We start from the raw sequence: 143834 nt of genomic DNA, 5'->3' as shown, positions 1-143834 counted from the left end.
ATATATATTGTCCTAGGGTGTCAAAAGTAAGTGTATCAGTGTTGATTAACAAATACCAACTGTGCTTTGGAGATAAAGAGAGTGCACATTTATGTGTGTGTGTAAGAGACATGTTAGCGACAGACGCTCACACCCATGGGTCCTTGTCTAAACGGAACAGGTTACATGCACAGCCCTGTCCCTGCAGAGGAGATGTGGAGTGACTGTATCAGTATGGTAATGTAGTGATAACAATAGAGGTGTTTCTATTCATCCATATATGTGTGTTATAATTTTATAATTTGTTCAGCATAATTATGCACTACTTTAATTCCTGTGGAAATGCATCTCTAGTAATTATTACTGTTTCATACAAAACTGATACATATTCAAAGCATATACAAGCTTTAGCTTTAGCATACCCATATAGTCAATACGTTACTTATTGTAGTATGCAGTAGGAAAACCCAGGTTTCCAAGTAAAATATAAGAATGAAGGTTCTTCAAGGGTCCTCTAAAAATTATATTATATTCTAAATTATGTAAAGCCTTCTCAATATGGTTAACATATTTTTGACAAGAAGACCTAAAAAGGGTATTTCACAGCCAAAAACATTTCTAAAGCTGCCACCAAAAGGAGCTTCAGAGATCCTTCGTTTAAAGCTCTATCAAGGCTACGCTAGTGACACAAGCCAAAGAATCTTTGTGGCTTCTAGAATGTACTTCAGTTCTCGGAGCGGAAGCCATGTTTCTTCAGGTCCGCAGGGGGAAAGTAATTGTGAGGCATCCTCTAGACAGCCATCTCCCTCTCTAGCCCACTCTCAGGCCTTTATCTGGCTCGTGCATCACCCTCAGCTCGCAGCCAAGCCAGCCCAGCTCCAGTCCCCTTCTCCAGTATATCATTTTTACTGGGCGTCTCCGCCAGTCCAGTAATGTCAGACAGCTGGGGCTACACTGGTTTTTACACCCGGTGTTATGTCATTAGTCTGGCATTTTTACAGTGCACTGAAATTATGATTTAAATGTGATGGACGTGTTAAAGATAATGAAAGTATACAATGAGAACATATTGTTGGAGCTGTCCTCACAATTTTTATGGCCTCTCTTTCACTGTACGTGTGTATGTGTGTGTGTATGTGTCAGTGCGGCTTGTATTAGCTTGTGCATATGTGTGTGTGTGTGCCGATGAGTGTGTGGATGAAGGGGTTTGTATTTGTGTGTGTGTGTGTGTGTGTGTGCATGTGTCTGTGTAGTTTTGTGGGTATGTGTACGTGGGCTTCTGTGTGCGTGTGTGTGTATATGTGTGTGTGTGTGTGTGTGTGTGTGCATGTTTGAATGAATGTGTGTGTCTATGTGTGTGCATGTCTCTGTGTGCGCGTGTGTGTGCGTATGTCCGTGACAAGTGTATCTGCACTGAATCTGAAGACCTCCATGCCTTCTCTTTTCTCCCTGTGTCTCATCTCCAGTAATTCCCCCAGTGAATCAATTAGCCCATCTGCTTGTCACTCCTGGTGAGGAGATACAACTGTCAGCGTGACGAGAACATTTCCCTAATAAATGTTCCCCCGGACCAACCGGGTGGGTCGAGGCCTCTGCTCCCCACGCTCAATTATTGAGTGTCACCCAGGGAGGGGTGAAGAGACTGGGGTAGGGGGAGCATGCCACCGAGCCTTGTCTGAATTATAATGTGAACCCTTGCGTAATTATGAATCTCTCACATGTCCGATAGAGGAAAATTGAAGCCTGAATATTTCATAGTCAGAGTCCCCACGTCGTGGAGATCATTGCCGAGAACGCATGCTAATTTTCCGAGCAGCCGTGGGCTTGGAGTGGAGGCGGAGGTGGAGAGGTTGGGGTTGGGGTTGGGGTTGGGGGGAGGCGTTGATTCTTTTTTAGTGAGAAGTCAATCAAGCACATCAAAGATGAGGAGTCTGCAAATGGCTTATGCAGAATTTGATGGGCTTGACTGAGGGCTCGTCATTACTTCTGAAAAAAAGATATATTACATATTACCATTACACAGTAGATGATCTGAGGATTATTACGTGACATTATGGCTGTTTTGTGAAGTCCTCAGATGTCCTCAAATATACCCCAACCAGAAACAGTGCGGAACCAGATCTGTGTCAACACAGACTACAGTAATAATGTAGCATTAATAAAACTTGTATTCCATCATCTTCAATATGATAAAAGTAGTATTTTGTCATTCTAACAAGGGGAATGGCTCAAATAAATTGATAATGAATTAATCTCCCAGGTTAGAAAATTCATTAAAATATCATCCTGGGCATAAAGTAGGTGCTAATCTCATAGAGCATTTCTTCAGTGAAGTGGAAGACTATGAATTTAGCACACTAGCTGCTTTTTACATGACCTCTGGCAACAATGAAATCATCTGCGTTCATATTACTATGACAGTAAAATAAAATACATGATCTCTATTTGAGGACAGGTAGGAACACAACATTTTGAAAGTGGTCCGGCAGGTGCACACCTCTGTATCTGCTCATTTGTAAAGCACTTTGAATTACCTATGTGTATGAATTCCACTGTTATAAACTTGTATCTCTTATAAATCTTTAATCTTTAATAAAATCGTGGTATATGAAACTTAACTTGCCTTGCTTTGCCTATGTAACAGCTGTAATGTAATTGGCACCCTGCCAAAAGGGATCTACACAACTGATTCTAAGTCTGTGTCTATGCAGAGAGGAGAGGAAGCCTGAACCACGGATAGGACGCAACCGGGACGCCAGGAGAGCCAGGTGCCTTTTGGTGATAGCCTCCACAGTCTGTAATACAAGAGAACTGATTGTGTGTGTGTGTGTGTGTGTGTGTGTGTGTGTGTGTGTGTGTGTGTGTGTGTGTGTGTGTGTGTGTGTGTGTGTGTGTGTGTGTGTGTGTGTGTGTGTGTGTGTGCTGGGAACCCCCAGAGAATGGAACAGTATTATTTGAAAGTCAGAGTCCACTATATTTGCATGTGGCATTTCGGCTGCATGAATGAATACAAATTCCTTCACTGAGCACTATGGCATATGTCAAACACACAGTCAGTTCCTTCATGCAAATACTCTACAATGTAAGAAAATGTCCTCCACTTCTAAGGAAATGTATTAGTTGGATGTTAGGGGGAGGCCAGGGTGGGGGGCTCCTGAAAAATGTTTGAAAATAACAACTTGTGTCAAAGAGATGAACCTTCTTTATGCACACAAATACAAACACACACACACACCACACACACACACACACACACACACACACACACACACACACACACACACACACACACACACACACTGTGCATGCCTTATGGGCTTCGCGATGAAAGAGACAGAGAAACAGAAAGAGATTTGGAGGCATTCAGACAAATGCTAAGTGCAGGCACACAGGCATAAAGAACACAGAGCAACATTTCCATCTCACACAGCCTGAAGACACAAGAGAGAAGAGGAGAGGAGAGGGGTGACAGGAGGGGAGAGGAGGGGGAGAGAGGGAGAGAGAGAGAGAGAGAGAGAGAGAGAGAGATCATAACCCAATTACACTTAGAAATGTGATAAAAGAACAACAGGAAAACAATTTAAGTGACACGGTAACAGAAATGTCAACACACGTGCACACACACACACACAAACACATACCTCACCCTCTCAGAAATGACAAAGACACAGTATACAGTGTAGAGAGATTCAATTAAAGGGAACAGGAGCTTTACGTCATGTATATGAGAGAAGCTTATACGACAGGGCAGATATGAGTGCATGTGAGGGCTTTATTAATGTGACAAACTAGCTGTCAGAAGTTGTCAGGACTGATTAAGCGCTGACATCTGCTCTAGGACCAGCCATGTAGTTCGTGGAAGTCTCCGGCACCTCTGAAACAGGTGGCGGATGGAAGAAAGTGTAGCAGTCGTACAGACGAGGGCCTTATGTGTTTAAGATATCTGAGATTGAGGTTATGAACAACTAGGGGTTTACTTTTCTTGAAATACAAATATTTAAATGAATAAATCATTTTTAGACTATGATCATTCTGAAAAGATTTTTCCCTTTCTATGTGTGCCAGTGTGTGTGTTATGCATGAGGATAATGTCAGTATGTAGTTGCAAAGATGAAGCTGCTCGTAATGATGAATGAATGTGTGTGTGTGTGTGTTTGTGTGTGTGTGTGTAAAGGTGAGTCTGTTGCTAATGCCCATGTGAGACGCTAAATAAAACAACTGGAGCAGGAGCAGGTAAAGGCTTAAATTTTACATGTTGTGGAACGCCAGCCTCATGAATTAATAATGATGGGCTAAAGCCCCTCTTTGTGTCTACCAGTATGTGTTTGTTTAAGCGTGTGTGTGTGTGTGTGTGTGTGTGTGTGTGTGTGTGTGTGTGTGTCTGTCTGTTTTTATCTGTCTCTGTAAACCATGTTGCACCCAAACGCCCATCCTTAATATGGCCACAAGTGCACAAGGGATCCAGGTGAGTGTGGAGTCCATGATAAGCAGACTAGAAAATATGAAAGGAGGAGTGGAAGATAGAAGAGGAGAGGAGAGGAAAGTAGGAGAGTTCAGTGAAGAGGTAAGGCAAACTGGGGAGACCCACTTTGAGAGGTGTTTGGAGAAGCACCGGAGGAGAGGAGAGTACCGGGGCACCTGCCAGCCAGACTCAGTGGAGCGCGAACGGCACAAAGCACATCTGACCAGCAGACATCCCAGAGAGGAGACGCAGCTTCCTCCATTAGCCAGACATGTTAACTCACATGAGCTAACAAACACTCACACCGAGACAGAGACAGAGACAGAGAGTGTGGCGTACTGTTAAAGTAAGTGAGTGTTTGACGTGATGTGGGGAAGTGCGTGTTTGGGGCCCTTAATTAGGTCTGTTTTTACAAGAGAAACGCTGCTCCGAATTATGAACCTAATAAAACCACCCCAGCAGCAGAAGGGGGATGACAGTGGTGTAACCCCACGCTGAACACACTACTCTGACACACACACACACACACACACACACACACACACACACACACACACACACAGACATACAGACAGACAGACAGACAGACAAAGACACACACACAGACACATACACACACAGGTTTCACAAACAAACACAGTCAGACAAAGAAATCACACACATACAAAACTGACAATGGGACAAAGAATGTTAGAATCTCCATTCTCACAAGTTTAACGTGGGACACATGTACACGTCACACACACATACTTGTATCACTCACTTACAGGGCCCAATTGGGAGGTCAAGCTAAATGTCCTACAGTACTACATGTGTTCTGTCTGGGTGCTATCTCTCAGGGTTCCCCTCTGACGTAGGTATGATGTTCAACCAGCACAGAGGCCTCACAAACCTGAAATAATCAGAATACTCGTCAATGACATTGGAATGGTTAATGTAAAACCTCAGCTGATTTGAAATGTATGTTTCTTTGTGTTTATTTTGCAAAATTTAAATGAATAAAGTTAATACTTCAATGTATATACTTGTGATTGGAGAACTTTTTTAACCCACAAGCTCTCTCTCTCTCTCCCTCTTTCCCTACCTGTCACTTTCACACATTCACACATGCACACATTCACACACACACACACACACACACACACACACACACACACACACACACACACACACACACACACACACACACACACACACCTCACAGTTTTACACTGAGTGCTCTGATTTTTCTCCCTGCGATATGCAAATCAGACAGGGACAAATGTCCCGCTCCAGCTGGGCCCCGTCCTCAAAAAGCCCTCACCTCCGTCTCTCTCCCCTCCTCTTCCTTCCCGTCCTCGCTCACGTGCTCCCTCACTCACTCACTCACTCACTCAAATTCCCATTCTTTGATGTTCTTTAAATGAGCTTCCCAACTCCACTTCTCGCCGCAATTCAATTTTACAAGGCCATTATGGAGCTGTAATGTGCGGGTTAAATATATCGGGGCAGGCGTTATGTGAAGATAATTAGCGCTAATGAATAATGCACTAATTCCGCTGATGAAGGATGGCTGGTCTCATAATGGAGTGTACCGGGCGGCCCTGACAAATGGAATTAAAATATTTAAACACTGTTTTATGATATTACTCCTCCTGCCATCATTTCCTCTATCTCTAGCTCACTCGCTCGCTCTCTTTTCTCTCTCTCTCTTTTCTCTCTCTCTCTCGCTCTTTCTCTCAGGCCCATCTTGTCTCCATCATCACCACCTCTCTATCTTTTCCTCATCTCTCTCTCTCCCTCTCTTTTCTCTCTCTCTCTCTTTTCTCTCTCTCTCTCTCTCTCCCTCTCTAGACCCATTATGCTGACAGGCTCAACCTCTGACATGACGTAGGTTAATGTGACAGCAATAAGTCACCCAGGACATCAGTTACTGAGCATGCACGAACAAACGAACACACACACACACATACACACACACACAGACACACACACACACACATACACACACACACAGAGAGAGAGAGGCACAAATAGGCAAAATAAGTGAGTTTGAAGCATTCTGTAAGGAAACTTTAAACTTTTGGAAAAGTTACCTGAAGGAACAGGCTGATAGAAGATGTTGGGAGGATGTACTAGTAGAGACACAATGAGAAAGAATGTCAGGATTCACAGAGAAACTTACAAGCAGAAGAGACACAATCTTACATACTAACAGACATACATACTAGACATACATACTAATTATCCTCCAGACCCAATATATTTATATTAATTATAAATATTAAAACGGTAGCCCATGCATGTTTTCATAAAACAAAAAATATTTGCATTTTCCCAATATTTATTAAAAAAAGCATAATACTGATTAAAAAGGTATTGAAAGGAGGAGGAATGATGGGTATGGAAAGAGCTGAAGACATTTCACCATCTGCAAAATGTAATTTGAGAGTATTGCTTACCACATACTAAGAAAGCATAGGAAGATGAGGTAGATATGATGTAGCTTTTTGATTACCCTCTCTATAGAGCGGTTAAAGGCAAAGTAAAAATACAAATTCACATCTTCAGGAGTTCATGTGTATGCACACATCGGTTTGTTTGCATACATTTGTTTATTTGAAAATGTTTCCTGTGTGCACATGTGTACATCTGTGTTCCTTTCAGGTGTGAACTTTCGAATGTGTGTGTGTGTGTGTGTGTGTGTGTGTGTGTGTGTGTGTGTGTGTGTGTGTGTGTGTGTGTGTGTGTGTGTGTGTGTGTGTGTGTGTGTGTGTGTGGACTGCATGGATATGCATGCATTTACACACCTGCATGTGTGTATATTCATCCCCAGCTTATTGCACTCTAGACTCCCAGTGAGTTATGTGGAAGACATGAGAAATCATTGTGTCCTCGTCCTCCTGTTTCGGAGCGCTCGTTAATACCCGTCTCCAGTATCCCATCAGGCATCTGGGCGGTTCGTACAGCGGGAGCGACATGCTTATTGTATTTGGCTACAATTATTTACAGCAGGGAGGTGCGGTGCATAGCGCCTCGCGCCCCTTGTTACGAGTGCCTTTTACACCCATCATCTGACGGTAAAGAGGCACAGCCATAAATCGGCCAGTTTTACGGCCATTGTCCAGCAAATTGCCTCAATAGAATCAATAAGGTGGATGTGGCTGTTTGGAGCTGATACACGAGGCCTTATCAATAGTAAAGTAGAACCTGAAGGTAAATACAGACAAAAAGGAAACAATTCATCTTTGAAATCATACAACTAAGCAAATAATATTGAATGCATAGTATTGTCATGAAGATCCAATGTTTAATGTAAATTCAATCTGTAAAAAAGTACACATTTATTGAGCTCACCACTAACTGAACTGAATAATTTGAAAGAAAATGTTTAGATTCTTGATCAATTTTACTAGGGCTTAACAGGAATGTTAGACATTTAAGAATAATCAATGGCTACTTCAGCTGACATGAGAAACACCAGTGGACTGATACGTTGGCGCTGAGCCGTCACATTTAATGAAGCCGCTCTAACGCACCATGACCACAGACAGGTTGAGGAGCCGTGCTAACGCACCATGACCACAGACATGTCAGGATCCTGCTCTGTTTTCCTTTTGTGTTTCTTGATTCCTGACATGTGCTCTTTCCTGTTTGTTTATGTTGTCATGTGCTTGTTGTGATTGTCTTGTCCGGCCATGTGTTTCCTGTCTTTGTCCTGAGACTCCGCCCCCATCTGCCCTCTGCCACTTCCTGGTTTTGACCCTCACCTGTTCCCAATCTTTACCCTGTTTGTTTCCCTGATTGGTACCTCCTGTGTCTTGTTAATTCCCCTTGTCTGGTTCCCCCTCTGTTATTTAAGTTCAGTCTGTCCTTTGTTCCAGGTTGGTTCGTCGTACTAGCATGGTGAGAGTTCTGTGTCAATTAGCTGTGTGCTTTCATGTATTCCTGCTCTGCCTTGCTTTTTGTATTGTTGCTTTGCCAGTGCTTGGGTCCCTAAGTTGGGATCTGTGTCTTCTGTGTTATTTTGGAATTCTAGTTTTTGCCCGGATCTTTTGTGTGTTTGCCTTTTGGACTTTATTTTGTTAACCTTTTGTAAATAAACCTGAACAGTTCCTGCATCTGGTCTGCGATTGGGTCTCTGCCTTCCGAATCGTGACAAGACAGTTTGAGGAGCCGTGCTAACGCACCATGACCACAGACAGGTTGAGAAGTCACTATAACGCACCATGACCACAGACAGGTTGAGAAGTCACTATAACGCACCATGACCACAGACAGGTTGAGGAGCCGCTCTAACGCACCATGACCACAGACAGGTTGAGAAGTCACTATAACGCACCATGACCACAGACAGGTTGAGGAGCCGCTCTAACGCACCATGACCACAGACAGGTTGAGACAGCACTAACTGTCTGAGTCAGTGCTTTTTTCTTTCTGTGACCTCATACATTTGGTAACTGTTGATGGCTGCTTTAAGCCAGATTTCTGATAGTAGATGAAGTCATCTCGTCATGCCTTTTAATCATCACGCCTTTAAATCACGCTTGAGAGAACAGACCCATGACGGGTAGTGAGTTGTAACATGTAGAAATTCTATCCATAAGGCAAATGTTGGAAAAAAAATTCTTTGGATTCTTTTCCAATCCACCACTTCTCTGTCAGCCATATCTTTATCTCTGTCAACAAATCTACTCAGATATGAGTGGATAGTATGTGTGATTATGATATGCATGGAAATATAGATGATTCTATTCATTAAAATAATAACAGTATATCTGATTCAACATCCGCATGGAATATTATGCCATATTCTATGTATTAACCTATGCCTATGATATTGTATATGCACATGAATTGTAATGTCATTAAATAAAATTCAGTTCACAGAGATCGACTGTTTTGAGTGTATGGGGTGTGTGAAGATGGCATGTACTATGTGTGTGTGTGTCAGAGTAGTGTGTTCAGCGTGGGGTTACACCACTGTCATCCCCCTTCTGCTGCTGCTGGGGTAGTTTTATTAGGTTCATAATTCGGAGACTGTCAACGCTGCAGCGTTTCTCTTGTAAAACAGACCTAATTAAGGGCCCCAAACATGCACTTTCCCACATCACATCAAACACTCACTTACTGTAACAGTACGCCGCACTCTCTCTCTCTCTCTCTCTTTCTCTCTCTCTGTCTCTCTCTCTCTCCAAAAAACTGATTATAACAAGGGCATTAAAAGGGAATTACTGCAAAACAATTCACACTTAATGTACCAGTCATATGAGAATATGAGAATGAGGTGGAGGGATGGGTGTGTGTGTTGGGGGGGGTGAATGAAAGAAGGGACTGAAGGAGGGAAAAACGACTTAAATATAGTTATATTAATAATACATGCTTTAATTAAACGGCTTGAGGTGCATGCAGCGGAGACTGAGAGAGAGTGAGAGAGAGAGGGAGGAATTGCGATAGAGAGAGGGAGAGAGGAAGAGAGAGAAATGATTGAATTGCGGAATTGCAGACGGGCAGGTTTCTGCCATGATTCATTGGCAGTAAATATGCACGGCTCCATGCCCATGAGGCAATCAAAGGGTCCAGGAAGATGCATGTTGTTAGCCGGGCGCACCTTATCCACAGCAGAAATAATACTAATAAAGAAGCAGGAATAAAGCACTATGCTCCTATTGGAAAAATCACATATTTTTCATTAAACACATGAAACAAAAGGATCATTCCCTTTTTTTCTCCTTGATGCCAAGGTTAGGCTACACTTAACTAACATGAGGGAACATAAACCTTAACCTGAAAAGAATGTACAATGTCACAAACCACAGTCACTATCGCTATTTCTCAGTGGTAATATGAATGATTTATGTGTTTAGCTGAAAATGAGAGGTAGCTGCCGTTCATTCATCCATTCCAACTTACAGTATTGTGAGATATTGTGCACCTAAAGGGACCTGGGCCCTTTTTTCAAGATCTTTTTGGGTCCAAATTTTCCAAATCAAGTACAATTAACGATCAAAATCAGTCCAGTATTGAGTTAGAACACTAAAACCGACAACCGCAAAACAGGTATACAATGGAATCCTATGAGGGCAAGCCAGTACGTCAAAATAAACTGCTTAGTTTTGCCACTGACATGCTTGTAAATGTTGTTATAAAGATCTGACATGGAAAGGATCCCTACCGAGACACACCTGCGTCTGTTTACCTCAATAACTGTAAAGAAATTGTAAAAAATGACTGTACAGTCAGTGTTTTACCTGTCTCGATAGTCCAGTCTCTGAGCACTCCCCACTCAGTGCCTATCGTCGATTATCGAAGGGAGGCGCTCTCCTTTGAGTGACCACTCCAGCACCACACGGTAGGCCAGACAAGTGAGATGGTCCTGGACTGATTTCAATCTTTAATTTAACCCAACAAATAGGGACCAGGTTGAGAAATCCTGAAGTTTCCCTTTAATACCTGATTAATTGATTGAAACAATGGTTTAGGGTTAACCTCATAAACTAAACCAGAGACTGGACAAAGACAAAAGGAGGATCTCCCAGTGACAAAGGGGAAATCAGGAAACCACTTCCCCTCATGGACCAAAATGCTTCTGTACTCTGTACTAATTCCAAATCCCCAAATACTTTTCATGTAGTGTCTGTTTCCAATGATCCTGGTATGTGATTTCTTTAAGCTTTACTGACAAATGATCAACACTGTCATCAAATCAAGCTGCATGATGCCATTGTGCATTTACACATACATGTATTCTGAATATGAATATGAAAAGGAATATGATTTTACATTTTACACTTTTTGTAACAGCTAGATAAAAACAAGACAATAAAACCATGCTGAGGGAGGCAGAAAATATCACCATGCAAATGTCTATGAGAGCAGCATTAGGTCACTTCTCCATCAGATACATGCACAGCATCCAAACACACACGCACACACAAACACATGCACACGTTTCTTCTCATTATGTTCTCCTTTTGTGTGTGTGAGGGTCATAAATAGAGTTCTGCAGTGATAAACTAATGCAATTACAGGCAGGGTCACAGAAGCACCTCATTTACACACACCGTATATATGTGTATGTGGGGGGGGGGCTAGGTCTGAGAGTGGCCCCACGGGGCCCCATGCCATGCCTTTATTAGTGCTGTGGGGGCCACAGGACATCAGAGCATTAGGGCTAATCTCGGGGTGAGAGGGTCAGATGCTGTCGGTCCAAAAAGAGATTAGTATGGACACACACACACACACACACACATACACATACACATACAAACAAAGCCATCAGCCACCAGGCTGGAAAACACACCCATGATTTGTTAATTCATTAAAATGTGTGTGTGTGTGTGTGTAAATGGGAGGTGTGGCCCTGTGGTTTAAGGCTACGGCAGTAATAAGAAACTCAACATGATAGAGTCGTGTTTGCAGATAACTTAATTTCCTATCAACAGAAATGGATTCATATAATCAACACAAATTTTAGAGAATTTTTAGAACAGTTATGGCTGTGTGTTTGTCTTTACAAAACATCTTTTAGGCCAGGGATTAATCGATCCAAACACACCATTGTCGTCTTTTTTACTAACAGAAGACCAATTTGAGGAAATCTGTCCATATCAATGCATAACTCCTTGAGTTAACTTCAAAACAATCTGATATCAACAGGAAAACTTTAATTGACTTCCAGCCACATTTAAACAGCTTTAATTTAATCCTATTCCCTGTAAGGTACAGTGCAGGAGTACATTTCCACTGGATGTGACACCATCTCTTGATCTTTGAACAAACAAGGACACAGTGCCTCCTCTAATCACCCTCTCCATCCCTAACCGGGGTCAAGCACTAGGATGCTCTCTGACCTCTAGTGAACTGGCCATCTTTAACCTTCGTTACGAGTCTGTCACAAACCATCAAGCAACCCTTCACAAATCACTGTGCCAATCAATGAAGTCCATTCACTTTTCTGTCTTTCTGAGTGACAGGTAAGGCCCCTCACCCCTCTATTTATTGTTAATAAATAACTGTGTTATCGGTATTTTGAAGGGGGAAAATGTGAAGAGAAAATGTGGATTTTAAATAAATGTTACTCATTACCCTGTTTTGACAATTTAATAATTAACTCATACTTAGATCCACTTAAAGAATAATGACCCATGCAAAGCTTGAGAGGCTTACACAGTGTTACATCTGAAACGCCCGCCAATGAATCCTGTTGCCACAGCGCAGTCTCCCTTACTGAGAGTAGGCCTTTGAGGACCGACTCCACCCAGTTCCCTGAAGTACGACAATCCTGGGCAGCCAACCCTGCCAACCCTCTGGCCTGCTTGGAGTGCAGATAAAGGTTAGCGCATGCTCTACACACTGTCATACATCGCCATCATGTGGTCAGGCATTGACATGAACAATGCTTGTCAGTTTATAAACAAATACATCTAATATACCCCCACTTTGTTCTTATGCTTAAGACGAGTTATGGGACCGAGAACAAGAGCCCTCTCATACTTGTTTTGTCAACTCAATTTATGCTGGCAAAGAAATGGGGGGTGAGAAATGAGAGTGTGAGTGTGAGACAGACAAAAAGAGAGGACAGAGAGACACAAAAGAGAAAGAAATCCTCTTTGCTTTGTTAAAGATGGAGTTTTCTGTCTCTGAGGTGAAAGCTGTGACAGTGTGGAATTGTGGGTCCTGTCAGCCGAGTGGCGCTTAATCTACGACCCTCAGTGATACTACGCCTATTCCCAGTAGCCTCTCTGATTTATGGCTCTCATTTCACCTGCACACCAGGGTTCCTGGGATTTGTGGTTCATCAGAGGGCAATAGTCTGCATGCAAGGGCCACCATAAGGTCCACACACCCATGGCCTCACCACCAGTACAACACAGAGCAGGCAGTAAGATTAATGGTAGGCTAGGTGATGATTATGTAGTTTTGCGAAATGAAACATATCTAAAGATTATTTTAGAGCAGTATTTTAAAATCAATAGACCCGTATATAATCCAAAAATCGTCCCTGGAACTAGCAATCTTCTCAATAAAACGACTCAATCGCAGGTAAAAATCCTCTCCATCACATGCTTTAATCCAAGTGTGACACAATAAAGAAATGACAGAAGACTCTTCTGGCCCCTCGTGATGATTTAGGATCAGCGATTAAGTCTCACGCTAAGAGGTGCGCAGCAGCCAACGGGACGCGGTGTTTAAGAGGACATCGGAGATAAACACTAAATTAATCATGTTTCGCCTGAACTTTCTGGGGACTGAAAATTTGCTTATGGAGGATCGTGATCGCATGAAATATTAATACACGAAGAACTGGCAGGGAGGGTAAGCAAGGGGTGGGGGAGGGCAGTCCTCAACACACACACACACACACGCATACTCACACACGGAGATACAAGAAACAGAGGTCTCATAAACAAAGAGTTCCTTCCAAGAGCTACAAAGAATTACAACCAGCGGGAAAGTCTGTTCGCAAAAACAGGGGTTTTGTACAAAAAAAATAATTAATCAATATGCAGTATTTCTGAGATGCAAACCACATGAAGGCTCATTCATGAATATGGATTAATATTCTGCTACAGCACGTGTCACATAAACATGTTTTCTCTCCCCCGGGGACAAAACGCATTAGAGGTTGCACATTAAAAAGAAAAACAGGCCTTTAGTTTGACAGCAGAAAAAGTTTTGGCCGTTTCAATTTTTGGTCAACTGGCCTGGTGACGATACGTTTGAAAATATAATGAGCCATTTGTCATGTCAACACAAATTGTAAAACGAAGGATATTTCCGAGTGGCCATGACAGAGGTAAATTCATTAGTAGAAGCATTTAGATGTAAATTTGTTAGCCCTCACAAATGGTGGTATGAACTTGCAAGCCTCTGTGATGGTAGCAGCGCCAGCACAATGGCATCACAGAGGGAAACAATGCTATTAGGCCGAGGAGTCCTGTGGAGAAGACAACCCACAGATGGGGAAGGGGGAGAAAGAGGTTATGGCCTGCATAAGCTCTATGAAAATAGCCTTGGCCTGGCCTGAAGACAGACTATTGGTCCACAGGCAAAACACCACAGAAACCTCACGCTACACAAATCCTTGTTGAATGAGTTCACAAGACTTGCAATGAACACAAATGGAAAGGCTCAGAAGTTTAAGGGATGTGCAGATAGAGTCACATATCTTCTATAGCCACTAATGGCATGCAGGGGCATTGCTTTTTTGTTGTTTTTTTAGTAACACAAACACCCAAGAAACCCTGAAAATGATTCTATCCAGTCAGTTAGAACGTGACAGTGGATTCATAAGAAATAGATTAACCGATCAATTCAAAAGGTCAGTGTTCTCAATTCAACATAAATATCTGCACACCAACTACAAAAAGTTGCAAAGCAAAGCACTGAATATGGAAACTTCATTTTGTAGGTCTCGTAAATGACACCTTTTCTACACTTTCTACTTATACTTTAAGATATTTAAAATAAACAAGTGAAGATTTACCATTGAAATGAGTGGTGGAATCTTCGTGACTTCAACATTCCATAGCAGTTCATTGTAAAGTTAACTGTCACTGCTGCTGTCGCATTGCAGCTGTCTCTCTCCCTCCCTTCATCCATCTATCCGTCTATCCCACTATCTGTCTGTCTCTATTTATCTATCTTTCACTCACTCACTCTCAATCACTGTATTACAATCACACCATCACTATCACTTTATCACACTATCACTACCACTCTCATCATTGTCACTATCCCTCTTGTATTACAATCGTTTACAATGTTTTATGCTGTTTTCGTGCGCTTGTGTGTAAATCAGACTTGGGCACTCTCCTTTCAGCTTCTTATGGATCTGCAGAGAAGGCATTGTGACCATCACCAGAAATATCTATGTAGGGACGGACATCTAGAATGTCATCACTGTCTAGCTGGAATGCCCTCAATGCATCATATAACAACTAAATAAGATGTGTTGCAAAACATTTCACCTGGACCTGGTCGAACCCGGTAGAACCTTGGTATGACAGGGGTGTAAGGGTGCAAATACTGTGGTTAAGGGATGGTGTTGTTTAGTGCTGTGCCTGCCATAGTGTTATTTGTCTCACAAATATATCGCATTCCCTTTTATGTACATCTTTGGGTGTGAGGGATAAGTAAAAGGTATAATTATTTGGCTCATATTTCAATCCATGTTTCCAAAGCTTAATATAAAAACTCTATCACTGTCTGTATCTTTTTTTCTTTCTCTCTCTTAATATCTAACATATGAATTTCTTTGTCCTTCTTTACTTATTTCTCTCTCCCTATGTCTGCCTATACCGTCTACACTATACTGTCTCAATCTTTCAATCTATCAGTCTTTTTAAACACCTCTCCTCTCCCCTTATCTCTCTTTCTACTGTGCCAGACTGCATGCACTGCGTTCAAATGTTCTAATCTTTTATTTCACTGAGCACTGGGGGCCGCTGTGGGGATGGTGGGGGTGATGATGGGGGTGTTGCTGGGGGAAAGCCAAATCGAATTCTTTACAATTAGCTGGAGGTGTGTGGCAGGCACCCAGGTGAGCAGGCTGTGTGTGGCCAGCCGTGGAGCTGATTGGGTTATCGGTCCTGCGCTGTGCAGATGAGATGTGATGGGCCACTCTGGGGTGGGGTGGGGGTGTGGGTGCACATGAGGGAGGGAGGTGAGGGCTGAGGTAGACACATGTTTCCATCATCTAAAATTGACCCCATCAGCAGTCCCACCACTGAATAATGAAAGTAGACGACGTTGGCTCGCCCACAGATATGCTGCAGGCCAACAATACCAACAGCCATATCCTTTTAGAAGTCACAAGATTGTGTCACAGTGGTCTCCACACTTGGAAACAAACAGACTTCTACTGATGGTGAATTAGGTATATTTCTCTATTAAAAAAATACTTTTCAAATTATCCATTTCAAAGTTGCAACATAGTGGTGTATACAGACAGTAACAAATCATAAATAATAAACAGTCCAGGTTGTCTGAAGTCTTCTAGTTGACCAGATGGGTAGAGCAGCGTCACCCCCATGAGCCCTCTGAAGTGGAGCTAGCGAAGGAGAAACAAGAGACGAGAGTAAGTGGTCATCTGTGTAATGAAAACAGATATATTACTAGATATATTATATGATGATCAAAGCAAATGAATGAGTCGATGCAGAAATGCCATAACTATTTAAAGCTTTGTCTTACCTTGGTTCATGCCTCAATAACTTACCAGACCACTCGGACTCGGACTCAATGGAATATGGAAAGTGTAATTCCACAAATTGTGGATGTTTCACTTGGAATATTGCTTTTGGGTGAGATCTGGGGGGTGGGGGGGTTGAAATGGTCTTTATTTTTTTCAGCTTTTCCATCTTTTCTTTTTTTCTCATCTTTTTTGGCCATTTAAGGCAGATGTTATTTCCAATGTCTTTTTTTTCTTTTTCTTTTCTTTTTTTCTTTTCTCTCTTTTGGTAGCTGATTTTTTTCAGACCATTTCAATTCTTTATTTTCTCTTTTTTTACATTTCAAAATGAAAGCCAAGAATCCAGAAGCGTACAAGAGCAGTCATACAAATCATTAAAATTTAAGACATAAAATATGTACATCAAATGCAACAAGGCTGGACTATGAGACTCTTAATTTCTAAACTTCTGTTAAAGCACCCCTTTTTCATCATCCTCATCATCTAGCAAACGCCTTAACACAAACCAGTCTGCAGTCAACCCATAATCACAGTCATAATGTACCCAAATAATTCAGTCGGACATTATCAAAAAAAAAAAAAAACTTCCACAAGCAAGCCTTCAAACCAAAAAGGATACTTTCAACTTTGTTTTTTTACAGCATAAAAAAATAACCAGAAAGTAACGTTGTGGTATATACATGAGTCAAATTTCACACACACTTCAACCGCTGGCACACTTCTCCCCCCACCCCTCCCTACCCACTTCTGTAGCACACGTCTGGTCTAGGGAGTTAATAACAGTAAAGGAAATGTGACTAGATTATTAAAAACAATGTCAAGAGCTGGGAGGGGAATGACAGCACAGCACAGCTGAGCTCAGTGCAGGGCCTTCCACGTCCTCCTCCTCCTCCTCCTCCTCCCTATCGCTTCATCTCCTCCACGGGCGTGACTCGTGATCGTCGTCTTCATCGTCGTCCTGCAGCAGCGCGTCGTCCACCAGCGAGTCCTCCTGGAACTGCCAATCAAGGAGTCAGGATCTCCGCATAAACCAATCACAAGCAGCATGTGAAGGGTTAGTGAAAAGACTTGACCAATCGCGTACCAATTAGTGCTATAGGTCAGCCAATCACACACCAGAGAACTACAACTACTATTCAATCATTCACATCCTCACAGGATAACCCTGAAGACTGCATATCACAAACATAAGGGTCAAAGCTAAGCCAAATCAAAGAGGAGTGTGAGTTCTCCATCCACCACAAGAAAGCATGACCTCTCAGTTGACCTCTGGCTGAGACAGGGAAAGTGCACTATCAGAGAGGACCTTACCTCCTCCTCCTCGGGCTCAGCCTCCTCAAGGTCACAGGAGGTGAGCGGCACGGGCGGCTTGTGCCATGACAGACGCAGCTGCTGGTTGTTAAACCTCACACCATGCATTGCCGCCTGAGAGAGGGAGAAGCCGGGGAGAGAGAGGAAATACACATTTCAAACAAACATAATGTGAAAGTGTTGAATATGAAAAACCGTGTCCTCAAGAGAGTGGTTGGTGTTGGTTAAGTTTCATGTATGCACTTGAGTGTGTGTGTGTGTGTGTGAGAGAGAGAGAGATACAAAGATCGTCTCACCAGCTCTGCTTCACAACGTGTCCTGTAGGTAATGATGGCATTCTGGCTGGAGTCTTCCATCTGGCAGTCCTCAATATCCCCAAATTGCTTTAAAATAAGAAATACACCAACACTGGTTTCAGTACCACTCAAAGAAAAGCACACATATGCAATCCATCATAATCCTTCAATTGATCAATATCCCCTTAACTTAACTCTCAGCACATTTTGGTGCACTTGCTTATGTGCCTACATGGGCTATACCATCATTGATATCTCCTGAGATCAAGTAGCATGAACTATTTCCTTAATGTTATGTGCACTACCGAGTGTTCTACTTTGTTAGAGTATCATTTGCTTCACTGTGGTTCAGACCAGGAAAACCACTGAAGCAACCAACTTTCAGCTTCCCCACATTGTAGAGAATGCTATATAGTGCTGTTATAGAGAACATTTTGCCTGTTTGCCCTGAACACATGGGAAAAACAGCCTGAAGGGGAGGTCTAAAGATCCCTAGAGAACCCCATCCCTACCCTATACATATGCACGCATTAACATGTACGGATGTTTGTGGACTCACTGCAAAGTGTGGCAGCAGCTCTACGCGGTCTGCGTCGCTGAAGCCGCTGATGTCCAGCGAGCGGGGCCGGTGGTCCACCGCTGTATGCATAGACTGGGCCCCACGCCCCCGGCCCCTCATCCCACGGCCCCTACCCCTCATGCCCCCACGGCCCCTCACATGAGCCCCTCTGCCCCGCCCTGGAGCCAGGAGCCCCCGCTTGGCTGCCTAAGAGTGGAAAGAAGACTGTTATACATCATCAACACTGACATTTATCATCAATCTGTTTTAACGTTGCTCATATTACAATCTCTTTTGTGTTTACCATTTACCCCCCATCACTGTCTTTTCGTGCCGGAACAATCAGCACAAGACAAAGTGCTATGAAATTTGAACTGATCAGCAAGCCTCATTAGAATAAAGTACAATGCATATGTATGTGTTTGTGGTCAGTGCCTCAAGTTGGAGCTGTGTGTATTTGATCTTCAGCTGGGCCGTATCCTCTCCAGCCTGGGTCTTCTTGTAGAGGTCCATTTCTGTGTCCAGGAGCTCCTTCTGTGCCTGAAAAACACGTTCCACAATCATACACATTAATACCAACCCCATTAATACAAATATGAAAGTGCTCATTCTGTTCTTCTGCCAGGTACAACTATTTTGAGGCTGCTTTAAAAAGGTAGAATCCATGATTCTAATTCAATTAACTTTGTCAAATTCAGCTAATTACTCCAGTTTTCTGTTCAGTGTATGTATATACGTATATAAAAAAAACTCCAGCATTCGTACACAGCCCTGGCTCTGTAAATGGGAAACAAACAGTGGCTCGGACTGAATCATGAACAAATTCAGCCAATCCACACGTTGCTTCAGGAGCACAGAAGGGAGGGGTGTCATTTGATTGGCTTTTGGGCTCAAATATCAACAAACTTTCACTAGAATGGCAAACACTGCCTTTGAGGATAACATTCATCACTGTGCACAGAGGTATATATGACTAACAGTGACTACTGTCCTCCTGTACTTCAAGAGTAATGAAGTATGTCTCTGTGCTTGTACAGACTGCATTGTCTGCCTGATCTTTTAAAACAACATGAAGTGTGTGCCGGAGCTTTTCAAGTACCAACCTATGCTCCTTACACAACAGCAAATACTGTGCACCTGTATTTTTAGGAGGCCATTGCTGCGTACCTGTGCTTTGCTCTTGATCCCCTTGAGCAAGCCGGGACTGGAGAGGCCTTTGATCTCCTCCTGAAGTTTGGTGATGCTCCCTGTTAGAGTGGTCAGAGTGACCATGATCTGGACCTTGTCCTCCGCCTTCATGGTTTTATTCCTCTCCAGCTTGGAGATCAGCAGCTGCAGGATGGAGACACACACACACACACACACACACACACACACACACACACACACACACACACACACACACACACACACACACACACACACACACACACACACACACACACACACACACACACACACACACACACACACACACACACAGGGGGCATTAGCTGTGAAAGAGCCACACAGCTGATGATTTTTACTCAAGCCCCTCCCTATCCCACCCCTCTAAAACCTCCATCCAACTCTATTCTCATTCCTTTACCAATCTGCTCTACAATTCTTCTCCTCCGGCTATAAAGGGGAACAGGGCAGCACACAAAGGGTCACTGTCTCCTATCAAGAGACTGGAGTGTATGTTACGGTCTGGGACTGCAATGGCAATCTTAAGGTTGGTATTACCAGGATCCTGCATACCTGCCATGTGTCATCGTCATCCACTGGAAACTGGATCAAACAAAGACCAAACTAACCACCCAGACACGGAGCTGGTGTGTGTGCAGAGAGCTAAAGAGAATGGCCGGCCGCTCGCTCACCTTCTGGGCCTCGATGTGCTTCTCCAGGATCTCTTGCTTCTTCTTCCTCACGTCCTGCTGCAGCTTGAAGGCTTCCTGTGAGAGAAGTGGGGAGGGACAGTTCACAGATCTAGACTTTCATTGCATTTCGACTGCAGCTCTTTAGCAGAGCACACACACGCACGCACGCACAGAAGGAAAAGCGAGGAGCTGTAACTTCCTGACACGCTCACCTGCTTTCTTTTCAGTGCTTCCTCAGGACTGGCTGTGCCCATGAACGCCCCCTTGTGGACTGTTTTGAGTGCTGCTGGGTTGTAAACCGTCTTTGTCAGCCCCGTAGACGTAGAGAAGACCTAAGTTACACAGACAAGATATGTATGTGATACAAAAACAACAAAAAAAAAATATCAATATCATCAATAATCTGTCTAAAACATCCCATGAAAAAGAAGCTAGAAATGCATGCATGAACTTATACCGCCATCTGGTGGTTGTCTGAAGGCATGGTTACGGTTTGAAAATAAAGGGACACTGTCAAAGGCAATGCCACCAACACCATCAGCAGCCTGCTCTTACCTGTCCTCCTGGAGCCACAGGTTTAGGGGGAAACCCTAGCCTTTCCTTTACAGACAACTTTGAAGCATTCTACAATAAAAAAATTAAAAAAACATGTTTTAAAACCTGGTCAATGCAATGTTCACTGTGTGCATGCATGGTGGTCAGACCGTAAAGGGATAGTGCTCTTTTAAAGACTTTTAAGTTCTTACTTCATTCTTGAAATAAATAATAGGCTAGGTCTTTTCAGAGGATAAAATCTCTGCTATAGACTGAAAATAAATCTGTAAGATCAGAGCCAGAGTTCCTGATACGCTCACAACATAGTCAAATTCAAACAAGGTCACACACAGTAATGAATTTACACACACACACACACACACCTGTGAGGCGTTGCTGGGGTCCTGTGGCAGCTCAGCGTTGCCGGCGGGCAGCGGGCCCAGGCGGTCCTTGACCGACTGCTTCAGGGTCGTCCCTGGAGGATCCTGGGAAGGCTGGATGCCCTTCTGCTACAGAGAGAAAGGAGGGTGTTGGGAGACACACACTTTCAGGAAGAGACACGTATGTGCAGGATTGCGTCACACACAAATGGGGTTTGGGTCCATTTCTGAGGGTTGGTATAGAAGGGGAACATAAAACTAACAGGGTGTGACTGATGGACTGCCACCAGAATTGACATAATTAATACCAACCACGCACACGGTCATCAACTATATTTCTGCTGAGAGATCCCTTGAAGCTCAGACACAAATATATAAAAGGCAAGAGTTCTTCTATTGTATGACTATTTTCTCTGACAGCAAATGTGTCATTTCAAAGAGCACAAGGGAGGTGTTTCTTGCAAAAGCGAAACTGCACAGAAACGAGTTTAGCAACTTTGCCTGTGTGTTGTATATTCAATTTCATCATTGTTTATTCAGGGAGAATTGACTGAGCACAGGGCTCTTTTGCAGCAATGCCCTGATTGAGGCTACATAGTACAGAAGAACAATAAATAAACAAACCATAACAAAACAGACAAAATAAATTTAAAAAAAACACATTAAACAACTCAGAAATTAAGTATAAAAAAAAATTAAAAAATAACATAAAGTAAAAAAATTAAATCAGAGAATCATTTAAAACAACAGCATTGAGGCACATCCTTATTATCTAAAAGGCTCTTAAATTGGTTGACAGACAAATACTTGGTTAATTTCAACTCCACTTGAACAGTGTTCCATTTATGGGAAGCAAAGAACTTAAAAGCTATTTTACCTATATTAGTTTTTGTAAGAGGGATTTCAAGGGAGATGAGGCTCTGTGACCGTGTATTATGACAGATGGATTTTAATTTTAAAAGTGACATGAGATAATTACGTGAGATATATGAACGTGTACCCAGGCTGTGTGTGTGTGTGTGTGTGTGTGTGTGTGTGTGTTTGTTTTTACCATGTTTTGGGAAGTGTGTGTCTGTGGGAGGTCGTCTCTGTGCCAGTTGACTTTGATGAAGCGGTTGTTGAGGATGGCCTCAGTGCTCAGCATGGTCCGTTTGGCCTCCTCATAGGTGGAGAACTGGATCAGAGCCGCCTCTGGGTCATTCCTATAGGCCACCTGCAGACAGACACAGACACACACAATGGAAAGTCACGCTATTGGATGAAGTTAAGCATGATTAAACAACCATTTCGGTTGTGAAGAAGGCCAGTGTGATCAAATTAATCTAGCTGAAGTATCTGCTCACTAACAGTCAGCTAAAAAGCTTTTTGCATCCAGTCTGACCATTGATAGACAACATGGGCTTACTCATAATGCGAAAAACTGCGCAGTCCAAATTACAACTGCAATTACTACACAGTGTCAACAAGACTAGGTTAAGTAATCTAGAAAAGTGTGTTTGGTTGAGTTTGTGTGTGAGAGCAAGAGTATTGAACTGTTTGAGGACATACTAGTTCTAATACTGAACCGCTTTTCTTTGTATAGGTATAAGAGTGGGTTCACTTGACTAGTGATACGCTTACGTGTATATATGCATAGACTTGCCTGCAGGTTAACAATGGTGCCAAATTTGCTGAAGTGCTCATTGAGTTTGCTGATGTTGTTGAGCTCCGGCGGGATCAGGCGGACGTCCAGTTTGGTGTTGGCCAGGCTGAAGGGATTCTTGTTATGGAAGCCCTGGTGATTGGGCTTATGTATGTAGCTCGGCCTGTGCATGCTTGTGTGTGTGTGTGCGTGTGGTGGAAGAGAGAGGTGGAGAGAGAATTACTCAAGGCTCTTTGTGACTAAGTAATTGGCATCTTAACTGCTAGCCTTAGTTCTGTTCAGTGAGGTGCCGAGTTTTCTGACAATTCACGTACTGCTTACATTCACATGTTTATATTCATCTGTCAGTGAGTGAAGTGAAATAGAACATCCTATTACTGAACAACAGCAGAGCACCTACTGATCAATAAATCAAAAAGTCAAAAAGTGATGAAAGCCTAATCCAGGTTATAGACAGTATGTGTATGGTTGAGAGTATGATTGCGAGTGTGTATGAGCATTAATGTAGATGACGGTGTGTCACCAGGCTTACTTTTCTTGCCAGGGTTTCTTGACTGGCCCCAGTCCATCGTGGGGTCCACCTAACCTCTTCCTGGAGTCCGACTCCAGAACAATGCGCATGTTGTTGCTGTTGGACATCTTGTCTATGGGACAGGAGTAACCGAATTACAGAAAAAAAGATCAAGACCAAACAGACGTACCTCAACTACTAACAATAGCAATTAGTTTATAGTATGCAACAATAATAAACAGAATAACAATACCAAATAAACTACTCAAGCTACCAAACCTTTGAAACTAATGTGCAAACTTCCAGTGTCCGTGTGTACTGTGACATTTATAAATGTGTATGTAACTGTATGTGTGCTGATTTGGGTATTTTTTTTATGAGTGCCAGACCTCGTGGCGGAAGGTCCACCCCTCCCATCGTCAAGCCAATCAGGTTAGGTCTCTGTGCGTTGCCACGGTGACGGAAGATGGGCCTGCTGCCACTCATGCTGGGAGCCTCTGGATTGTATCCATCTGGCTCAAAGGAGTCTGCAAATATAAAAACACACACACAAACACACCACAAAAAACAATTACATACCGAGAGAAGGGCAAACACACAGTTATATTGTTTTTAAGGTATAATTTGGTGAAATTATACAAAACACTCTCGTTACACGCAAACTCAAGGTAACTTTACCCTTGAGTCACACTGCAATCATTTTCAAAATAGGAAACATTTTCTCTTGAGGCTTTCCATGTTAACGAAATAGAATGAGCTTCTCGACAGAGTTTACAATTACAAAAACACATGCTGGCCTGGGAGATAATTTGAGCACTACACATTTATCTTCAAAAACACACACACACACAGAAACACACAGTCACTTACCAGGGGTGAAGAGAGGGGGAGGGGGCTGTGTGATGGGGGGTCTCACCCCTGATGTAACAATGGTGGGCACTGAGCTGGTAACGGAATTGGGGGGTCCATCCATGCCCGAGGGCTGCAGTGCTGGGAGAGGGGGTGGGGGACCTGGTGGGGCAGCACCGAGGTCAGAAGTCAGATTAATATATTAATATATAATATAGACAGCAGATGTCAATCCTATACATATCAGATAAATGTAAATAACAGACGGTACCCTGGGCAACCACTCACATGGGAAGTGTTACATACCAAAACAAAACTACAATGACCAGTAGACTGTGCATGAGAAATTAAACACCATAGATGCCTTCTAAAGCGTCACCACAAATTTGAGACGAAAAAGAGAACTCAAATGGCCACACTAGTCATGTGATACACAGCCTTTAAAAAAAAAGTTCTCTTTCAAAGAAGATATAACTGATATATGGTGCTCTTCCAGAGAGGAAGTACAGGCTATGTTCATGTGGTAGTACACAGTAACTCTGGCAATTACCACTGGCTGATGCCAGGCTGATGCCCAGCGGTCCGTACCTGCGACTGGAGGGAGGCTGGGGGGCATGGTGCCTGGAGGGGGCACAGGCGGCCTGAGGTTGACAGGTGGCAGCAGGGGCGGGGGAGGTGGCAGGCCGGGGGGAGGTGGGCCGTCCGGGGGTGGCTGGAAGAGGGGGATGCTGGGAAGGTTGACGTCCTCCACTACCACAGGGTCACTGCCATGGTCAAAAGGACACATGTCACCTCGCATGCAGAAGCCCTTCTCTGAGAGGAAAAAAAAAGACAGAGAGGTTAAGTAAAATGGTAAAGAAATGCAAAGAAAAAGTATACTGCACACCAATACCCTTTTACAATATAATTTTGAGGACATCCAAACAGGCAAATTATATCTGATATGATGATCTCTGAAACATGGAACTATGGAAAGAAATATTTTTAAAAAAACACAAAAGTCCCTTCAGTACATGGCAATTCATGACCTTTTCAAAACCCCTCTGATACTGAAAACAAAATCGACAATAGAATAAAATGAACTATAGATTAGGGTCACCCTTCTACTCTACGCTGCTGAGCTAAATCAATCGGAGCAGTTCATTGTTATGCGTAGCCATAGCCACGGCTGCGTGTACAAACTGCCCCTCAAGAGATTTTGAAGGGTTCTCAGAGTGACAGGAGAGTGACTGGATTCTATGAGATGCTGTTGATTCTCTGTTGGTCATGGCTTACACCTTCATAAACAAGTAGGCTACCAACACACGCTGCAAGATAACCCTGTGTGGTTAGCCAGGTTGTCACATCAACAATAAGTAATGTAATATTTGTCTGTGTCCCCATTAAACAGATAAGATGGCACACAACCAAGGCTTGATGTCTGGTGCAGCCTAAGAAGCTAATGTTAGCTGCTTTCTGTAACACTACCTGATGTATGTGTTAGATGGTTACAGTGCATAAACTGAAGATATGACTTCATCCAATATACTGCAACAAACACCACAACTACACTCATGTGTTGTGAGTCTATGTTCGTGTTCAGCAGCACACATCAGTTTGACAAGTCGGGATCAGTATTCTGAATAAAATGGTGGTATCCGTTTTTGCAATGCTAATGTAACCAAAACGTTGTATCTTCGCCTGGAAACAGCATAGTGTCTGTTTCACTCGATTTTGCTACCAGTTAACTGTGGATGGGTTTAGTTTGAGCACTGACCATTAAAGTATATATCAGTGACATAACGCTAACGATACTCTCCTAAAAGGTCAACTCAAGAAGCTGTTCAGATGTATTAGTGAATGAGAGGCAGTCATTGTTATTTTGAAACTAACATTACGTTAGGTGTTCCACAGCAGCTTAGTTTATACTAAACAGCAAAGCATCAGTCAAGCAATTCGTAACTTGGACCATCAGAATTGGACCATCAACCAGTTCATGGTACATTTAGATGCGTGCCTATGTAGTCAAATCGTTAACATTAAAACTGTTCCGGTTTCTAATTTGTATCTGTGAATCGTTACACCCCAAGTGAAAACATTTTGAAATTAAATAGCCGTACTCTCTTCATTGTCCAGAATATAAACGTTAATACCCATGTTTCAGCCAAAGTGTCTGTATTAAAGTTTACATATAGGAGCGTGCGGCTAATCACTTTTCAAAGCTGCCATCTTACCATCATAGTCACGGCAGCGTTTCCTCTGTGGAGGCGGAGGTCCTCTGGGGTAGGGCGGGTGGTCCAGCTGGTGGTCTGGAGGGAAGTCAGACCAGGTTTCTGTGACGTTGTTGCCGTGGTGGGCGGGGGCGATGACTGTGATGGTGCTGCTGAGCGTGGGGACGGGGAAATGGGTGGAGGAGGGGGCAGGAAGGAGGGGCGGGTTTGAGTAAGCATCAGGTGGCCCTCCTTCTGGCCGGTCTACCCGGTCATGCTCGTACTTGCTCTTCCCAGAATCCCTCTCTGTTAAAAAAACAAAGGACATGCCATCACGACTGGAAATGTTATTTTTGTGGAACTTTCTGTAAAGAGACCTGAACATATCGAAGGCTCCTTCTTTTTTGGCATTCCTAACTATGTCAGTTTTACCACCTCTGCCATTTATAAAGCTACATTTTATCCTCTCCAATGACTGCACAATCTTGGGAGTCTCAACAGATATACTATGTAATGGATCTCACCTGTTGCACAGATACATCTCCAGCACAGACAAATATACTCATGTAGCGGGCCCTTTGGTTAAACCCACTTGAATGCAGGTTTGACGTACTTTTACTATTACAGGTTTTTATCTTTTTATTGTGTTTTCTTTCCCCTGCTCACACTCTCCCCATTTCTCTCAACAAACACAGTGCATTTTGTTGTACCACAGGTTCATCGCCTGCACAGCTGTTCTTGACTCTGCAGCTGGGCTGCTCACCTCTGCTGCGGCCAGGGCTTCTAGATCGTGAGCGGCTGCACGTGCGATCGCGGTCTCTCTCACGGTCACGGTCCCGCTCGCGGTCTCGGTCACGGGGGCGCTCTTTGCTGCGACTCCGGCTGCGGCTGTAAGAGCGGCTGCGGCCCCGTCGGCGGTTGTAACGGTCGCGGTACGAGTCGCGCCTGGGCGGGTTACGCTCGTACTCGCGCTTCCGAGTGCGGTCATCCTTCTTACGGTCGTCAACTCTCCTATGGGATGCACAGAAAAAGTTGAAAGTTCCAGACAGGGAAGACAGAAGTGCCACAGAGGGGAAATAAACCACACACCATTATCAGTCTTTATATTTAACCTAGTTTGCAGGTCGTGGTCTTGAGCTTCTGTTCAGCACTTACCTGCTGTCCCGACTGTAGCGACTGGGCTGGGGGCTGTGGTTCACCCTCCTGGAGAACTTTTTATCTCGGTCCTCCTCACGACTGGGCTGTTTGGGCAAATGACCATTAACTGGGGTGTTAAGACACTACAAAGGTCACAGCTCTAAGCAAGTGGAATGTACTATTTTTGAACAAAGGGACACCGCCACAAATGTGTCATCCAACAGTAAAGGCTTCTGCTATTGTTCTTTTATGCATTTTGTTAGTACAAACTACACAAATTGCAGACTGTGATATTCAGATGCTTGGGATTTGCACAAATTCTGACAAATGCATTAAATTGTGTATGGCTGGATAACAGCACCACCTCAACTTAAATTTCACTATACTGAGTGATAGAAATAATTGTGAAACTCAGGGGTCATGCAGACGGAGTCTAGTTTGCCTGAACCCGGAGAACTCGTCTCCGGATAGCCCTATCGTGCAGACGAACGCACTGTGTCTGCACACTGTATCCGCACTCCCTCGAATCGGGGGTCCAAAGTGAGTAGACTCGAAATCCGGTTGCGGTTGGTGTTCGTCTGCACGCTATCCGCATACCTAATCGGATTGCCCCACGTGATCGCATGCAACCCCACTGCTTCACTTCATAACAGCAACAACATAGACTAAATGTATGACGTGGCTCTTTTCGTGACTTACACTTTTCTACTGTGCTTAGTTGTTTGTATTGGGATAGTGTGCTGCTTTACCTACATGTGGATAGTTTTACGTGGTCTTACTTAGCCAGTTGGACATCATTTTTTAGACCAGCCAGAACAACGGACACAACCGGCATTATTTAATAACTGAATGGGTTGCCATGGCGCAGTGAGTGTGGCAGCCAGTTATAACAGCTCTCCAGTTTAAAAAAATTCTTCCTATTACCTTGCTGCTTTTACACGTGAATTTCCCTAACGGGATTAATACAAATCGGGGATTTCAAAAAACAGTTTTTAAAGTGTGAGCAATAGCCTATATGAGCAAATCTGACGTGAAAAGACTTTTATTATAGACGGAAGTTTCAAAACGGTCTGTAATAAAGATGAATGTTACGTTAGCTTTAGTCCTGTCAGACAACGATAGCGACAGCTACTAGCTAGCGTTAACGTTACTTCAGGAGGTAGCCTACAGTACGTGAAGGACAAAGCCCTCAACAATAGCCTACATTTGTTGTTAGTAATAAAACCATGAAATTGGAAGCAATTGTAAACCATGAAACATCCAGGATCCACAGCACTTGCATTGTGGTCTCTCGTGCTGAAGTTCAGCATCTCCATAAAGCACAGGCATTTAAACAACTCAATGTCATGTTGCACATTGCTTTGTTGCACTGTTCTAAACTCTTTATTATCAATAACAAATATAATTATTTTCGCTCAACCTACAGTCTGCTCTGACCACTGATTTTACAAACCACCATAATGTGTTACTGTGCAGATTAAATGTAGGCTATGCGGCTAGGCTAAACGTTGCTAGTTGGAGCTCGACTACGGTCATGTCACTGTATTAGCATGCTCCTGTCTTCTTCCGTTTTCTTTAATTAAGACCTTTGTCAGGTTTTTAATGGCACACACGACACACTGGAACACACACGTGCATATATGGAGGCGACACAGGACACACACACACACACACACGCAGGTAGGCCTGAGGTCTGGGTGAATTTATTTTCTGCTTTTTTCCCATCCTGGACCGTCCTTCCTCAAGGACCCCCCAGGAGCAGTGGGCAGCTTTGCAGCGCCCGGGGACCAAGTGAAGTGAACTGTCCATCTTTGGTCAGGGATGGACATGAGTTCTGTTATTTCGTCAGTTGTCTGTAGCACTTTAAAGCGCCACCAACAGGCGTGGGGGATGTACTACAGCGGAGTCAATCGGATTCGCTGGGTTCATGTGCACGCGATTTAAGAAGTGGGTATGTGTGAAAAATGAACCCGGGTTCAGGCAAACTAGGCTTCGTCTGCATGGGGCCTCAGACTATAATCAAGGATACATGCCTTTGTGTAATGAAACATGGCTTTTCTTTGTTTCTGTATAACTTTGATTCTTAAGTGCTGGCGCCTCTATTTCTGTATATGTGCTTAGAAGTGAACCGTCTGTCTGTCTGTCTGTCAAAGCAAGGACTGATAAGAAGAACTACTTGTCCTTCTTCTCTGCTTGGCTAAATGCATACATTGCGGAAAGCAAAGCGAGATGGCCTCGGACGTGGGAAACCCATCTCTGCTTATCTCTGCTGACATAATATTTTGGCATCAGAGATAGCTCATTTGAACATTTATAAAAACCTGTGTGATGTGTTTAACTTTGTTAAATAAAAACGTAACTATCCACAACTCCAGAGTCCGAGGTAAACTTGAGTGTGAATTTTCACCTAACACTGAGCTTTTACATCTCTGCGTGGATTTGACACTTTCCTCGAAAGCCACTTGCAATACCGGAAAAGTTCACTGCTAGTACCTTGTGTCACCACTTGATCACACATTTCACAACTCCACACATTTCACAACTCCACACATTCCCCCCACCCAACTATTACCCAGGGCGCACTCACCTCTTCCTTTCTTGGCTCATCCTTGTCTGTGCGCTGGTGCGAGTCGGCTGGGCGGCTCGTAGAGGCAGGCTGCTCGGGGACAAGCTGAGGTAGATAACTCTTTGAATTCAAAGCTTCGAAAAGTTTATCCACGAATATTTGGGTCTCTGCAAAAAGTCATGAAGTCAGTAAGCATAACTTCAAGGGAAAAAGGGAATCATAATGGGAGTAATAGGGTCACTGTTGGAAACCTCTGATTTGAGCATAAGCATAAATAGCAAAACAAAGTGACCAGTCTCCATCACATGTTAAGTGTAGTCATTTTAGAACAAGTAAATGGTGTATTGATCAAGCGTTACCTTTCTGTAGAAATACATCCAACTGGTCGTTGCATAGTGCTTTCAATTCCTTCTCCGACTTATCTTTCTTTACCAAGGCGACAACATACTTGGCAAGGGCAGATGGGTCTGCATCACATCTGCAAAATAGAGGAGTATAAATATGAGTGAATGGAAAACAGAAGGAAGGAGTGACCTGTCATATCCGTTGTAAGGATTTGTTTACTGCCTGACCTACCGAGCTAGCTAGAGGTGCAAGACAACGGTGACCATCCTCACTCTGCCAAATTGTCAGCAAGCATTAATGTTACTTTTCAGCAGAAGCACCCCAGTATATACCCATAACAATGCATAATGCTCCTAGCTAACCATTTAGACTAAACTTGCTATTTTACGTTTCATAGCCGTTAACTTTAGACCAAATTAGTATTAGCTAGATGGCTACCTTACACTGACCTATTCTGCCAATACAGAATACATACGCCTGACCACAACATACGTGGCCAACTTGCTAGCTTACCAGGCATTCAAGCGTATAAGTTTGACTATTTATGTCACTCTGGGCTACTAGGTGGTGACTTAGCGAGGTGTTAATAATTCTTAATTAGAGCAATGAAAAGTCTTTCATTGCAACGCCACTTCTCAGCCGGCGCTGTTCACCCCAAGTCACGTTAACGTTAGCACGTAACGTTAACCGAGTTAGCTGGCTCGATCGTTTCCAACTTACATGGGTTCAAGCGTTTTGGAGAGCCACGTCTTCAAGGCATCGAGGTTTTCAATAATCATCTTAAAGATGTATCATTAATTATCTTCAGGGCTGAAACAATCCAGAGGGACCAATTAGAGAACTGACTAGCCAGTCAGTCACCTAGCTGTTAGCTTTAGCTAGCTCCTGTCCAATGTGCCAGTGTTCCCCAGCGTGGAGGCCCAGAGACGTGGTAGAGTAATGATTTTGGAGGCGCCTGTTCTTTATTCCTCACTTCACCAATTATTTGACTATCTGGGCTGCAGAACAGCACAAGGTATTCACAGGCGTTATACTTCAAACAATCACTTGCCGGGCTATTGCCAAGCCATTCGATACTCTTTCAGCTGTTCAGTTTTTATTCCTCTTACTTTCTAGAAATGGCGACTGTTTACTCCCGTTGTAAACCATCGCGAGATTTAATAAGGCCCCAGACAAGCCAAGGTTTTCAGAATCAGAATTGTGTTTATTGCCAAGTAGGTTTACACCTACCTGGAATTTGCTTTGGTATATAGGTGCATACAATAAACATAAAACATAAAAACACAATAAGTACTACACATAAGCAAAAACTATATATAAAATAAAAATATATAAAAGATATATAAAAAAGTAAAGTAAAAAGTTAAATGCAAAATGCAAAACAGGAGTGCAATGTGAATGTGCAATTTGCAATGTGCAATGTAATGTGTGTTAATGTAACACAGACTTGAGGCTTGGGGTTCGGGATAAGAGTTCAAGTCAGGTGGGGGTCCCGGGCCTTGTTGATAAGGCCAACTGCAGTCGGGAAGAAGCTGGTCTTGTGGCGTGAGGTTTTGGTCATGATGGACGGCAGCCTCCTGCCGGAGGGAAGTACCTCGAAGAATTTGTGACCCGGGTGGGAGGGATCGGCCACAATCTTGCCTGCATGCCTCAGGATCCTAGAGGCGAACAGGTCCTGTAGAGATGGCAGATTGCAGCCAATCACCTTCTCAGCAGAACGGATGATACGCTGCAGTCTGCCTTTGTCATTGGCAGTAGCAGCAGCGTGATGGAAGAGGTGAGGATGGACATGATGATGCAGGTGTAGAAGTGCACCATCATTGTCTTTGGCAGGTTGAACTTCTTCAGCTGCCGCAGGAAGTACATCCTCTGTTGAGCTCTTTTGGTGAGGGAGCTGATGTTCAGCTCCCACTTGAGGTCCTGGGAGATGATGGTGCCCAGGAAGCGGAAGGACTCCGCAGTGTCGACTGGGGAGTCTCTCAGGATGATGGGGGTGGGTGGGGCTGGGTTCCTTCTAAAGTCTACAACCATCTCCACGGTTTTCAGAGCATTGAGCTACAGGTTGTTCTGACCACACCAGGTGACCAGATGGTCAATCTCCCACCTGTAGGCAGACTCATCCCCACCAGAGATGAGCCCAATGAGGGTGATGTCGTCCGCGAACTTAAGGAGTGACGGACAGGTGACTGGAGGTTCAGCTGTTGGTGTACAGGGAGAAGAGTAGAGGGGAAAGAATGCAGCCTTGAGGGGAACCGGTGCTTATGGTCCTGGAATCAGACACATGCTTCCCCAGCCTCACGTGTTACCTCCTGTCAGACAGAAAGTCTGTGATCAAATTTGTTTGTGTGTTTGATCACTGACCTCTGCCTTTATTATATAAATAACAGGATACATGTGGTGTTTGGCCAACACTTTGTACTTGTATTAAAATAGACCCAAACATAATACATTCATGTGAAAATGCTTCATGGAAATGACTCTCTAATGTGAATCATAGATTATCATCCTACGCTTGTTCAGTTTGTTCTCGTCAAGTCTTCATTCTCAAATTTTACTACATGTTTTTCACAAGGTCTCGTCTACTGCAAGTGGATTACATTTTAATTATTACTTAGTCTATGGATTTGAAACTGATGAAAAATGTTGAGTAGTGTTGAATTAGTTAACATAGACAGAGGCACTTACTCATCTTAATCAAAGCCAGCACTGGGCAAAGTCATATTTGTTGATTCATTTGTGCCCTTGAATTGCTATATTACATCTAGTGGTCTTCCACAGTACTCTGACCGTTTTATTGTTATCATAACTACTTACCTGCTGAAGTTCACTTACTATTTTCATCACAGAATGAGTGTGGTCTCTATTTCAATTCTATGGTCTTCGCCATATATCTCTCAAAATGTTTGTCTGTATCATTCTTAGATTAACCAAAATGATCGTTCATTTTTAATAGACATTTTAAAAGCTGTTAAGAAAACATTCATGTCAAGTGGAAAAGTAATTTACCCTTACGGAAAAGTGGTGTTGCTTAAGACAAAATGGCCATTGAAGATGGGGCAGTCGGAAATCCCTGGGATAAAACATGCAGTCAGACAGTATATATGATTTAATATTATGATTGTGCTTTATTTGAATAGGAAACATGGTGACAGGACTAGCAGGTGTAAAGCTAAAATGAACCTACTTTTTAACCACTTTTGCTGTACTTTGTCGTTTCTTACTTGGGGTCTGAGACTTAACATTTTTAGTGGCCTTTTTGTCTTTATGCCTTTTTTTTTTGTGTTTCTCAGCATTCTTTGCAGGTCGTGAAGGGGCCCCCTCTGTTTTCTGACCGTCTGCCTTATTCACAGGTTCTTGCCCATCCATGTACACAATTGTTGGAGCTGAGGGTGTGGGTTCTAAAGGTGCCACTTTGTTCCTTTTGTCTAGTCGTTTCTCAAAGCACCGTCCGAAGCAAGAGATAAATAAGGCAGTCATGAACAAGGTAAGGATCAGGCAGCAGAAGAGGAATAGGACAACGAAGCCAGCAATGTTCCACATGTCTTGGAAGCTGTCATCAGACAGCTTGATATGGAGCCTTTCATACAGGTAAGAAACCAATTGCTGTGTTGACATTTCCATCTTTGCCTGGATCTGTGTGTGTTAATTTACCCTGAAGAGAACAGATCTTGATTAGAATTAGGATTGTCTTCTGTCTGGTATGAATTCAAGTCATTGAAATACTTCAACATTCATTATTCATCCATTTCTGCACCAGTCACCTACCTTTTTTCAAACACCCAGCTTATGGAATTTTGGTGAGGTTACTACATGGCAGTTACATCAAACTGCAGCACTATAAAAGTAAGACAAGTGCAGGTGGTTTTATTTTCACTGAAAATTGTTAAATTTCACAATTTTAAGCAGATAACATATTAAAGCAGCAATACAGAGCTCCGTTCCAAAACTAGTAAGCTAACTACCTAAAAGGCATGCAAAAACTTTGCAAACACCACCAACAGCCCAGCTGACACTGATAGAAGCTTGCGAACACACTAACTGGTGTCTTTTGGCAGTATAGCTGGCAATGTCATGCGTGTGAAAGCTTTTCTTCCATTTTTGCAGGGGGTTCCAGCCCGTTACACAGAACTACATAGGGCATATCTTGGATGGCTAGTGGGGAAGACAGAGGTGTTGATCTGTCCTGACCATATGCTATCAAAATGAATTTGAGGATGATAGCAAAACTAGTTGCCTATAAAACCATACCTCAAAAAGTGTCAAATTGTTGCATAGTGTTACTTTAACCTAGGTCTGGGGAGCTTTATACTGCTCCTCTTAAAGATTGTAACCATCTAACGTTACCATACCAAGAACACCTGATCGATGTCTGTGTGATCAGAGAGCGTTATAGGATAAGACAAACCAGTTCATGAAAAACTAATGGAGAATGAGACTATGACAGGAAGTGAATTAAAAACAGCAACACCAACATTTAACAGTTGAAGAAAAGTTGATAGTATACATTTTATAGCTAGGGTTCTTAATGTGACATTTTAATAGTCATTTTAGACATATTCTTGAATGTTAATGTAACCATTGCTACGTCTTACCCAGTATGACTGAAACAACTGCACGACAAAGCGGGTAATATAGGAGGGTGAACGCCTTTGGCTTTCCTGTTTCACTATTCTGTTTAGCATGCATGCAATTAGTTTAGGGTCACTTATTCATCGCTTTATGCCTACATTTGGCTAATGGAAAAAAAACTACAACCTAGCAATGACTTAATTAGGCGTGACGTTTTTACCCGTTTGTGCAGAGAACAGAGTCCTAGCAACGGCTCCAGACAGTTATTTCAGTAAGGACTACTTTGCATAGCTATCGGTAGCAAGCTAACGTTAAGTAACTTGGTTGCAAACACAATAGCTAGCTTAATTAACAATAACGTACAATTCATGAATCCGTCAAATTATGCAATTACCTCCTAATAGTCTGCGCTGTTTTCCAAGCTACTACTGAGAAAATGTGCTCTTCCCTAAAACCAAAAAATGGCTTATTCAGCAAACTAGCTAGCTAACTAGCCTACGACTGTGCATTTGCAATTTTTTTGAATATTATGCCTGTAACTATGGTGATATATCATCTGATGGTGCTACCATAGAATTCTTTGTTGTCTACGTTGTTGCCCTCAAACAATTACTTTTGTCATTTCTTCTGTCAGTTATAGGGCACGTTGGATCATACTGATGACTGCTTCAGGCCAAACATATGCTTATTGAAAGTTTGTGATATTGCTGTACAATAGTTGCTGTACTATTTACATTCTGTTGATAAATACATCAAAGATTTGATGTGCATGTAATTTCTTTGTGCACGTTATGTACTTGCTGTAAAGCACTTTGAGCTGCATTCTTTTGCATGAAAGGTGCTATATAAATAAAGTTTTATTATTATTATTATTATTATTATTAAAGAGAAACACCTATAAATAATGTCACATTACGAGCAGCAGATTAATGACAACATCTTTAGGCCTACATCACGACTAAAACAAGTTGCATAGGGCTGAAAGAGCTGAAGCCACTGAAATATTGGTTTTGCTCAGTGTAGGAGGTTTGAAATTTCTTACTAAAAGGTCAAGGTGTGTGCTTTACTTCAGTAGTATAAAATGTGGGCACGCTAAAAGTAGACTACTGTAACCTATATTTATTTCTTTGGTTTGGAATATGGTAGCCATAGCCTATCTTGCAAACCAAATATGAATGATTTGCATTTCTAAAATGTAATTGCTGTTAATAAGTGGATAATTTGATTTTGGCCATTGGATTAGACCTACCTAATACAGATTACATGCAATCATACTCTCAAAAATTGCCTATTACACAAGTATCCTTCATTCCGTTTAATAATGTACTACATCCATTCAACACATGTCACCTCTTCAATAATGACTGGGGTATGCCACGTGACATTATGCAGGGACTGTCTTCAGATACACTGAATCATATTTGGCAATAACAAACAACAGAAGTGTTATGATTATATGAAATTAATGTCTTGGGATACTGTATTTATTTGTGCGCTCACTGGTAAATATCATATGGCATGAACGTGTCATCTAGCCAGAGTGCATCTGTGCAGTCACCTGCATACAATGAATAAAATATAAATAAACATCTATTGTTTATAAAAAATCATTAAAAAAAAAACTCAACGTTCTAGGATCTGCGAAGGCAACTAGAGCCAGAGCTTGAGGACATTTTTCCAGAGAGTTTCATGGATATTCTGCTTGGATGCTCTTGCTGTGGGCCATGTCATTATCACAGAGAAGAATGGATGCTAGATCACTGTATAGAACTGAGACCTAAGTACATGTAGACAATGTATTAACCAAACCCCACACACACAGTAAGAATGGCTTTTGATGATTTCTGCTTACGAAAAACATTGATTTTCAGGAGGGTGCCCAACATTGCCCCATGACAACACAGAAAATCCTTTCTATATCTAATGTCACATAAAGGGGAGGTGTATTTGTGTGTGTGAGAGGAGAGAGAGTGCAAAAGTGGTAACTGGAAAAACTGTTCAAAAATTGTGAATAAAAAATAACCTAGATACAAGGGGATTATAGGTACCAGAGGGGATTTTGTCCATCTCGGGAAGAGGGGAAAGTATCCATGACAGCCTTGCATTCCTGTAAATGGGTAATTAGAGAGCAGCTGCACAGGGCCATGTTTCATGCTGAACCTGCCACACTAACACCCCTAATTCGTGAGCGACTCTCGCCAAAAGATTGTCAGAAATTGTTGCACCCAGCATGGAATACAGTCACACTGATGTCAACAACCTCCTTACCACCTCAGCACACACACACACACACACATTCAAACACGTGTAAACACACGGCCACATACACATATACGCACACACACAGGTGAGACAAACACACAGGCATCCTGTTCCTGATGACAGTCAGCTACCAATTAGTAAGATGGCTCAGAGCTTCAAATCCAATCAACAGGATTGTGAACATTATGAAATGGTAAATAGAATGTGAAATGTGTAGCTCATCTGAGCTCTCACACAGGACTTGATAACTCAAGATAGAAAAATGGTTTTACTTTTTAGGATTTTGAGGACATGTTTATTATACAATACAATATCAAGTGTACATACAATATGAGTCTGTAACTAGTCTGATATAGTTTTTTACTTATAGACTTGTACTATACTTATATAGTATTTTACAAATAGACTTGCAAGAGATTGAATTTCACTTAACATGATGTGCAAATCATAAACTGTTTCTCCGTCTATTTTTATTTGAATTGTTATTTGGGATATACTAATTTCTTTCTATTGTAGTCTCAAAGTAACAACAAATTGTGTTTCTTAACACTAAACATAGATTGGACACACCGCACACACAGAGTTTTATCACTCCGTGAACACTGTATTTGTCATCCCCTTTTTCAGAGAGCATCAAGAATCCAAACATGCGTTTCAGTTCAACAGGGGCAAAAGCTCAGCTCAGCGTAGTAAAGAAGGGTATTTCAGAAGGCACAAACCAATCCACCCTCTCGACTAATACGACACAGGCTGGCTAAGCGAGGATTTGGCAGCCTTTCTCCAGATCTTTGCATCTGCCTCTTCTGACTGGCCTCAGGCTTAAAAACTGTGTGACAGCACTGCTGAGTCTGAGTAATGGTATAGTGTGTGTGTGTGTGTGTGTGTGTATACCCCTCTGCACATGGACTTACATGTATTGATTCCCCAGGGGAGATAGAATAGGATAATCCGTTCTCTTTAGAAGTGCTGGAACTGAGAGAATAGCTGTTAGCACAGACCTGGATATGCAGCCGAGTTTGTCAAAGTACAAGCTCACATTTACATCCACAAGCATGTCGTGCAGTGCACTGACACAAACACGCACTCACACACACACACACACACACACACACACACGTTTTCTAGTGCAACAATTTAATTACTTTAAAAGATTCAAAGAGGATATAAATCTATAGACGCCTTGCCATATTGCTATTGCTACCATCAGTTTCTAAGTCACTTCTGAAAATCCATCCTTGTAGATGCATTCTTGTAGAAGCACTCTGACTAAACTTCTAGCTAAACAAGGAACACAGAAAGATATCAAGCACTGTTATTGTATTGTTTTGACAATGTGGGCCAGCGGTCTAATCCTATTCAGGGAGCTTTAGCATATCAGAGTGAGAAAGGAATACAGTACACACTTGTCACAGAGGAGTTCACAGCATCTGCAGACACTGTTCCCAGCCTCGACTCCAGCGCCTGTGAATGTGCTGTGGCTTTGCGATTATATCACTGCACCATCCTTGTCCTCTGCGAAGCCGTCAGAACAATAACAGAGCCTATGGCTGCTTAGGCAGATAAATAAACAAAGAATGAACTATAAGACAATCTATTGGAGGCATAAAGTAAACTTGTCGTTGTCTGAGGTGCCTTTGAGCGGCGCCCTGGGTAATAAGCAAACATTTGAGAACGGAGATAACTGCAGTCAAAAATATTGTTATTGCAGCTGTCCTCAGTGCCATCTCTGACTGTCATCTGTGGTACACTTTTGTTGGTTGCTCTTTCATTATTTCCAACACGCGCAAGCGCTCACACACACACACACACACACACACACACACACACACACACACACACACACACACACACACACACACACACACACACACAAACACACACACACACACACACAAACATAAACACAAACACACAAACACACACACACACACACACGAACACAGTGACAAAACAAAGAGATGGAAAGAAAGTGTCAAGGAGAAACAGACAATGTGAAGAAATACTAAATGAGAGCGAGATAGAAATGTGATGGCATTTCTTGCTTGAGTATGTGACTTTAATAGCAATTATTTCATGCTGTGCTCATATTGCTTTCTGTAATTTGGAAAGAGAAAGTGACCCATTTTCATATTTTCACAAACATCATCTTAAGCCATGGGCATTCCTCACAGAATAGACAGAAAGACATAGAAAGCGAGACACTGTTAGACATATAAACAGATAAACATGGACACATACATAGCTGACCACATGGACAAATAATGCAATTTCAAATCTTTTGGTGTTTTGTGATTTATTTTACTGTGTTAGAAGAGACATGTTGGATACTTCATGCAGGGCCGATCCTACAGTAATATTCTCATGGCTTTCTGAATTAATCTCATAAATTAATCCACGGGTGTGTGTGCGCACCAAAATGTTCCTGTTTAATTACTTGAGGTGCTCAGGGGACAGGAGGATCTGGGGCCAGTAATTTGATGTTTCTCTGCTCTTATTGAGACAAATGACTGAGGGGAGCCCTTACGGGTCTCAGAAGTGTCCCATCAGCATTTAGAATTTAAACAACTGCAAAACAATATTTGGAGAATATGTTGTTTCATACCTTCTGGACTTCCTCATTTTAAATTAGTGTGGCAAATGAAGATGTTAAAGGAAAACTTCTAGATTTTTCTACCCGGGCCCTATTTTTGCTTTTACTAAGGACAATTAATGATCAAAATCGTTCCAGTATTGAATTTGAACACTATAACCAGTAACCGCAAAGTGGGGCAAGCATCTGTGTCAAAGTAAACCACTTGTTTTTGCTACAGACAGGCTCATAATGTTATTATAAGTGTCTGGCTTCATGGAAAGGATCCCTACAGAGATGGATCTGTGTCTGTTTACCTAACTGTAGAACATGACTGTTTATACAGTTTCTGTAGTTTAAGCTTCTGTTTCTGTAGAAAATGACTGTTTCTACGACACTGAGCACAATCAGCTGGTCTTAATAGAGACCAATAATGACATACTTTAGGCCTACTTGTGGACTTATGTTGCTAAGACTAAGAACCAAATAGAATGACGTTTTGTCTGTCCATAGGTGTCAGCATGCACTGGAGATAGCAATCTTACCATGACCCCTATAATATAGCAAGTGTAGTGGCAATGTCTTCTGAGGAGGCTGAAGTTGCGATCCTTCACCTTGGCTTATCCCTGGATGGTGGATGGGCTCCAAGGCATTTTCAGTTGCTAACCATAATTTGAATGCAATACCACTTGCAGCCTCACTTGTGTGTTTGGTCTGTGGAGAACTTCCATCATCTCACTTCTTTAGGATCTCCTTACATACCCTACGGTGTTCAGTTGTATCATGGTTTAGTGGCCACAACCCACTGCCACACCTTTGCATGGGTAATTTATGTCAGCTGCATGCATGTGGAATACTGAGGCTCTCCTTCCATTCTGCTGAGAGAAAGAAAGAAAGAGAGAAAGAGAGAGAGAGAGAAAGAGAGAGAGAGAGAGGGAGGGATCCCCAACCCAAAACTATTTTTAGTAGACACAGCTACATGGGTTCAGTGGGTTCGCCTAGAAGGTGGGCCAGTATGAAGTATTTAGACCAGCCTATGGGCCTATGGCAGTCACCATGAATTATTCATCACACATTATTTAAGTTCCGTGTCTGAAAAGAGATAAAAGCACAGCGGAACAAATCCTACACTCTTGCTGTAAACTATACCATTTACTAGTTTAAATGTTACGTGAAGGACAAGCTTGTCATGTTTTGCTCATGTTTTTATTTATTTACTTTGTGATTCAGTGTAAGACCTTGCTTTTCAACACCTAAGGGATTTCATGCCTTTTCATAATAATAGCGTGTATTTAAATATTTCCAATTACTAGGCTTCAAGCAAGCCAAGAAAAGAAAGTTTTTTCTGAAAACCATTGTGAACCATTGGCTGTGTGCTCGCTCCCATCCGTTTGCATCACTGTAATGTTAGAGGACGGGACCGCGCCTGGGAGCTGTCCCAGTCATCATGGTGCTGAAACCACAGCAAGAGCAAGCATCCTCCGGCTCAGTTAAGGGAACCAACCATGCTATACCGTATGATTACGGATTGTCCTGAGCGACCTCAACCAAGACAGTTCTTCATCGAAGACGGGCGACAGTGTCAGCCAAAATATTCCGAAAGACAGGAGAGAATGTCATGACAAAAAAGCACCGAAGAAAGAGAGAAAGGCAACGTTTTTCTCGCTGTCGCTTGTGGATGTGATGTTTCGGGATTGTGTGATATATTGTCTTCTCCCTTACAAAATGCCTGTAAAGACTACTTTCAATCTTTCGGGATTGGGATATTCTGTGAGTAAGAAAGAACGACTTGTTTGGTCCACGAAAACGGAGATAAACCACTGTTACGGATAAAGAATTACGGCACATGTTGGCACCTCACCTTACCGTGGTAAACGAGAGGTTCTTTCGCCAAACCTGGAGGGTCATTTTTGCAACCGATAAACTAAAGATATCGACAGGATTGTATAAAACGTGCAGCATCGGATATAAACGTGTAGGCTACTGTTTGGGGGTTAAGCCCATTTTCTCTGCTAGACACAAACCTATTACAAACAAGTAGCCTAGCCCGAAAAAGCTCAGTATAACATCAGATAAAAATCGCGTTGCCTACCTCGTTTAGTTTTTGTCACAACCATGCAAGGCACTCCTTGCTTCATTAGGCTTTAAGGTGTTGTCAAATGAACAGTTCATGTTAATCACATTAACGTGACATTAAAGTGTTTTACTTCAGTAACACAAATAAAGAAGGAAACCTCTATTGCTGATTTAGGCCTAAAAATCTGCCACGTTGTTTGATTTTCTCTTTATGATTAGCTTATTCAAACGTCGAACCAGCAACCTGACAGGTTTTGTCTGAATCAACGTGTGTGCTAAATGTTACACGAGGCGTGTAGCCTGTTTGCTAAAGAACCTGTTGTCTGCTTCCTTCCGAACGTAGAACCCACGTCAAACACAAACAATTAACGACCAATTGCATTCGAGTGAACCCGTAAGAGGAAAGAGGAAAAAGTTGACAGCCAGCTGAATTTGCTATGCTAGACAGAAGATATTCTTCCACGATAATGTTACCTTCACTGAAACCGTAAGTTTTGCCATCCTTGAGAGGTTAACTTAAATAGATCTACTCAATTCTCATCATAATTAAAACGGGCACATGTTGTTGGATATCAGTGTTATTTTATGGTGCCGGCTATTGTTGAGCCGCCGCCAGGGCATGCAGAAAGGCCGCTGTTGCGTCTTGTTCAGTGACCTGAAGGTTTTCCTGCTCAGGCCACCAACACCGTCGGCACCGCCGCCAGCGCTCCCACTCATGAGTGTACAAAACACGGAGAGCCATGTGACGGCCGGCGCCGTGGAGAGGAACAACTCTTCAGCGGAGGCCACGGAGAGCAGCAACGGTTGTTTACATAATCCAGCGGGTTGCACAGAGCACCTGTCGTCAAGGGAAGATGTTGGGACCAAGGAGGAAATGGGAGGAGAGGCGTGGGAAAGCACAATGGTGGAGTCGCCAGATAATCTGGATTGCGGCAGTTTCTCAGAGGACTATTCTAAAGAGAAGTATGACGACCGGACATCCATGTTCAGCTGTACAGACAGCGGTGTAAGGTCTCCCTTATGCCGGATCTGTTTTCAGGGCCCTGAGCAGGTAAGACCATCTCAGACTGCCTAGACCAGCTTTCATGTAAGATACTCTGTTTTCCAGTATTGGCAGATTACTGTCTGTAGCCTTTGTCATTAGATGCTTTGAGACTTAAACAAGGCCAATAATTGATGATAATTCACCTTAGTTCACTCTCCTGGGGTTAAGTATTATTTGAAGACAGAATGGTGTCAGTTATCAACCCTGATGGTGACATGATCGTCTGTGTCAGTGTGTGATTTAAGGTGTCCAGTTACTGCCAGATGGGAAATTGCTCCAGCACATCAAAGGTCACCAATCAAACCGCCTGAAGACATGCAATCTCATGACGGAAGCCATGAATACTGATTAGGGGCCTTGTCCAAGCATGGGGACTATGTTCTATAAGTTGATGATGCCATCTTAAATTTACATCTGTCACTGAGGCTTCTCACAAATCCACTCCAACCACTTGTTTTCCTCAAAAAATCCCCTCACTCCCATACTATCACACACTTGAATGTGTTTAGACACTTGAATGTCTTTAGATCGAGGGAAGTCTCTTGGAGACTGTTGGCATCACAGTCACTGTCGAGTAGCACAGGAGTAAAAACCCAGTTATAGCGTGTTGGGTAATTATGTTTCATCATAGCAGAATAAAGCCGGTTGCTCTCTTCTGCGCTCCATTGATAACTCAGACGGGGGCGGTATCCTCGGCCTCGCAAGCGTGATGGACGGCCTGGTGTAAAAGGAGTGGAACGGCAAACAGATGGTTCTTGTGAGGAGAAACTGCTCTTGGCTCCTGACCATGCCCCCCCCCCCCCCCCCCCTCTTTTTTACCCTTTTTCCCTTTTTTACCCCATTAGTTCATCTTGCCTGCTCGCTGCCTCTCTGGCCAGTATGATAAACATGCCCAACGTGTCTAGATAACCCAACTGTAAGAAAAAACAGGCAGAAAACACCCCTCTCACTTCCCTCCTATGATGAGGGAAACCCAACAGCAGATCTGCTGAGAATGTTACTGACAGCCTCATTCCGGAGTGTGTTCTGTGTAAATAAGGTAGCAGTGCTTCTCTTTAAGTCAGATGAGTCTGTTTAAAGGTCACGGCATAATGAGCTGGCTGTACATAAAACAGGCGAGTGCACGGCACACAGTAGACCGGTGGAACATCAGCTGGAGAGGTTAGTCATGTACGGCCAAGTCAGGGCAGGGGTGAATAGACGAGGGAGGATGTGATGCATTGGGGGATTGAGTAGCCAGGAGGCACAGCAAATCTAAGCTTTCAGAGAGAGAGAGAGAGAGAGAGACACACACGCACACACACTAGGCAGCTTTAGCATTCTAGGATTGCCCTGCATTCTCTCTCTCTCTCCCTTTCTTTCTCTCTCACACACACACAGGCGCAGATACACACACACACACACACACACACACACACACACACACACACATTTCATATACTCCAAATACAAGATAAATATCAGTGAAAATGGAATTTTCTGCATAGTCACACGCTTCATTAGTTTATCATGAGTAGTATTGCAGTTCATGGGCAAAGGAAGGATCTTTTTAAAATGCCAGTGCTGCTTGTGTTTGCTTGTGCAGGGCTCACAATAGGCCACACACAACAGAACTGGAAACAAAATAGTAATTAGAGGTTCATATGTCATTGTTTTTGATCTTAGTGATTTTTGTTATACAAAAACTTGAATGCATGATAAAGAATTAATTCTGAGGTTCCTTTAACTCTGTGCTGGCTGAGAAATGGTAATGTTGGACAGACAGCACACATGCATGCACACACACACATTTCTCTCCTCCTCTCTTTCCTTCATGCTCTCTCTCTTTCACTCTCTCTTTCTTTCTCTCCTAAGCTGATAGTGAGGGGTAGTGGGCCGGCAGCCAGCCGTTCTGTCGATGGCTTAGCCTCGGCTTCAGCGGAGCGTGAACGGCCTCTCTTGCTTTCGCTCGCCCTCCGCATTCAGAATTTCCGATTCGCCGTGGATTGCCACTCCGCCTCGTGACTCCAGGTCACTGCAGAGTCCCACACCACTTAGTCACCCGGCGCACACCAAATCTATAATTGAATATTCCAGACGGACGGCGGTGAGGGCAGGATTGCTAAAGGGGAGTTTGGTCACATTTTGTCTTCTCGCTGTGAAAAATCCTTTGGGTGAACCATGAGCTGGGAGATCTCAGACAGACACACCACACACACACACACACACACACAGACACACCACACACACACATACAGACATACAAGTGCTCACACACACACAGCCACGATTGCATGCATACACGCAAATCCACACTCATACGGGTCTGATTTTCTCCTTCTGGTGTTCTGCCTAATAGATGGAAACAGATAAAAAATGTGCCTTTGGGGCCGGGTGTCTTTGAAGCTCCGCCAGGAAAGAGTGTTCGGCAGGAGCTGTGTGTGTGGCCCTGGTCCCAGCAGGGTGTAATCACACGCAAAAGCGGCCCTTTAAGAGGAAAGCAGCTCATCTACTGAAAAAACTTTCCTGGGATTATCTGTCTAAAACAAGACTCTGTTTCAGCTCCCAGCTTGTAAGAGCCTATGAGGGTGTGGCCTGACATAGGCTCCTCTATGTATTTCGTTGCTGTGTGTTTGTGAAGGGACAAGCAGGGGGATCAACCCCGACATCATCTTCACAGCAAATCTGTGTACAGTACTCCAATGTCACCCACAAAACCTGCAAGCACAGCGAGAACCTTGGCCTGTTGAGGTCTAATAACAGTTCAATCATCAAATCAGGTGTCAGATGAGGATGATTTGGAGTAGACCATGGCTTTTGGCACAGGGTGTGGAATGTAGACAGTTCTCTGCTAACAGTTTAGTCTGGGCGTATGAGAAGACGTGTGAGCATTTAAGTCATTGGAATAGGCAGCAATCTCTTCATCTCATTCTTTCTCTCTTTCTTTCTGTCTTTCTTTCTTTCTTTCTTTCTTAACAGCCTAGCTCTGTTATTGATATATGTTTTATGCCCTCAAGTACACAAGAAATTACATGTTCAAGTTATTTCACTCAGAACAGAACTTAATGTTGTGCTGTGCTGTGTTTGTGCTGCATTGCGTGTTAAAACTACCCTAATCTGGCTGAACTGCCATTGTTATGAACTACTTTCTACCCCACCTTGCACCTTGATATTGTGAAGCGGTGAGAAGAGCCGTCTATGTAATATAGTATAATAATATTCTGGAATCTGAAGGAAGAAGAGAGGAGAAAAAGCAATGTCAGGAGAGAGGAGGAAGAGTCCTCTGAGCTCTGTCTTTTTCCTCTTCCTGCTCTTTATTATTCCCCACTTTCTTCCTGTTTCTCTTTTTCCCTCGCCTACTCTTTCATTCTTTACCATATCTCTCTCTCTCTTTCGCTCTATCTCTCTTCCTTCTCATATGCTAATAACAGAAAATGGGATTTGCTTCATCTGAGCCCCAGGCTGTTTACTGGCTGGCATTACATTTTTTTCAAGCTGATTTCCTAAGGAGCCTTCCTGCCTTTCTCTTTCTCTTTCTCTCTCTCTCTCTGTCTGTCTCTCTCTGTCTCTCTCTCTCTCTCTCTCTGTCTCAATCTCTCTCTCTCTATCTCTCTCTCTCTCTCTCTCTCTGTCTGTTACTCTCTCTCCCTCTTAGCCTGGGTGGAGGCAGTTTCTCATTCCTCTTTCTCTCTTCTTCTGTTTCTCTCTCTATATCTGTCTATCTGTCTCCCTCTATCTGTCTATCTGTCTTTCTTTCTTTCTCCCTCCCTCCCACTGGCTAAACTTAACCTCTTCAGAGGGATTCATTGTGCTGTAACATTACATAACTGGTCTTGCTCGGACCACTCGTGGACTAATGTGTTTAAAAGTGGTGAAGCAGTCTTCCTTCAATGCTTCCGGCGGGTCCTGCTCTGATGTATTGGCCAGGATGTCCTCAGCTCCAAAAAGACTAGACGTGTCTTACTATACCATCCCCCTTCGTCTGTCAGACAAAATAAAGTCCTGTTGTCTGTAAACAGAGACACAGAGACCTGTGGTGGACACTTTCGCCTCCTCTCGGTTGCACCCCATCTGATTTCCAGAGTAGTCCAAGCCATGGTAGTGAAGGAGCCACATCTCGGCCCCCCCACCCCGGCGGTGAGCACGGTGCTAGCCGGTGGCCACGGTTCTCCTCAGATTTCTTCCGAAGCTGCCGTAATCTGTATTGAACAACGCGCGCTTCCTGGGTGATTAAGGTCTGGCGAACCTAATCCTGTTAAAGAAACCCTGAGCTCTTCCCACAGTCTGCCAAGCTCTGACTCCAGCTCCTGCTCCCGCTCACTCTCAGACGTGCTGTCCCATCCTTTCTTTTCTTCACGGGCCACCTCGCCTTCACAGTCTTGTTCTTGGTGGAGTGTGTGTGTTTGTGAGTGTGTGTGTGTGTGTCTGTCTGTGTGTGTGTGTGTGTGTGTGTGTGGGTGTGCAGACCTAGGAAGTGGCCGTGGAGCTCTGAAGTAGCTGAATGAGCAGTGTGAATGGACCTGTCTGCAGTGTGAATGGACCTGTCTGCTTCTCTGTCTGAAGTCTCAGACCAGCTGAGGACTCACAGGCAGGCAAAGAGGCCATGGGGTCCAATATGTTTCTTAGCTGCATTATGTGTGTGTGTGTGTGTGTGTGTGTGTGTGTGTGTGTGTTTTTGTGTGTGTGTGTGTGTGTGTGTGTGTGTGTGTGTGTGTGTGTGTGTGTGTGTGGGTGTATGATTGTCTGTGTGTTTGTGAGGATCTGTGCCAGCATCTTTTTTGCAGGATGACATTTAGTTTGTCGAATGTGAATTTCCAACAACCTCCATTTTGGCAGACTTGTGTTCAGCTACTGATTTGAGCCAGACACAGTACCTGAGACACGGACGAAGTTCCTGAGTGAAAGTTATTGATATGTTCTGAAAGGCTTCAATTCAGTGAACTACGTGGAGTTCAGTTTCAGGCACTGGGAGCTACGTGTGTGTGTGTGTGTGTGTGTGTGTGTGTGTGTGTGTGTGTGTGTGTGTGTGTGTGTGTGTGTGTGTGTGTGTGTGTGTGTGTGTGTGTGTGTGTGTGTGTGTGTGTGTGTGTGTGTGTGTTTGTGTTTGTGTGTGTGTGTGTGTGTGTGTGTGTGTGTGTGTGTGTGTGTGTGTGTGTGTGTGTGTGTGTGTGTGTGTGTGTGTGAGTGTGTGTGTGTGTGTGTGTGTGATCAGACACTCTCCTAGGCTGTAGTGTGTGTTTTTGGAGTCACATCTTCCTCTAGCGTCACACTAAAGCCAAGAGTGATCAGACGGAGCCCTGTGGTTAGCTGTGGGTTCAGAAGACTGAGGGGGTCTAAGGCTGTTGTGCTAAATTATCTCCAGTAGGGGGAGCACTCACTGGCCCTGCTACCAGTGCTGGGTAAGATGGGCTGGCACACTGCAGTGCCCCACCACATGCTCTCCCATAATCACTGCTTATCATAGGCATTGTACTCATGGTGTGTGAGTGAGGGTGTGTGTTCGTGTGCGTGTGTGTAAACAGTGTCCCCGTTTCCCTGCCTTTGGTAACAGCTATGTTCAACCTTTCCTTTGGGTGTTCAGGCTTTCAGAAGTGTCCAGAAACCTCAGGTTCAAATTGCAACCACATAGAAGTACTTTCTGAAGCGGCCATGCTGCTTTGGTAGCTCAACTAATACAGCTTTGATAACATAGGAAATGGGACCACAGATAGTAGCTCAATCTGGCCTTTTTATGCTTGTTCCGTATTAGATTTATACAGTCTGTGTGTATTGATATGAACTGATGTGCGTGTCCTGCAGGGGGAGCTGCTCAGCCCGTGCCGCTGTAGCGGGTCGGTGCAGTGCACACACGAGCCGTGCCTCATCAAATGGATCAGTGAGAGAGGCTCCTGGAGCTGCGAGCTCTGCTCCTACAAGTACCATGTCATCGCTATCAGCGCCAAGAATCCACTGCAGGTGTGTGGGCTTTGGTATTAGTGATGGTTTGTGTGTGTGTGTGTGTGTACAAGGACATCAAGATCAGCAGCAAGAGCCTCTGGTGTAGGTGTGTGTGTGTGTGTGTGTGTGTGTGTGTGTGTGTGTGTGTGTGTGTGTGTGTGTGTGTGTGTGTGTGTGTGTGTGTGTGTGTACAAGGACATCAAGATCAGCAGCAAGAGCCTCTGGTGTAGGTGTGTGTGTGTGTCTGTGTGTGTGCAAAGGTTATCATGATCAACATTGAGATATAGCTAGTGTTCAATGTGTTTGCAAGACCGAGAGAGTGTGCGTGTGTGTTTGTGTGTTGCTATTTATCAGGCCATCACTGTCAGAGAGAAACAGTAGATCTGTGTGTGTTAAGAAGATCCTTGCCAACCACACAATGAACCGTCCAGATGGCTATTCTATTTGTATCATTGTAAACTGTAAGTGTGACAGAATAAGTGTGTCATCATCATTGTGAGCAAAGAGATCACAATACATGTATGTGTAAGTGGTCATTGCCTTTAGCACATGCTTGTGTTAACATGTATGTGTAAGTGGTCATTGCCTTTAGCACATGCTTGTGTTAACATGTATGTGTAAGTGGTCACTGCCTTCAGCACATGCTTGTGTTAACATGTATGTGTAAGTGGTCACTGCCTTCAGAACAAGGACCCACTTGTCATGCTGTGCAGCCTGTGCTGTGCAGTGCACCCGTGTCTCTGTGTGAATATGAATGTATTTATCATGGGTATTCATCTCTCCAATGTATATGGGGAAGTGTTTTCTATGTGTGTGGTCTGGTGTGTGTCTGCAGTGTTGGAGTGGGTGCAGATGAACAGGAGTAATCTCAAGTGTGTGTGGGTGTTTGTGTGTGTGTGTGTGTATGTATGTGGGTGTATGTGTGTGTCTTCATTCGCACTGACTGACAGTGACAGAAGAGGTATAGATGAATGTATGTTCTTATTTTTTTTGTTTGCAATGCCCATATTTGTGTGTGTTTGTGTTTGCGGGACTATTTTTCTGACATTGATAGATAAGATACATTTGAGTGTAGCCTAACTAACATAGGTACATGTATGTATTCTTAAGTGTGAGCACTTGCATCTTTGTCTTTGTGTTTTTGCGATGACAGGTAATACATCTTGTCATGATATACACATACATGAGTACATGTACTGAGTATATGTATGTATTTGTGTATTAACGTGTATTTATGCATGTGTGTGTGTGTGTGTGTGTGTGTGTGTGTGTGTGTGTGTGTGTCTGCTCAGTGGCAGACCATCTCTCTGACAGTGATTGAGAAGGTGCAGATCGCAGCGGCGGTGCTGGGCACTCTCTTCCTCCTGGCCAGCATCTCGTGGCTGGTCTGGTCCTCGCTCAGCCCCTCGGCCAAGTGGCAGCGGCAGGACCTGCTCTTCCGGATCTGCTACGCCATGTATGGCTTCATGGACCTGGTGTGCATCGGTGAGGCTCACTGTTATTGTGCATTTGTGTGTGTGTGTGTGTGTGTGTGTGTGTGTGTGTGTGTGTGTGTGTGTGTGTGTGTGTGTGTGTGTGTGTGTGTGTGTGTGTGTGTGTGTGTGTGTCATTGATGAGACACTGTCCTACTCAATAACAGGGGCTGTACAGTAACAGGGAGAGGGCTGTACAGAGGAATAGAGATGTATTTCTATCTTAGTACATTGGCGTGTGTGTGTATGTATGTGTGTGTCTGTGTGCATGTGTGTGTAGGTGTGTGTGTGTCTGTGTGCATGTGTGTGTAGGTGTGTGTGTGTGCGGGGCAGAAAAGGGAGATTGAGAAGAGAGAAAAGACTTTAATGGTAATTGTCGCCCTCATAAGTATATCTCATCTCTTATCAATTTTCTCTGATGAGGAATCTGAGGAGGCGGAGGAAAATAAAAACCTAGATTCATTTCAGCGCTTGAGAGTCATTTCATCTCCCCTCTCAATTTCCTCCCTCATTCTCATGGTATTATCTTGTATTAAACCCTCGCTTACGCCAGTGTGTGTGTGTGTGTGTGTGTGTGTGAGTGTGTGTGTGTGTGTGTGTGAGTGTGAGTGTGTGTGTTCCCATCCTTAAAAAAATATTGGTTTGCCGTAACATTCACATCTAAAAAACTGTGTTTTACTCCCAATCACCCAAAAAATTGACCTCACAAAGAGGACCTGTTAGAGGACTATATTGTTTTTCTAGTCTTCTAATAGGTCCTCTTTGCTATTAGTACAAATTTGGTCAGGCCCAATTTGATTGAGTCTGTCGGGTTACAGCAAACTTTATGTATGGCCTTAAGGTGCTTATGCGTGATAATCCAGCTAATGTCTCTTAGACACAGACAGACACACACACACACACACACATTCTAACAGATACAGACACACAGACACATTTTCATTCTCAATCACTCACTCTCTCTCTCTCTCTCTCTCTCTCTCTATCTCTGTCTCTCTCTCTCTCTCTCGATCACACACACACTCACACACAAAACTCTTCCCCTATCAGGCCACCGTAATGGCGAGGGTGAATGAGAAGCTCTCCCAGAAGAAAGGGAAGAGAAAAAGCAGTCCCTAATTAAATGATAAAACTGAGCCTCAAATGGGAGGAGGACAGACGAGCCCAGATGCATATCTGTGACAAAAGCCTACTGCTGAGAGGAGGCGGGAGGGAGAGAAGCAAAAGGCAAGGGAGAAAGTGGGAGCAGGAGGAAAGAAGAGAGAAAAAAGAAAGGAATAGAGGCAGGAGGAGATGGATAAAAAAAACAGAATGACAGAGAAGATGAACCTTCCCAGTGAAAGTGGTCTTTAACTCATTGTGGGCTTTAGCTGCCTACAACCTCCATTTTATGCAGTTAAAGTCAAATCAGACACTTGCACTCGCAGTAGCAAACAATGGAATTTGACTTTTATGTTTCCCTTTTGGGGATGACAGCTCTCATTTGTCTGTCCTGTCTCCAGCCTAGACGCTATATTACAGCTGGGGCACGACAGAGCTGCCTTATTAATGCATTGTGATGTGTGATGGGTGTCTAATGTGTGATCTGATATGAGAGGCTGTCTGGTGAAATCCCAGTTGTGTATTTGAGTGGAGGATTTTGGAAGGTGTGAGATGAATGACAGTCAGTGTGTTTACATGATGGTATAATTCGAATCTTTGCTTAGTCGGACTATGCTATCTTTCGAGGGTAGGTGCTATTATCCCAATATACATGGCAGTGAATAAATCGAATCATTGGCCGAAAGCATGTCATATCCATAACGATAGGTGGCGCTGTTTTCATTACAACTAGTGGTGATACAGCCATTTCCGCTTGACCTCTTCACCACTACCAATAACAACAACAGTTGATTGAGCATGAATCGCGTCTGTTCATCGGTCCAGAAATGCGTGTTGCCTCTTGGGTTGTTTGTTTGTTTGTTTCTGCTGGGCCGATGTGTTTATAAGTTACATTATTCAAAGGTGAAGAAACAAGAGAGAAACGCACGCACATTCACACGGGGACGGCCCAGTGTTCCGAAAGCCCGATATTCCGAAATCTCAATATTCCGAAAAATAGTCCTCCTGGCGAAATTTAGAAATATTTTAAGTGGCACAAAACACACACAGCATTTAGTTTGGGCAGCGGAGCGGAGACGCTCACCGGGCTATCACGCATATAACTTTTCCTAGGCAATATTTGTTAACTTAGCCTACTCTGGTTTTGAATATGGGGTAACACTCATGCAAAGGAAATCACCGGCACATTGTCGCAGGACATTACGCAGATCTTGTCAAGCACTGACAAAGCATGCATGCGTTGGCAATCATAAAAGTATGTTTGCGATGCAAATGCCATGTGTGTAGTATTCTGAATTAAAGTTCATGCTTGTGAAATAAATGCATTTATATTGTGACGTGCCGGCATAGTCGCCCCATAATGCCGTGCGGCGGGAGCATACTGTTATACTCTATGTGCTGCACTGGCGCCGCTCAGCGATGTTCCCTGACCGTGTTCCTTACCGTACATGTCGTTGTTCTGTGTTGGGACAGAGGTTGTGCAGGTGTGTGACTGTAGCACAGTCTGTTCGTGGTAACTTGCACCAGGGCATAAAGCCCGTGCCATTTTGACAGTGTGTTGAGTTTAGTGTTTAATAAAAAACAATGAATGTTTGGGTAGAAATTTGCCGAACTTTCCAGGGCTTGATAAAACGCACTGCGTTTTGGCTGTAACTCATTTAGCTGTTTCCAGCTCTGTATCTGCATCGTCAACGCTGGGCATTAGTTGTCCGTACTCCGATTTTATAGTTTCCCCATTGTAATAAATATGCGTTCATGATATTTTTTTTTTCTTCTCGCGTAGCAGAAGGTACGCACAGTGTGTACGGCTGCATGCGCCACTGGAACTCTGTGCAATTAATACAATACATAATAGGCTAATTGATACAATATCTCCTCGTTTAAGTGTGGTTGTTTGAGTGCAATAGGAGTGTATGATCGTTGTTGTCTATAAAGGAAGGTATTGCGCTCCACCTGTCACGTCTCTGTCTTTAGAGGGCAGGCAAAATTTAGAAATATTTTAAGTGGCAAAAAACACACACAGCATTTCGTTTGCACAGCAGAGCGGAGACGCTCACCGGGCTATCACGCTTATAACTTTTCCTAGGCAATATTTGTTAACTTAGCCTACTCTGGTTTTGAATATGGGATAGGCTACCACTCATGCGAAGGAAATCACCGGCAGATTGTCGCAGGACATTACGCAGATCTTGTCAAGCACTGACAAAGCATGCATGCGTTGGCAATCATACAAATATTTTTGTATCATCGCGATGCAAATGCATGTGTGTATAATAATATTCTGAATTCAAGTTAATGCTTGTGAAATAAAGGCATTTATATGTTTATGATTGTGTGATTCATTGGGATGTGCATGTGGGCAATTGTGGTTCACGTTGCTGTACTCACAATTTCGGAACAGCGGGCTGTCGGAAAAATGGGCTTTCGGAACATTGCCATGGAACCTTGGTCAGGTAATTGCCGAGTGACAGCTGATTTGACAGTACTGCTGTTGTTTTAAGCAAATAAAATGTGGAACGTCCTTATACGTGTTTAAGGAGGGGTTGTAAAGGTGCTCATATCTTCGGACCTCTTCTGTTATGTTTGTTCATAATCAACAAGAATAAGCTTGTGAGACAGTCTGCAGGATATTCATAAAAAACCGTGTCATTAGTATGAACAGCTGAGACAACTTATCCCTCTTTCGTCTTCCGGGTCACGACCTGGCAGGGAGAGAGGGAGCATGCGCAAAGACGCAAAGTCCAGTTCCTTATCCAATTCACCGTTACATGCCGCAATAGTCGAACTATCAACTGGATCGGATCGAGTTATCCAGGGGTGTTAGTCCGACTATGTGCGGTCCGACTACGATCCGACTAAGGTGCTTACATGAAACGGATAATGCGATTTCAGTCCGACTAAGGCAGTTATTCGAATCCATGTAACCACGGTCAGTGTGTTGCTCATGAAGCCTCGGCTTCCCCGGGAGTTTTATTTATTTATTTTTTAGCTGCAGTTGCTCCGCAGTAAAGTGTTTCGCCCGAGCAAATGGGGTTTGCAGAGCGATCCCACAGACCGAACTGTCTTAACTGTTTATCGCTTGGGACTGAGAGAGAAAATGGTCCCAGTGTGTATCTGTGTGTGAGACTGAGTGGTTGTGTCTGTGAGTGTGTTTGTGTGAGAGCGAGAGAGAGTGAATGAGTGAGAGAGAGAAAGAAAGAATTGAAATGTGGAAATGTGTGCGTGTCTGCACATTTCTACAACCCCACTTAGGTGTGTGCATGTATGTGTGTGAATTGGTGTGTGTGTGTGAATGGATGTGTGTGTGTGAATGGGTTTGTTGGTGCACACCAGGAGTCTGAGAAAAATCAATGGGTGAGTCCTTCAGAGTCTCTGGGTGATGCATCACCCTGTCTGCTTAAGCATTTAGATGGACTGGATGTATGAACCTACCCTCAGAGGGTATATATATATATATATCGAGAGAGAGAGAGAGAGAGAGAGAGAGAGAGAGAGAGAGAGAGAGAGAGAGAGAGAGAGAGAGAGAGAGAGAGAGAGAGAGAGAGAGAGAGAGAGAGAGAGAGAGAGAGAGAGAGAGAGAGAGAGAGAGAGGAAATGGGGAGAAAAGAGGAAGGACGTGGGAGGGAAAGAAAGGGGCGTCATGATCAGTTCCTTTCAGTGCACCCTTTCAAAGAAACATGTGCATGTTGTTCTGTTTCTGCAAGAGAGCACTACATAGACACGGACAGGAGGTCAGTGGTGGCATTGCACAGTGTTCCTCTCCCTGTACCACAGAGAGACTGGGCCTCCCCTGTCCCATTGAACACAGTTGAACACGTTGGCACTGAGCATATGCATTTACGCACTTAGCTAAGTACGTAGGTGTGTCTCATTTCTCTAATAAGACACAGCTCAGTACACTCTCACTTCTTTAGAACCTACATTGTTGTATCCACACTACACATTATGACACTACAGTGTTCAAGTGCGCTTAGCCAAGTGTGGAGTAAGAGAATCCTTTCAGCAGTCTTTCTCAGAACGGTTGCATTATGTTTAGGTATGCAGCAGACTAGAGTGACACATAACAGGTATTTGTGGATAGGAAGGATGTGTGTTCATATAACTCAATTAGCCCTGGTTTAAAAGCTGTCTGGTAAGCCATTAGCTTGACAAGTAAGGTTGCCATCTCTATTCTCAGTCCAAAGGCAATTGTGTGGTTTAGCGGAGTATATTTGTCATATACACTCATTAGCAACAAAGATGCGTGTTCGTGTACCTTGAGTAAATACCGGTATGCACTTTTGGTGAATCTACGTGAATGGGCTTTTACGAAGAAACAACAGGGTTTTTTTAAGACGCTTAAATTGAGCAATTTACATAGCAACAGCAATCCTAGAAGCCAGTAACTCTGCGGTTGGTTGATTTGCATGACAACCACTGCAGGCCCCTTCCTTTCAGAGTAGGCAGCACTTGGCCAAGTTTAGATACGGTGTGGGCTAGATTTGATGCAGACAGTCAAAAGTCTGGCTTTCAAAAATTAGGCCATGCTTATGTAGTTCATGTTAGCACAAATTTTAGTATTGTGTTGCAGAAAATCCATTGATTCTGATGAATGCTTCTATGCGGGAGAACGGCACCAGCTCCTCTCAGTATATGAGACTCTTTTGATCGTGTCCTCCTTTCAAGCATTTAGCCTTAATGCAATCTGCCATCATTATGTTACCTCCAGTAACATGAACGTATCTGATGAATTTCTCCATGTGTCGCAAGGGAAATGGACATTTCAGTGTTGCTGTGAGGGACCCATAACCCTGGTCAACAAATAATGGACATTAGAGTCTTGTTCTGTCTCCACTCCTGACAGATGCAGCCGTCCAGGGCGTGAGGAATTAGCCATTATAACGAGGCTAGAAGACAGTAATACCAAATCTTAGGGAAGAAAAAAAAAAGGGGGGGGGGGGGGAGAAATAAAAGATGGATTATGAATCTAGTCAGGTAAGCTGCTGAGGCAGCAGCTTTGGGTGTGGGGTTGTGCGTGGCCTGCACTCAGCTGCTGCTGCTGCTGCCTAATTGCGACCGAAATTAGCACTTCCTTTCCCAGCAGCCAGCAGGGACCCCTGGGGGGATAGAGGAGGAGGAGGAGGAGGAGAGGAAGAGAGAGGGTGCACGGAGGGAGGGAGGGAAAAACCCTAATTAGATTTTTGGGAGTCGAGTGCAGAAAAGAAGAACATTGGGCATGTCTCCAAAATTCTAAAATCCGAGGCTGCTCAGGGTTTTTTCGATGCTTCCCCAGTCGGATCACTGTGGGGGGATACAGAGAGAGAGAGAGAGAAAGAGAGAGAGCGAGAGAGAGAGGAGAACAGAGTTAACACAGAAAAAACTCTCTTTGCCCTATAGAAATGCTGAGCATTCCTCCACCGAGTTGCCTTCAGAATGATTTCTCCCCCTTCGTTTTGCCCCCAAAGCCAGCGGGGGGGGATTGCTGCAGACTTCACTCGATCAATGCCCCCGCCCAACTCTCCTCCACCCAGAGTCTTATCAGGAGAGTGCGGCCCCTATCCCGGCCACTTGAGCAGCAACCAGGCCATCACACATTAACACCGAGGGCTGGGGCCTGGCACAGTTCAGCTGATTCACACGATTCACTTGGTTCCCTCAGTTCCCTCAACCGATTCAAATAAGTCTCATAATTCACAGGATTCACTCAGCTCTCATGATTCAGTTCATGTTCTGTTCAGTGGTGAACTTGAGTTTGCCTGAAAATCTCTCTCCTCATTAGTTGGAATTTAATTTGTCTTCTTGGCAGCAGAGACAGAGAGACAGCCTCCAAAAATAGAGCAAAGGCTCATCTCAACTGGCTCAACAGATTGGAGAGGGGAGGATGGCATGTTAGAGTACACACATATAAACACACACACACACAGACGCCAGGCAGAACATACTGTACCTCAAGAGAAAAGAGTTATAAACTCCCTATTTACTCATGAGCTGAAAATGTGTCAAAGCCCTCCTACCCACAACAACAAGTCTGTTTCAGCTTACTTAGTGTGTGTGTGTGTGTGTGTATATATTCATATATATATATGTGTGTGTGTGTGTGTGTGTGTGTATATATATACACACACACATGTGTGTCCTAGAGAGAGTATTTGCAAGCTGTCAGGTATTTTCAAACCTGATTTATTTAAACCTGAAAGTTGTTTTCAGAGTCTGTTTATGATTTCCCTCTCCTCTGGCCTTGGTCTTACAGGATATGTGAGTGTGTGTGTGTGCGTGTGCGTGTGTGTAAGTACCTAATTTTTCTCTCTCTCTCTCTCTCTCTCTCTCTCTCCCTCTCTCCCTCTCTCCTTAGCTCTGATCATCCATGAGGGCCCGTCTGTGTTCCGCATCTTTAACCGCTGGCAGGCGGTCAACCAGCAGTGGAAGGTGCTCAACTACGACAAGATGAAAGACACGGACGAACACCAGAAATACGGGGCCAGCCTACGGACCCTCGCCTTCCCCGGCCCCCGCGGCGGGGCGCCCCCCAACGGGGTCCCCGGCACGGCCGAGGGCTCCCCTTCATCCTTATTCTCCCTCATGGCTGCCACGGTGACACCCACAGCGACGGCAGTGCCCGTGGACGGGGCAGCCGGCCCGGAGATGCAGGACTCATCGGAGCCAGGCAACCACTGTGCGTACAACATCCTGCAGCGGCTCAGCCAGCTTAGGAAGCCCGAGCCGCAGCCGCAGCCGCAGCCGCAGCCGCAGCCAAGGGATCCAGGCAACCGCGAGCTGGTCATGAGGGTCACTACTGTCTGAGGATGCGGCCGAGGTCTTACCCAACATGCCCTTCACCACAGAAGTGCCACCCACCCACCCTGTCTGTCTCGGCTCCTTGCCCTTTATATGAGAAAAACAGTTTTACATGAATGCAGAAAACAGGAATAAAAGATTCAAATTTGGGTGGAGGGTGTGGGCGGGTAAAATGCCTTTTTTTTTTTTTTTTTTAAGAAGCCTGAAAGTAGTGGTTGAAGACAGGTGATGTGTGAAAAGTCTTGTCTTGTAGTCAGAGATTCCAATTGTGGTGGAAAATTGAGTAGCAACGATATTTACAGAATGCTGAGATATAAATGTCTCTGTGCTCATCCTGCCATAGTGACTGCTGTTGTCACAGATCCTCCAGCAGGCCAATGTTTCATGCTCTATCAGCAGTTCAAGCACAAACCTACAGGACAATCCAGGTACAAAACACACACACCAACATGTCTGAAGTCCTATGTTGATGAACGCTGAGTCTTTATCTGTTAAACTCAGTGCTTCTCAGGGTACCAAGTGGAAAAAGTTTTGAAATTGCATAAAATTCATGCACACAATTTCAAGCATGTACCTCTCCCAAATATCTGCTGAACCGAACAGGCTACCTGAAAAGGGATCTATCTTTAGTGGCGCATTGTATTGCTTATTGTCTTAAATGGTTGAATTGTCCTTGAATGAAAAAGAGAAAATAAGTCCTTGTGTAGGCCAAAGACACTCACATGGTGACATTTTGATTGTTCCAGCTGGTTGTTGTAGGGAGTTGCAGGGGGACCATGGTTGTGGTGGCATTTGGAAAGGTTTCCTTTTTAGGCTGTGTGTTGCCATCAAAGTGACAAACCGTGACAAAGATTACCATGTCAGGCCAACACCACTGATGGGACTCAAATCTGAGCCTTGTTTTGTTTTCCTGTTCTTTTGTAAAATATGTGCATAAATGTAAAAAAAAAAAAAAAAAAAACATTGCTACATTAAAAACAGTTCATGACTAAATGTTGTACTGCTGAATTGTCTGATAAAAAGCCAGAGGTGATGGATGGAGACAGAATTGGTTGCATCACTTAATCTTCTTGACCGGCAGCAACAAAAAAAACACTTCAAAGTTGGCAGAGCTGTGGAATCTTCCAGAGCTTCAGTTGTGTCATAGCTGGCTCCTGTTTACCCACAGAACTCTAATGAAGGTCCAATTCAATTAGAGCATTTTTTTGTGTGCTTTTAGCCTTTGAGAAACACATTTGGAATGTCTGAGCATACAATCCATCCACCCTGAAGAATTCCAACGAAGACTATAGTCTACCATCCTTCTATGTTATTAATTATTAAGGTTGTCAATAATCGTCTTCTCTGCACCATTTAAAGTTACATGCTAGTGTATAATAACTTTGAGCCAGGGGCAGGAAGCCAACCCTATTCACAGCCATATACACTTCTTCTGAGTTTCCTGGTAAACTAATCCAAATTAAAATACGTGACTGCATAAACAAACAAAAAACAGAGCCTAGGTGGTGAAGTAGATACCAGATATGATTGCAGAATCAGAGTTAGACCCCCTGGTGTTGAGTCATAAGTGTGAGATCAACAGTGTCAACTCATCCACTGGGCCTGCAGCCCTGTCAAGTGGCATCATACTGTGAAGCAGCTGCTGAGCTGACAGTGGCAGGCCAAGCTGTCGGATTGAAACCCTGAAAAAATCACCTCAAATCAAGCACACACTGAGCAGATACAGGATTAGAATCGTATATGTTTAATGCATAAAATATGAATTCCCCAAAAGTATTTTTTACAAAAAAACCTTTTTTTTTCAGAAAACCATTTACAGACGAATCAGAGACTCGAGGCATGTTGGAGCAAATAGTGCAGGGGAGCCAGGGGCCGAGGGGGTCAAAGGTTAAGGGTCACGCTTCTGGGCTTGACTGCTGTGGCAACAGAGCAGCAGCTACTGCCAGAGGTCATGGCAATCCTGCTCGCATCAGTGTGATCTGTGCAGCAACCTTAATCAATCCATACTAAATACATCTGAGCAATAGATGTCTAGACAGACACACACACACACGTTCATTCAGACAAACCCCTTAACAGGCAAGTACAGATACCACACAAACAGCCAATTCTTTCGTCATCCTTTGATCCCCTTAGAACAGAGTGAGTGCTGAGGAAATTGTTTATTCCATCTTTGCTCCAGGGTAGATCGCACCTCTGGCTTTTTTTTTGGGGAGGGGGGGGCTTCTGTGTGTGTGTTTGGATTTTAGATGGGATTTCTGAGCATCTCAGAACCTCAGGTCCTCCAGACCGCTCCTCCACTTTTGTTACACACTGAAAAAACCAACGCAAGAAATACCGACATATTCTACTTCAAACATTCTAACTATTCACTCCTGAAGGATCACAATGTGTTTCCCTACAACTACAGAGGGAGCGAGTTGAGATTTGAGAGATAGAGATGCTCCACCAGAGCAAAGGGGAGGGGGAAACCTAGTATGAAAACCCTCCTTCAGTGCCCTCTCCAGACTAACTCTACATAAGGCAGAGAGACAGCGGCCCACCCAGAGATGAAGCTGGTGGAGACAGACGTGAGTCTTTGCATGGCAGAGACAAGTTAGTGGAATGACTGTTGAGTCACGTGGCCTAAGAGCTTGACATGTAATGCATGTAATACAAGAGTAGTTCTAACGTGTGTGTGTGTGTGTGTGTGTGTGTGTGGGTGGAGAGGAGATATAGCTACAAGTCAAGAAGGCACAAGTGTAAGCACATATGTGTGATGGCCTTGCCCTTCCACCACCCGTATGCTGGGGGGCAGCAGAGTGCACGTGAGCGATGAGAGAAGCACCTGCTAGAGATAGAAGAAGAGTTATACACTAACCCAGTTATACACTAAGCCACATAGGGAAGGAGAACAGGGGTGAAGGACAGAAAAACTAAACTTAAATGACAGGCAGCCCTATTGCAGTACCAAGGGAGGGAATATTTCGCCTTCTCTAGGAGTGGTTGCTTGGTAACTGGGTTGGTGTGTATGTGGGTTGACTGAGGCACAGTGGGGCAGGTCTAGGAGTGAGGGGGGCAAGTGGTAGCGACAGCCTGGGGGGGTGGGGGGGGTAGATTATGCTCCTCAGCTCCGGGTTACTCCAGCTCCACGAGAAGGTCGCCCTCGCCAACGGTCTCCCCAGCTTTACAGTGTACACTCTTCACCTGTTTAACACACACCAACACAAAGACATGAGAAAGGTGGGTTAGACACAAGGAAGTGTATGCGTAGTGTCTGTGTGTGTGTGTGTATGTATGTGTGTGTGTGTCAGTGATAAGTTTGGTAATGTCTACTGACCTTAGCTGTCCTTGCAGCGGTCATGCTGTTTTGCATCTTCATGGCTTCAATGACACAGATCTCCTGACCTCCGGCCACCTGTGTGAGACACACACACACACACACACACACACACACACGATAAATCCTGTTAAACAAACTTCTCATTACCCCTTTCAGAACTTTTTTCGAACTCTATGCACGGAAATACCTGCATTATTCTGTAACTGTAACATTACTCCGTGCGCTCTATTTTGCCATTAACCCAGTCCCACCCAAACTGTGGAATATTCTAGAACCGGTTTCCCTCTTCCTCCACCACCATTACTGCCAACATACCCCAAAGTCTCTCAGCACATCGCCCCCTACAGGATACTGGAACCTTTAAACCAGAGCCGAGACTACTGGAGTTCAGCTCCCATTCATCAGTGAGGAGACCCATTAAAAGATCTGGCTCTATGAACATATTTAGGTGTATGAAGGGAGTCATGGGTCTCTGAGCAGATTCATGAGCGTATCAATGACCCTACCATAATGTGTGGTAAGTAGGATGAAGCCGCACTGTTAAGAAAAAATTATATCCGGATTAAAAAGCGCTAAAAGCCTGACTTACTGGAAGCAGAAACAGAGAGAGAGAGAGAGAGAGAGAGAGAGAGAGAGAGAGAGAGAGAGAGAGAAAGAAAATCTGTAGAATGAGATAGAGACAGAGAGACAAAGATAGAGAGAGACTGAAGAGCAACGAGAAGATAAGAGAAAAACAGGGGGGGAGAGAGAGAGAATCTGTGAAATGAGAGAGAGACAGACTGAAGAACAAGAGAAAGAAGAGAGGGAGAGGGAGAGAGAGAGAATCCTGGAGGAGGACAGGAGCACAGACGTGGTGGTGTTAGCTGGAGCCAGCCGTCTGGTGTATAATGCATGAGGCATTAGCACTCCGGCCAGGCCATGACATCATGTGGCCATCAGCTGACAGCCAGGGCCAGACCTCAGGCCGGACATGTGTCAGCACCACTCACCAGAGCGGACCTCACACACCTCACCACCCAGCCAGGAGCCAGCAGCACAGACCAGTATGTTTGGTTCACTTCTCTGGTGTTGTATATAAAGAGGCATAGTCTTGAAAACACTCTACAATCCTATGAATGTGTTTACTTAGAGAGAAAAGGCTGTCTCTGTGTGTGTGTGTGTGTGTGTGTGTGTGTGTGTGTGTGTGTGTGTATATTTCTGTGAGTTTGTTTATTTGTTTGTGGTGTGAGAGCGACAACATAGCTGGGTGTTAAGAGATGGCTTGATCTCTGTGTGCGTGTGCGTGCACGTGTGGTGTGAAAAGAAAAAAGTGGTTGAGTGTTGGCTCAATTTCTGTGAGTCTATTACCGTGTCTCCTGGCTTGACAGACACTGCCACCACGGTTCCAGGCATGGGGGAGCGCAGGATGCTGCTGGTGTCTTCTGGAACCTTCTCAGGCATGTGCTTACTGAGTGCCGCCGCCAGCTTACTCACCACGCGCAGCTTAAACTGCAGGGGAGAGAGGGACATCATTTTTTTTAATTGTTATTTCTTTCTTTTATTTCCGTATCTCTCCGTCATGCCCTGCCAAGGGACAACGGATGAAAACTAGCTAACCTAGCTAATTCTGGTGCATTTACATTTTTTGAGGGGGAATGTTTATTAATGTACACTGTCCCTTTTCAAATAAACGCATAAACAGACAGAGTTCACACACAAACACACTAAGCTCTGTCAGTCACACAAATATGGCTTAATATACACATCACTGCGTTAATGGCACTTAACATAAAATCTCTTAACTTAACACAATCCTAATCATCATGTCACCACCAAAACTGTACGAAATACGTTACAATGAATATATACAGCTAAAAATTGCAGAAGAGCAAGAGAGAAGTTAGTGTATACATACATACATACATACATACATACATACATACATACATACACTATAACCTGCACATTATTGACTAAAGCAGTCAAAGAAACAACATACATGTTACCTTCACACACATAAATCCAATATATACCCAATATATATATATATACACACACATATAGCTTTACTGTTAACACCAGACAGACAGACACCGCGCGCGCACACACACACAAACAGGCAAACACACATCCACACACACACTGTATCCTAGTTTCTCATGTCCCAGGAGTCTCACTCACTCCCAATCATCTTAAGACCTCGGTGAAGAGCCCGTCCTTCTAAAAGTCCCTGGAGGATGTCTACCAGGTCCATTAGACAGAGAGAGAGACTTCATCTTCATCATCATCATCATCTCCTCACTGAAAACCCACAGGCCTCTGTCCTCCTCCTCCTCTAAGAGGCTGTTCTCATGTCTCCCACATATACTTACACATTCATATTCAGGCTTACTTCTACACTGCTGTATGTCAACAGCACCATCACCCCATCACTGTGCTCCTACTCTAGTCTAACATACTTCTCACCACCTGGTTTTTAGGTGTTGTGTTATTTATTGCAGTATTGTCCTGTGCATGTATGCGTGTGTGTGTGGGGTCAGACTACATTCTGTGAAGTAAGACCATCCTCAGCAGCATGGCGAGACCGCATCCTCTTCCATGTCTGCTGGAGTCTCTACTGCACTAAGTCTTAGTGGTGACGTGCCCCCATTTCTGCAATGTTACGTGGATGGGATGACAATGGATGAGACCTAGCTTGACTCTACTTGACAGGGGGAACTGACTCAGCCTTTACCCCCAGTGGACAGGAGAGGGCAGTAAAGGGCAGACCCTCAAATCACCCGGCTTTAACTTGGCACTGTAACTGCAGGGGCTGAGGAGATCACTGAAATGGAAAGACTTATTCAAGGGATAAATATAGCAGTCATAGGGGTTTGTTGTCAGAGGGTTTTATTTTCAGCCAGTTAAGTTTTATTCTTATGGCTTTATATTGATCATTTCTCAGATGCCACAGGCCGACTTTTTTCTTTATTTCTCCAACTTCAAAATAACCACTTGGTTATGGTCTAGGCTCTCACCAGACCGCTGCCTGGCAACTGGCAAAACCTCTTCCAGTGAGCAGAGAGAAAGATACGCCAAAGGAGAGGTGGTGAGTCAGAAGGAAGAAGATGAAAAGGAGAAAGAACTGAGAGAGAAAAATACTGCTTTAAAACGAAAGCCAAACCTGACATTTGGGGAGTAATATTAATAATAAAAATAAAAACCAAACAGAAATCCATCATTTCTGCACCAAGCTGTTTTTTCCCCTCTACACTCTGTGGCAGGCCAGTGGGGGGTCCCTGTCCTTGACAAAGCCCTGTCCAGAATTGCCACCCTGAGAGATCACAGAGCCTTTCCCTACGGTGGCCTGTAGGGTATATTTAGAGCCGGGGAAACAGGAAAGTCAGAGGGGACAAAAGGGTGAAGTAAGACTCGGGCCGTTAATCATGGATTTGGGGCAGTAAAGCGGACGCTTGGGAAGGAAAAGGACATTCTTTCCAGGAATTTCTCCCTGGAGTGCCGGCATCATCCTGGTTACATCAGGTCACACAATTAGGGCAGAGGGGTCGCAACCTCACAACAGGCCAGATGACAGAGCCGACAAGGTCACACACACACACACACACACACACACACACACACACACACACACACACACACACACACACACACACACACACACACACACACACACACGCACACTTAGGCAGACTTTAAAAGACTACAAAGTCAGGTTGGCTGCAAACTCACGTACCCTCACAAACAGATTTAGGTGCTTGGCTTCTTACAAATCATATGTAATTGCACATTTATGTTAATTATACAATTTCCTTTGAGGGCACCCATATCCAACCACGAATATGAAGCCAGATACCTCCAAGGCTCAACTGAGTACAGTACAGCCTGAGATTGTTGGGAGGGTTGGCTGGACAGGCCAGACACTAACCACTACAGCAACTTCACCACACACAGCCAGAAGAGGGATGCACACTCTTCCCTTCTATAAAATACTACTGCATAATGCTCTTCTACCATACACTTCCTTTGGACAACTACTCCACATGTACAATTACAGTTATTGCTTGCTAGTGCCACAAAGGTCCAATATTTCTGCCTAATATACTACCTATTAAACACTCCACACTGGAGTGCTGGGTCGTCGGCATCCCTCTATAACCCACTGAGATTCAGGTTCACATGCACGGACTTGTGGCCTTCGCCCCTACTTGCAGCAGGAAAGCCTCCTCTGTAGAGGCTGCCAGAGGGGGGGGGGGGCACAGAAGCACTCAGCACCCCACAGGGGCTCCAGCTGAAGCAGCGGGTCAACAGGACACAGATGGATGAGAGTGAGCGAGCGCCTGACTCTATATATATACACATACACACACACACACACACACACACACACACACACACACACACACACACACACACACACACACACACACACACACACACACACACACACACACACACACACACACACACACACACACACACACAGGTGAATACCCACCACACTAACACTTTAAAACCTTAAGAGTGAGCCTGCTGGGGATGAATTTAGAGGGCTTGGTGTTGGTGGTGGGGGTGTGGGGTTCAGGAGGGCTGGGGAGGGCTGGGGAGGCTTGTGAGACAAAGGGGGGGTCTTTGATCAGCATCCACCCTGTAGGGCTAGAGTGTGTCCTCTGCTAAATACATCACTTCCTGTTTCCCTCCCCATGATTATCCTGTGCTGTTTGTTTGTTTGTGTAAATGGATGAGACAGAGAAGCAGGGGGGCAGGCTGAATGAATGAACATCAATTATGAGACAGTAGAAAATACATACAGTGCACGTGTACAGCAGGGTTTGTTTACCAGTGGCACATCATGCCGTGTGTGTGTGTGTGTGTGTGTGTGTGTGTGTGTGTGTGTGTGTGTGTGAGTGTATGTGATCATTCAGCTCTGATACAGAGTAGCAAAAAGCATGTTGAGAAACAGGATACATGGCCCACTGCCAAACACAATACAACATCCATCACACACCATGGGGTACACATGGATGCACTCAGACAAAGACCCCATCTCACACACACACACACGCACACACACACACACACGCACACACACACGCACACACACACACGCACACACACACACACAGCAGCTGGACGCTTGCCAGGTTATGAAAGGGGCTTTTCCTCCTCTGTTCACTCCCATGAGCAGCGGAGGAGGAGCAGCTGCATGCGAGTAGGAGGAGAAGTGTGAGGACAGGAGGAGCTGGAGACTCACCGTGGTACCCAGATACTGCAGGCTGATATCTCCAGCAGCACTACGAGAGAGACACTGAGAGCGGAGGAGGAGAGGAGAGAAGAGGAGGAAAAGGACATAGAGGAAGGGATGGTGGAGGAGAAAAGGACAGGAGATGGGAGATGAAAGAGGAGGGGACAGTGATGAGGAGGGAAAAGGAAAGGAGGAGATAAAGGGAGATAGAAATTACTTGAAATGTAATCCATGTGTTTCACACATATGCTACATATACGTATGTGATAAAGGCGCTAAATGGGTACACGTGTGCATATATCTGAATATGAGCTTATCTGTATATCAGCTTATAACATATGGTAAAACTGTCCTATGTGAGGGCAAGTCGACAGTGGTACATATATCAGAATATATGTGTGTGTGTGTGTGTGTGTGTGTGTGTGCCTGACGCATGGTTCTATATCTGCGCACATACCTGTAGAGTCCTGTGTGTGCCATTCACTGTGACATTCAACAGAGCTGAGGCGAGATTCCAGTCCCCACACACCTCCAGCTTCTCCCCGTCGACCTCCACCTTCACACAAACCACAACAGAATTAGCTCACTAAGAGTCCATTACTTTCCATTATCAACTTGATCTAAGTCCAGAGGTTTTCTGAGAGGTTGTTCTCAGGAGTAAGCAGCGTGTGTGTGTGTGTGTGTGTGTGTATGTGTGTGTGTGTGTGTGTAATGGATGGAGATGGAGTGGAGAGTGGAAGAGGCTGAGAGTGAGACTCCAGCAGTGAAACCAGACGAGTACTGCAAGCCACTGAGGGAGCTCTGGCCTTTGACACGCTGCCACTTGTGTAAACATGCTTGGGAATGGACACCAGCTTTGACACACACACACAGATCAGGTGTGGCCCCCTGCACTGCCTAAAAAACACTTGTACCCCAGAGTCGAGAGAGCACAGGTGTCCAAACGCCCGAGCAGGGAGTGACGACAGACAGACACATACAGACTGTCAGAGAGAAAGGGGTGAGAGGGAAAGGAATGGGGGAGGGAGAGAGAGAGAGAGAGAGAGAGAGAGAGAGAGAGAGAGAGAGAGAAAGAAAGAGAGGTGCTGAAATGACTCTTCCTTTACTGTCCGTCTCAACCAGAGGATCAGAGACAACCCAACATCTTAAAGGGTCGTTGGGGTCATGAGTGTGTGTTCCCAAACAGTTTGAAATGGCCAAACTCCTACAGAAGCAACAGCAGGATATTGTGCTGTCAGTGTGTGTGCGTGCATATATTAAAACACTGGGAGGACAAGGGCTGTTTTAACTAGCTAGTACAGAAGCACATGTTTTAAGTGTGTGTGTGTGTGTGTGTGTGTGTGTAGACTCTCACTGTGTAAGCAGAGCCCGACCGAGTCACACCAAGCATGTGTGCCCCCTTGTCCAACTCCACACAAAGTTCCCAGCTCCTCCGCTCCTGTTGGGTGTTGGACACCCTGAAACAAACAAACACACACACACACACACACACACACACACAGAATTAGAAACATTCAGCCATCTTAGGACAACAGGACATCCATCCAAACAGGAAGCCTCCATTTATAAACACACAAACACACGCACACACACACAAATTAACAGATAAAACACACAGAGGCGCCTCTGTACGTCACATGACCTGGATCAGCCAAACCATTTCATGATGTTCAATCTCAAACCTTCTCACTCTGAACGGACATCTGGTCATGCTGACTGGATCAAGGGAAACATTTAATCTTTGCTTCCTCAGTTTCCCTGATCTCTTCTTAGGTCATGATCACATGAGGTGTCAACGTTGTGTTTAGATTACAAGCAGATTCAGTCCCAAAATGTTGCTATTTCTTCCAGCATTAGTCGACATCTAAATTCAGTTGCATTCTGGGCAATGACTCAGCCATACTTTCAATTGTGAGGGCAACAGCTCCAACACAGGTAGCATTTTAATGTGACGTGAGAAAACAGACCGTAGGTTTAATTCACTTGAATCCTGTTTTGATCCTTTGAGCAAAGGGGCTATTATTGAGATATTTCTGCCCCCTTACCCCACCCCACCCCACCCCACAGTGGATCTAGGGGACAGATGAGGGGAGAGAAGAGGGGATAGGTGGGAGAAGGAGAGAAAGAGAGAGGTGTTTGGACAGATGGCAGATGATCTTGAGGCGCTGAGTGAAAGCTACTGCTCTGAGGAGTTCTCGCACAGGAGCATCCTCAAAGTGTAATCTCACACACACACACACACACACACACACACACACACACACACAGACACACACACACACACACACACACACACACACACACACACACACACAGAGAAAGCATAGAAAGACGCTCTCTGCTCACATCGAACATACACACACTTAAAAAAAATACTGGTGAAGAGAGGAGCCAGAGGAATTTGACTCACTAAAGAGGCAGCAAGAGAGAGGGAGGAAGGGAGAAAGACTGTGAGAGGGCAAGAATGAGAGAAAAAGGGAGAGAATGAGAGAGAGAGGGAGAGAATGAGTGAGCACGACCAAAGTACCGCCTGAGCGGGAAGAGAACGCTTCCACGCGGGATATAAAAGCACGTGTGGCAGAGGAGATGAGACGCAGAGGATTATAGATTTTGTGCATGGACACATTCACAGCCCTCCCTTCCCCTCCCCTCATTTCAGGAAACATCACTAGCTTCTGATATTGTGATCAACCCTGCCAGGATTTGTATGCCAGCTCATGTTCTGATACTCTCTTGTTCACATTCAGGGACAATACAGATTAAATCAAAACATTGGTTAGAGATTGAGGTACATAGATCCACTCGACCAGTGGGGGGCAGTAGAGAACCCAACCGTCTGCCTCATATGGGCAACAGGCAGAAGGCAATAAGTCACAAGAACAAACAGCAGAAGAAACAGTAGGAGAAACAGACAGCTCTTAGGTACACAAACACTCTCACCGCACAGCTGAGATAACAGAGTAGGATGTTTAGAGAGGGACTGCAGAAGTGAGGCAAGTAATCCCTCTGCTGTGGTAGCACAAAATGGCACTAAGCCTTGGGTAATGGAAATGTGGTTCCCAATGTGTGTGCAGTTTTTTGTCCCACAACTTATAATTGTTACCAACATGCTGCTCTTGATGCTCCAACATGATGCTTCTTGAGTTGGTTGAGAAAATGATGGTTGAAGTAAATAATGTAACAAATAACAGAAGAGAACAAACAATCATTCATTCATTCGTTCATTCGTTCATTCGTTCATTTTTAGGTTTCTTTTGTGGACGCATCTTCTGGTGCGTGGCTCACCTGAGATCTCCCAGGAACTTTTGTGAGCGGAGCTGCGCTGCCACAGAGAGCGCGGCAGCCGTAGCTAGGAGCTCCCGTCGCTCGGGGGCTGTCAGCGGGTGACCTTTGAACCCTTCGGGGTACACCTCCGGCAGGAAGTTGGTGCTGATGTCGCCGGAGATGAAGCGCGGGTGAACGATGATCTCCCGCAGGAGTGGAATGTTATGGGTCACACCTGGAGAGAGAGAGAGAGAGAGATAGGGGGGGGGGGGGGGGGGGGGAGTATGAAGACAAGAGAGGGAGAATGTGTGTTATGAGGCGAGGTATGACCGAGTTAGTTATCCCAAGCATGTCAAAACTGTATATGTGTATTACTTGTGTGAATTGTGTGTGTACGAGAGTGGATGAGCATTTGTGTATGCATGTGAGCCTTCGCAAGCACACCTCTGATTACATAATTATCCAGTGCGTTCTCCATTTTCTTCAAGGCCTCAGCTCGCGTTTTGCCATATGTCACAAGCTGAAGAGAGGGCAGGAGAAATTGAGAAAGAGATATAAACGGAAGAGGAGGAGATGAAGACGTGACTAGAACCAAATACAAGAGGACTGCTGATACAAGTAGTCCTCACGCTCAACTCTTCTGTATCCTACTGCTCACAATGATGGATCTACACCCCACAAAACAGTAAGAGACGAACCAACCTTTGAGATCATGGGGTCATAATAGATGCTGATGTCACTTCCTTCTTCAATGCCACTGTCAACTCGAACCTGTGCAGAAGAACAGGAGGTTCAGAAGGTTAAATATTGGGGAAATCCCATCTTGGAGGGTGCTTAAAGCTGCAAACCATTAGCCATTTATGCATTTGCCATCGCCATACTGTTGATAGCTGGAGATGTTGATGTTGATATTTTGGTTTCGAAATGACAGTTAAGTGCACCCACCACATGATCTACTTCTTCAAAGGGTTGAATAACTGCTCTGATCTTGAGTAGTCCTCCAGGACCAGAACAGCTTTAATTTATTCTGTTGAAAAATAAAACTGCTTGTGGAGTCCTAATGGATTCTCTACAGCCTTTGGGCAGATCCCAAAAATGTTTTTTTATTATTTATTTATTTATTTTTAATTTCTTATATATTTATTTTCCTAAACTGCCTCCAAGGGCGTCTATTGGTCACACAAAAACAACTCTGCATGCATTCCATTCTGGCACTCAAAACATCACAAGAAGGAACACAATAATGTGCCAATTTCAAGTTATACAGCCTGCCAAACCATAACACAGGAACACCAAATCCATCCCTCAGTATAACAGTGAGTTACAGAGCTGTCCTTCAGGATGTGATGTTAACCTTATTTGTGTATGTGTGTGTTTCTTTCTGAAGACAAGGCTTTTTGCTGCACACAAGCTAATAGACGTCCTATAGATAGTAACCCGTAGACATGGCTGATGGAGCTGCCTGCAGATTCAGTGGGAATTGACTGCACTTCCTCTATTGATCCACAATGCAGTCATCATCTCTTATGGCAGTCAGGGTCACACACACACACACACACACACACACACACACACACACACACAAAATCGCTTGAAGTTGTAGGGTCCACACACACACACTTGAAACAATCGCTTGAAGCCTGTGATGTTCACATAATATGAAGTTTTTATCATGTCATAGGTGCTGAGAGAGTCAGGTATAGGCTCTCAGGCACATTCTATATGAAGGCTGGAGATAATATAATCTGGTTTATGATACGATTACCATATCCGACTGAATTAAATAGTGATGGGACAAAATTAGTGATAATTTAGGCCTACACATTGGGGTGCTGTTGCTTTAAATAGGTATGCTCCCGGGTTGTAGGGTGACACACAAAAGGGGAGGTTGTCTTTTCTCATTGTGGTGTGTTGTATGGAGAAGTGGTGGCAAGCTAGAGTTTTCAAAACCTATAACCTATGCAGCTAAAAGTCCATATTTGTACAAACAAGTTGTTTTGTTTTCTACGTATGATTATTATTTAAATAGCGAGCTTTCTCTGGACCGTTCGAAATCCGAGGTTTAGGATTACCGACACACAAAAGATCCCCTTCAGCTCAAAGAGCTGTGAGAAGTGCTGTATTCCTTTTTGTTCCTGTTTTTGTTCACGTTGCAATGTATTGCTATTTTTGAGGAGGATTGTTTTTTTGGATTACGTTTACGCAAGGGATTTTTCTTGATTACTAAAAGAATTCGAGGAAGCAGACCAACACTGCAGTCTGTCGTGCCTCTGGGTTCACTTTATGTTGTATGTGTATGAAATACAGATCATTTTTTTGTTGCTTAAATAACCCCACTGAATTAGCACTGACAGTACATGTACTGTATTTGTTTAAGAAATGTGTTTCTGTTATGTTTTAGCCCTCAAAACGCTAATACAGATCTCCTGATTTTAAGTTCTAACAGCCAATCTAAAACAAGTTATTTTTTTATAAAAATAGAATTTGTTATAAGCTGTAGGGGTGCGCACACACACATACGCTCATCGGAGTCGGTCAACACTGCCCTACATTAAGATGCATCATCAGTGGAAAACCAGCCACAAACGAAGACTATAAAAAAAAAGAATTAAAACAGACTATGATGTTTCCAAGTAAGTGAGTGAGTGAGTGAGTGAGTGAGTGAGGGTGTAAACACACGTGAGCAGCACTCACATTGGGCAGGTTCACAGGCTCCTGGTACTGAGAGAGTCGCCCAATAGAGGGCAGCCCAAATGACTTGTATGGGTCCTGAGGAGGGACAAAAGACAGGAAACATTAAGCCACATATAAAAGCACACAGGAAACAGAGGTCAGAGCAACCTTACTGCCCCTGGCACTCGCCTAATTACCCCCCCCAGGTTAACGAGGGACCCCATCCCTTCTCTCCTCACCCCACTCCCTCTATTCATCTTCTCCCTCCCCCTCCTCAACAGCTAGTAAACAACCATAATTTCCTCTTCCTTGGAACATTCAAAAAATCTGAATCACATTAAAATATATAAATAATTATATATTCAAGGAACACCGGGTTGAGGTATGTGAGTGTGTGTGTATTTAGCATCACAGCATACACTCGAATGACTCTAACCCACTCTAGCAGTTACAGGAAAAGAGTGTGTGTTTAGGTGCGTGTGTAGTGCATTCAATAACTCTGCATACTACACACTCAATGGCCATAACACTGGGTCTATGTACAGACGTGTGTGTGTGTGTGTGTGTGTGTGTGTGTGTGTGTGTGTGTGTGTCTACTTTTGATAACCACACCACTGGGTACACACAGGAAACAAACAAACAAACTGACATGTTTGTTCGGTGGATTGTGTTCAGTACCTCAATGTGACTCAGGCACATATTGGCCCAGCCGCTTCATTTACAAGAAACGTGTGCTTGTTTGGGGTGTGTGTGTACTTGTTTTGCTCTGTGTATTGATTTCAGTAGCTCAGTGTAGACTCTGCTCTTGATGGCCCAGCCACTGGGTATATATAGAACCTTGTGTGTGTGTGTGTGTGTGTGTGTGTGTGTGCTGTAATCAGTACCTCGGCGTACACTCGGCTCTCGATGGCCCATCCGTTGATGGGGACATCCTCCTGCTTGTGCTTTAGTGGGTAACCCTTGGCGACGTGGATCATCTGCTGCACCAGGTCCAGACCAGTGATGCACTCTGTGATGGGGTGCTCCACCTGAGGAGGATGGGAGGGGGTACACCATCAGCAGCAGCATTCACTGCCTCCACACACAGCAGAACCACCATGAACCACCTCTATCACTCCATTACCAGAGTCTCACTCGCCACATCCAAGGCTCTCAGTGTTAAAGAAATCATCATCATCATCATCATCATCATCATCATGCAAACTTCACAGACATTTTGAACACAAACCAACCCAGGTTCTTCAGAACCCTGAACAGCTAGTCCCTGTCTTTACCTGTTCAGTCTGTTCTGAAATCTGGTTCAATCCGCCAGCCTACTTTTAAGAACTCCTAAGCCTTTAGCATCTACCAGCCTCCACCCCAGTACACCTCCATAAAGGGCACCCAGAGACAGCTGCTACTGGGTCGTTCCTGTGACTGGAAACCCCTGAAGCGGGCCTTCTGTGGGCCTGGCGCGCTCTCTCTCTCTCTCTCTTTTTCTCTCTCTTTTTCTCTCTCTCTCTCCCTCCCTCCCTCCCTCTCTCTTTCTCTTTCCCTCTCTCTCTCTTTCTCTCTCTCTCTCTCTTTCTCTATCTCTAATCCCTCTCTCTCTAGTCCCTCTACTCCCTCTCTCCTTCTTTCCCTCTCCCTCTCTCTCTCCCGCTGCTTTCTGGGAAGTCTACCCTAATGAGCTCCTGTGCTGGGCTGCTTTCATCTCTGCTGATGACCAGCTCTCCTGGCCCAGCTGTCTCTTCCCTCCCTCTTTCTCTGTCCCTCCATCTCTCCCTCTCTGCACCAGTGCCATGAAGCCTTTTATGAGCGCCTGTTGAAATGCCGCCTCCAGCCATGCCACAGCCTGAGCGTCTGTCTGTCTCTCTCTCTCTTCATGGCTCTGTCTGTTCCGGTTCTGTTGTTTTTGTCTGTCTCTGTTTATTTCTGTCCCTCGTATCTCGCACTGCTCCACTGTCCAACATATGTTTGCCGTCGTTGTTCGACTGACCACTCAACTCAGATCTCAGAGTCTCTTTTTGCATGTGCATTTCCCGCCTCAGCGTATATTCTAACCATCCGGTCTTCTTTCCTGTTTGCCACAAACCAGCATGAGCCTTTTCTATTTCAGCCAATCACAGTGAACGGCACATCATATCCTAATCAAATAGGACCAAAGAGATTGGCACCAGTAATATATCTGACCTTCTGGAGTCAGAACCGAGCAGAGATCACCTGAGTTCACCCAAACATATACACACAAATGCATGACACAAGGCTGCCTTAGTGGGCATCTCTGCCTCCTGCAGACAATTGTCCTGGAGCCAATATTATAAGCAAGCTTAGGCTAAGGAAAGCTCCTTTAGCAAAGCTTGCCTTGATCATATGCTAAACCCTGTTATTAGGACATCTGATAGAACCTGACACCAAATCAGCTGGAAGAAGAGCACACTATTTTATACAAGATCAGCAGATCTCTTTTGTTTTGTTGCTCTGAAGATCTGGCATGAAAGCAAGCACACCTCCATTAGATGCACAGTTCAAATGTTCACATCCATTACTCAAGCTCAAAATATCATAGATATTTTTTTAATCAACACAGGATGATCTAGAGGGGTACTCTTTCCCCACCTGCAGTCGGGTGTTCATCTCAAGGAAGTAGAAGTTCTTCGTGGAGTCCACCAGGAACTCCACTGTGCCGGCTGAGGAGTACTTCACAGCCTTGGCCAGAGACACCGCCTGCTCCCCCATGGCCCGGCGCGTCTCGGGGTCCAGAAACGTACTGTCAGAAAGGGAGTTCGCTCAATAAGCATCCTGTGCTGTAAATATACTTACATTTGTTTACAAAGAAAAAAAACATTCTAAAAATGAATAAATTCAATGATATAAGATTTGACTTGGCTGAGGTAGGACAGCTGACAGTCTAATTCTTTTGGAATATGCTTGTTGGCCAGAAGGAGGCCCATGTTGGGGCATTTTTTGAGTTAAAGACTGTATCAAATGGTCCAGCGGCAAAGGTGTGTAAGGAAATTATATTTCATATTGAAAACTGACTGAAGGACTATAGAACTGATTAAGACTGCTTCGGACATCTTAGGGCTGGATTTCGCAATCCTTCAGGTTCAGATCTAGCATCCAAACCACTGGGCTAAATAGGTGAACCCACTTCCTAAAGCATCCTATCAGACATCCATGTGCAGCAGAAGGGGAGAAGGAAGGAAGGGAGAGAGGGAGGGAGGAAGATCATCTGGCGAAAGAGCATATGAGAGGAAGAGGTAGAAAAAGTGAGAGGGGAAATAGAGCAGAGATGTTCAGACCTGGGCGCCTCCTCCACCACCTTCTGGTTCCTCCTCTGGATGGAGCACTCCCTCTCATTCAACCACAGAGCGTTCCCGTGCTTATCCGCCAGAACCTGCCAATCAGAGGCCCACAAACGTCACACAACAGCCAATCAGCGACACACAAACGTCTCACAACAACCAGTCAACACTAGCACAAACATAGCCACATGACATGAAGTTTTGCACAGAGCCACAAGGTAAAGACAGAATCACATACGCATACAATTCAGTAATAAGTCATTCCCATTGGCTGTCTGGTGACACTGGTGGGAGGAGTCTGGGGCCTCACCTGGATCTCGATGTGTCTTGGGTTATCAATGTACTTCTCAATGAGGAGACGGTCGTCCCCGAAGCTCGACGCAGCCTCCTGTGAGGAGAAGCGAAAGCCTTCCCTGCAGGAGCATGAGACAGAGACAGGATGAAGACCGAGAGAGAGAGAAAGGAGGAGTAAAAGAGAGAAAACATACAAACAAAATCAAATATTTGCCAGAAACTTCAACTTACTAGTTAATACAAATAAATTAAAATTGAAAAAGAAACAAAAAAAACAAACACATATCAGTGTCTTGCACATACAGTATAACACAGATGTTTGTGCCCCTGTGCAATATCACTTCACTGTCAAATGATTCAAAATGTTATCAACTTACAGTAATTGCATTACTTAATAAGTTAGTAAGTTGAACAAGTTTAGCTTGACTATATTAAAACTACAGCCCCCCACATAAGGAACTCAATGCAACAAAAGTCAGTACACCTTTCATTAATGAGATTAAAATCTTTTATATTTTCTACGCTTTGTATGTCCACCATTATTTTCTCAATCTTCCTCGGCATGGAGGACACCAGTGTTCTGCCATTCTTCAGAGACACATTTTCAGTTGCTCTGTGCTGGAGTGGTTGTGTTGCTTGACCCTTCTTTTTAAAATACCCCAAAGGTGTTCGATTGGACTCGAATGAGGCGACATACTTGGCATTCAGGTGACATACATAGTTTTAGAAACCCCATCATTTTGGCAGTGTTCTGGGGATTGTCATCATGCTCTTCTGCCAAGCTTCTGGAGACTGAGAGTCATCGTGTTGGCCATTATTTTGATATATCCACAGGCATTCATGGTGCCATCTATAAATGTCACCCCCACACCTTTTGCTCTCTGCAGCCCCATATCATCTCACTCCCACCTCCGTGCTTCACTTTCAGAACAATGTGTTCACTGTAGTAGTCCTTGCCAGGTTCATGCCAAACATGCTGGACCCCATCTGAGCCGAAGAACTTAATCTTGGTCTCATCTGACCAAAGAATGTGATCCCAATATTCATCACAATTCTTTTCATGTTCTTTACTCAAGTTTAATCTTGCAGTTTGCCAAAGAGTAGGCGAGGTTTTTTTTTCTTCTTGGAAGCCGTCCATAGAGGTTGACGTTAAGCAATGTCCTTCACACTGTCTGAGCGGTCACAGAAACTCAGATATCCCCTGCGTAAGTCTAAAGCATTTGCCCTATGATCACGGGTGTATTGATTTGAGTTTCTACTTTGAGGCCGGTATTTTCAATATAGTCTTTCTAAAGTATTTGTTTTTCATTGTTCATAAGATTGTTCATTTCTCAACCTAGAAATAATGCAATTATTGAATAATACAATTTTGAATCATTTGACATTTAAGTGCAGGGGTTTACTCACTTCTGTTGCATACTGTATGTAAATATCATGAAATCATGAGTCTCTGGAGCCTCTTGAAGTTCAGTTCATATTAGATAAGAAGATTAACGAGATAAACCGTCACCCTGACCTTTATCTGCAGACACTTTGAAGTGACGTGTATGTCAGATGAGAGAGCCCCCACACACACACACACACACACACACACTTCGCCCCATCACCTTTTGGCTAAGATTGAGTATGAAAGCAATCCCCCTGATTGGTGATTTCTCCTTCTGAATCTCCCCCAAGGCTTGTTTGCCTTTGTGTGATAAATCCAATTAGCTGATAAACAAAAGAGCAACTTGGCTGAGGAGATAAGGCTGATAATTATCAGCTTGCATTCTACCCAGAATCCTCTCTGAGCACGGCATCTGGAAAACAGATAGCTGGAAGGCAAGAACTCGGAAGAGTGGAGAAGGAGAGAAAGGGAAAAACCGACTAAAAACCGTAAGCCAAGATCAAGAGGGGCTCTGTGAGGACCTCACAGGTTTGAATCAGCTGTGGTCAAAGCAGACACACAAAAACACACACCTGTCTTCATCACAGTCTTGCTCTTCTTCAAGGCAAACCTCATTGCCTTTCTTCCTCCACTGCTCTCCCCATCTTCACCCCCTCTCTCTCTCTCTTCTCCTCCTCCTCCTCTTTCCATTGCCTTGTTTTTTTCTCTGCATTTCCATATGATTCTGCCTGCCCCTTCTCCCTCCATTTCTCCCCCTCTGTCATGCTGAAGAGTAAACACTCCCCACAGGGCTGTCCTCCTGTCATCTACCCCCCGACCCCCTCATCAGACAGGACCACCCTTGATTAAACTCAGAGTAAATATTCACCCCCAAAACGCCCACCCAGTAGAGACCAGACTCAAATTACCATATGGTATTGCAATTGCATATCCATAATATGAAACTGATATAAGCCTGAAGGGGACTCTTGATTGTAATAATGAGCGTACTCTGCTTACCCTGTTCTATGCTCAGGCACCCCAACACTGTCTAATAACCAGTCACCAGTTAGCACTGCCCTCTACCTGTTTTCCCAATGCACCAGCACAGCAGTCACCCAAGTCTGCCCAACCTTCATCAGTGCTGTGGTACTGTCTACATACTCTAACGGTGGCTCATCCATCACGGTCTCACCGGGTCTCGTCGTCGTTCCATGATATCCTCATGCCTTTGCCTCCTCCTCCAGCTGATGCTTTGATCATAACGGGATACCCTGTGCCAGAGAACGGCCAGATTAAAACACAAACTCAACACCTGGGGCCGGACACACAGGAGTGCCTTCTTTTGCTCCCAAGTTTAAGGAGAATACGGAGTTATGTGTGAAGTGCTGACAAAAGGGCTCATACCGATTTGATTAGAAATCTTCACGGCCTCCTCAGCATCCTACAGAGATGACAAACAAGAAAAAGCATACACGTCATCAACATTAGTCCCATTCAAAATCAGATTTAATCTGATACTGCAGTCTCTCATCTCATGCCATTGACTGTTTATAATAATACTGCAGTTCAGCCAGGTGGCCAACAGGGGTCAGAGTTTGTCCTGGTGATGTAAATTATCAATCATATCCCATTTATAAGGACTAACAAACTAAGAAATGCTAGGATAAAAACAGCGAAGAGTTACAAGAACATATACATTATGCTTTACCAGTTCAAATGACACACCCTTCAATAGTTGTCTCTCCCATCTTGATAACTGAAAAGGCGTCAACCAAGACAACAAAAACATCTCTCCCCGCTTTCACACATCAGAGTTGAGTTTGCTTTTGCAGCTGCGGGGTGTCAGGGCCGCCTCTCGTGTGTGTGTGTGAGAGATATCACCCCACCGGCTGAGATAGCGGCGGATGGCGGGGTGTCGTCCCAGACAAAGTTAATGACTCTCAACGTGTGTGAAGAGCAGTGCCGTATGTCGTTATCATATGTGCATCATTCCAGGCCACAGAATACTCAAAATGTCACTTGGACAAGCGGATGCTTATTTGATTGGTTGATTTAAATCAGCATGACATGAAAAAGCATGACATGAAAAAGGCATGTCAGACCTTAAGGAACTAAAGCTCTATATCTCAGTGTTCTGCACAGTGATTCCTATGAACTCAGTGATACATAAAGTTACTGGATGGCAGCATCCTCCACTGAGAATGCACATGGATTAATGCATCTATCTCCTACCCACTAACAAGTTGTAGAACTCATGCGCTATATGTAATTGCTTCAGAGCTTGTAAAAACAACCCTGTAGCAATCTATATAAAAACGTTCTGTGAGAGAGACGACTGTGGGGCTTTCTTTGCCAGCCCTGTCTTGTGTGTACGTGTGACATCAGTGATAACATCAGTGGGCTGAGATGGCTGGGGTTTCTAAAAGTGTGTCCCCCCATGGCCACAGCTGATCGCCTCCAGCATGTGATAGCAGCAGGATATCAAGGAACACCTCTGAGGAATTTCTCTACAATGACGGATTGGGACAATTAAAATCCCAAATGTTAAGATAATGAATGAGGAAGCAATGCGAAGCACAAACAAAGTGAAGAACAATTCAGCCAACTCATCGGTTTCTTTCTTACACAGTAACCTTCAGGGATCCAACATCCAGACATGAATGAGACTCTTCATGAATATCTACGTCTACATTTTCATATCATCTTTGAAAGGTGACCACTTCTACCTACTTCAAAAACTACACACGAATGCTTTACTGTTGGAGAGATGGATTCCCTGTCCATAACTAAGGTTGACAAAGACATTCAGATTGATGAAAAGTGAAGTATGTGTGAGAGTACTGAATACAGGTACTGAAACCAATATCCAATTCCCACTCACATCGAAACGCGTTTATTTGTTACTATTGTGACATATTGGTGCTGTGTGGGAAAGGAAGCCAGTGTCAAGAATAAGGCAAAGTCCGTCAATCTATCTGATGACCTAGTGACATTAACAACGATCTTCTGCCAGGTTTGAGTGGGAATGCAAGCAACAAGATTCCTGTCTTCGAGAAGGGAGTTGCCCCCCTTCATTCACTAGATTGATATCAGGGTAAACCCTTGCAACATTGATGTTCCATTATTTCTCTCAGGATAGTTTAATGGCTATGAGAGTTCATTTAATATCATCCACAAGTGGTTTGGATGATATGAACCCTTTTATTGGTGAGCTGATTTTTAAATATTAATTTTGCTTCAGACTCTGCAGCAAACGATGTTGCCGGGTTGCTATGGTTGCCTAATTGCTTTGCTAGTCAAGTAGCTAGCTAACTAAGGAAACTTTTAGATAACCTGAAACAGTTTAAATAGCAGAGTTCTATTTGCATGAAATGATAGCTAGTTATCTAGCTGACAGTTTCCTCAATTTGCCTTGTAAAATTATGATAAGAAAAGGTAGAAACACTCAGAGTGCCTGTGCAGTGCTTTTTTAAGTCAAGTTTTAGTTGACTAAGATTCAGGGGCAATTTATCAGTAACAAAGTATTTTAGTCTAGTTTTAGCTACTGCTGCTTTAAATAATCTTGCACTCTAGCTGAAACCATATACTTGCCTTACAAACGCCCACCACACTGTTAGCACTGATAAATGTTAGCTACATGCTGTGAAAGCTGTTTTAGGGTTTTGAGAATGATACACAATCGTTAGTGTTTAATTACGTCTGTGCCATCTCGTCTCGTTCGCTACATATTACTTTTAGTTAACCTACTACTGTTAACACATCCATCACCATGGTAACCTTAAACATCTCCTCTATCACTCACACACACATACACACAACACACACACACAGACACACAACAAGGCTGTGGTTTGCTTTTGCAGTCCCGGGGTCTGTTTCACACCAGTGTGAGAGATGACAGATAACATCAGCAGAGCCCAAGATGGCGATGGCAGTCCCATCACCCCCACCCTCCCCAATAACTGTTCCTCTCAGATGCAAACGCGGCCCAACGGCCGGCCTTTTCAGAGTCCCCACAAGTCCCCCCCTCTTCATTTTTATGAGGCCCATCAATGCAGGAAGTGTTAAAACGGCCAAACGTGGGACAATTAAAGCCCACTCCAGCAGCAGGGAGAGAGAGGGGGAGAGGTGCTGATGGTCGAGCCCTGTGGCAGTTCCATCAGCTTGTTTTGGTTAGGGAAGAGCAGATTGAGATCAGTTTTTGGAGAAAAAAAAAAACTCTCTCTCTCTGGCCCTATTTCTCTACCTCTCTGCTTTCATGTATAAATTAATGAATAAATGAATCAATGAATGATGAAAAAAAAGCACTATTAAGTATTTATTCCCCATCTATTATCCTTTCCTTACATACTGTTTGCCCACTGCCTCTGATTGTGACCTGCACAACTGGACTTCTTTACCTACTTATTGGTATGCTAACAGCATGTGCATCTACAGGATTCATTAATGCCGTTATTTATCCATCCTATCTTAATCATTCTTTTCGTCTGTCTATGACTGGGATGACCTGACTGCAATGCACTAGAGGTGTTGGGCAGTAGAAGTCACCGATATAAGAAGATGTGAGGCAACATAGAAGAACATGGCATGTATGAAGTGATTTTTGATATTATGATTGTCTGGTCACCTTGACAACTCCATCAAATCCAGGGATGGTGTTGACATTGGCTGCCTTGGCGATGAGCTTGCTCTCGATCTTGTCGCCCATGGCTTGAATGGCGTCTGTGTCAGGCCCAATGAAGGTCACCCCCTCGGCCGCCTGCAGAGAAAGAACAGACAAGCAGAATCACCTAGGTTATTCAGGTACATCCATTGACAACTTCCAGCTTCTGCAATATATGCTTTTCCAACATCAACAGCTAGGTTAGTGTAAATAAAACACAGTGGATACTTCAACCAAATTCACTCTACTGCACAAACTCTTTGGATTCCATAAAACTCCCTTTTATTAAACAGAACTGACATAACATCAGTTTTTACATCTATCTGACCCGTTCACACAGCCTTCTAGGTTTAACAAGCTGTGTTAATATAAAGGCATTCCCTCCCGTTGGGAGTGATCGGGCACGGGGGAATTCTCCCATGAGATGACTCAGGCCAGTCAGGCCCCTGGGGGTATTCACACCAGGGTATAGATGGGCACCCTCGGGCACGGCCTGCAGATACGCAGAGCCTGAACGACGCCATGAGAAAGGACGGGAAAGTGTGATCCCTCTCTTTCTCCCCATCTCTTTGTTGGACCCGAGCATCAGGTGGGACTTATTTCCTGAGCCCGAGGCCTTGCGCATCCTTAGAGAAGGCCCTTTAATTAGAATGGAAATTTAGCTGCATGACTCCTCACTAAATGTCATTACAGTGAATGGGGACTCAATTTAATGGCATACAAACATTTTGATTGTAGTAGATAATTAGGAGGAAACAGTAACCACGCTGAATAAATTGATATTTGTCTGATTGTTATCTGGTTAAAAATTGGCCAAAGCAAACTTCTGACAATTATGTCAGTCATAACTTAACTTTCTCTCTATTGAAGAGGAATAACACAGGCTTCTCCTCTGCTCGTGTTCATGGTGGTTTAAACTACACAAATATCTTAAGAAGAAGAACTTTGTCCTTAATCCATACCAAAAAGCCACATTTTTGTTCACCCTAGTGTCAGTGTGTATGTGCAAACGTCTGTCCAAATGTTTGTAGAATGAGACGCCTCTGAGTATATATGTCGTGTGGGTGAGTGTGAGCAAGTTTGTGGTGTTCTTGTCACCAGGTCTGATACACATCCACAGGGTGACAGAAAAATCACTCCATAAGGAGCCGTGAAATTTCTCAAATTAAATCCAATAAAATCGTCTTCTCAGCATCACACTCACAGTGTGTGTGTGTGTGTGAAAGAGAGAGAAACAGTGTCAGTGTGTGAGTGTAAACAAGTCATCACCTTCAACAATAAAAGCGTGTGAGTGGCCCAAAAGTCAAGTGAGACCAGATCAGTGAAGATGTGTAAATAGTTTGTGTAGTGAGCGGGTATGTGTGTGTGTGTTATGTGTGTATGTGGAGAGCGGCACTGCGTGGAGAGCTAAAAAAAACTGCAATATTTTCAAATAGAATGGCTGTAAGGAAGCACTATCCCCCCCCACACACACACACACACACACACACACACACACACACACACACACACACACACACACACACACACACACACACACACACACACACACACACACACACACACACACACACACACACACACACACACACACACACACAACCACCATCTCCTCCAATTCAATTCCCATTCATCCTCTGAGTCCTTTAAGATGCTAAAAAGGCCATTGGGGGCTTAAGCCCCACAGATCTCTTTCTGAGGACCCTTCAACGAGCCCCTGGGCCATGCGGCTCGTTTGCGCTGCATAAAACTGTACTAACTGTCGGGGGGGCAGGAGGAGGGGGTGGGCAATTCACCTCTCATTCAGCCCCCGGAGGAGGGGGCAGAGGGCTCACAATTCAGCTGCTAATGTAATGACATCTTCATTTCCACACCCACACACACACAAACACAGAGAAGGCAGAGGACAGCCCCCTCAGCTGCACAAGTGTGTGTTTGGGGAAGGGGGAGGGGGAAGGGGAGGATAGAGGATAGCAAGAAAATGAATGGATTAAAAATGAATACTTAAATGAGATATGGTTATAACCTTTGTTAAGTGAGACATAATTCTCACATCTTAATAATAGGAAATGCTGATACCTAAACGAAACACTATCCTTCACTTAAAGCAGCAGTACGGAGTTATGGGCTAAAACCAGGGGGCCAACTACCTTAAAGCAGCAGTACGGAGTTATGGGCTAAAACCAGGTGACTAACTACCTTAAAGCAGCAGTACGGAGTTATAGGCTAAAATCAGGGGGCCAACTACCTCGCAAACGCTGCACAGTTGTCACCGATAAAAAATTGCTAGCATGTAAAATGGTGTCTTTTGGTGATGTAGTTGGGCAGGAAAGCTTTTCTTACATTTTTCATGATGTGCCATCACGGAGCACAGAACTACATAGTGCGGCCTGGATGGCTGAAGGGAATTAAAGGTGTGTTTATCTGTCTTTATTTGTGTCTTTACATGACCAAATGCCATCAGAATGAATTTGGAGCAGGCCTAAATTAACATAGCATTTTATGGGCCAATCTTGGACAGGCCAGGACGGATGTTGGTCCCGATATGTCAGGAATGACAGCTATCCTTGCATGGCGGCCACTACAAACAAGTTGGTCTATCATGGGTGAGTGGAGTGAGATCATTCCACAATGATTTCTAAGCATAGAAGTAAATAAAATATTTCACTTCACCAGTACCACCATCTCCTCAGCTCTGTGTGTGCGTATATGTGTGTGTGTATATATGTATGTGTGTGTGTGTGTGTGTGTGTATATGTGTATGTATGTGTGTGTGTGTGTGTGTGTGTGTTCATTTTGAGGGACACTCAACCGACACAAACCAACAATCATTCTTAATAATTCAATACAATGTTGTTGAGCTTACCAGCCTCCTAGCAAACTCTTTATTTTCAGACAGAAATCCATATCCTGGGTGAACCTTTAGAGAAAACACACAACACAAAAACCCCTTGAGCTCAGACGAGACAAACATTCTAAAATATCTATTAGCCTATCCATCAGACACCGTTAGTTTTCACCTCCACTCTCATAAACACACACACAAACATATTCCTCCTTATGTACCCAAATCTCTCAGTATGTCTTTCTTGTCTCATGTTTTTATTAGCATCTCGCTACTGATACATTATTGATATAGTGGGATAGAATAGGTGAGAATGGGATTGAATGCATTTTGTCACACAGCACTAACACAGCATTGCAGTTTTATTAGGACCCAAAAGACTATGACAACTAGCTATTCCTTATATCATTATGTGGTCGGGACTCAAAACACCCCCCTTGGCCTGGTGCACAAAATCCCTTCAATGCTCTCTCTGACTCACAGCCTGCGCTCCGGTCCGTCTGACGGCGTCCATGATGGCGTCCATGTTGAGGTAACTCTTGCTGGTGGGGGCGGGGCCAACGCACACTGCCTCGTCGGCCATCTTCACATGCACCTGGAGGAGTTGGGATAGGTCACATGGCCCGTCAATCAGATCAGAGAAGCAAGAACAGGACTTTCAAACAACAGGAGGGATATTGTATGTTAATACTGTTTGGGCTCCAATGTGCTTCTTTACTTTGCTTATTAGGACGAGGTTACAATGTTCAGCATACACACACAAACCCTCCCCTACTCTCTCTCACAGACAGACGCTCACACTCACAAACACAAATGTGTTGACAGACCACTTAATTAGGTACGGGACGGCACTCTGTGGAGGTGTTATAGTCGCCAACTGGATCCACATGAGGTGTGTGTGTGTGTGTGTGTGTGTATGAGCATAGGGGGAAGGCTGTGGCATTTAAGGATAATCAATGTCACATACGTGTCAAGAGACACATAGCTTTCTTAACACACTTTTAATGGGGCCCATCACGGTCCACACCAACATGGAGACCACCCAATGCTCCATCATGTAGCAAAAAGGGCTTTCCACAATATCAATAAATGGTGTAGATTACAATTCACTCTGATGGAATAACAGTATCTGCAATTTTGAAGGAGCAAAAAATGGACAATTTACACCTAAAAACATTCTGTTCGTAGGCACCACCAACCTGGAGATTATAGCTCAATCTTGCAACCAAGTGACACATTCCCAAAATGCAAACACCACAGACACATTGTCTACCTATGCAGCTAAGCGTTTTTAGGAGAGCTTTTAAAACAATTATGGGGGCTCCACTGTCAAGAGCACTACTCCAGCTCTTCACACCATTTGTCGCAAGAGACCAATAAAACTCTGTCATCTGTCAGTCTGCTGGTGGTGACAGTCTGACAGAGCTTTATTGGTCTCTTGCCACTAAACTACACAAAGCCAGGGGAGAATCCACTACATCTAGACCAGCATGTCAATAAGACATTCATCAATAGATATTGTCCATGTAATATATTTATCGATTATAAATCTATCAGAGGTATACAGTATTACTGCGTATCGGCAATGCAGGCTCATAGGGTGCTGTGAACATCAAGCAACTACCAATGACCTGTTGGGTTTATTCAGGTACAAATTAAAAGGACGTTTTAAATATACATGTAAACATGACTTGGGAAGATGAACAGCATAATCATAAGCTTTGGGGGTAAGAAAATAATTAAGAGAATGAAGTGATTGGTTGCGGGGGTAGACAGAGGGCAGACTACCCCCTCTCCTCCCTCCCCCATCTTTCCATGCCCATCCTGGCCAGGACCAAGCACAGCAGGGCTTTCTACCTAACCCTCCCCATCCATCCACCCGCCCCCCTGAACCACAACCCCCCTGCAGAGAAAGGGATGGGGGAGGAAGGGGTAGGGGTGGGGGGATAAGAGACATGGGGCATAGAGAGAAAATAAGAACAAAGAAAAAAAAAAGGAATGGCAACTCCATTAATAGGTGAATAAGGCTCACCGCGCTAGAGTCCACGTCGCTGTGTACCGCCACCGTCTTAATGCCCATCAGTTTACAGGTCTTCATCACCTGAACAGAACACACAGCCGTTCACTATGCCATCATGTGCCCTGACAAAACACCACATGATGATAATGTACTCAAAGGATCTGTACCTAGACCATTTATCATTTCAAACTGAATCATGCATTTATGGAACAGCTATTCATATTTTTTCTTTACATGGAGATACCATCATTTCATTATTCCAAAAACATGCAACACATCAGTACATTAGCTCATTTGGTCAGTATCTGGCCTATTTAGTTCCACCTACATACACACATTCAGCCTGAAGTGAGGACATGGTCCCACACACTTACCCTGCAGGCGATCTCCCCTCTGTTTGCAATGAGGATCTTATCAAAGGTCTGGGCAAAGGAAATGGGGAAACAGCAAACAGAAAAGGTGCGTTAGAATTGTGTTTTGTCAACAGGTGAGGGGCTTTGTTTGGGATGTGCTCTGTGTGCTTGTGTCTGTGAACATACACACAACGCTTTCACTGGCTCAGCGCAACAATGACCTGACGCCACACAATCTCTTCCTTAAAAGTCACTTAACAGACAATAGCTGCAATTACAAATGAAGGAACTGGGCTAAAAATATGATTGTTGCTTAAGTGCCACAGTAAGACACAGGAATTGTCAGGGAAGGATTTTCTTAAGTCTTTTTCTTAAGTCAGTATAACACATCTGACAGAGGGCATCATATCTGAATCAGTGACTGACACAGCAAACCAGAGGTGGCCTAATTGGATCACTTTGCTTTAACTAAATAAGCCCACTGTATAACGAACTCCTCAACATTTACATGCTTTTACGACCTGCCGTGGCTACCATTCTTTAACTAGGCCTACTTCTTAGGCATCGCGGGCAAGTTTTTCTTTATAGATATAAACATCTCCATGTTTTTGGAAGTCAGCCCATCCCTTTACTCATCTACAATATTCATCGCTGTGCAAAGGCGTTCTCAAATGTCTAGGTTCAAAATATGAAATTGATTGTTGCGTTTCACCACGAGAGATTTCTGCTTCACACATATTGCATATAGCGGTTTTATTGTCTTTTTCAGACACATTGAAGAACTCCCAGATAGATAAAGCCATTTTTAGGTAACTTTTTTTTGCCACGCACAAAGAAAAGCGGCATCTGATCAGCTCTTCTGATTGGCCTTTATAAAGAGCACCGCTCAAATTATTTAGCATGAATATCAGGCGATAATGACCAATGTCCAATCAATCGGTGCATCCCTACTTGCAACCATGAAAGCAGTGTAGGTCAGTGGGTTATATTTCTTAAGATACTGCTTTATGTGGCAGGGCATTTTTTGGGGGGAGTCACAAAATAGTTTTACTGATATACACATTTACACACATTTTTCAACCATTTTGAGATGAGATGGACCACAGAAATGGCTAGTTTGCTGTTGCTAGGTAGGTTGTTTTGAAGCTGTAGCCATTTCTTGCACTGGTTCACCAATAAGTAACAGCCTACAACTGAACAGCATAATTACCACAATGGCACTATGAGATGATCAAATCCCATAAATCATGTATGCGTCAGCATCAGCAAAACATGGTTTGAGCACACAGATCTGCCACAGCTAAGTGAATTACTTATCCTTTAACAGGTTAAAGGTGGTGTGTGTGCAAGGGAGGGACAGAGAGCTGCGCCTAAAATAGTCCGTTTTAAATGCACACAAATGGTAACATGCATAGCCTATATGACACATACTCAATATTACAAGTATGGTCAAATGTTATATTAATGTAATGGACAGCTCTTTCCAGTACTGGGGTTCCCCAGGGATATGTCCCTGCCTAACTGCTCTTCTCTCTACACCAACGACTGCACCTCCAAGGACTCAGCTGTTAAACTCCTGAACTTTGCATACGAAACTACAGTCATCAGACTCATCCAAGATGGCAACAAGTTTGCATATCAGCAGTAGGTTGAACGGCTGGCGCTCTGATGCAGTCAGAACAACCTGTAACGGAACACACTCAAGACTGTGGAGATGACAGTGGACTTCCATCACTGTCTGGTTCAGAGCAGAACTTGCACTCCTCAAGAACCATAGCTAGACCCTGCTTCACATCTATAAATACTGTATTGTGCAAACATTCAAACATCACAATTTCATTTCATTATTGCTGTTCGCACTACCACGCACACTTACACCTTACATATGTTGTTTGTCTTTTATAAAAATCTGTATGTTACTTGTATATTGTCTGTAAATAATATTAACAATGTCTGTATATTGTATGTATTGCTTGTTACAACAGCCGGAACCAGATTCCTTGTGTGTGTTAATATACTTGGCCAATAAATCTGATTGTGATTTGAAAAACAAATTGAGGCACTATGACAGCTCATGACTGAGAGAAAGCTGTGTCGGTAAAGCAAGTTATAAGAACTCATAAACAGAAGCACTTGTTTGACCTTACCTTCTCATTGTAGTCATAGGCCGTGGAGTACTCAGCCCGACTGAGAAGAACACAGCATCGCGAATGGAGAGATGCATGCTAAAACCACAACAGAAATGAATAACACCGTAGAAACCAGCAACAGTGGAAATACAATCATGTGTTTACTTAGCATGAAGTTTGGATGAACTTGAACCGAATTTACGTGAACTATCATTATGAAATGAACACGGATGTCACGCAATAAACAAATTCACTTTATTGCACTATTCTCAATCTACAAACTGCATACTTTTCAGTGAGGTCATGTAAGGATATATAGTTATATGCAGTGTGTTTTGAGAGGGATATTTTCCCACATATTTCTATCATGCTGCGCCTTCATCTAATTATGTGGTTTAAAAAGTGATATGAATATGCAGATTAGTTATAATTACTTTGTTATCATTTCATGACATTTATCAGGAACGTCCAGCAAACAAAACGCTACTTTGGTAACAATTAAGGCAAATGACGCGTGAGATTACAGCGCACATTAGAAAGGAGTACATTCTCATTTGTTATGAATGGAGCAATTACAAACATATTTCCAGCAATTTAGTAAAAACATTAATATTAGGCGTCCACACACTTGCTATCACTATCACTATCACTATGCTATGCTATCAATGGGAAACTTCTGTGTAGCGATAGAGGTTAGCTTCAAAGCTGTGGGCTGTCTCGACAACCGATTATCTGTACTTTGACATTGACAAGAACACGTTTATATAAACTATGCTGAGAAAGAGATAATAACTGTCTACTTTACTGGTTGGTCAGAGGACAGTCTCATAAATGTCGTACAAGGCGACACACGGCACAAATCACCGAAGGACACTTAACCAGTTGTTTCATCTCCCTAGTGTAATGTTAGTGTTGCCTAGCTAACGTAGCTTGGCTATCTGAGCTACCAGTTATGAATTGTCTGCGCTGAGTGAGTAACTTTTAACTCTTTCGGAATAACACCTGAGCCCACAAGACATGTGCAGTATCGTGCTGTTTTGAGTCAAACGGCATTCTCTCTTACAGTCATTTCAATGCACTGCTCACCTTCACAGCACGTATCACTCTTAGCCAAGCTGGTGTTACTCTGTAGGCTGCCATGACGGTCGGAGCGTGGAGGCTACGGCGCTTGCGTAGACACGTTTTTTGCAGAAGAAGGGGAGTATGCTCGGCCCTCCAATCACAGCTACGCGTTTTGTGCGTCGGGTGAGAGAGGTACAGACAATTTTAAGATGCGCCGGTATCTGCAAGCGCATCTGCCCCATTGAAGGAGAACCATGCGCAAACAGATGGGCCTAATTGAAATCTAATATTATAAACTGCAAACCCTGATGAATAGGACCATCACTGTTGGTTTGAATGTGTAGATTAAATATGTCTAATTCACCTTCAAATAAAACTGCTGTCATAATGGAAGGTGTAGGCCCACCCAAGTATGGTTGGCTTAATTGTAGTTTTTGTATTTATTATTTACAAGTAGCCTATTTGGTTAGTAGCCTAAGGTAGTAAGTCAGTATCCCTGCACATCTAACCTTCATAAAACCAGTGATGAAACAGCTTGCCCTAAAAGGTGCAGTTTCCAGCTGTTTTTTTTTCTTGAAGCTTGATGTACTTTTTATATGACTAGATTGCCAGATAGGCTTAACCCAAATTGGCAATATAATATCAATGAAAAAGTGTTGAGTCTAGTTTACAGCAGGCTTTTACCAACTTATTTTGCCTGTAATGTTTTATGATGTTGCATCAAGTTCGAATTGGGGCTCGATAAGAGCATATGACAAGAGTAATGAAAAATAGATCTCAGGCTGTTTAGAGCTGAGAAGCCCGTTTATCCTCCACAAAATATAGATGTATCTGATTCTAAAATCTGATTCTGATTTATCTATTTGAATATCCAGACATCTTGATGATTTTTTTGTTGTTTTTAGAAAAAACCCTACCAGCTAAAGAGGCTAAACCAAGGACAAAATGTACTATTTCTTTCCATGGTCAAGTTCACCTAAAATACACCAGTGTGTAGCAGAAGTCAAATGAATGTGTAAAGTCTATCTGCACAAAAAACAAATAAATAATGTAATTGTATACTTAATTTCGTAGTTAGATGGGACAGAGAAATAAAGTTCAAGAGTTTATTGTAACTTTGTCGGCCAACAGCCTACGATCTCTTATTATCCTCAAAACAACAAACCAGTCAGGAAACATCTCTTTTATAAATATGGTTTAATCTGTATCATATTAAATTACAAAATGAATAACATGATTTATTCTTACAGTTTTGCAGTATCACGGCATTTTATCTGCAGCTCAACCATCATGATTCGAAACATATACATTCACAAGATAAAACTCTATCACTTTGGTCAGGTCACACAATCCTTCATATGAATTACATCAATTATAAACATACTTAAGACACAGGCACAGCTATGAAATGTCCACCTGAGATTGGCTGTATAAAGCTGGGCAGGGTTTCCCAAAGGCTTCTTAAGGTACACTTAGGACGTTTTTCTCATAGGAGATTGTTTGGGAAACGCGTTGAAAAGTAAACAACTTAAATAAGGTAGGTCTAAACCGTTCAAGTCTTTGTAAAATGCTAAGAGACACCGTTATCGGGGAAACCCGGCCCTGGTCATTAGCAGAACATAGTTCAAGACAAGCTACCAGGCGTATCCATCTTAGTTAGTATTTGGTCTATGCCCAGAATACATTCCTCTGGTTCCATCTCAATGTTGCCCTGCAGCGGAGAACGAACAGCTTCAGATTGGGACATACCACTCGCTAAAATTGGACGGCATGCTGCCGTGGCCACCACTGAGGATAACGGAATCGGGCGACATGTTGCCCTGCGTCTCCGAGGACGGGGACACTAAACTTGAGGGTGTGGATGAGTCGTAACCGGAGCTCTCTCTGGGGGATGCGTCTGGTGCTGAGGACGTAGACTCATGGACCTGAGGAGGAGATAAATAGTTAGAAATCAGACCTTCATTACATACAGCCCCATTATCATATAGCCACACGTATTTTGTCGTGTAAGTTCTGGAATCTCAACAAGATATTTACCTTCATGTGTTTCCTCAGGGAGCTTGGGTGAGTGTAGGATTTGTCGCACAGTTTGCACAAATATGGCTTGTCAGACGTGTGAACGTGCATGTGCTTCTTGCGGTCACTGCTGTTGGCAAAGCGGCGATCACAGCCGTCAAATTCACACTGGAACGGCTTCTCTCCTGAAAGTGCAAGGGGGATCATTAGAACATTGGTTATATACTAGTTATGTCTAAACACACACACAAGCAGGTATAGGAATAACTTGTATTAATAACCTTAATTTGTATTTGCATGCTGAATACCACTCAAATGTGCCACAGTCAGACAAAACTCTAGATCACTGCCGTAAGTTGCCCAGCAAGGCCTATCAACCATTGAGTCAATCTAATCACACAGAAAAACCTGACACGTTTAGCCATTTCATATTTGGATAGAATGACAAGAAATAAAAGAAATGAACAACCCAAAAAGAAAAATTACCTGTATGTGTGCGTTTGTGGATTTTCAGATTTTCTGATCGCGCAAATACTTTGCCACAGCCTGGGAAGGGGCAAGGGAACGGCTTCTCCCCTGTGTGCACGCGAATGTGGTTCACCAGTTTGTATTTGGCCTTGAATGGCTTGCTAGCCCGCGGACAGTCGTCCCAGTAGCACACGTGGTTACACTGCTCCGGGCCGCCGACGTGCTCCACGGAGACGTGCGTAACCAGCTCGTGCATGTTGCTGAAGGTTTGAGCACAAGATTTCTTGCGGTCTGTGTGCTTGTCTGGGTCGATCCATTTACAGACGAGCTCTTGTTTAATGCCTTGACGCATATAACGGAAGAATGCGCCCGGATGATGATGATGGTGGTGAGGTGCCATATTCATGCTCACGTTCAGTCCCATTGACCCGTACTGGTTGTAGTGATCGGCCCGAGGATTGGACACCTGGTGGTACTGGTCAGCACGGCTGAAGACTTCCCCCAATCCAAGCCGTCCGTTCAACATGTTTGGAGAGCCATGGTGTGCTCCGTGTTGATCATGGATCCCCGGGATAAGTAAATGGCCCTGATTCTCTGCGTGAGAGTGATGGAGAGAGCCCGCTGCTGGGTTGAAGATGGGATGCTGCTGGCCGCTGCTTGGGTTGGAATCTCCAAACCCTCGGCTCCGCAGGATGAAATCCCGCGTAGAACTGAAAGAGGAATTAGCGTAGGATGCAGCGTGAGCCAACGCAGCAGCAGAGTATCCTTGCGCCTGGGAGGCGAACGCCGAACTCTGGTTCGGAGAATGGTCGTGGCTCAGCTTGAACGCACCCATGTGTGCCGACTCCATGAAGCTCAAGTCTCTCTCCTGGCTTTCGTGATGCCTCGCAAACGAGCCAACTCCTAAACTAGGGAGCTGGTGGCCTGCATCCAGTAACATCACCGCGATTACTTTACGATCCCACGGCGCGTAAAAATTACTTCAGACGCACAGAGTAGAAACACTATGCACAATGTCGAAAACAACCTGAAATAACGGATTTTAACAGTGACTCATAGAAAACATATTCGAATATGTATCTGTAAAAGCCTTGAGTTGAAGAACACTTAAAGAGAAAAAAAATCCTGTGCTTAGATTGTTCTATAATCAACTTGAAATATCAATTATTTGGATTTCCAAGGTTGGAAAAAAGGCTGTCAATGATTTTAACCAGTGATAGTCCACAAAGTCTTGTCACTTCAGTAGTTCTACTCAAAGTAACAACACTTGGGGTCTTCAGCGGCGTTTAAGTGTGGGCGCTTCACACCCCCTTTACAACCGCAGCCGCATGTCATTGGCTACAGCACTTCACCAATCCAACCTATTCGTCCAATCGCCTGAGTGCTTCTGATGATTATCAATGCCCAAATGCATGCCACTCAAGGGATAGGTTTTACGGGGATAGAATATTGCCGCAGGGTTAGTTATTATTATTTATTGCCTTAGCTCTTGATGCACATTTTACAGCTGCATGTTTGTCTGCAAATTTGCAAATTAGCCGACTGGTGTTCAATATGGCTGCCTACGTCTGGTTCACAAAATAATTCTTATTTTATTGAGGTTGATTTCATTCAAAAGTAGCCTGTAAACCCTCTAATCATTTTCGTATTATTAAAAAGGACAATTGTAGTTTTAAATAAGTGGCTGCTGAACATAGTTTTCAGAAATAAAGTAAAGGCTAAATAATTGAACACGACCACAAAAAACATTTAGTGTACACAAACAGCCAACTCTTCTAAAATGGAACACCATATTTCCAGGGTTAACGTTTAAATAAATTAGGCCATTTTACAAACGAATAGCCTACCCAAAATGAAAAGGAAAAAAGGACTTGCGATTTCTTTCCTCTTTACATGTCAATCGAGATATGAATATAAATTAAAAGATACGTTTTCTCATACTTCACTTGTTGCTGGGAGGTGCTTTATGGGAGGATGATTGCACTTCAGCAACATGGGACAGGCCTTCAACCTCTGCAGTGAAAGAAAAATGTTGGTTGTACACTAACATCTATCAGGTTTTGGCATAGGTTTACCACACTCTCCCCCAGATAACTTGTTTTCTTTATGTGCTTTGATTCACACAAATTCGATTTTAAGGCATAAGCCTAATTACTGTTAGCACATTTCAGGTGTTTCCGATTTTGTTCACACCTCTGATGTGCTGTTAACAATGGTCTATCGACAGGGGATAACGTTCCGAGTAGAATCGTCTCGTAAAATCTTCCTAAAATTCATGACGCACAGTAAAATAGACGTTGTGAATTCTTAGTTGTAATGTGTTTGACAATTGTTCATCGTAAGTCCTCATATGTAATTCTGACAAAAAGCATCAGTTGCCCATTTAAAAACTCTTTGTCACAAGGAAGCCTAGACCTGCATCTGACATATATCACGTCAGGGAATCCTCTTCGGCGAAGCCCGTTACAAGGGATATTTGCCAATATATAAACTCTACTGGTAGCACACAATTCGAAATAAAAAGCCTAGTTAAGACAATGCATATCATCGCTCTTAAACCAACTGCTTAGAAAGAGCGAATTTCTTGGCCCTTTATCAGAGAGAAACGTGAGAGAGACCCAGAATGCTTCTTGAATTTAACTGGGTTCAGAAAAAAAACGTATAGGCTAAACTTTCAGTGTGAGAATTTTTTTCGACCAAACACAGGTAATTCAGGAAATTGTAATTTAATGCAACTATGGAACAGTAGGTGAAGGCAGAATGCAAAAGAAATATCAAATGCTAAATCCTGCCACATTTCGTCAAGTCTCACAATATTGCAGCTACACTATCCATCATCTGAAAAACACTGATCTCAAGAATGTGTGGAAACGTTAGAGGTTAATCCAGCCCATACAATTGTGACTGCAGTGGTTTTGCAGTTTATTACCTTATTCCTAAAACCATGTCACCATGGCTTAAAATTAATTAAGCAGTAAATGTTTCTGAATTTGTGAGTCAATGGAAATTACAGTGCCTTCTGTTAACTTTATAAACATTTTTAGTGTTAAAAGTCAGAGATGCTAAACCTAAACCAATTGTGAAATTGTTCCACAGTAAGATAAAGCAGTGCAATTATTTCGCTGAATATTCTTCCACTGACCATGCTATATTTTATGTTTTTATTTTTATCTTTCCTTTTATTTGATTTTTCTTGTATTTATTACAAAGCCATTTTGCAGCTGGGGTTAACCAATAAAAACAAAAGTGCATTAAATGCATCAAAATGAAACATAGTTAGTTAGAAAGACAACACCCATTTAATATGTTATCTTTTTATTGATAAGATAAAAATAAAAACATTTCCGTGATGATGATAGTGATTAGAATGGAAAGTGGAGTACACGAAATCCCCGCAGAATTTCATATGGCCAGAAGGCATTGTCTGACAGATATGGTCATTTGTTCGTTATTTACCGAGGGTATGTTTTTGGAGGAATATTGCGGAGGCGGTCAACCTCAGCCTAACACTTTGAAGAATAAAACTTCTCTCAGCACGATTCGAGCTCACATCGGAAATTCCCTACTACCTATGTTCCAAAGCTCCAACAGTTAGGCTAATATGTGGAAGCACACAAATGCGCACCCTCCACAGGATTTGTCCAAAGTTTTTCAAAGCAGGGTAAAGTTCAAGGGACAACGTGTAGAAGTGGGTTCAGAGGCACGTTTTGAAATATAAAACAATATACACAAAAATCAGCAGTTTTCAACATACATGCACATACACACATGCAAGTCCTATAGATTTTGTCCATCAGTATTATTAACCATGCATACTTTTGACATGACCATGTATATAAACTAGGACAGCCCCATTGTTATTGTGGAATTTCCTCAGTGGTCTACTGTAAGCTGCTGATTCACCTCTCCTGGAAAGACACTGCCATGGCAACCGAAAAAAGTAGATAAGCTTGGCTCTCTCATAGCTTCTTCACATAAACTCACACATACCAAAGAGAAACAGAACAAAATAAAATGGAACAAGACGAGCAGCCTGTATTTGGAACAGCTGCATCTTCCCCAACTGAAAAAGAGTCAAGCATATCCCACCTGCTCTTTTCACATGCATGACCCATAACAACACAGCCCGTCAGTGCCCTCTGCCTCCCACATAGACTAGCAGTTCACTCTAAACTGATGTGACCCTGATCTATCAGCTCTGACTTCAGTGCTATGCTTGCTTCATCCAGGAGTCAGCTACTGCATATGTGGGTTATGAATGTTAAAAAAAGGCTGTTTGCAGCAGTGCAGCTCTGTTCTTGTGTGAAGAGCCTTCCTCCGTTTTGAGAACCCCCTTAGGTAAACGGTTTTGTGTGGAAAAGATTCTTAAGATTCTCTTGATCTTGGCATGAGACCCTCAGACAAAGTATTTTGTTAGTGTACTAGAAGCGCCCTTCGGTTCATACACACACACACAACAGGAACGTGTGTGTTTCGAGAGAAGGACGGAGAGGTTGGTGACAGGCTACTTGTGTGTCTGAAGATGATTGCTCCCATGGGCCCATCTGTTTCAGTAGGAACAGGTAAAGGTTTACAAAAAAGCAGGAGGAAACTCCTGGTTGACATAAACAGCCACAATTACAACCAAGGCTCCTAATACCCGTATTTAATTACACCTAACCTGAGGCAAATAATGCCACATAACACATTTAGGGCTAAAGTGTTGAGGCCCATCCTCTGTAACACTGCTATGAATAACATGTATATTTACCAAATGCCCCTATCAACACATATGGAAATGCTGCATTCATGGGATGGAAATACCTGCTCATGGAGAACAAGCTGTGAAAATAAGGGGGTAGAGGGGGGGGGGGGCTGGAGAAGTGAACCGGCTTCAATTAAAGCTCTCAGCTGGAGAGGGAGGGGGAGGGATGGATGAAATGTTTCCGGATAGCTGAAGAGATCATTTCACAGTGGGGGGGATAGTGGAGGTGGAGGGAAAATGGCAGGGGGGTTGGAGTGATGTGTGTGTGTGTGTGTGTGTGTGTGTGTGTTCATGGGGGTAGGTAAAGAATTGAAAGGGGGTTTTCAGGTCCAAAACCTTACTAAGTTCTTTCATTACTTTTATATATGCATGACGATGCAGTTTCTCTGGCCTATGCATGTGTACATGCAAATATGTATGTGTGTAGGGACGTCCCGTAAAAAATCCATTCTGGGCCACAAATGACAAATTATGTCAACAAGGTATTGTACTTGCACTGTGGATAAACACTGGCAGTATGAGTCCATCTGCATGCTTGCAGGTTAATGCTGGTTATTTCCACTAATTGTTCCAATGCTGTGTTTCTTGAGCGATTTAAAATGAAGGTTTGCTTTTTTGTTTCCTGAGGGAACTTGCACTATTGCGATTGTGAAACAGCAGAATAAGGCCCCAGATATGTCCTGAACATGGAGACTTTATAGAAAAGTTTTACAGTGTTTTTTCGTTGAGACAATTAATCTGTGGATACTGAATATTTCAGAAAAGTCCTTCCCAAACCTGTAGGGCATTCTTTTAGCGTGAGTAACTCTCAGTGTTAATGGCCGTGTGGAACACCCTCACAGAGAGTCCAGGCTGAGCCCAACTAGAGAAGTCAGCGCTGAGAACCTCAGTGTTGCGTCTCGTTATACACCAATAAGCTGCATCGGTCCAGAAAGAGAGGGATGGTTCGAGACAAAGGAACGAGAAGAGCAGGAAAGAACGGAGGGGGTAGGCCAGACAAAAGCGAAAACAAGCAAAGCCATCTTTTAGTGGCAGTTCAGCCATGACACTCTGTCCTCTCTCTCTCTCTCTCTCCCTCTCTCTCTCTCTCTCCCTCTCTCTCTCTCTCTCTGTCAATCTTTCTGTCTTTCTCTGATGTGATGATAAAGAGACAGGGAATAAAGGAAAGGCCAGGGAGGGAGAGAGAATGAGTGTGGGAGAAAAGGAGAGAGGGAGTAAAAAAGAGATTGCAGGAATTTATGACTGAACCCAGGAGGGGTTAATTAATCCCTCAATCCTCAACCGGGGAACGGCTCTCACACACACCAGCCGGAGCGCTGGAAGAAATCTGGAATGACGTATCAAACAGGCCAGATAGCTCTCACTTTTCCATGCCTCGTCTCCCAGGTTAGGGTGGTGTATGAGTGTGTGTGTGTGTTCGGCCCTGACCATGGGTGAGCCGAGCAGCCGCCACCAGCAGCACCTTAGCAGAGAGAGAGAGAGAGAGACAGAGAGAGAGAGAGAGAGAGAGAGAGAGAGAGAGAGAGAGAGAGAGCACCTCCACCTCCTGCAAATGAAGGAGCTCCTGTTAATAGGTTCCATATTTCCCCATAAAACAGCACTGAACAGACCGGAGGTAGAGGTAGAGTGTGTACACACACACACACACACACACACACACACACACACACACACACACACACACACACACACACACACACACAAACACACGCACGCACACTTCTGAGGAGCCCATAAGGCCTTCATGTCCACCATGAGTCTTATTATTCCAGCCATAAAAAGCCTCCAAACAATAAGAGCTTGATTATGAGCCTTCCTGTTTGTGCAGAGGCTTTGATCTGTGCTAATATTGGGGCAAAGGAAACATAGACCCCCCAGAACACACTCTCACACACACGCACACACACGTAAACACACGCACACACGTAAACACACGCACACACACGTAAACACACTCATTCACCCACACACTTACCCCCATCTGTGATGAGGACAAGCACATTCACCCACACATGCAAACACACACACACACACACACACACACACACACACACACACACACACACACACACACACACACACACACACACACACACACACACACACACACACACACACACACACACACACATAACTCTGGTAAAGCCCCCTCCCACCTCTGACAAGTTTTTAAGCCTTGTAGTAACCAATTCAACACATGTAGAAGATAGACAACGTTACCGGTATGCCACAGTAACTTTTAATAGTGTAACATTAATAGTAAGCTTCTTATCCACCGTTGAACAAACTACATTTTCACAAGAACTAACTACCTTAAACATCCTCCGTTCTCCAAAGTTACTGACAAACAGAGCTGCCAATGAAACTCTATCCTGTTCACAAGGAAGACTCATGTCAGCTCCCCCTGAGATATGTGGATGAAGAGGAGCTTTAAAGAACATTAGGAGATTTATAACCGCCGGTAATCACCACCATCTGAACTCTCCCCACAGCTCCCGAGCTGTGCGTGTTAATGTGTGTCAGAGCCCTGTTATTTAGAGATAATGGCGAGGTAAAAGCTGTGAAGACCCCATTGTGGCCCGGCACGATCACCTGTTGTCCACAGACGCCTGCGAGACGCAGGTTTTTAGCGCCGGCACCCAGTTCAGCGCCCCGGGCCAGTGTGCTGTCCATCTCAGGGTCCTGACCTCCGCATCCCTGGGCATTGTTTCATGACCCCTGAACCCCCCCATGGAAACTTCTTTATTCCCATCCCTTCTACCACCCCCAACATACACACACACTCACACTCTCTCTGTCACACACACACACACACACACACACACACACAGACAAACTCACACAAACATGCACACATAGTTCAGACAATCAGGGGTTATGAGAAGGACATCATGTGGAGTCCTGCTGCCAGGCCTTTATGGCTAGGCTGCTTCGCTACCATACAGAGGGAAAAATGGGATTCCTCACATATTACGCATACTTTGAAGTTTGATGGTTAGTTCAAGCAGAAGCTGCGTAACTGATGCAGCCACAATAAGTATTGTTGTGCTAAAGCATTTCAAAACACACAAGCACTCAGACGCACACACACACACGTACAGACATATGCACGCACACACACACACACACACACACACACACACAGACACACACTCACACACACACACACACACACACACACACACACACACACACAGACACTTGAAAACCCAAACAGATCAGAGGGCAAACTCACGTGAGTGCACACACACATACACACACACACAGACTGTGCATACACATACACAAATAAATATGGCGGAGAAAAACATCCTAACCACTGATAAAGTGGGTGAGAGGAAGAGGATGAGGACGTCATAGAAGAATTTAAGATGAGGAAAGTTATTCCTATCAGGCATGTTTTAAACTGCTAAGCGTACACATTGCATTTCTTCAGTGTGAAAAGTTGTTGATAAGTTGTTCAGCCGCAAGTCCTTGGGGGAACTTTTACATCAAAACAGACAACAATCAACAGACTGTAAGACAGGTTTTAGAAATAGACCCTGGACCATCGTTACATAGTCTACGCTGACAAAGTCTACGCTGTCAAAGTCTACGCTGTCAAAGTCTACGCTGTCAAACATTTTACTCAAAACAGGATACATCATTAGTGCCTCAGTTAAGTGAGACCTATTCTGTGACATTAAAGAATACAATGGCCTCTGGGTATTGAATTCCTAAGAGGTGAAAGTCTGTTAAAACCTCTGAGGACTATCAAATGAAGTGACCCCTCTCTCTCTCTCTCTTGTCTTCTCTCCTTTTCTCTTCTCTCTCTTTCTCTCTCTTTCTTTTCTTTTTCTGCCCTGCCTGTCTTCCTTTTCTTTCAGCCTTTTGTTCTTCTGTTCCCACAAAGGAGCTACAGTCTCAGTAACGGGTTAAAATCCCATCAGGGCCCAGTGGTAGCGCATGCCCTCCAGGCGGACAGTGCTGTGTTAACACTACCGCATGTAATGGAGCATCTCCATTAAAAAGCCACTGAGGATGAGAACTAAATGCTGACTAACACTGGGGACTGATGATAAAATCAGTCAACTGTTGCAGCCAGCGTTGGAGATCAGCTGTTGTGTTTTATGTCACAAAATGGCTTCGATACATTCGTGGCAATGCGGGATACTTTGTTTTGTACCTATGTACAAAGCAAAAGGAAGGACACAGAGATGATAAGGAAGACATAACATAGAGATGTAAGCAGAATAGTGTGATTTAAAGTTGATGTGAAGTTGTAATGAGATACAATTAAAAGAAGTGATGCTGAGAAGATGAAGATAAAATATTAAGTAGAGTGCAGTTATTACATGAAGATATGGCGAGAGTACCAATGATATAAAATAATGGATTAATAAAATGAAAATGAAAATTTGTGATGGTGTATGCAAATATCTTCTTCAGTCAGTTCTAGACCTTTCCGTCTGTCCTTCTCGTGTCACTTTTGATTTAAAAACTCAGCTTTTGGAAAGAAGACGATATTCACATGAAAGGCCAGCAGAGTATGAGGAGATGAAAAGCTTCCCTCAGCATGAATCAGAGCTTAGGAATCGCTCCACTCAACTACCCAGGTCAACAGATGCCATCCTATACAGCTATTTGTGTGTGAAGAAAAACCCTCTGCAGGTGGAAAACTAGTCCTCAAACACATTTGAAGTTTATTTAATTATTTTAAAATTCTTTTTTACATATGCTCTTGCTATATAAACCTGTGGCACCTTTTCATGCTTGATAGGATAATTAATTATGACAGTGATCTATATGGCACACACAGATTATTAACACCAAATCAACCAATATCATAAACCTCTTTTTTAGCATGAACAGCATTGGGTTGAAAACTTTAAATTTCAATTAAACTTCACTTGGGTGCTGTTTGATCTGGCAAGTGGATGACTAAGCACACACTCACGTCTTGCATTTCTTCAGTGTGAAAAGTTGTTGATAAGTTGTTCAGCTGCAAGTCCTTGGGGGAACTTTTACATCATAACAGACACCAGTCAACAGACTGTAAGACGGGTTTAAGAAACAGACCCTGGACCATCGTTACATCAGCTTATACCTCTTTAATCCACACAATGAGATAAAGGAACTCTCCGAGATTAACTTTAATCCCATTCAAATGAGTTTCTCTGCTAAAAAGTGCCTTGTATGACTGACTCACACTCAACTCAAAACCTAAGCAGAGAGCAAACACTCAAACACATTACACTGCTTACACAGTGGGAGAGGGCAAACACTCCAAAGGCCTCTTCTGCAACTGCATCCTAGATTCGGCTCTGTTCCGGCCTGGGTCAGGTCTGTGTTTGTCAACAGTGTTTCACAGGAACATTCATATTTCACGCTAAAATTCGAATTACAATCAGATCTCCCTCCGCTGACTGTTAATTACCCCGCCTCCATGGATAATGTCATTCTACGTGAAAAAAAGTCCCTTTTGTTAAACACAAAAGCGCCCAGAAAGGTTCCAGAACTCTCTAGGTTGCACTACAGAAGGGCAAGAATGCATGACTCCCGGTTTGGCCCCTGTATGTTATACTTCTTTCAAAGTAAAAAATCTACAATGTAAGCTAACCCATTTATTTATTTTACACGATGTTTATTGTGATGCTCAAGTCAGGATCAATAAGAAAACTTTTATAAGTGTCACAGTCTGGTGAGTGTATGTTTGCATTATGATGTCTTCTTCCAATGTCGGGTATAAAAGCCTACATCAATATGACAGACAGAGGGGGAGTACCACAAGTGAGCAGGTCAGCATAGACCAGCCAGCAGCAGAAACACTACTCATACACACACAGATGTGACAGTCTCAACACTCCTGGTCAATCAATAACCAAAGTGCATCTGTGATTGAGTGAGAAGGGGTAAACAGCGACAAAAGGAGGGAGGAGAAACAAGTGTAAGGGAGGGGCCCGGGGGTGGTTTGGGGAGGCGCAAGAGGTCATCTTTATAAAAAAAAAAAAAACTCCCAGCGTTTTTATTGACTCCCGAAAGCCAAATAAGCAGCCTGCGCGATCCGTTACACACTCCCTGGCCATTGTCCCAACCAGGCTACGGACACGCTGGCATTCGGGGCGCCCATTGTGACCCCGCTGAAAGGGGACAATGGGGCCCCCCACCAGTCGGAATCTGACGGGACACAGGGCTCAGAGGGGATGGGGCCGCACAACTGTTCCCCGTCCAGGTGAAAGGGTGCAGGGGGAGAGCTGGGAGAGGCGTCCGTCTGGAGAATGACGAGGGGACAAAAGAGCCCATAAGGCCCCGCAGTTGGGGAGGAGAGAGAGAGAGATAGAGAGACAGAGAGGGATGGAGGCGTAAGAAAGAGGGAGGAGGAGAAGGAGGAAGAGAGGAGAAAAAAGAGGGAGTGCCTGACAATAGCGTTTACCACAGTAATCCGGCAGATCTGAAAGACTGGACACGGGCTATGTGTTTTCACAGTGACACACACACACACACACACACACAAACACATACACACAAACACACACAGCAGACTCCTGAGGGGGCAGACAAACAGACTCTGGGGAAGAAAAGGGGGTAAATGAGCCAAAGCATGACCAATGTGTGGACAGAAGGCTAAAGGGCTGATTTGAGAGCAGTTTTATAGGTTGTGATGAGGGTATCATAGCACACATAAAACTGCACAGTCCTGGTCAGGTTTTCCTCTTCTTCTCTCTTGAGTCAGTCTTTCACTCTCTCTCTCTCCTTCCTCTCAGAGCTGATAACACTGTAGTCGATCAGTAAAATCACAGGATCCACTGACACAGTTTACTACAGTGCAGATGGGCACTCACTACTAATCATCAAACGTTTCTTCAAGAGGTCAAACTCTGGTTTGGAGAACAATGTGATGAGATGACCCCTGCTAGAGAAGCCAAGACTGGGCTGAAGCAGGCATCTGTTTTCAAGAAGAGTATCAAAGTACAGGAAAGTATGTCATACCATAATCCTTTTCCTGTCAACATAATAAGAATGCTCATTGAATACCAATTTGAAGATAGTAGTGCAAATCTAAACCACTTAACAATTTAATTCAATTAGGATTAAACCACAAAACTACATTATCAAAAAAGTAAAAACGATATGACATTTGTTAAAAACTAAAAAATCCCATGTCATGGAGACTAATGTGTAGTGTAGTATTTACTGTCATAGTAGCCAGAGCATATAGTGAATGTGTTGGCATTACTTGACAAAGGACAGGAACAAACGGCAGAATACCAGCAGGCAGGATTCAGCAAAGATCCTACCTCTGAATCCTGCCAACTGCATCTACAAAAAACGTTCAAGACTCCAAGCACTTCAGCTGGTTGAATGATTGTGTCAGTTTCATCGCGTCATCTCCTTCAACCTCCTAAGCAAACCCAAGGCATTGTTCCCTGAAGGAAAACTCTTACAGGTATTTCTGATTAAAGATGCAACAACCACACTCTCATCCCTAACACACAAAAGAGAACTTTTGAGTCACTAAAGAGAACAAAACAAGCGAGTTTTCCCCCAAAAAACATAAGAGGCGAGTGAATCAGCAGCCGTCTAAAAAGGCCTGCTGAGTCAGTGAAGAGAGAAAGAGGGCGATCACTCACTCCGGGTGAATGCGGAGGACAGGGTCTGTCCACCCACCCATCTGATCTGTCCTCCCACCAAACTAACCCCGTCTGGAGGGACTCTGGCTGCGAGGCTCAGGGGAATAGTGGCCAAGTCTGTTGCAATTCAGCATTCAAAGCTGGGAAGGACATTCTCCCTTCATTTACACCAAATAAAAGGAGGATAATAGATATGACTTGGGTCCAAGAGTGGCTTGGGCCCATTAGCAAAGGGTAACGTGAAAGAATGAGGTAATTGAGACTTTCCCGGTAAGTAAACAGTAACAGAATTAGTCATCTCCAGATGAAAGATGAGTGGCTCTATGACTCATTGGGAAAGCCTGAAGTAAGTATAATTTAGGTATCTATAACTAGGTAACTATAATTCCATTAAGTTCTAGTTATAAGCTTATACGTTGCCTCTATTTTTAGTTTTTCACCGCAGACTTGGTGTGTCTTATTGGAATCATAGTTCCAACTCCTCTCAGTGTATTTAGGCCAAAGTCTTTCTTGTGTACAACCTCTCGCTCTCAGAAGCCGTAAAGGCGCCCTCTTCTGGCCTTCACTGATAACTGCAAGCAAACCATCATTTTGAATTTGGCAGGTGTTCTGCCAACATCAGTAAATTCCAACCACGGTGCTTTACCCCAGGAGTTCATTGTGTAGTGCTAACCTTTCATGTTGCTAATGTCATTCTCATTTCAACCTAATGTCAACCCTCCTTCTTAACACAAAAAGAGAGACAAGCAAAACATTTTGGACAGAACATTTGGTTTTATTTTTCTACGGATTTCAAGTTGTTTTGTTGTATTTGCAATCCCATGGTATATTTGAAAAATCAGTGATGATGAGGAAAAACTAAAAAGATGAGGAAAAACAAAGTTGATAGGCCATCATAATTTATGCATGTATGTATGTATGTATGTATGTATGTATGTATGTATGTATGTATGTATGTATGTATGTATGTATGTATACCATACAGTAAACAACAACAGAAAAAACACTTCTGTTTTCTTCACACATGGATGGAGGCCTTCTTCACTTCTGGTCCCTCCTGACTGGAGAGGGTTTGGGTAAGAATGAGAAACAAACTGCCATGGAGACTGCTCTACCGTTTGAATGAGGCACAGAAGAGTGTTGAGGCGATGAAACAAAGAGAAGATGAAAACAAATATAAAAAAAAGGTAGTAAATAAAAAGGTCAATAAACGCAAGTGGCTCAGTCGATTAATAAACACTCGAGCATTCTTTTCTTTCCACAGGGAATGAAGGACAGAACAGAATTAAAAACGCCAAAGAAAGAAAAGGATGGAAAAGACCAAAACAAACACACCAACAACCCGACTCAAGCTCCCTTGAAGAACGAATCACACATCGAGCTCCCCCCCCACCCCCTCCCAATCTTTTCTTATTTTTTACCAAACAGTACCAAGGTCGAGCTCATCCCAGTTTCTCAGCATAAGAAAAGTTATTTACAATCAAGGTTCTGACGCCTCTTGTGTTGGTTTACTTAAGTGACTACGTTGATGCTAGATGCATTGTAATTTCACTTTTAAATGTTAGCAAAATGAAAGCGGTATGTACAAATGTTACCATTGAAGTTTACAATCTCCTTCTTCAGCCCACTACCATGTAACACAAAAGGACTTATTAATATAGTATATTGCCTTGTGTTTGTGTGTGTCTGCATGTTTGTGAGTGAATGTGTTTATATTGACAAAATGTGAACCTACTGATGATTTGCAAAACTAGTGTCATAAGCATACTACAAGTTGAGGTATGCAGCCACACACACACACACACACACACACACACACACACACTCTCTAACACAAATGACTGTACATACAAACACACAGTACGTACACTCACGCATGTCTTAAAACTCATGTGTCTGTGGGATGATGCTGGCCTAATTAAGTCAGGGTTGCAAAGCGAAGGGCAGTCTTTAAATAGCGCACAAGATCCCCTTCTTTCTCCCTCTCTCACTCACTCTCTCTCGCTCTCCTTCTCTCTGTCCAGACGGAGTGACCGGTGTGACCAGTGTGGCAAAGAGGGCGGAAAAGAAACAAGAGTCTCCTCTGATGTCCATGACGCTCAGTCCACCTTCACCACGCTATAGATCTTGGTGACGAACCAGAAGCATGCAAAGAATCCAATCGTTCCTGCACAAGAGGGGAAGAAAAACAACATGCATGAGATAATAGTACGTTTCACCTAAATAATCTGATTGAAAAGTGTGTTATTATTTCTCATAACATCGTGTTTTTGATGTCTTATTAACTTCTTACTAATCACTGCACCACCAGACAGAGGAGGCTTTACAAGGTCTTTCGAAGAACCCATCTCATCACCATACAATCAGTTCTGGTGCTGGCACGCAAGCACCTTCTAGAACGATACATGAGTGATACATCTCAACGCTCACTAGAACATGTGGGTGACAGGGTTAGAGTTCAAGAAGTTTCTGGTAGTGTTGTTCCCTATGCTGCTCAGAGAGAATCACTCCAGTGATGTGAAAACAAACACACAGGCTGGAGCTGTCAGCGCCGCTTACACACGGGGCCGTCACACACAGGCAGCCACAGAGAGTGTGTGTGTGTGTGTGTGTGTGTGTGTATGTGTGTGTGTGTGTGTGTGTGTGTGTGTGAATGTGTGTGTGTGAATGTGAATGTGAGTGTGTGTGTGAAGGTAAGTGAGTGACTATGTGTGTTAGTTAGTGTGTAAGTGTGTGTAGGCAAGTGAGTGAGTGAATGTTTGAATAAAGCATCAATTTGAGACTCTGAAAATGGCTTTAATGGGCTTCTGGAGAACCCCCCTTACCCCCCCCCCCCCTAGGAAAACCGGTTTTCTTCACTCCATTAACCTGCATTAATGAGCCAGCCTGGACTACACACACACACACACACACACACACACACACACACACACACACACACACACACACACACACACACACACACACACACACACACACACACACACACACAACTCACCCGTGTGACCTACTCACTCGCATTCACTCACACAGACACACACTTGTGAGCAGCCTCCAAATCTCTCTTTCACTCACTCATTCACACACTGCGTGACCTCTTTAATTCCGCCAATTCATTCACACATGCTTAAATAACAGTCTCCATACTACAACACATGAACAATTACTTACTCGCGCACGCGCGCACACACACACACTCGCACGCACACACACACACACACTTGTGCGCGCACACACACACACACACAAGCAGCCTCGTAACACTCTGAAACACACACACACACAAATCCTTTCCACACCTGTAAAAAGGAAGAAGATGAGGGCCATGATCATGGTGTAGCCGAAGTAGAGGATGGTGCTGGCCAGCCCACTGATCTGCAGCTTGGAGAAGAAGTAGTGCACCGCGTACACCGAGAAGTAGATGGCCGTGAAGCCACTCGTCAGGAAGGAGCGCCACTGCCAGTGGTAGTCCTGCAAACGGAGTCACACACACACACACACACACACACACTGTTTAATAGCCGTCTCACTGATGTATATGTTGCTATTAGAGGATGGATACCCGACCCGAGCCCGTCGGAACCCGTCGGGACCCGACGGGTCGGGCCGGGTTCGGACAAATATTTAGAAATTATAATCGGGCTCGGACACATCAGCGCGATAATGCATTGAACGTTCCATATTTTACAAAATATCTTAATAAATAGTGAAGTCAACGTGTCTGCTTCACATTATGCAGAAGTTCGTTTTTGAGAATAAAATAAATCACATTTAGGATAACAGCCTTCTTCCCGTGGCGGGAATTTGCTTAGGTCCTAGCTGTGACAACGCAATTACAGGTGGCAAAATGGCATCACGGAGGAAGTTAAAAAGAAACTGTCATCTGGAGAGTTTAAAACGATACTAAACAAAGGGAAATCTACTGTATGGAGATATTTCTGCTTAGTAGTCGATGCAGATTCTAATTAGGCTGTTGTGGATATGTCCAATGTAAGAAGTGTGAAGTTTTAATGAAATATGATTGATGCAATCTTCTGTCTCCACAACAACATGGATTTACATTTACATTACATTTACATTTAGTCATTTAGCAGACGCTTTTGTCCAAAGCGACGTACAAGGGAGAGAGTATTCAAGCTACGAGCAATAGAACCTGGTGTAACAATAAATAAATACTACTTTACATTAGAAATATAACAAAATGAAATAAAAAGAAGGAAGGAGTGCAGAAGTGTAACTGCTGTAATTGCAAGTTACGCACTAGTCGAAGTGCCAGTTAGGACGGGAAGTGCTCTCTGAAGAGTTGGGTCTTCAAAAGCTTCTTAAAGGTAGAGAGGGACGCCCCTGCTCTGGTAGTGCTGGGTAGTTCATTCCACCAACGTGGAACTACAAATGAGAATAGTCTGGACTGCCGTACTTGCACAGACGGCAGTGCCAAACGACGCTCACTAGAAGAGCGCAGCATCCTGGGTGTAACATTTGCCCTTACAAGAGCATTTAGGTAGGTGGGAGCAGAACCATCGAGCACTCTGTAGGCAAGCATAAGTGACTTGAACTTAATGCGAGCAGCTACCGGCAGCCAGTGGAGCTCAATGAGTAGCGGGGTGACGTGTGCCCTCTTCGGTTGGTTGAACACCAGACGCGCCGCCGCGTTCTGGATCATTTGTAGTGGTTTCACCACGCAAGCCGGCAGGCCCGTTAGGAGGGCGTTGCAGTAATCAAGGCGTGAATTCACCAAGGTTTGCACCAGCAGCTGGGTGGCATACTGGGTTAGGTACGGCCTGATTTTGCGGATGTTGAATAGCGCAAAGCGGCAGGACCTAGAGACAGAGGCAATGTGGTCCGTGAAAGTCAGTTGGTCATCAATAATGACCCCGAGGTTTCTTGCTGTTTTGGATGGAACAAGAGACAAGGAGTCAGTATTGATGCTGATGTTGTGGTGGATGGCCTGTTTGGCTGGAAAGACCATCAGTTCCGTTTTGGCCAGGTTCAGCTGAAGGTGGTGGTTTTTCATCCATGTGGATATATCAGCAAGACAGTCCGAGATCCGCGCCGAGACAGTGGTGTCCTCAGGAGGGAAAGACAGAAACAGTTGAGTGTCATCGGCATAGCAATGATAGGAAAAACCATGCGAGCGGATGATAGGGCCCAGCGAAGTGGTGTAAATGGCAAAGAGAAGTGGTCCCATCACCGAGCCTTAACCTTGATGGTTGGACTATGTAGATAGTTTTTCAAGAAAAAAAAAGATCTTCAATGGTAAGACTTGTCTGTTGTGCCTCCTTTGGTTTAGCATATAATGTGAGTTTTATTAAGGCATAGCGTATGTAATGTGTGGGCTATTTCATTCCGTTTGTTAACCTTGCCTGCTGTCTGTCTCTGACCGTAGTTGGAGATTGCAGGGGAGACTAGTATTACATGTTTTTAACATCGCGGTTTCCTTTCCATCTGCTGCTGGTTAGTAAATAAATGCCCACTGTATTCTTTCTGAGGATTTATTCTTCACACACTGATTAACACTGTTACAGCACATAGGTTTTTAGCTCCTGTCGCTAAATCCAAACTATTCTTAAGCGTCACCGCTCTCTCTCTCTAGCAAACCCACCCTGTACGTGCTGCTCTTAAAGGAGACGCACCATTTTACAACACGTTCTTGCAATGTGAATCATTTAATTTAAATTTGCTTATTGGCCTTGTGCACGCTTGTGCGTTTAACAGCGCTTGTTTTTGTGAGCAAGCATTTATCTGTTGATAACAGGGTTTAATAAAGCCAGGCTATTCATAAAAAACTTACGTAAATGTGGCATTAGTATGAACAGTTGAGAAATTGATTCCGTCGGGCTTGGTTCGGGTTCGGAAAAAAATATTTGAATGGCTGTCGGACTCGGGCCGGGCTCGGTTACTACTCTGTCGGACGCGGGTCGGGCTCGGACAGAAAAAGTCTGCCCGATCCATGCTCTAGTTGCTATCAGTTCGGAGTACTGGTAATTCAGACATGACCCAGATCTTCTGACCTTCCAAAACTGACCTCTTGACTAAGGACAATTCACCAGAGCGGTCTTGGAAACCTGTCTGACAAGTTCTCCATTTAAAACCGGGGGCTCTCAACTCCTTATCTCCTTAGAAGAGCAGGGTTATGAGAAGTACTACGATGGTAAAGAAAACCCCATGGGCATAAAACACTGAGAGACTGAGCCAAGCAACACCCCTGGAACAAATGGCCCTGTTATTTCCCCCCTCATATCTCCCTGACTGACTAGCTGTTACTTTCTCCCTCATATCTCCCTGACTGACTAGCCGGCTGAGTCCCATGTTATTTCCCCCTTCATATCTCCCTGACTGACTAGCTGGCTGAGTCTCACCTCAGCGCACAGGTGGAAGTAGCAGAGCAGGATGGTGGCCTCCGAGCAGGTGATGACCAGGATGATGAAGACCAGGAACAGGAAGCCAAACATGTAGTACATCTGATGGGACCTGGGAGGGAGAAGAGACGAGAGCAAATGAACATGAATAAAAACACTCGTCCCCACAGTGTCCATTGAATGTTATTACACATGCCTTGTGTCTTGTACAGTAAACACTGAAACGGCCCGTGTCCCATGGACAGATCAAAAGAACTCCACAATCTCAGAGCTGATGAACACGTTTCATGTTTGCGCAAAGAGGACTTTTTCCACACTTGTCCTTACATGCACACGCGCGCATACGCACACACATAGCATAGCATAGCATATGCTCCCAGGCTGATCATCTTACCAGATGCTGTTGAGGATGAAGAAGAGCTGGATGAAGATGCAGCCGAACGGCAGGATTCCACCCATGATGATGCCAGGGAATGGCTTTGTGTAGAAAGACTGCTCTGGGATCTGTCGAGGGATCTGATTGGTCCGCACTGGATGCTCAATGGCCTGCAGTCAACAAGATTACATTCAATTTGATATGTATTCACTTATTTTCACATACACAGCTATTTTAAGAAAGAGAAACAGGTAGGTATCTAATGAAATGTCATAATTCAACCCCAGTTACACCAAACTGCAAATTGCAGTAATTCAGATAAAACTTTTTTGTTCAGACTTGTATGACTGTAGCTATAGCCTTCAGAGGTACTAGTTAGTTGTGTGACATGTTCATGACTCAAGGGGAAAAAGGGCTCAGTGATGGGAGGATGAACAGAATGGAGGAGAAGGACAGAAACTAAAGGGTTCAGTGATGGGAGGATGAACAGTGGTGGAGAAGGACAGAAACTAAAGGGTTCAGTGATGGGAGGATGAACAGAGTGGAGGTGGAAGACAGAAGGACAGCAACTAAAGAGGGGGGGTGGAGAGAAACGGAGTGGTTGCGTGATGAAGCAACAGACGACGAAGGGAGATCATGGCGCGGTCACAAGGTCACGGGAGGTCACTTACGCTCTTCTTGAAGCCGAAGTAAGCCCCGAGGAAGGTGAGGGGCACGGAGATGCAGAACCAGAGCGCCAGGATGGCCACCAACGTGCCGAAGGGCATGGCCGCCGACGAGCCCTCGCCCCACAGGATCAGATTCATCACGAAGAAGTCAGCAAACACCACACTGAGGGCCAAAGGTCAGAGTTCAATTGGGAGCTCACACAAGCTGTCATGAGTCATGTCATGTCCTTTATGTTGCTGTTAACCGATCCCAGTACACTTGCAGGAGAGTGCAACAGCTTAATAGCATTTTTAAACCCTTACTGTGTAAAGTCTCTGAATGAGTACTGTAGTGACACACATGCATAGGAGAAATGATATCCCCCATTGACTACGTTAATAAAAAAAGTGGGCCAACTCACCCAGGACACAGGAACGCTGTGAGGAGAACGTTGGTCTTCCACTTCTCTCCTCCAAAGGCTGTAGAGGGAAACAAGTGATTTCAGGAAATGGGACACAGAAAATACTCTCACCGTGTCCTTCTAATGGCTAGTTATTTGAAATCAACACCCCAACCCTCATCATTATAACTGTCAGAGGTTATCCTCCTCATCACAGTTCATCATTGCAGGTTCAGAAATGACAGTCCTGCCATACACCTGTTCCAATCCCGCATTTACATTGGGTTTATCGTTGTTACCAAACAAGGAGAGACGAGGTGAGTAGGACCTTCACTCTCTGCCCCTTGGTGATTCCACCCCACACACATCATTATCGTCATGAGCTCAGCCAATAGGACAGCAGCACTCTGCGTCATGCTCCAGTGATGCTTATGGTTCCTAACGAGCGCGACCCCAGGGGTCAGAGGTCAGGGGGACAGGCTAAGATCAGGGTCCACTCACACTTGTAGAAGCGGGCCGCCACGAAGCCGGCTGGTGTTCCAAGCAGGACCCACAGCACCACGGCACATGTCATCAGAGCCCCGCGATTGGCCGGGGAGAGGAAGCCCAGGCACGCAAAAACTGAGAGGGGGGGGGGGACACACACACACACACGTGAGCTTTAGTACACCTCTGATCAAGTGCACACATGCATGCACGCACGCACACAGACAAGTAAACGTGCACCAAACTAGGACAAGGACAGGGACAGGGACAGGGACTAGGACAATAATCACACATATGTGGAAAATGCCACCCTGTCAGGTCACACTACGTTCAATGATTGTTCTCGGAGTTTATCTGTGACTTATCCTTACAAAGGCAAGTAGTTGAGAATAGGCCCTAAAACTATCCATGTATTGGATCTCAAATGAGGCCAAAGTGTGATATTGTAGACGCATGTTTAAGGGGTTAAACTTCCCCAAGTGGGTGATTTGGGGGCTGGGGCTCCCTGTGGTTCTGCAGCCATCTGCTGCCGCAGTTCTACTCACAAAGTGTGACAAAGGTCATGATTAAGATCTGTGTGCCCGAGCCCAGGAAGACTGACAGCAGCATGCCCTTGCGCGGCGGCCGGAACACGTCACCGTGGACCAGCTTCCAGCCAAACTCCTCCTGGGCGTCCTCCTGCAGACACAAGCATGGGGATTACATATGCACACAACCCTCTGAGCCTCTTCCTAGAAATGCAAAAACTATCAGAATCACACTGTGTCACACACACACACACAGACAGTCACACACACACACACACACACACACACACACACACACACACACACACACACACACATCATCTCTCACACACACACACACACACACACACACATCATCTCTCTCCCACACACAGTCACACACACATACATAGAGATGAGGGGGAGGTCAGCATGAGGTCGTGAGCTGGACAGAGACTGTGTGTGTAGGACTGCTCACTGCAATAACCCTGTGTGTCAGTTTGGGGTTAATGAGTCTGATCTAGATTTGGGGGGGGGGCAGGGGGAGGGTGCACTTCAAAGAGATGCATTGAGATGGGGGGGGGGGAGCGAGTGCGAAGGAGAGGAGGAATGGCAGGGGCAGAGCACTGAGAGAGCGAGAGAAAGAAGGAGCGAAAAAAGGATAAGGAGAAAGGGAGAGGGAGAGACAGAGAGAGACACGGCGAAAGAGAGAGACAGCGAGAGAGAGAAGGAGGAAGGCGGGAGGGTCAGAAGGGATGCAGTGGTATTCATGGGTGAGTGGCCATGTGTTGCGTTAATGTAAAGCGTATGCTGGGGTAACCGAAACCCCCAAATTGCCACTGGTCCACCAGCTGCCCAACCAGACAACATGAGGAGTGTGTGTGTGTGTGTGTGTGTGTGTGTGTGTGAGTGTGAGAGAGAGAGAGAGAGAGAGAGAGAGAGAGAGAGAGAGAGAGAGAGAGAGAGAGAGAGAGAGAGAGAGAGAGAGAGAGAGAGTCCAAGGGCCACAGGGGCTATGACACAGACTCTGACCCCCGTCACTCCTAATCAGTGTAAAACCATTGTGCTGCCCTCTCATTGCCCTTAATTACGTGTGTGTGTTTGTGTGTGTGTGTGGTTGTGTGTGTGGTTGTGTGTGTGTGTGTGTGTGTGTGTGTGTGTGTGTGTGTGTGTGTGTGTGGTTGTGTGTGGTTGTGTGTGTGTGTGTGTGTGTGTGTGTGTGCACTCGCGTCTGTGCGTGCCCTGTCACTCATTATCATGCTGACGTCGCTGTGCTCATCTCTGGTGCCCTGATCATTCTTAAACAGGAGTGACACACACATGCTACATGTAAACAGAGCCACAGACAACGTCACACACTTGCACACAGATACCAACAGCCATTGCGTAACAGCTAATGAATGGTGTGCTTCAGGCCTAAACAATGGTACTACTGAACAGTAGGCTGATTAAAAGAAGAGGAGTCTGCCCCAAATAATTTCTTCAGAAAAAAAAAAAAAAAAAAAAACTTCAACATGTACAGTTGTGCCACAAAAGATATACACAATCGAGGAAGACGTGTCACAGCAAATTTTCAGCCTTGAGTTGCCTTGTTACCAGTTACCTTTAAAAAAAGATATTACCCTTAAGTTCTAATTGCCATGCACTGTGCATTGCCAGCTATTTGGGAGATAGCGCAAGTCTCTTGCACTCCGTCTACTGTACTGGTAATGTTTATTTCATGTAGTGTCATTGCCTTACTCTGAAACACTAGACGCTATGTAATTTAACAGACCAATCTGATAAGCATGGTGACTGACTGACTGATTCTTGTCGAGATGTTCCTGTGTCCCCTGTTTGCACAGTACATGGTGATTGACTGACTGATTCTAGTCGAGATGTTCCTGTATCCCCTGTTTGCACGGTACATAGTGGGTTGTTGCTACTCACCACTGAGTCGATCTGGTTGTAGCGGGCGATGTCCTTATGGAGTGTGCGCAACATGATCATGGCCACCATGCCAGATAAGAACAGCACGATGACCAGAGAGTTCATGATGCTGTGGGCCAAAGAGAGAAGTGTGTGTTAATCAGGAGTGTTACCGAGAGCCGCTACTAGAGAAAACAAGATGCTAATTAGAAACACTAATTACCAGAACAGTCTGTGTCTGCTGTGGGTCAACTTCACTTTAACAAATACCACAAATCTGAGATATTACTGTATCATTACTGTACTGGGATGTATTAGTAACAGTGTTAGTACATGTAACTGTGTGTGTGTGTGTGTGTGTGTGTGTGTGTGTGTGTGTGTGTGTGTGTGTGTGTGTGTGTGTGTGTGAATGTGTGTGTGTGAATGTGTGTGTGTGTGAGTGTGTGTGTCTCACCTGAACCACTGGATGTTGGTGTGGGGCATTGACTCCAGGATGTAGTCCCAACGGGAGGCCCAGCGGATGTTCTGATCCTCCTGAGGAACACAGGCGGGGAGCAGGCAGGCTTTAGAACACACGGCCATCACACTAACCTCAAAGCCCCAAAACCACATGCTGCCCTAGACTCTCACAAACTGGTCCGCCTGGCAGCCACATTTGGTTGTTGATCAAAACAGCCAAATGTAGGCTATTTAAGACGACTAGAATATACTCATGATTAAACCACCCAGCTGAGCGTCTCAGCTACCAGCCAAGGACCTCCCCAAAAACGAGTTTGGGCACTTTGGTTTAAGCATAGTTTTCCTGCGGGCACTGACTGTCTGACTGTCTCTAAGCGCAACAAATTACACCGTGGGGGGAGGGTAATGCATTTAAACCATAAATCAGCTCTAGATTACACAAGGCATCCAAGACTTCTCCAGATCCCTTGGGGGAAGCCTTTCAGACTATGGGCCAGACACATCCAAAGTTTAAGAGGCTAGAATGAGGGTCATTAAGAGAGGGTTAGGAAGAGGAAAAAAAAACGAAAAAAAAAAAACCATTGCACAGTAAAAGTACCAAAGTGCGCCACCATGTGGCAAACAGAAAAAAACTGCCCAGAATTGAATGTAAGAAGTGGTGGGGTATAACTGTGATTCACAAGGATCCAGGAAAATTAAGAATGTCAGCAACCTTGTGAAAAAGTAACCTCATTGCACTAAAGAGTGACGTATTTAAAAACAAGAACCACTATTTCGCCACAACTATAAATCCATTATCTTTAGCGGACTGAAATCTCAGCCCAATACAAACGCAAACATCCCAATGGTGTGACGAACAGCAGGCACCACTTGCTGAGAGAAATGAAGAAAAGCAAACAGAACTCACCAGAAACTGCACAGAGTAGGTGTACATGACCTTCAGCTCTCCAGAGAACTTGTTGCTCAGGTCCATGGGAGCTCCAGTGCAGTCTGGGCCATCTTTATGCTTATAGCTTTTGGGCAAGTGAGAGCAAAGCACAGGCATATTAGCATTCGGGAGAAAACACAGGCACAGGCCCAGGCCCCTAAAGTCACATTCCCAAACCTCCAACCCTTTTAAAGGTCTCTTACTGTGATCTCAGTCTAGGACCCCACCTCCTCCTTTTAACCGTGGCGACAACAGATACGGATTTACATACACAAATCACTAAATCACTAAATCAACAGCCCACACTAAAATATTTACAGCCTCCTACATGGGTAACCCATGGTGACTATTGCTATGGATACCCATCATCGCACTGATAAGCACATGAATATGACTCATTTAATTTAATCAAGGCCCCTTTAGTTTGATGCACTTCTGGCTTGGAACAAAGCTGAGAATCATAACTCCGTAATAATCGGTTCTATACCTCCAAACTTCTAATCTTATCTATCCCTTACCTCTTGGGCTCCATCTTGGCAGCGACCAGTCTGGAACCAGCAGCCTCGTTCTCCACCACCACATGGTAGTAGATGGTGATGTCCACATGGTTGAATATGTAGAACGTGTCCCTCTCATTAAACTCAGACTAGAGAGAGAGAGAGAGAGAGAGTGAGGGAGGGAAAGATGGATAGAAAGGAACATGAGTATATGCATTTGTGAAAAGTGACGCAGAACAAGGTGTCCTACTATTAGGGCTTGACTAATATGTTGGGGAACAGGTGCGGCAGGAAAGACTGGTGACTTTACTTTTGTCATCATTCACTGCAAATCACCATGCAACTACATGTTTACACTGACAGCACTACAACAGAATACACAAGCCTTGATGCAGATTGCACTGTGAATGATACAGAAACAGACAGGCGTGTGCGTGTGTGTGTGTGTGCGCACATGATAAACAGAAACCCTACATTCAGACATATTTACACCATCACACCAAGTACATGTGACACCACAGAATTGTTTCCCGCCTCAGACTCACATTGACAACGCAGGCATCTTTGGGACGACCCGACTCGGTCACGTAGCAACCAATGGGGAAGCCCGGATTGCAGAACTTCTGACCATCCTCCACATCATAGCACCACGTGACCGGCATGTTGTCCACAATCCTGCAGAGCACAACACACATGACAGAGCCTGTTCAGAACAACCACCGAAAACTCTCGGGTATGCATGTGTGTGTGTGTGTGTGTGTGTGTGTGTGTGTGTGTGTGTGTGTGTGTGTGTGTGTTTCTGTGTTGATGTTTGTCCATGTGTCAGTGCACACGTGTGATAGAGAATGAAAGAGAGGAGGTGTGATTGCTTGGTGGTCTTTTTCACAAGAGGTAACAATGGGATGCTGGCAGCTGAGCAGCAGGACAGGGGACGTAGGTGAGGGAGAGAAAGAGGAAGAGAGAGTGTGTGTGTGTGTGTGTGTGTGTGTTAAAGTGTTTGTCCTCACCAGTGGTGCTGGTAGTTCAGCAGCATGCCCTTCTTGAGGAATTCCAACAAGGTCTTGTCCCCGGCCCTATTCGTGTCATACTCCTTGGTGCACACATGCTTGCACTCCTCCTTCTTTTTAAACTCAAACTGTAACACACACACACACACACACACACACACACACACACACACACTTAGGGGAGGGCTGTGGGCGCTGCAAATAAAGTAATTCATGCAGCCAAAATGCTAACACGTCATGATAAATGTGTGCTTCACAAATGTCCAGTTTTACACTTCTAGCCCTATTGACCAACCTACTGCTCACCAACCTTCTACTAACGCTTTCTGCCATAATGTAACACACAAGCTGTCTGACATTAGACTTAGCATCGGCATATTGCTGGCAACAGTTTAGTATTGTTTAAATTCAGCGAGTATTATATTTTACTGTTGCTTGGTGTGATCGTTCGCTATATACTTCACCATTGGAAATCACAAAAAGGATTGAAATGACGAAATACAATTATCCTTACTGCCATTGTGTAAATGTGGACATGTGTATATTATGTCTTTAAACCTACTCACTTTATAAGGGGAGGGTTCAATTCTTTCTCCGAACAGAACCTGGCCCAGATTTTCTGAGGGACGCTTCTCTTCATCATTGGAGCAGAGGTCAAATCTGTGGAAGGAGACAGAAATGGTCAACAATCAGAACAACAAAATTTAAAAAACGTCAAAGCCTTGCAATCCCCCATTGTTAAATACAATAACAGTGATTGGACTTAGTTTTAGATATGGTATTTAAAAAAACAAATGTATCCCCAGACAATAAACAAAAGACAAAACCAGTGATAGCTTGTAACCAGTCATGGTCATCCTGACACACATGCGGCATGACCTTGGTGTTGATTGAGCCATATTCTGCCTCTACTCTTTGATGAACAGTACTACACGTCACAGGAGACCCTGCCTCTACTCTTTGATGAACAGTACTACACGTCACAGGAGACCCTGCCTCTACTCTTTGATGAACAGTACTACACGTCACAGGAGACCCACAGAAGTAATACAGACAGGCATGGTTCCTCCCAAAAAGAGACTTCTAAAAGTTTGTTGTGTTACACAGATGTTTCATACACCACAGAGTGAGTACACTGAAGGTAAAGAAGAAGAAAAAACACCCTTTAGTATATCACACTGTGAGGGTTTCAAATCAAGACGTCAGCTAATGAAGCAAGGAGAGACATACGAGACATAACCACCATGATGTTCTTACAGGGAGAGACATACGAGACATAACCACCATGATGTTCTTACAGGGAGAGACATACGAGACATAACCACCATGATGTTCTTAGAGGGAGAGACATACGAGACATAACCACCATGATGTTCTTACAGGGAGAGACATACGAGACATAACCACCATGATGTTCTTACAGGGAGAGACATACGAGACATAACCACCATGATGTTCTTACAGGGAGAGACATACGAGACATAACCACCATGATGTTCTTACAGGGAGAGACATACGAGACATAACCACTATGATGTTCAGTGTTTCCCCTTTGTTTACAGCTTTGGGGGGGGGGGGGGGGGGGGTGCGGCACGGTGTGCGGCGTGGCGTGGCCACCGACACAAACGCTTAAAGGAATCATGGTGTTCATGTGTTTCTTTTAATGACAGCAGTCAATATAACAACTAAACATCGGAACATGTCTTTTTATGACAATTATCCACAAAGTATGCAGCTTTTGTCGCTGCAGTGGTGTATCTTTCTGGGCTTCTAGAAGAAAAAAAATTGAGATATTTGCGGCCTAAAATTCCTGATTTCGCAGGAGCTTTTCCAAAAAGCGACAGTTTTTACTTTTAGGTTTTTGTTGCAATGAAATTGGCGAAACAAGTGAAAGTTGCGATAAAAAGTTGTGAATTGTCCTCTTTGTAATGATAATTGAGTTATTTGTTGAAAAATAATTGATTAATAAACAAACATTAATTCATCAAGAACAAAACGATTGAGAAATGGTCCTCTTAATAACCTCACCAATATGCCAAACAAAAGATTACCAGGACTACAAAAATGTAGCAAAATAGGCTTTACTTATCCACAACGAAGTGCACATGTTGGCATCACAAAAGGACCAGTATACGGTGTTCATATTAGGACATCCTCAGATCTCAGACTCAGGTGTCAGACTCAAACGAAAAGGCGTCAGGTCTCAGACCAAAAGTAGTCAGACTCAGGCGAAACGGCTTCAGTCTCAGAAAAACCTCTGTCATCCTCACACAAAACGTTGTCAAACCAAACGGCGTCATCCTCACATAAAACTTTGTCAAACCAAACGGCGTCATCCTCACACAAAACTTTGTCAAACCAAACGGCGTCATCCTCACACAAAACTTTGTCAAACCAAACGCCGTCATCCTCACACAAAACTGTGTCAAACCAAACGGCGTCATCCTCACACAAAACTGTGTCAAACCAAACGGCGTCATCCTCACATAAAACTGAAGCCGTTTCAGCTGAGTCTGACTACTTTTGGTCTGAGACCTGACGCCTTTTCGTTTGAGTCTGACACTTGAGTCTGAGATCTGAGGATGTCCTAATATGAACACCGTACCAGTAAGACTGAATAAAATGTTATGAATGTCTCAGCCTTCATATGACGAAAAAAATAAAACAGCCTGTGTCACTATGATCGGTCTCGTCATCTGACGTCCTGCCTGTGTTTCTGCCGTTCTCATTGCTTATCAATCTGTTTTGCTATCCTTGTTTATTTATTTTATCCGTATAGGTGTTGATGTTCAATTTCATATATTAATTTCAAGTCGTCCAATTTCAAATCATCCATTCTTCAACACTAGCTGCTACCTTGTCTTCAAACAGAAAGTAACGTTAAATCTCCATGGCAACAGCTCTTGACGGTTTGGCAAATAATCGGATTTATTGCTTCCTTCATTATTCACAGCAAAATAAATAACTTTCGTTACATTTCATAGATTTATTACCAGACTCTATGTAAAAAGGGCCATGCACAACTCGCGGAAAATGATGAAAAATGGAAGCCAGATCTATTTCTGAATTTTCGGTGCGGACATTCTGTACGTACGTTCTGTTTCCACGTCTGTTTTAGCCATTCTCACTGGGCCTCATTGTCGACCCTACCTAGGAAAAGATCTCTGCCGGATTCATGAACGCCTGGATATTAGTTTTTTAAAGCTTAAAAGTGTCTGTAGCTGTGCACTGATTCTTAAGCCCAATTATGTCCGCTGGTGAGAGCGTGCTCACCTGTGTGTGCGCGCACGTGTCTGTGTGTGTGTGTTTGTGCGCATCGCGGCGGAAATCCGCCATGCGCGATACAGAGAATTGTAAATGGGCGACCATGTAGAGACAGAAATGACATGCCGTCGTGTAAATAAGATAAATAACATAAGGCTATTTATGTTGTTTAATAAAAGAACAAGATATAGACCTGTTCTATAGGAAAGGTAACCTTAAATTACTTCCGTTGTGATCTGGCGCTTTATAGAAAATAAAATTGAACAAAATTAACTTGACCTTCCAGGGGGGGCGGGGGGTGCCGTTGGCGGGGCGGGGCGCCCCCCTAATATAACGGTAGGGGAAACACTGATGTTCTTACAGGGAACCTGATAACTCGCCAGTCTTCAAACTACTTTTGATTCATGACCTCAATTAGAATGTGGTCAGAATCATGTTGATTCAGAGATGCCGTTGTATAAATCAAATACTGGCAACTAAGGTTGTAGGCAAACCAAAAAACCTGAACAAGGTGTACACACGAGAGCATTCACTTATCAAGCAGGCTCCCTGATAACCTTTTGACTGGTCCTAGCCCTGGCATGGTGGCTCTGTGGTCATTCACTGATAATTACCTCCTTATAATGCATGTGGTCACATGAGCAACCAATAACACACAGCTGAGATGTCAGGCTTGGGGAGATAGGGTCACATGACACCCATGTGGTTCTTCATTAGTCATCTCCAGAGAAGCCAAGACCATTTTCCTTCTGAGTGTGCATGTCCCTGACTACTCACTTTCTTTTATAGGCTTAGATAGCTCTTTTAACACTAGTGCCTTTGTTTGTGTAGGCCTATATATAATTGAACCTAATTATACTGAATAGGAAATAAACGTTTCCAAAACAGAGGAGTAAATTATAAAAAAGTATTCACTGGCAGAAATAGTGGTGTTATTTTATAATACAATAGAGGGGTTGTGAATTACTTGTAACATTGTCTAACAACCCTATGCCTTCATGATTTGCTCATTCCAGCACTGTTTGTGTTGCTGATGACTGCAATTTATTTGAAACACCTTCCATAAATGACATGAAAGACAGAAAGAGAGCACAGCCAGTACATAAGTAGTGTAACTGACTAACTATTTTAAGCCAATCCTTCTTTTCCAGCAGTCTCCGATTGGGTCCCTGACTAGGCCCTGCTGGGTTAAGCCTGCAGTGAAAAGACCCACTGTTGCTACCTGAACAATTCCTCCTCAGTGCATAGGACAGCCAAGCCTCACTGCAAACTTCCTCACCGTAGCTACACTGACTGCCACACAGCTGACAGAGCATGTGGTGAGTGTCTGTGCGAGTGTGTGTGTGTGTGTGTGTGTGTGTGTGTGTGTGTGTGTGTGTGTGTGTGTGTGTGTGTGTGTGTGTGTATGACTGTGCGTGTGTGTTTGAGTGAGTGACTGAGATAATGTCATACGATACTTAAATATGTGATTTTTAAGTTAGGTATGTTCCAGAGAGTATGCCAATACTGACCCACAATCTAGTCCATTCATCTGTGAGGGGAGTCAAGTGTGTGTATCTGAGTATGAAAGTGTGTGTGTGTATCTGAGTATGTAAGTGTGTGTGTATCGGAGTATGTAGTGTGCATATTCTGCCTGACCATGTTGGTTTGATAAATGTACCACACCTAAATAGGCGGCGAAATGCAACATTATTTTAAAATCACTACAGGATGCTGATCAGACGCCCAAGGTCTAGGTCATAAACAGATAACATGACGTCCAGGACACTAGACAGGTTATGTGAGTCACAGATAATAATTGCTGGCCTTGATTGCAAAATAATAACCTTTTGGAAGCGGTCATGATGTTGCTATGGAATGTGCAAGCAATATGGTTGTAACTGCTTATAGATTCCCAGCACACTTATACATGTTCAGAATGGACAACACAAGTAAGGTTCCTGCTAATATTCTAATGTATAAATGGAACCAAGTGTCTATGTTGCAGCATAGATTAAATCAAAACTAAGTAAGGCAATAGTTACTTACGCAGTGTACTCATATGGCAAAACTGACTCCACTGAATCCAGCCTATTCACAAACACTTCAATGGTAGACTGAAAAACAAAGGGTGGACCGGTTAGTTTTGCTATTAGACGCAGCTTCTAAGATATCACTTTCCTGTCAAACCATTTAGAAACGGTGGCTATTAGAAATCCCTGTGATATTTTTTATCTGATTTGCGTAGTTGTCACAGGAGAGGACCTGTTATCTTAACCATTGCTAATCACATCGAACATCTCACTTTATTTGTTTCCTATCGTCACCATTCATACATCATTCAGGCTGAACTGAGTAGCGTTATCTATACTGTACATAACTAATGTATATGTTTAACAGGTGTAAGAGAGCGCCCCACAACAACTAACAACAACTAACGCTACCCTGTGTCAAATTAAACTGTCAGTGGGGCTTCAACAACAGCTACCAACCGTTTGCTCTCTAGCTAGCTAACTAGCTAGCAAGCTAGCTAAGTCTAAGGTGAGCAACCCCGTTAATCTTATGTGGCAGTAACAACCTGAACTGAAAAACATGACAGGTTAATAGCCAAACTACTGTTACAATTTAGAAAGCAGTGAAGTCACGTTACGTTAACATTGCCATTACTGTTACAACAAACAACATAGCCAGCTATGTACCTAACTACAGCCATTAGCTAACGTTAACCTCAGCCATGTTAGTTTGGGATAGCTAGAGACTAGCGCTAGCTTGCCAATGTCAAAACAAAGTTCATGCGGTCATGTTTAATAGCTCAGCTTAAACCAAACCATGTTATAATTGTCATAAATACACCCACCTTGCAATCAGGAACTTCATTCTCTTTTTCAGTATTCTTTTCACAAAAACTAACAGGGGCCAAACCCGGAAGATAGAAACTTGTCGCGTACTGCAGGACCCCAGCCACAAGAAATACGCTTAAAATAGAGTGAATGCGCCGAAAGATGCACATTTTTGTGCAGTGGACAGCCTAATTGATTATTCGGGAGTATCTACATTCAAAACCAACGTACTACTGGCAATTCCAAGTCATTTGTGATGATAAGGCGGAACAGTTACCATAAGGAGACTGCCTGCCAGCGTAACCCACTTTCTTCTCTGACAGACACGTCATCTGCTAGACGTCGAACGTGCTTTCGAAGGGCATCCTGGGACATTGGAGGAATGTTCTGTAAAGATCGTGGGGTAATTTGGCCCACAGAGCGCTGGCTTATTCTCATAGTAGTCGGATCTGCCCAAAATGAAACTCATCAAAAACTAATGAATCAGAGAACACGTCTGCTCATTAGTGTTGACAACAATTTCAATTTATGAATGTGAAGATTATCAACAAAGGCCTACTTCTGATGCCATATCTTGACATGCTTTAGTCATTTTTATTTTGCTTTCTGACCCTTGTAGACCATATGTCTTTGGTCGTCGCATGTTATACATGTGCTTTTAAAATGAATAAGGTTTCATGTTGTCTACTTCAACACCACAAAAGTTAATGTTTTCAAATAGATTGAAATTGTATCGTACGATATTATAGCACAACCTTCGCATGTAGTCACTGTCATAGATTTAAAACTGAAAGATATAACAATAATACCTGCAGATAGCCTATTGTATCAAATCAGCACAAACAATGCTTAAACAATAAGGAGTACAAGTCAGCACTTGATATTACAGTGTTGGCCAAATTAATAAAAGATGTTTTTTTACGTATAGCTCAATACAAAAGATATCAATAACAAAAAATTTAGGTAGCCTAATTTATACAATAAATACGTTTTGAGAAATATTAATAAAAAGGATAATATTTCGTGAATGACCCTTTGGCCATTTCCAAGCATTTGACTCGTTTGGGCATAGAACGCACGCAAGTTCCTCATGCCCTATTCTACTGGTTCATTTATAAGTAATTATTCTCGGTAACACTAAACCATACAATTTATGGAAAACAAATACAAAACATCATATTAATAATTCACTATTGCAGGCTTTTTCATTTCGTTGTTCCTGACCTTTTTTATTATTTTGGACATTATTATCATGCAAATAACTTATTCACAAGTGATGTACTTAGTGTATTACCTCTGTGTTAAATGTTTAATGTCTAAATCACATGTAAAATGCAAAGTACATTTATTCCACAACAGCCTTCGCTAATTCGGTTTTAATCTGTAGTCTGTAACCTATGTTCTGTAAAACAATTATTACAGTTTCATGGGAATGTAGGCTCTCATGGTACAAACACGACACTCGACTTTTGTTCATGTATGGCCAAGTACTACCGGCTATTCAGGAAAATCTGCAAGGCAGTGTGACAGTTAATCCTCTGCCATGGTAGAGGCAAAACCGGATTTCTCTGTAAAACAACTGGCAAAATCCTGTGGAGTTTGTTAAAATACCGTCAAACGATATATGGCCGAAAACATTGGTGAAGTCGGTGAGACCATAAAAGTGTTCAATGTAGTTCATCATGATTCACCACATTTCTGGGAAGGTGTCACAGATGTCCTTGAGCTTTCTAGACACAAAGAGGCCTGCGGCGTCGTTTTCATTACATACGGACAACAGGTTTTCAGCTATGCATTTCAAACATCCTTGAAGGTCGCGCAAATCTCTGTCGTTTGGAGAGTTCCTGGAGTCATTTTCGGCCAAACGCAGACAAATGTTCTTCAGGTCAACGCTGTCCTAAAGTAAGAAAACGAGACGTGCGCAGGAATGAGACCAAGAACAGAACGTGACTCTACCCATCAGTTTATAGGCTATTAATGATTGTTTAGGATGCTTACCTTTGGAAATACTGATAATGTATTACCGTCCTGTGACTCGTCGGTGTACATGCCCTCCTCTATCGCGATTATCTGGGAGAGAGCGTCCATCAGGCGCGAGAACATGCTTTCGCGCGCTCTTTCCGCGATTGTCATACCCCTTAGGCCTGCCTGAGTTTTAGTCAAGGTGCCACGGCACACCTGGGTGACTAGAGGGCTAACCTCTGTGTTGCCTCCGTAAGTGGATGGGGTAATCCTTCTGCTCTGCGTGTTACGAGTGCGCACCTGATACAGGAGAGCCAAGGCTTCCAGTTGCCAAGCGCGGTACCGGCCCCGCATCCTTATAAAGAACCTGCTTAAACTGCAGACACCACACCTTCAGTTGGTGGTGAGATAGTTGTATGATTCAGGTCTGCCGGTGAGAAGGCTATTAACCTATTGTCAAAGGTATCTTTAACTGACTAAACAACACCTAAACAATTGTCTGGGTGTGGTTAAATGTCAGTCGTTAGCATACATTTGGCTGAGATGAGCCATAACGAATTAAACAATAAGCCAGACTTCTAAAAAGTCTACCAGTCTACCATTAACAGTTGGGGTTTTTGTCCATAATATCACTCAACTGAAAGCTAAAACACACCATAACATATTTAGAAAGAAAAATAAAACTTGCCTCACTCCATACCAAATACGCCTTTGAACTGTATCATCAGGCCAGTCAGAGTAGCTTGATTTTTTACTGTTTGTGTTCTTGAGAACATTGTTCCTATTTTCAGTAGGGTAGTAGACAGATCACGTGAACTACAAGTGCAAAGATGCGCAGAAAAAAAGACACAAGTCAGCAGATCAGAGGAAGGCGACACAACAAAATAATATAATGAAACCGAAGGGGACAGACAAAACCTACCAACCGACTTGGTATAGGGTCAGACAAGGGGGGTTGGGGAAGCCACCAATCCTGGTTTCATGGTGTGGTCTGATAGCCAGCAATACTGTTCTTCTCAGTAGTGAGACCTCATGCATAATAAAAGGCCCTGCCCATACCTGTTTAACGTCTATGGGTTTTGTAGACCTCTATCCAATGGAAAGTTTATAGCAAATATAGGCCTATTATTCTTGGGAAGTGTATCATCACTTCTGTTAACTTATGTACAGCACCACTTTTAATACTATGGAGAATCATTTTCTTAACGGAAATCTCACATGGCATGACATATTCACATGATACATATGTCAACACTGACAAATAATGTCCATTAGCCAGACATAGTGGGTAAAACCTGTTTAGGGAGCAAATGGCATCTGGTTTGAGATACCCATGGAGACTACATAATGTTATCTTATCAGCTGTGGGGAAGCTAGGATTCTTATTCCGCACTTTTCACTTGTAAACTAGGGCAGTTTTGTCAGATAGGAGAGAGAAAGAGAGAGAGGAGAAACAGAGAGAGGGGTACAAAGCAAAAGGGGGCTGTGATAGCAGACTCCTCCATGTCAGTGCTAATCAGAAACAGTGGAGAGATAAGAGGCTTAGAATGGAGTAAAGCACTGCATTTCTCAGAAACAATCATGGGAATAGAGTGTAGTGTTAAGTCTATGAGTGTCAATCAATTCAATAAAAAAACAGCTTTCTGGGTGGCATGGATAGCTGGAAGACACAGGACATGAGGAAACAAGAGACCCAAAACCCCACAGTTTCAGTTCGTTTTGAGTGTTAGAAGTTTGATGTGAAGCTGGAGGCAGAGGTTTGGATGCATGACAGATGATCAGGTTTTGAGAGTTGTAAGAGAATGAAGCTGGGGAAGTTTTTCATTTATTTGCAAGCAAGCATACACCCCCACTATTCTATGTGCTATTGCTAACAAAAAAAAATCAGTTCAACAAGAGGCTCCGATTTTCACTCATGCATAGTTCACACGTTATGACGCCAGCAGGTGGCAGTATAATATTTCAAATGATGCATTGTAGTGGTGTCCAGGTTAATTATACATTTAACCATGAACTCACTTTTCCCCCTCGTTATCCCATGTTTATATTAACACCTAATATGTAGGTTTTATCTGCAGAATATTGTTCATCTATGCTTCTTTTGGCCACAACAGATTGGTGTTTTTACAGTAGAGCTCAGCAGGGGAGTTATAAAATGTGACAACTCCCAATTAAAAAAAACACAATTACCATCACAAGAACCTGACACACAAGAGCACACAAACACTGCCTGGTTTAAAAACATCCTTTAATAGGCCCGTGCCACACACATCCACACACTCACACACATACTAGTGAAAAATAATGCTCCTACAAAAAGAACACTACAATTATCGTTTGTGTGTTTTTTTCATGTCCCACAATATCTTTTCTTTAAATAAAATTACTTCAAGTACTTTGACTTGGGTACAAAATAAAACTGTTCTAGCTGCCTCCAGTAGGCCACAACACAGAGAGAGAGAGATAGAGAGAGAGAGCGAGAGAAAGAGAAAGAAAGAAAGTAAAAGAAAGGAACAGAGAGAGAGAGAGAATGAAAGAAAGATAGAGACTCACAACACAGTGGTCACAGATGCTGTTCTCCTTTCTGTGGCAAGGCAGATAGAGGGATGGGGGGCATCACTGAAAAAATACTCCTGACATTTCTTTTTTTTCCACACAGATAGATATGAATACAGTATGTCCATTTAAGTGGGTGTGTTCGATATATTAAAAAATAACAGTAATAATAATAACAATAATAATAATGTTACAAAAAATGAAAATAAAAATATTTTCCTACACCCCTATCTGTTCAGGGCAGGCACTACCAAGTTTTAAGGAGACCACAGTGTTCGCAGTGGATATGTATGCGCAGAATTGTACAACCAATATATGTTCCATCACTATTTTTTTCCTTTTGTTTTTAAGACTTAACATAAGGAGAATGCTACAATCGTTCCTAAGGCAATAAACCATATCTGATGTCTGAAACAATATGTACACATCATCATTCCCAGACTGAATATTGACATTACTAGACAGTTATATACATGAGGGCGGTCACTGCCAGAGAGAGAGCGAGTAAGAGAGAGAGAGAGAGAGAGAGAGAGAGAGAGAGAGAGAGAGAGAGATGTAGTTTCTACAGTCGAGCTGTTTTGAATACTCCATATGTCCTCTGGCATGAAGATCAGTGTAAACAGATTCCTTGTTTTTCTGGTGATTTTTTTTTTTTTTTTTTTTCTTGATTTGATTTTCATATTTGGAGAAGAGAGAAAAAAAAAACAACAGAACACACAAAAAACAAATAAACATTCCAGAAGTTTTTTTTAAAGCAGTTTTTAGTTTTGTTTTGTTTTTGCCGTTTCTTCCTTTTCATAGAAAATGAAGACTGGACCTTATTTTGAATTTGTATTTTTTTTTCCGCTTTTTATTTATTTACTTTCATAAATAATTAATAATACAAAATTAAATACATTCACTATTAATATTAACCATAAAGTTCTTAAAAAATATATTTACAGGTAGTGGAAAGTGTTTTATCTAGTTACAGCTCTGATGGTTGTAGTTTCAGTGCCATGTTCTTCCTTTTTTTCTGTCTTTTAAGGAAATGGTATTGCACGAAGACCCTCCCCCCCTACTAGTCAGGGCCTCTTTGGGTATGAGTGTGTGTGAGCGATCCAAACGAGTGGTTTATGGGGACAGAGAAGCCAGGCCTGGTCGAGAGAACGTTTCCCCAAGGGCTCCGGAGCGACAGCAGTGATCAAACTTCTCCGTCCCTCCGTCCTGACGGAGAAGTTTGTGAAGTCAAGTGTTTCTGAAATGTCCACTGCCAAAAGAGTGAAGAGCTGACTGGGCAACACACAGGGAGAGAGATGGAGGTTGGTGTGGAGAAAGAGTGTGAAAGAAAGAGAGAGCGAGAGAGCGAGAGAGAGAGAGAGAGAGAGAGAGAGAGAGAGAGAGAGAGAGAGAGAGAGGGAGATAGAGGAAAAGAGAGACAGAGAGGGAGAGAGAGTGAGGTGTCTTAGTTCGTCTGCTTCAGCAGCTCTGTCCAGCGCTTCTCGAAGAACTTCCTCATGTTGTGCCCGGCCCGACCGATGTCCGAGTTGTCCTCGTTGAACTTCTCGCAGTTCTCAAACACCAGGTTCACGTCGATGATGAACGTCTCCAGATTCTGATACCTGGAGGACAGAGAAGGAGCCCATGAGACAGAGTTAGTGGGGCTTAAGCATTGGTCAAAGGATGGATGAAGGATAGAATCATATGGAAGCAGGTCATTTTCATTGGTCAAAGGATGGATGCAGGATAGAATCATATGGAAGCAGGTCATTTTCATTGGTCAAAGGATGGATGAAGGATGGAATCATATGGAAGCAGGTCATTTTCATTGGTCAAAGGATGGATGCAGGATGGAATCATATGGAAGCAGGCAGTGCCGCTGCTAGCCATTTTGGTGCCCTAAGCATAAGTCCTTTATGATGCCCCCCCCCCCCCCCCCCCGAGAAAAAAAGTTTGTTTCTGCCAGTTTAACATTTTATTAAAACGAAAAAGAACAACTTCCTCAACCCCAAGTGAGGGACACTTTCTTCCAGGTGTGCGCGCGCGCCAACAGCTGACCAACAATAATGAAAATCGCAAGGTTTCATTAGCCATACCATAAACCTATTAATTTCATTTTGGCAAACCACTACTGTACTTGCTTGGATGTATTGTTCATAGTAATAGTCATGACAATTATTACAAGTTTCTCTCAAATTTCATGTTGTTTTCTTGAAATAGCATTAGACCAAGGCTGCCCAATTTGGGGCCCGCGCTCCGATCAGAATCAGAGTCAGAACGTCATTCGTTAATCTGTAATCAGCATTTTAACCCATTTCGAACAGGGCCTCTGTCTCAACATCCAATGTAACTCAGACTGGTTGCAGTTCACTGCCTGGCCATAGTTTTAACATTGTTTTAGATGGGTCAAGGGGGGGCGCTATTTACCTCTTGCCAGATCCATAACTTTGCAGCTAAAGTTGTAATTCCTGGTTGCTATGGTTATCTAGCTAAGGCTATGGTTAGCTAGCTAAGGAAACTTTTAATAACAAACGATTTAAATGGAAGATTTCCGTTTGCATGAAATGATAGCTAGTTATCTAGCTAATGTTATAGTCTCCTCGATTTAACTTCTACAATTATAATGGGTGCCTGTGACACTTCGTATGAACGAATTCATATTCATGAGTTCATATTCACACATATTAACACCAGTTCATTATGTGTAAAGAATGCTGATATGAAATATGAAAACAACCAGTAGTCAATGTGCAAGCTTCCAATTTAATTTGATTTAAGATACTCTATTTGAGTTGGGGCAGTCTGTCCTTCAGTCGAGGCATGATGATTTCTCGCTACAAGTTTCACCTGTTCGTGTTGGCGTAACAAATGCTTGTGGAGTCAAGTGCAGTTGAGAGGCGCTTGTCTCCAGGGCACAGATTACACTTAACTGTTATATTTTTCTCTTTTCACGGATACAAATAAAAAAGGCTGTGATTGGAATACGGGACTGGAGCTGTCCCTGACGGGACAAATCAAAATCACCCATAATATTTCGGGATGTCCCGGACAATTCGGGACGGTTGGCAACCCTACTTGCACCTAACATATAACATATTTGAGTGTGCTAACATTAGCAATAACGTCAGCTAGTTCGAGGTGTATGCATAGGCTAACCATTAAATTAGCAGCACATTTCCCGTATTTAACAATGATTACACATGGACTTACCTGAAAGTGATGCACGGGCATCATCTCGCAGTTTATTTCTCTTTCTTTTGTCTGCCCCTGACTCCTGTTGTCTTTTTGAGGCCATTTTCGAAAAGCTGACCTAGCCTACTGTCAAAGTTCGTCAGGCCACTGAGATAGGAAAGGGCACCCACGGCAAGCTTGGGAAGTTGAGTGTGGGGGGGGGGGGGGGGGGGGGCACCAGCGTAACTTTTAAAGCAATTAAATATATCTCTTGTTCTGCCTGTTTTGTGATATACATGCCTAAAAGGTCCCTAATATTTCTATACTGAAATAATATCGGCATTATAATTATTATAACTATGATGATTTTTCAGTTGCCTATTTTTTGGTGCCCCCACAGGAGTTGGTGCCCTACGCACAGCGCGTAGTGTGCGTTATGGGAGCGGCGGCACTGGAAGCAGGTCATTTTCATTGGTCAAAGGATGGATGAAGGAAGACACACACAGCTGGTGACATGCTTGCGAGGAAGGTAGAGTGTACATTGTAAGTCGCACATATGTAAGTCGCTTTGGATAAAAGCGTCTGCTAAATGACTAAATGTAAATGTAAATGTAGAGAGTGGACCTGATAGCTGCACACAGAGCAACTCCTAACACATTTCCAACTTAAAAGGAGAACTAAGCCAAAAAGAACATTGTCATTAACTGCTCACTCTCGTGCAAGACGTCACCCATGACCCCCACCCGTGCTGTTTTAAAAGAAAGAGAGAGACAGCAGAGTGTCTGTAGAAATGATTTCCTATACTATGGACTATAGAATATATTGTATATTATTGTATCGAATTCGGATGGATTATTCATTTTGTGCTGCACTGTCAATCAAGTCTTATATGTGTGGTATGATTGAGCAGATAAAGGCTAAAACATTTTTGTTTTGGGGTGGTTTGATTCCTGCTAGTTAATAGGGCTTAATAGTATATATCATTCAGCTTCTGTGTGTATGAATGAGGTTGTTTAAGTATTTATAAAAAAGAACCTGGTGAATTTTCAGCCGGGCAGTATAGCAAACAACTATTTCAGTGTAAGTGTGTGAGTGTGAGACTGAACACTCATTATTTGCTAATGAGCTGCTAATGTGTGCGTGAGAGGAATCACAACACTCACTGGCTGCTAACGAGCTTCTCACGGATGGTGGAAAAGTCCATGGGCTTCTTGATGACCTTGCGGTAGCCGGAGACAGATTTCAGATTGACGGGCGTCAGGAAGGGCCAGGCGTCCTGGTGGTTCTCCAGCTCCGCCAGCAACACCCTGCACACACACACACACACACACACACACACACACACACACACACACACACACACACACACACACACACACACACACACACACACGCGCGCAGGTGAGGAGGTCATAGACACACCAATTAGCAATCCTTTGTCCCTGAATGGGTGATTTCTTCAGCAATCAGCAGGTGGATGATGTTTTTGTCATTCACACCATGACTCTCTACTACACACCTGCACAAGCCCAGGTCTCTGTTGTTGTCCTTGGCCGTCTTGGCGCGCTTTACACACACCGGGCTGTCCTGTTTGGCAGCCGGAGGTGGGGTGCTCTTCTTGGTGTCCTTGGCCCCCTTTTTGGGTGGAGTGCTGGGGCCAGCTGTGGCCCCTGCCGGTGGCCCCATGGCCCCTGTGGCACCAGCAGCAGCACCAGCAGCACCACCAACAGCACCACCAGTAGCACCATCAGCAGCAGCAGCAGCAGCAGCAGTAGCAGTAGCAGCAGCAGCAGCAGCAGCAGCAGCAGCAGGCTCCACCTCTGCGGGCTCTGGTTGCTTCCTGTTGCGTTTCGCTGCTTCGTTGCCCCTCCTTGCTGAGGCTGGCGACTTGGTCTGAGGTTTTTTATTCTTATTGGGAGACTGGGTGCTGGCCTGAGACAGAGGCAGAGGGAGAAAAACAGAGATATTACAATCACAGCTCTTTTCAGTCTTTTTTTTCAGTGAACTTCAGTACAGGCTGGTGCTCTGTTGTACAACCAACAAAGCCAGTTATCCCAATATCTTTGGGCTACATCAGCATATAGCTCTGCAGTCTAGGTGGAGTAAAAACCCTTCTGGTTTTGCCCTACAAGTCTGATCCCCCTTTAATTTCCTGAACCAGAAATGAAAGTGTGTGTTTGTGTGTGTGTGTGTTTGAGTGCTTGTGTTAGTGTGTGTGTGTGTGTGTGTGTGTGTTACCTTGGTGATGCAGGATGGGCAGTACCAGTCTCCCTCGGGGATGGTGAAAATCTTGGGCTTGTGGCAGTAGGTGTGGCAGCCCTTGTCACAGCCGTCACACAGCAACAATAGGTCCTCATTATCCCCCTTCCTGCAGATCTGACAGTACTGCACACACACACAAACACCAGATTACTAATTAAACTACAATATTTAATAACAATGCCATAAATAAAATAAAATGGTCATGATGTCACACACATCACACTTTCTATCTCTCTCGCTCTCTCACACACACACACACACACACACACACACACACACACACACTTAACTTACCACTTTCATGATGGACCTCTCCCAGGCGATGGACTTCTGCAGCTGCTGCAGGCACATGGCCAGCTGGGAGGAGCTCCTCACCTCAGTCAGGGCCTTCCTCCACATCTTCAGCCCCGGAGCAACCTCCTCCTCGCTCCTACAGACAACAAACACACACACACACACACACACACACATTCACACACACACACAGAGATGTGTGGCAGGATTAGAGAAAAACTCCAACGCCTTACACCTAAAAACAGTATGATAAAAGTGTAATAATAAATATCTATCTAATCCCAGGAGAATTGTCACACAAGCATAGAGACAAAAGGTACAGTGTTGAAACAATTAAGTGGAACCCCTCACAAGGAAACATCCCCAGAGCCTGTCTGCACGGGACGAAGGTGCCGTTCGGTCACATACACACATGAAACACACAGACATCAAACTACTGGTGACGCATGCTACGCCGAACTCCAGAAGCTGGCGCACACAAAAATGGGTGAAGTGTTGGGAACATTTATGCCGGCCGTCGTCATGGATGACGACTCGACACACCATGCAGAGGCAACAAAAACCCTCGAAGACGGGAAGTCCGCGCAGGCGCCCCCAAACGCTCCGCAGACGGACTAAGGCAGCCAGCCGCAGCGGGAGTGATGCACTCAAAGGAAAACACATAAAGTGAAAAGGCACCAAACACAACAGCGCCACCCTGCGTTCAACATTAAAGCATAGAGAGGGCTTCTTGGCTTCCATTGGCTGGATTATTTAAGGATCCTGTTGTTTTTTTTTTTACCTAAAAACTATACAACAAAACACTCAACTTTCCTGCAGCTGGTCAAATAGGACATGGTAACAGTGAAACTGTGATTAACGTTTGTATCAAAACATACGTTTTGATACAGCTTATATGTAGCTGATCTACATGTAGGTGCTTAGCATTTAGACCTTATATCCTTATATCATGTCTTGGCAGCCACTAACTACTCCCACACATATACAGGTGATTTACTCTTCCACAATCTAGTCACCATGTGCTCCATAGACTATACTGACACATTTTATAACCAGTAATTAAAAAGTCAATTAAATAGTCAATTAAATTGGGCATTTACAGTAATTATAGAAAATGGCAGATATGTGCAGTGACAAATTAAACTTTATGCAGGAGTTAACAGAAACTAAATCTACTGAATAAAAAACAATTGGCTGATAAATTACTAGCTGATTTATATGATGAGATTAGAGAATTCCGTGTCGCTTGAAGTGTTAACATGTTCTTCTTTCATGGATATTTTGGACAGCAAATACAGTAGTGATTAGACATACTCGTTTTTTTTTTTTTAACGAAAGAAAATCTAACAGCCAGACTGGCAGAAAAGGATCCTACTAGATACCCTGAACTCGGCCCCATCACCATCACCAAAGACTGCTGTGCTGACATCCCATCCGGGGAGAGGCAGAGGGAGACAACGAAAGAGTGCAAAGGGGTGGAGGGGTGGGGTGGGGGGTGGGGGGGGCATGCACAATTTTGTTGCGGGCAACTTATAAAAAAGAACACACTCCAACATAAAAGGAGGATACAGGAAACCGAAGCCCTCAAGCAGCGGTGCTTGCATCCCCTCAACACAAGCAGCAGCGGCTGTCGGGGAGAGAGAGCTGCACTCCGGCCGTGACTGACGCCAGCGGCAGCAGCAGAAGAGGAGGAGGAGGAGGAGGAGGAGGGAGATGAGCATGAGCAACACACGGACAGATGGAGACGGACTGCAGGGAGGACGGAGGGACGGACAGACGGACGGGACGGATGACCTACCCTTCCCCGCGAGCGCCCGTGGAAAGTGAGGGGCCGGGCACCGTGACCGTGCCCACGTTATCCAGCTTGATCTGGATGGTACTGCCCAGCGGGCTCTGCAGGTACCTTCGTTCGATGTGGCTCTCCAGGTCGGCCAGCCGCATCACGGCGATGTCCAGCGGGTTGTCCAGGTGGCGCTGGAGCGTTCCGCGATCGGATCCGCTGCTGCTGTTTCCACGTCCGCCCTCAGGGGGTGCCGCTGGTGTGGGGATCTTGTGCTCGTAGTACACCAAGTCCTCACGCTCCGACTGGGGCTCCGGAAACATCCAGCCCTGCGCACGGAGAGAGAGGGAGAGAGAGACAAAGGAAGAGAAGACAAGACGGGATGAGTCGTCAGGATACAAGCCGTCTCAGGATACAACAGATGTGTGTGTGTGTGTGTAGGTGTGTGTGAACGCGTCTGACAGTGTGCATGTGTGTAGGTGTGTGTGTGTGTGTGTGTGTGCATGTGTGTAGGTGTGTGTGTGTTTGTGTGCATGTGTGTAGGTGTGTTCACCTTGACCTGTAGGCTGGCGGCGGTGACCTTCTTCTCCAGCTCCTCCACCTGCTGCAGCAGGGCGATGTCCGTCTCCATGGCCTGCTCCTCCACACACCACATCTGCACCACCTCCTCGGACACCTGGCCCTCGTCGTCCGGCACCGCCACCTCCATCACCGCCACTGCAATCCACCAATCAATCAATCAATCAATCAATCAATCAATCAATCAATTTCATACAGACAGGGAGGGATATGATATAGAGGGATGAAAGGGTGATGGCTATTAACCGAGGCCTTTCGCCACTAAATATGAGACTGGTTATCAGTAAAACAGAGGGATGGCCTGACATGGCCATTCAATCTTCCTTCATAGTGTTATCTGTCAGCTGAAAGACTTTCATAGTGATAGATTTTCATGAGATGAGACTTTCATGCATTATATACCGTAGATAGAATAGATATAGAGCTATTAAAGAGAAACGAAGTTAAGATTATTATTATTTTTTATAGAAGATATAAGATAGAAGATAGATTTTATGATTTGATTACCTTTCTGATTTACAAAAAGTCAATTTTCAGTCATAAAAGAACTCCAGCCTCTATGTTCCATTCCTTGCTGGTGCGAATGTGAATATATGCATGTGTATGTGTTTGTCAGAGAGAACGCCTGAGTGAGTGAGTGTGTGTGTTTCTCTGTATGTGTGTGTGTGTGTGTGTGTGTGTGTGTGTGTGTGTGTGTGTGTGTGTGTGTGTGTGTGTGTGTGTGTGTGTGTTCGTGTGTGTCCTGACCTTCTTTGTTCTTGTTGCAGGTCAGTGCGATGAGCTCCATGCTCTTCTGGAGTTGTTTCTGCAGGCTCTTCTCCCGGATGCCGCGGCTGTGCATGCTCTCCATCAGGGCCCTCAGCTCCTCCATGTCCGACAGCTTCCACCAGCCCAGCATCATGTCTGCACACATGCAATATGTTTACACACAAAGCACTGAAACACATCGCGCAGAATATCATTCTGAATATCAACTCTCCTTTAAAAAGTAGCAGAATTCCACAGTAAATGGAATGTAAACGTGACAGATCACAGTAGACAGTTTTCATGACAATCATGAACAACTGGAATTCAAAAGAGGTATTTCTTCTGATAACGCCTCACATTGGGGATGCAAGTTAAGTGGCAATGGGCCTCTCTCTCTCTGTCCCTCTATTCATCCCTTCATCATGGCCCTTTCCCATTCCTCTACATGCGTCCATTCATTTCTGCTTGTGTGTTATCTGCCTCTGTTTCTCCCTTTCTACTCGCTCTTTGCGTTCTCTCCCTCCTGCTGTCTCTTACCCTCTGGGATGGGCTGTGGCGTGGGGTGGTCCTGCGGCCGGGTCAGCTCCAGGATGGGCACGGGCGAGTCGGCCCCGGGGGGCTTGTCTCCGTGGGGGGCGGGGGAGCCGCTCATACTGGTGCTGACGCTGGGGGGCAGCATGGGGCTGGCGCTGCCCTCTCCAGAGGGGTAGTGGGGCAGCGGGCTGCTGCAGAGGGGCAGCTGGGGAGTCGCCAGCCCTCCTGACCAGCCACATATGGGGAGGGCCATGCCAGGCTTCCCCTGGGAGGGGAGAGAAATAATGTACATATATAACACACACATACACACATGTGTTTGACTGTGCTAGAGCCACTGATCTTCTCAAAGAAGTCATTATGTCTATGGCCAAAAGCCAGCATTGGATCCTCTTGGAATGGTTGAAGGTGAGCTTAATATCGTAAGGGTAGCATGTGTTCTATTTCAGCATGGGTTGAAGCATTAGAACAAAACCAATTAACTGTGTGTGTGTGTGTGTGTGTGTGTGTGTATGTGTGTGTGTGTGAGTGTGTGAGTGTGTGTGTGTGTGTGTATGTGTGTGTGTGTGCATATATACATAGGATGTGTATGGTACTCACCTGCAGTGGTGAAATGGGGAAGCTGCTGGCAGCTGGTGTGGTGATGGAATGTAGTGGGCTCGCCGGGTGTGGATTGGGTGAGCAGGATGGGGGTGATTTGGGCTGATCGGGGGCCGTGGGGGGGGCCGCAGCAGCGCTGGTGGCCGAGGGGTCAGCAGTGGCAGATACGCGGGGCCCCGGGTGGGGGCGTAGTGAGGGAGCCGTCATCACAGGGCGCCCGCGGCAACAAGCTAAACCAGTGGCCTCCTCTCTCCGTCAGCACCCTCAAGAGCTGGTCGCTGGGCAGCAGCAAAGGCTGCTGGGACTGCTGCGGTCCTCCCGGGCAGGCTCCGGCGAGCAGCGGTGGCAGGACCAGTAGGGATGGCGCGGCGGGTGTCAGGGCTGGGGGCACCCCGGGGCTGCTGGGTAAGGGCGGCTGCTGCTGGTCCAGGGAGGCGTCCGGAGGGGAGGGGGCAGTTATTGTCGTGGAGAGACCGTGCAGGCAGCCATTGGGAAGCACTGAGTGATGGGGGGATCCATCAGCAGCCTGTGGTGGGGCCTCGGGGAGCTGCTCCTCGGGGAGGGTTTCCGGTTTGGCCGGGGAGGAGGGATGAGTGGGAAGAGCGCTGGGGGTTGGCGGTCGCTCCTCGGTGGGGGGGCTGCTCAGCTCACTGCCCTCCTTGGGGCTCGGTATGGCCTCCTCCGCTCCCTCTACGGCTGGCTTCTCCTCCTTCACCTCCTCTTCCCCATCGTCATCCTCCATCGCCTCCGCCTCCTCCTCCTCGTCTGGCACCTCCTCCTTGACCTCCACTGGGTCAACGAGGGGCAACGCCTCCTCCTCTTCCTGCTCCTGCTGCAGCTCCGACTGCTGGGGCTCTTCAGGTGCCTCCTCTTTGATCTGCAGGGCCTGGAAGCTCTGCAGGCGTTCGCGCTCCTTCTCCAGCTCCTCTGGGCCTGAGGGAGAAAAACACACACGGTCGGTCGAGGCCAGAAACACACACTAACACAAATCACAGCCCCAAACACCAGACAACAACAAAAATGCATACACACACAGAAGAGACTACTCAAATCAACGTTAGTCATCCTTAAGCAAATAAAACACCTACATGCACGCACACACGCAGAATGTGTGTGTGTGAGAGAGTGTCTCTGTGTGTGTGTGTATGTGGCCATCAGTGCTTACCCTCTCCACTCTCCAGCGCCTCCACGTAGACACCCCCGCACTGCGGCAGCACCCAGTAGCGCCGGCGGTAGCGGTCCTGGCCATACATCATGGAGCGCAGGGAGTGAGACGCCTCAAACAGCTTCTTCCTGATCTGGTTCTGCTGCTGCAGTGGACACGCACACAAAGACAGTGTCAGTGTGTGGTGTGTGTGTGTGTGTGTAGTGGAGTGGTGTGTGTGTGTGAGTGCTCACACTTATCTGTGCAAAAACATAAAATTGTGTACATGCCCCTGTATATGTGCTGCATTTGTCTGTGATTATGTTTACTGTATTGGCAAGTGTCTGTGTGTGTGTGTGTACAGGCATTTTGCAGGCTTGCATGCCTCTATGATTACAGTATGCATATGCTTTGTGTGTGTGTGTGTGTGTGTGTGGTGTGTGTGTGTGTGTGTGTGTACAGGCATTTAGCAGGCTTGCATGCCTCTATGATTACAGTATGCATATGCTTTGTGTGTTTGAGTGTGGGTGTGTGTGTGTGTGTGTGTGTGTGTGTGTGTGTATGTATGTATGTGTGTGTGTGTGTGTGTGTGCATCGATGTGTGTGTCATTCGAGTGTGCTCATAAGTGCGTATCCTCGTGTGTGTTTAACTTTATGTTCGCTGGCAGTCCGGCCCCCTGTGGAGTGTGTGTGGAGGCAGCCCATCTGTGTGTTTACCTTCGCCAGCTTCTCGATCTGCTTCTCCAGCTCCTCCACACTGGTTGCCTGGTCTGTGTCATCCTGTAACACACACGGACGCACACACACACACACACACACACAAAATACACACACACATACGCACACACAAACACAAACACACACGCTTAATCATTTAACAACCCTTGGGAAGCCCAAACTGTATCAGGCCTGCCATCCTTGAGAGGATTGTGACAGTGATCTAGGCTGATCTGACGATAAGCCCACAAGCCCACTGTTCCTGGTCTTACTGCTGTAGCCAGAGCCACACTCTGTTTACCCTGACAATCCCCGACACGCTCCCCATTGACGAGACACAAGGCTGGGGATCTCTGTGGTCTGCGTCCCGATACAGCGATGGCAGGCCAGCTAAGCAATGACTGTCGAAACAGGCGTATGCTAGGAGAGTCCGGCTAAGTGTGAGGAAGGGGACATGTCTACATGCCCAAAGGTCGCAGTCCTCAAACTAGAGTGTTATCTTTCTGAAATTTGTGTAAAAATGAAAAACAGACCTTTAAAACACAAAAATCCTCTCCACTTGTCTTGTGTGGTGAGGAAGTGTGTTTGTGTGCATGTGTTGAGTGTGTCATTGTGGAGTCTTGAGTGAGTGTTAGGACAGAAGTGAGTGTAGCGTGAGTAACGCCGTGGTTTACTCCATCTCACAGCAGGTGTCCATGGGGTCTCCTTACCTCGTCACAGGTCTCCACCTTCTTCCCTTTCTTCACCTCCTCCTCTTCGTCCTCCTCGTCATCGTCTCCGGCCTCGTCGCTCTCCTCGTCTTCGTCATCCTCGTCCTCGCTGTCTCCGCCCTTCCTCTTGCGTTTGATTCCTGGAGTGGGCGTGCCTGTCGATGGAGGCTCCTCCCCCCCAAGACTGACCTCACGCTTGCCTGTGCGCTTAGCGTGGATAATTTTCAGCCTGAATAAGAACATACACACACACATGAAGTAACACACACAGCTACATAAAGGTAAAAATACTTGACCAGGTCTACAGAATAACGTATGTAATTCTGGGAGTGTGTGGGGGGGGGGCGGTGTGATGAGGCGATGATGATGTGTGAATATTCATATTGAGCGTGTGTGTGTATGACACCACTACCTCAGAACAGGCTGCTTCATATAATATTATGGCATGCGCCTATAATCCTATTCCAGTTTTAATCTCTACCCAACGCACAGTTAAAAACAAAGGCCATAGATACAATAGAAACAATAGAAGCCCAGCAAATATTCTATCTATACCCCGGCATATTCCTCCTTCCTGTGAGCCACTATAATCCAGAAAATATTTCAATGGCAATACTAAATATTAGGTCACTATCAGGGAAAAACATTTCTCATTAACGATCTTATATGTGAACGTAAATTAGGACTGTATGTTTTTAACAGAAACCTGGCTTAAACAAAAATGGGTCTTGCAGCTCTTATTGAAGCATCCCCTCGCCAATTATAGCTTTTTTCAGTCCATTAGAACAGGTTAAAAAAGGGGCGGACAGCCACCATAACCACGGATGCCCTGTGCTGCAGGAGCATCTCCTTCGATTGATTTTGCCTCATTTGAATATCATGCCATAGTTCTAAAGTGCCAGCCTCCTGTTCTGACAGTAACTGTGTATAGGCCACCCAAGCAATGTCCCACTTTTCTAACAGACTTTTCAGAACTACTCTCATTATACACACAAACTACGATAAGATTATTATCACTGGTGATTTTAACATACATGTTTGATAATGGGAACGACTCAAAGGCCCGGGATTTTATGAAATCTCTTGAATTCCATGGACTTTACAACAAACACATCAACTGAACCCACTCACAGACCGTGGCCACACCCTTGATCTAGTTATTACAAAGGGTCTTTACAACTGTTATATCGTCTATCTGTGACCTTGCTCTTTCTGACCACTTTT

At 44.1% G+C, this 143834-nt stretch overlaps 7 protein-coding genes and 1 long non-coding RNA gene across 13 annotated transcripts in view; 1 reads left to right on the top strand and 7 right to left on the bottom strand.

Moving 5' to 3' along the window:
- Nucleotides 1–16287: 16287 nt before the first annotated feature.
- rbm26 (RNA binding motif protein 26) lies at nt 16288–31938 on the bottom strand. 4 transcript variants are annotated; one of them, XR_006151463.1, is made up of 23 exons: nt 31515–31937; nt 30809–30927; nt 30471–30616; nt 27902–27987; nt 27510–27757; nt 26771–27052; nt 25146–25370; nt 24579–24719; nt 24098–24235; nt 23730–23841; nt 23198–23369; nt 22607–22768; nt 21559–21684; nt 21197–21265; nt 20854–20973; nt 20642–20716; nt 19950–20114; nt 19218–19322; nt 18783–18989; nt 18224–18310; nt 17928–18041; nt 16619–17613; nt 16288–16475 (listed from the first exon to the last, which is right to left on the bottom strand). XR_006151463.1 is itself a non-coding variant. In XM_031558666.2 (22 exons), the coding sequence occupies exons 1-22, from the start codon at nt 31571–31573 to the stop codon at nt 17527–17529; spliced, it is 3042 nt and encodes a 1013-aa protein (XP_031414526.1). In that variant the 5' UTR covers nt 31574–31938; the 3' UTR covers nt 16288–17526. The 4 variants fall into 4 exon arrangements, 2 of the variants coding, with proteins under 2 accessions (XP_031414526.1, XP_012696247.2); XR_006151464.1 differs by having other exon boundaries at nt 16644–17613; XM_031558666.2 differs by having other exon boundaries at nt 16288–17613; nt 21559–21681; nt 31515–31938.
- Nucleotides 31939–33894: 1956 nt separating this feature from the next.
- LOC122128590 lies at nt 33895–35871 on the bottom strand. Its single transcript, XR_006151466.1, has 3 exons — nt 35758–35871; nt 34560–34629; nt 33895–34446 (listed from the first exon to the last, which is right to left on the bottom strand). It is a non-coding gene; the product is annotated as an uncharacterized LOC122128590 (long non-coding RNA).
- Nucleotides 35872–41529: 5658 nt separating this feature from the next.
- Nucleotides 41530–60195, top strand: march4l (membrane-associated ring finger (C3HC4) 4, like). Of its 2 annotated transcripts, XM_012840498.3 has the most exons (5): nt 41531–42757; nt 42946–43321; nt 49094–49249; nt 50524–50716; nt 58136–60195. In XM_012840498.3, exons 1-5 carry the CDS (start codon nt 42708–42710, stop codon nt 58582–58584), a joined length of 1224 nt encoding a protein of 407 aa, XP_012695952.2. In that variant the 5' UTR covers nt 41531–42707; the 3' UTR covers nt 58585–60195. The 2 variants fall into 2 exon arrangements, with proteins under 2 accessions (XP_031414232.1, XP_012695952.2); XM_031558372.2 differs by having other exon boundaries at nt 41530–43321.
- Nucleotides 50489–91214, bottom strand: pcca (propionyl-CoA carboxylase subunit alpha). 2 transcript variants are annotated; one of them, XR_004162692.1, is made up of 24 exons: nt 91105–91214; nt 90037–90114; nt 87911–87958; nt 87549–87617; nt 85998–86111; nt 85538–85591; nt 82636–82767; nt 79413–79449; nt 79201–79279; nt 76656–76758; nt 76343–76437; nt 75657–75807; nt 73943–74086; nt 73080–73154; nt 71088–71156; nt 70830–70905; nt 70407–70620; nt 68476–68578; nt 67579–67677; nt 67131–67184; nt 63248–63388; nt 61898–61975; nt 61250–61764; nt 50489–50515 (listed from the first exon to the last, which is right to left on the bottom strand). XR_004162692.1 is itself a non-coding variant. In XM_012840738.2 (23 exons), the coding sequence occupies exons 1-23, from the start codon at nt 91156–91158 to the stop codon at nt 61696–61698; spliced, it is 2136 nt and encodes a 711-aa protein (XP_012696192.2). In that variant the 5' UTR covers nt 91159–91214; the 3' UTR covers nt 60302–61695. The 2 variants fall into 2 exon arrangements, 1 of the variants encoding a protein (XP_012696192.2); XM_012840738.2 differs by lacking the exon at nt 50489–50515 and having other exon boundaries at nt 60302–61764.
- Nucleotides 91215–92260: 1046 nt separating this feature from the next.
- On the bottom strand, nt 92261–94797 carry LOC105911666 (zinc finger protein ZIC 2-like). Its single transcript, XM_012840497.2, has 3 exons — nt 93583–94797; nt 93118–93281; nt 92261–93005 (listed from the first exon to the last, which is right to left on the bottom strand). The coding sequence occupies exons 1-3, from the start codon at nt 94502–94504 to the stop codon at nt 92814–92816; spliced, it is 1278 nt and encodes a 425-aa protein (XP_012695951.2). The 5' UTR covers nt 94505–94797; the 3' UTR covers nt 92261–92813.
- An 11880-nt stretch (nt 94798–106677) lies between these two features.
- tm9sf2 (transmembrane 9 superfamily member 2) lies at nt 106678–125909 on the bottom strand. The gene is made up of 17 exons (XM_012840721.3): nt 125593–125909; nt 124785–124852; nt 120059–120152; nt 119493–119620; nt 119031–119160; nt 118507–118634; nt 117968–118073; nt 117056–117135; nt 116623–116731; nt 114733–114865; nt 114203–114322; nt 113723–113780; nt 113325–113484; nt 112672–112823; nt 112278–112389; nt 109218–109389; nt 106678–108085 (listed from the first exon to the last, which is right to left on the bottom strand). Exons 1-17 carry the CDS (start codon nt 125743–125745, stop codon nt 108018–108020), a joined length of 1971 nt encoding a protein of 656 aa, XP_012696175.1. The 5' UTR covers nt 125746–125909; the 3' UTR covers nt 106678–108017.
- A 774-nt stretch (nt 125910–126683) lies between these two features.
- Nucleotides 126684–128358, bottom strand: dleu7 (deleted in lymphocytic leukemia 7). The gene is made up of 2 exons (XM_042702921.1): nt 127574–128358; nt 126684–127472 (listed from the first exon to the last, which is right to left on the bottom strand). Exons 1-2 carry the CDS (start codon nt 127889–127891, stop codon nt 127263–127265), a joined length of 528 nt encoding a protein of 175 aa, XP_042558855.1. The 5' UTR covers nt 127892–128358; the 3' UTR covers nt 126684–127262.
- Nucleotides 128359–129768: 1410 nt separating this feature from the next.
- LOC105911853 (bromodomain adjacent to zinc finger domain protein 2B-like) overlaps nt 129769–143834 on the bottom strand; it is a 44121-nt gene continuing 30055 nt past the window's right edge. Inside the window, 14 exon segments of the mRNA XM_031558961.2 lie at nt 129769–131694; nt 134407–134550; nt 134763–135175; nt 135482–135628; nt 135800–135935; nt 137598–137908; nt 138133–138296; nt 138906–139061; nt 139443–139704; nt 140040–140234; nt 140236–140972; nt 141205–141349; nt 141901–141963; nt 142611–142839. Of these exon segments, the coding sequence (XP_031414821.2) occupies nt 131538–131694; nt 134407–134550; nt 134763–135175; nt 135482–135628; nt 135800–135935; nt 137598–137908; nt 138133–138296; nt 138906–139061; nt 139443–139704; nt 140040–140234; nt 140236–140972; nt 141205–141349; nt 141901–141963; nt 142611–142839 (3259 nt within the window). The 3' untranslated portion in view covers nt 129769–131537.

This window comes from Clupea harengus, chromosome 21 (assembly GCF_900700415.2).
Source record: "Clupea harengus chromosome 21, Ch_v2.0.2, whole genome shotgun sequence".
NCBI lineage: Eukaryota > Metazoa > Chordata > Actinopteri > Clupeiformes > Clupeidae > Clupea > Clupea harengus.
The sequence above is the reverse complement of the archived record's forward strand: the minus strand, read 5'-3'. Positions and strand labels throughout refer to the sequence as shown.

Excerpts from the sequence above, each read along its gene's own strand:
- rbm26 (XM_012840793.3), bottom strand. The coding sequence starts at position 31,573 with ATGATTATTGAAAACCTCGATGCCTTGAAGACGTGGCTCTCCAAAACG. Across the intron at positions 21,685-22,606 it reads CACACACTTCCCAAAACATG|CAGAAGGGCATCCAGCCTTC; the intron begins GTAAAAACAAAC and ends TTCTCTCTGTAG. Across the intron at positions 20,115-20,641 it reads AGCACATCGAGGCCCAGAAG|CTGCTGATCTCCAAGCTGGA; the intron begins GTGAGCGAGCGG and ends TCCATCCTGCAG.
- march4l (XM_031558372.2), top strand. The coding sequence starts at position 42,830 with ATGTTGTTGGATATCAGTGTTATTTTATGGTGCCGGCTATTGTTGAGC. Across the intron at positions 43,322-49,093 it reads GTTTTCAGGGCCCTGAGCAG|GGGGAGCTGCTCAGCCCGTG; the intron begins GTAAGACCATCT and ends CGTGTCCTGCAG. Across the intron at positions 50,717-58,135 it reads CATGGACCTGGTGTGCATCG|CTCTGATCATCCATGAGGGC; the intron begins GTGAGGCTCACT and ends CTCTCTCCTTAG.
- pcca (XM_012840738.2), bottom strand. The coding sequence starts at position 91,158 with ATGGCAGCCTACAGAGTAACACCAGCTTGGCTAAGAGTGATACGTGCT. Across the intron at positions 79,450-82,635 it reads GATTTGATGGAGTTGTCAAG|GATGCTGAGGAGGCCGTGAA; the intron begins GTGACCAGACAA and ends TCATCTCTGTAG. Across the intron at positions 63,389-67,130 it reads TGCAGTATCTGGGTACCACG|TTTAAGCTGCGCGTGGTGAG; the intron begins GTGAGTCTCCAG and ends TCTCCCCTGCAG.
- LOC105911666 (XM_012840497.2), bottom strand. The coding sequence starts at position 94,504 with ATGTTACTGGATGCAGGCCACCAGCTCCCTAGTTTAGGAGTTGGCTCG. Across the intron at positions 93,282-93,582 it reads CCACAAACGCACACATACAG|GAGAGAAGCCGTTCCAGTGT; the intron begins GTAATTTTTCTT and ends TTGCACTTTCAG. Across the intron at positions 93,006-93,117 it reads CCCTGAGGAAACACATGAAG|GTCCATGAGTCTACGTCCTC; the intron begins GTAAATATCTTG and ends TCTCCTCCTCAG.
- tm9sf2 (XM_012840721.3), bottom strand. The coding sequence starts at position 125,745 with ATGTGCATCTTTCGGCGCATTCACTCTATTTTAAGCGTATTTCTTGTG. Across the intron at positions 124,853-125,592 it reads ATGAAGTTCCTGATTGCAAG|TCTACCATTGAAGTGTTTGT; the intron begins GTGGGTGTATTT and ends TTTGTTTTTCAG. Across the intron at positions 116,732-117,055 it reads ACCAACATCCAGTGGTTCAG|CATCATGAACTCTCTGGTCA; the intron begins GTGAGACACACA and ends TTTGGCCCACAG.
- dleu7 (XM_042702921.1), bottom strand. The coding sequence starts at position 127,891 with ATGCGGGGCCGGTACCGCGCTTGGCAACTGGAAGCCTTGGCTCTCCTG. Across the intron at positions 127,473-127,573 it reads CATTATCAGTATTTCCAAAG|GACAGCGTTGACCTGAAGAA; the intron begins GTAAGCATCCTA and ends TTCTTACTTTAG.